Raw genomic sequence first — 144,179 nt, forward strand, 5'->3', positions numbered from 1 at the left:
ATTAGCCCAGAAACTTAGGATACCCAAGATATAAGATACAATTTACTAAACACATTAAACTCAAGAGAACGAAGACCAAAGTGTGGACACTTTGCCCCTTCTTAGAATAGGAAACAAAACACCCATGGAAGGAGTTACAGAGACAAAATTTGGAAGTGTGATGAAAGGATGGACCATCTAGTGATTGCCATGTCCAGAGACCCATCCCATGATCAGCTTCCAAACGCTGACACCATTGCATACACTAGCAAGATTTTGCTGAACGGACCCAGATATAGCTGTCTCTTGTGAGACTATGCCAGGGCCTAGCAAACACAGAAGTGGATGCTCACAGTCAGCTATTGAATGGACCACAGGGCCCCCAATGGAGGAATAATAATTTTATATATACTCTCATCTTATGGCTGATTCTTTGCATCCCATAGGCTTTTATATTCTGTTTTATTTTCATTCATTTATAGAAATCCATTCATTTCTTCAATGGCCCATTCACCATTCAACGTGCTGCATCACTTACTAGAGTTTATGCACGTTTGATAGTTTCCTGTGCTATTGAGTTGTGCTTTCACTTCATTTTGATCAGATAGAAGACAAAGTTTTATTTCTGTTTCCCTATTTTTCTAAATTTTTCCATTTTGCCTAATATTTTATTTCTTTTAGAACAAGCACCATGGATCTAGATATTGTTTATTTTGTACTCATTGGATGGACTTTTATGTAGCTCTCTGCTGTGCCCATTTGATCTATGATGTCACTTAATGCATATGCTTATTTGCTTGTTTTTTGTTTTTTTTTTTTGCCTTCTTGGTACAAATAAGATGAGGTCATGTAGGCAACATGAGCAAAAATATAGGAATAATGATTATATAATTATGGGGGAAACACAGAATGCTGTTAAAGAAATGAGATTAATGCTGAGGTGGTGGAGCACACGTTTAATCCCAGCACTCAGGTAGAGGCTGACAGATCTCTGTGGGTTTCTAAAAATCCAGGAGCTGCTACACAGAAAAACTCTGTTTCAGCAATACCCCCCCCCCGAAAAAAAAAGAAGAAAGGAAAGAAATGAGATTAATTCATTTTGATAAGTTGTTGAAAATATCAGAAAATCTGATTACTCATACTGAAGTTTCAATAGAAAATGAACTGGTTGAGATAGTGAGGTAGACTCTGATTCAACTATAATGTTCTGTAGGCTAATATGTCCTTCTTGCTGGGCAATTGAATCTAGAACTCAGGAATGTGAGAACTAACATTTTCTTTGCCATGTAAAGTCTCAAGAAAAAATGTGGGAAAGAGCCTTGAATTCATTGGCACAGGGGGAAATTTCCTAAACAGAACTCCAATGGCTCATACTCTAAGATAAAGAATTGATAAATGGGACCTCATGAAACTGGAAAGCTTCTGTAAGGCAAAGGACATAGCCAAAAAGACAAATGGGCAACCTACAGATTGGAAAAAATTTTTTCACTAATCCCACATCTGAAAGAGGGCTGGCTAATATACAAAATATACAAAGAACTCAAGAAGCTAATCACTAAAAAACCAAACAACCCAATCAAAAAATGGTATAGAGAACTAAACTGAGAATTCACAACTGAGGAATCTCAAATGGCTGAGACATACGTAAAGAAATGTTCAAAGTCCTCAGTGATCAGAGAAATGCAAATCAAAACTACCCTGAGTTTTTACCTTACATCAATCAAAATGACTAAGATCAAAACCTCAGGTGACAACACATGTCGGAGAGGATGTGAAGAAAGATGAACACTCCTCTATTGCTGGTGGGATTGTAAACAGGTACAAAGACTCTGGAAATCAATCTGGAGGTTCCTCAGAAAATTGAAAATAGATCTACTGAAGACCCAGCTATAGCATTCTTGGAAATGTACCCAAAAGATGTCCCACCATGCCACATGGACAGCTGTTCCACTATATTCATAGCAGCCTTATTTGTGATAGCCAGAAGCTGGAAACAACCCAGATATCCCACAACAGAAGAATGGATACAGAAAATGTGATTCATTTACACAATGGAATTCTACTCAGCTTTTAAGAATGAGGACATCCTGAGTTTTGCAGGCAAATGGATGGGACTAGAAAATATCATCTTGAGTGAGGTAACTCAGACCCAAAAGGACATGTATGGTATGTACTCACTAATAAGTGGATATTAGCAAACAAACAAACAAACAAACAAAGTACAGAATGCCCAAGATACAGTCCACAGAATTAAAAAAGATCAACAAGCTGAAGTGCCCAAGTGAGGATGCCTTAGTCCCACTTGGGAGAGAGAAGAAAGTAATCACACGTGGGGAGGGAGGGAGGCACCTGGGAGGGAAAGTGGATGGGAGTGGGCAGATTGGGAGAGAGAGAGGACCCTGATCTGGTATTGGGTAAGGGAAAATAACTGAAGCCTGGAGAGCCAGCATAAAGAATGGAAACAAGCAACTTTGGGAGGTAGGAGGTTGTGGGGACCCTGGAGAATGCACCAGAGATGTGGGAGGTGAGAGACTCTCAGAACTCAAAAGGAGGACTTAGATGAAATGCCCTACAGTGGGGAGAGAGAACTTAGAGAGCCCACCTCCAGCAGGAAGACAGGTCATCAAATGGGAGGCAGGGCATCCCACAGTCACATCTCTGACCCATAATTGTTCATGTCTGAAAGAATTACAGGGATGGAAATGGAGAGGAGCCTGAGGAAAAGAAGGCCCAGGGACAGACCCAAAATGGGATCCAGCTCAAGGGAGGTCCCAAGGCCTGACACTATTACTGAGGCTATGGAGTGCTCACACAAAGGAACCTAGCATGACCGCACTCTGGAAGACCCAACAAGCAGCTGAAAGAGTCAGATGCAGATATTTGCAACCAACCAATGGACAGAAGCAGCTGAATTGGGGAAAGGCTGAAAGAAGCTGAGGAGGAGGGCAACCCTGTAGGAGGACCAGCAGTCTCAGTTAATCTGAACCCCAGAGATCTCTCACACACTGGGCCACCAAACAGATAGCATACACCAGCTGATATGAGGCCCCCAACACACATACAGCAGAGGACTGTGGGGTCTGTGTTCATTCAGAGATGATGCAGCTAACAGTCAAGAGACTGAAGGCCCCAGGGAGTTTAGAGGTCAGGTGGGGTGGGGGTGGGAACATCCATGTGGAGACAGGGAGGTGGGGAAGAGGAATGGTATGGAGAACAGTGGTGGACAGGGGGGAATAAAATATGGAGTGTAAATAAATAAATATAAAAACTGAAAAAGAAGAATTTAGTACTAGGGAGTAGAAGCATAAATAATTAGTCTGAGTTCACATTCAGTAACACACACCGTGCATCTTGTTTAGTGTTTCAAATGTTCACCACATTAAAAAAAACCTATATTACTCTGCTTTATTTATTTGACATTTTAAATGTATTGTTACTCTTGCTTTAAATAACTCTGAGCTAGACAGTATATCAGGAAAAAAATGCTAGGTAGTAATTTCAGTACAGAAATTGATAAATTTGATAAACTATGGAAAGAAAACAATATACATAATATTTTGAAAGTCAAACTTAAAGTTTCTATACTATACGGCACTATGCATCTGTATGAACGAAGCTGTTATAGTCACTCATGGGCTAGGACATATTGAATCATTGTATAAAATATTGTAGACAGTACAGACAACCCAGATCATATTCTTTAGACTTTGTTTTCCTTTGAGCATGTTGTATGACAACATATTAAGAATATATTATGACAAATTTATATGGATTAAGTTAATTATCGAAAGTATCACATCAATAATAAGTCAACGGTTGTCATCAGAACAACAACTAATATTTAAATTGCCAAAATGTCTTTCATGAAAAGTATATAGAAGGCAATATGGTGGTACATGCTTGTAATCCTAGCACTTGTGTGGGAGCCAGAGGCTAAAGTACTATGGAGTAGAAGCCAGAAAAGTTATGTACACTGAAACCATATCTTAAACCAGCAACAAAATAGAAAAAAGAAAAACATGAAAGTATTAGGATGTTACTCAAAATTTACAAATTTTGTCTTCAAAAGCTTTTTCTCTTCTTTTCTGCTATGTTCTTTAGGAGTCTGTGTGTGTGTGTGTGTGTGTGTGTGTGTGTGTGTGTGTGTGTGTGTGTGTGTGTGTGTTGTACACATGTTGTCATTTGTGAGTGTCTATGTGAATACATGTATAAGCACATCTGTGAGGGCCACAGATAGATGTTGGATGTTTTCCTCTTCTTCCCTAACTTTATTTCAAGACAGGATCTCTTGTTGCACACAGAACCTACTAACATAGCTAGACAGGCTGGCCATAAAACCCACGTAGTTACATGTTTCTGCTTATTCCTTTTTTAGCCTCAAATTGCCAGTATGGAGTTTACAGGCACAAATTATCAACCCTGGTATGTAAATATGAGTTCTGGTGGGCCAAACTTAGTCCTCCTGCTTGCCCCCACAGCATCGTATGCACTTAGCCATCTCTTCAGTCTTGCAAGCCTCTAATTTTAGTCCTTGCTTAATTTATCCAAGCAATTAGGCAAGATTGTTGTTCTATAAATGAGACTGCTATTTGTCCTAAAACAAGGTTCCATATACCTACATTTGATGACACAACAAAGATTCAGGAGAATAAGTGCTGAAAAAACTCCAATGCTTGATAAAAAAAAAAGAATTAAATGAAAACTTATTGATTTTACAACTAATATATTTTTTAATTTAAATACAACAATAAAAAGAACATGTGAAAGAAAACACAATCTCAATTTTCAGCTGGGTTCCTATATCTTGGTTTAAAATTTTTCAAGAAATTAATAAACTGTGGACCACAGATACAAATGATTCTAAAGCTATGGGATATGCTTGCAATTCCTCTGTCAGTGACTTCAGACTTCAGTCAAGGAGTCAGGCTATCTGATCTAAACTAGATTTCCAGGAACACAGTGTAAACAGGATGATCTCTGACTAAAGCTAACAGCAGCACTGACCTATGAGCAAGCATAATCAGAAAACTCCTGGACAGAAGTGTCAGGTCCAGTTAGGACAAGACATACCAATGCTGAGCTAAGCTGAGCTGATAATAACTGAAACTAATGTTAGCAGTGTTTACAGATCGCTTCTAAATGAGGCAACTCAACAATTCACTCTTGGAAATTTAAAAAAAACATTTGTAATTATTCCATATATATGTATAATATGATCACTATCTACAGACCTCATTTGCTTTAAATAATTATTGTAGGTATGTGAACTAATATATTAAAAAACATATTAACCTGTAAGTTCTTTATCTAGGTTCAGAAATCAGCAACACTCACAAATTTAATTCTAACTCACACCCATAGTTTGACTGTACTTCAATGAAATTAAACAGCAAATGAAGTGTACCATTTGGGGTCCCCTTTGACCAATACCTCAGCCATCTAAGCTCACACCTGGATCTTTCTCTTCCAACTTGGCCTGCCCATAAGTAAGTTACTCCAATGTCTGCTTCCTTTTACCTATTACATCTAGTCTCAATGCTCTAATGTATGAATTCAGCCAGAAGACAGAGCATTAAGATTCAGGGAATATTACAGATAAATGGCACAGTCTATGAAATCAAGCCCAAGAACCTTCCTTCCACATTTGAACATTTGGTTCACAAGATGGACAGTGAGGAGACAGAATTACTCCCCATGAGATGTGCATTGACAGAAGAGATAGCAAAGCAAATGAAACTTCAGCAGAATGAGAACCCCACTCTGATGCAAAGCCACTATGAAGGATGGTGAACCCACACGTGGTTTTCTTGACTTGGCATTGGTTTTAGACTTTGAGCAAATTCATTATCTGAATGGTAACTTGTCACATATGTTACTGGAAGCATTCATCATTGTCAATACAATAAATGAGATTTTTCTTACACTGGATGTTGAGGTAGTTTTACTTGGAGTTGGGAATGTGGAATGCAGGAAACCCAATCAAAATGAATACCATACATAATGTCTGAAGAGATCTTTGCTATTGGAAGGTAACCAAACGTAATTATCATATTCAAAATGATACTGCATTTATTTTTGGGAAACGTGATTTTGGTGTAAAGAGAATGGCTTAGCCTATATTGGATCTGTTTGTGTAACATCTCATAATAGTAGGGTTAATCGTCTGGAAGGATCTGATCTTCATTGTTTTGAATGTCTTACAGCACATGAATTGGTCATAATTTGGGTATGCAGTATGATGCAGGGCTGTGTATATGTGGACATTATGCATGGATAATGGCTCCAAGAGCCATTGCCACCAACAAATTCAGTAGCTGCAGTTATGCTGGACTTTAGAATCTTTGCTCCTATGAACTGCATGCATAAAGAAAAGAAGATAAATGACGAGATCAAAAATAAGTTCTGTGGGCATGGTGTGATTGACAATGGAGAGAAGTGTGATTGTAAGACTTGGCATAGGTGCAGCATATCCATGCTGTATGCACAACACACCCTCAAAAATGAGGCTGCCTGTGCTTTGGAGCTTTGTGGCATACATTGTCAGATCATGCCAGCAGGCACAGTGTGTAGTAGAGAAAAGGAAGGTGAATGTGATCTTCCAGAATGGTGCAATGAATATGTATATGAGTGTTCTAATGGTATTTATTTGCTTAATGGGAGCCCCTGTAAAGAAGAAAAGAGATTTAATAACCAAGATAAACAGTATAAGCAAATTCTTGGCAAAGAAGCCAGGAGTACAGCTCAAAGATGCTACATGGAAATCAACACCCAAGGTGACCGTTTTGGCAACTGTGGTGTGATCAGAGATGCATACTTAAGATGTCATGACCCAGACATCCTCTGTGGCAGAGTTCAATGTGAGAATGTAACACGGATTCCATTTTTGAGGGAGCATTCCACTGTACACTGGACTCACCTCATTGGTGTCACCTGTTGGGGAACTGACTTCCATTTTGGGATGACAATCCCTGACATTGATTTAGTGAAAGATGGCACAGACTGTGGTCCAGAGCATGTGTGTATCCATAAGAAGTGTGCCAGTAAGTCAATTTGGACAAGTCAGTGTTCACCCAAGACATGCAACATGAAAGGTGTGTGCAACAATCTACACCACTGCCACTGCAACCTCGGGTGGGACCCACCATATTGCCTGTGCTTTTGGGCTTTGTTGCATACATTGCCAGATCATGCCAGCAGGCAGAGTGTGTAGTAGAGAAAAGGACAGCAAATATGACCTTCCAGAATGGTGCAATAAATATGTATATGAGTGTTCTAATGATATTTATTTACTTAATGGGAGGGTTTGGAGGGAGTGGTTTTGGAGGGAGTGTTGACAGACCCTCCACCTTAGGAAGAAGAGGAACCCAAGGAAAATAACAACATGGAATTGATAATTCTGATTTTTTTCATTTTTTATTACGTATTTTCCTCAATGACATTTCCAATGCTATCCCAAAAGTCCCCCAAACCCCCCCCCCAATCCCATACCCATCCATTCCCATTTTTTGGCCCTGGCGTTCCCCTCTACTGGGGCATATAAAGTTTGCCTGACCAATGGGCCTCTCTTTCCAGTGATGGCCGACTAGGCCATCTTTTGATACATATGCATTTAGAGTCAAGAGCTCCGGGGTACTGGTTAGTTCATAATGTTGCACCTACAGGGTTGCAGATCTCTTTAGCTCCTTGGATACTTTCTCTAGCTCCTCCATTGGGGGCCTTGTGATCCATCCAATAGTTGACTGTGAGCATCCACTTCTGTGTTTGCTAGGCCCCGGCCTAGTCTCACAAGGGACAGCTATATCACCGTCCTTGCAACAAAGGCTTGCTAGTGTATGCAATGGTGTCATCGTTTGGAGGATAATTATGTGATGGATCCCTGGATATGGCAGTCTCTAGATGGTCCATTCTTTTGTCTAAGCTCAAAACTTTGTCTCTGTAACTCCTTCCATGGGTGATTGTTTCCAATTCTAAGAAGGAGCAAAGTGTCCACACTTTGGTCTCCGTTCTTCTTCAGTTTCACGTGTTTTGCATCTTGTACCTTATATCTCGCTATACTAAGTTTCTGGGCTAATATCGACTTATCAGTGAGTACATTTCATTTGAGTTCTTTTGTGATTGGGTTACCTCACTCAGGATGATGCCCTTCAGGTTCATCCATTTGCCTAGGAATTTCATAAATTCATTCTTTTTAATAGCTGAGTAGTACTCCATTGTGTAAATGTACCACATTTTCTGTATCCATTCCTCTATTGAGGGGCATCTGGGTTCTTTCCAGCTTCTGGCTATTATAAATAAGGCTGCTATGAACATAGTGGAGCATGTGTCCTTCTTACCGGTTGGGACATCTTCTGGATATATGCTGAGGAGTGGTATTGCTGGATCCTCCGGTAGTACTATGTCCAATTTTCTGAGGAACCACCAGACTGATTTCCAGAGTGGTTGTACAAGCTTGCAATCCCACCAACAATGGAGGAGTGTTCCTCTTTCTCCACATCCTTGCCAGCATCTGCTGTCATCTGAATTTTTCATCTTAGCCATTCTGACTGGAGTGAAGTGGAATCTCAGGGTTGTTTTGATTTGCATTTCCCTGATGATTAAGGATGTTGAACATTTTTTCAGGTGCTTCTCAGCCATTCAGTATTCCTCAGGTGAGAATTCTTTGTTCAGCTCTGAGCCCCATTTTTTAATGGGGTTATTTGATTTTCTGGAGTCCACCTTCTTGAGTTCTTTATATATATTGGATATTAGTCCCCTATCAGATTTGGGATAGGTAAAGATCCTTTCCCAATCTGTTGGTGGCCTTTTTGTCTTATTGACGGTATCTTTTGCTTTGCAGAAACTTTGCAGTTTCATGAGGTCCCATTTGTCAATCCTCGATCTTACAGCACAAGCCATTGCTGTTCTATTCAGGAATTTTTCCCCTGTACCCATATCTTCAAGGCTTTTCCCTACTTTCTCCTCTATAAGTTTCAGTGTCTCTGGTTTTATATGGAGTTACATAATCCACTTAGATTTGACCTTAGTACAAGGAGATAGAAATGGATCAATTCGCATTTTTCTACATGATAACCGCCAGTTGTGCCAGCACCATTTGTTGAATGCTGTCTTTTTTCCACTGGATGGTTTTAGCTCCCTTGTCAAAGATCAAGTGACCATAGGTGTGTGGGTTCATCTCTGGGTCTTCAATTCTGTTCCATTGGACTACTTGTCTGTCACTATACCAATACCATGCCGTTTTTTATCACAATTGCTCTGTAGCACTGCTTTATGTCAGGCATGGTGATTCCACCAGAGGTTCTTTTATCCTTGAGAAGAGTTTTTGCTATCCTTGCTTTTTTGTTATTCCAGATGAATCTGCTGATTGCCCTTTCTAATTCGTTGAAGAATTGAGTTGGAATTTTGATGGGGATTGCATTGAATCTGTAGATTGCTTTTGGCAAGATAGCCATTTTTACAATGTTGATCCTGCCAATCCTTGAGCATGGGAGATCTTTCCATCTTCTGAGATCTTCTTTCATTTCTTTCTTTAGAGACTTGAATTTCTTATCATACAGATCTTTCACTTCCTTAGTTAGAAAACTCTTCTCAAGGATCAAAGAACCTCTGGTGGAATCACCATGCCTGACATAAAGCAGTGCTACAGAGCAATTGTGATAAAAAACGGCATGGTATTGGTATAGTGACAGACAAGTAGACCAATGGAACAGAATTGAAGACCCAGAGATGAACCCACAAATATTATAAAATTCGCCAAGGTATTTTATAATATTTGTGACTATTGAGAAGGGTGTTGTTTCCCTAATTTCTTTCTCAGCCTGTTTATCCCTTGTGTACAGAAAGGCCATTGGCTTGTTTGAGTTAATTTTATATCCAGCTACTTCATTGAAGCTGTTTATCAGGCTTAGGAGTTCTCTGGTGGAATTTTTAGGGTCACTTATATATACTATCATATCATCTGCAGAAAGTGATATTTTGACTTCTTCCTTTCCAATTTGTATCCCCTTGATCTCCTTTTGTTGTCTAATTGCTCTGGCTAGGACTTCAAGTACAATGTTGAATAGGTAGGGCAAGAGTGGACAGCCTTGTCTAGTCCCTGATTTTAGTGGGATTGCTTCCAGCTTTTCACCATTTACTTTGATGTTGGCTATTGGTTTGCTGAAGATTGCTTTTATCATGTTTAGGTATGGGCCTTGAATTCCTGATCTTTCCAAGACTTTTATCATGAATGGATGTTGGATTTTGTCAAATGCTTTCTCAGCATCTAAGGAGATGATCATGTGGTTTTTGTCTTTGAGTTTGTTTATATACTGGATTACATTGATGGATTTCCATATATTGAACCATCCCTGCATCCCTGGGATGAAACCTACTTGGTCAGGATGGATGATTGTTTTGATGTGTTCTTGGATTCGGTTAGAGAGAAGTTTATTGAGGATTTTTGCATCAATATTCATAAGGGAATTTGGTCTGAAGTTCTCTATCTCTGTTGGGTCTCTTTGTGGTTTAGGTATCAGAGTAATTGTGGCTTCATAGAATGAGTTGGGTAGAGTACCTTCTGTTTCTATTTTGTGAAATAGTTTGTGAAGAACTGGAATTAGGTCTTCTTTGAAGGTCTGATAGAACTCTGCACTAAACCCATCTGGTCCTGGGCTTTTTTGGTTGGGAGACTATTAATGACTCCTGCTATTTCTTTAGGGAATATAGGACTGTTTAGATCATTAACCTGATCTTGATTTAGCTTTGGTACCTGGTATTTGTCTAGAAACTTGTCCATTTCATCCAGGTTTTCCAGTTTTGTTGAGTATAGCCTTTTGTAGAAGGATCTGATGGTGTTTTGGATTTCTTCAGGATCTGTTGTTATGTTTCCCTTTTCATTTCTGATTTTGTTAATTAGAATGCTTTCCCTGTGCCCTCTAGTGAGTCTGGCTAAGGGTTTATCTATCTTGTTCATTTTCTCAAAGAACCAGCTCCTCAATTGGTTGATTCTTTGAATAGTTCTTCTTGTTTCCACTTGGTTGATTTCACCCCTGAGTTTGATTATTTCCTGCCGTCTACTCCTCTTGGGTGGATTTGCTTTCTTTGTTCTAGAGCTTTTAGGTGTGTTGTTAAGCTGCTAGTGTGTGCTCTCTGTCATATCTTTTTGGAGGCACTCAGAGCTATGAGTTTTCCTCTTAGGAATGCTTTCATTGTGTCCCATAAGTTTGGGTATGTTGTGGCTTCATTTTATTAAACTCCAAAAAGTCCTTAATTTCTTTCTTTATTCCTTCCTTGACCAAGGTATCATTGAGAAGAGTGTTGTTCAGTTTCCAAGTGAATGTTGGCTTTCTATTATTTATTTTGTTATTGAAGATCAGCCTTAGTCCATGGTGATCTGATAGGATGCATGGGACAATTTCAATATTTTTGTATATGTTGAGGCTTGTTTTGTGACCAATTATGTGGTCAATTTTAGAGAAGGTACTATGGGGTGCTGAGAAGAAGGTATATCCTTTTGTTTTAGGATAAAATGTTCTGTAGATATCTGTTAAGTCCATTTGTTTCATCGCTTCTGTTAGTTTCACTGTGTCCCTGTTTAGTTTCTGTTTCCATGATCTGTCCATTGGTGAAAGTGGTGTGTTGAAGTCTCCCACTATTATTGTGTGAGGTGCAATGTGTGCTTTGAGCTTTACTAAAGTTTCTTTAATGAATGTGGCTGCCCTTGTATTTGGAGCATAGATATTCAGAATTGAGAGTTCCTCTTGGAGGATTTTACCTTTGATGAGAATGAAGTGCCCCTCCTTGTCTTTTTTGATTATTTTGGGTTGGAAGTCGATTTTGGTAGATATTAGAATCGCTACTCCAGCTTGTTTCTTCATACCATTTGCTTGGAAAATTGTTTTCTAGCCTTTCATTATGAGGAAGTATCTATCTTTTTCTCTGAGATGAGTTTCCTGTAAGCAGCAAAATGTTGGGTCTTGTTTGTGTAGCCAGTTTGTTAGTCTATGTCTTTTTATTGGGGAGTTGAGTCCATTGATATTAAGAGATAGTAAGGAAAAGTAATTGTTGCTTCCTGTTATTTTTGTTGTTAAAGTTGGCATTCTGTTCTTGTGGCTATCTTCTTTTAGGTTTGTTGAGGGATTACCTTCTTGTTTTTTCTAGGGCGTGGTTCCGGTCCTTGTATTGTTTTTTTTTTTTTCTGTTATTATCCTTTGAAGGGCTGGATTCGTGGACAGATAATGGGTGAATTTGGTTTTGTCGTGGAATATTTTGGTTTCTCCATCTATGGTAATTGAGAGTTTGGCTGGGTATAGTAGCCTGGGCTGGAATTTATGTTCTCTTAGTGTCTGTATAACATCTGTCCAGGCTCTTCTGGCTTTCATAGTCTCTGGTGAAAAATCTGGTGTAATTCTGATAGGCTTGCCTTTATATGTTACTTGACCTTTTTCCCTTTCTGCTTTTAGTATTCTATCTTTATTTAGTGCATTTGTTGTTCTGATTATTATGTGTTGGGAGGAATTTCTTTTCTGGTTCAGTCTATTTGGATTTCTGTAGGCTTCTTGTATGTTCGTGGGCATCTCTTTCTTTAGATTTGGGAAGTTTTCTTCAATAATTTTGTTGAAGATGTTTGCTGGTCCTTTGAGTTGAAAATCTTCATTCTCATCCACTCCTATTATCCGTAGGTTTGGTCTTCTCATTGTGTCCTGGATTTTTTGGATGTTTTGAGTTAGGATCTTTTTGCATTTTGTATATTCTTTGATTGTTGTGCCGATGTTCTCTATGGAATCTTCTGCACCTGAGATTCTCTCTTCCATCTCTTGTATTCTGTTGCTGATGCTCGCATCTATGGTTCCAGATTTCTTTCCTAGGATTTCTACCTCCAGCATTGCCTTACTTTGGGTTTTCTTTATTGTGTGTACTACCCTTTTTAGGTCTTGGATGGTATTATTCAATTCCATCACCTGTTTGGCTGTGTTTTCCTGCAATTCTTTAAGGGATTTTTGTGTTTCCTCTTTAATGTCTTCTACTTGTTTAGCAGTGTTCTTCTGTATTTCTTTTTTTTTTCTTTCCATTTTTTATTAGGTATTTAGCTCATTTACATTTCCAATGCTATACCAAAAGTCCCCCATACCCACCCACCCCCACTCCCCTACCCGCCCACTCCCCCTTTTTGGCCCTGGCGTTCCCCTGTTCTGGGGCATATAAAGTTTGTGTGTCCAATGGGCCTCTCTTTCCAGTGATGGCCGACTAGGCCATCTTTTGATACATATGCAGCTAGAGTCAAGAGCTCCGGGGTACTGGTTAGTTCATAATGTTGATCCACCTATAGGGTTGCAGATCCCTTTAGCTCCTTGGGTACTTTCTCTAGCTCCTCCATTGGGAGCCCTGTGATCCATCCATTAGCTGACTGTGGGCATCCACTTCTGTGTTTGCTAGGCCCCGGCATAGTCTCACAAGAGACAGCTACATCTGGGTCCTTTCGATAAAATCTTGCTAGTGTATGCAATGGTGTCAGCGTTTGGATGCTGATTATGGGGTGGATCCCTGGATAAGGCAGTCTCTACATGTTCCATCCTTTCATCTCAGCTCCAAACTTTGTCTCTGTAACTCCTTCCAAGGGTGTTTTGTTCCCACTTCTAAGGAGGGGCATAGTGTCCACACTTCAGTCTTCATTTTTCTTGAGTTTCATGTGTTTAGGAAATTGTATCTTATATCTTGGGTATCCTAGGTTTTGGGCTAATATCCACTTATCAGTGAGTACATATTGTGTGAGTTCCTTTGTGAATGTGCTACCTCACTCAGGATGATGCCCTCCAGGTCCATCCATTTGGCTAGGAATTTCATAAATTCATTCTTTTTAATAGCTGAGTAGTACTCCATTGTGTAGATGTACCACATTTTCTGTATCCATTGCTCTGTTGAGGGGCATCTGGGTTCTTTCCAGCTTCTGGCTATTATAAATAAGGCTGCTATGAACATAGTGGAGCATGTGTCCTTCTTACCAGTTGGGGCATCTTCTGGATATATGCCCAGGAGAGGTTTTGCTGGATCCTCCAGTAGTACTATGTCCAATTTTCTGAGGAACCGCCAGACGGATTTCCAGAGTGGTTGTACAAGCTTGCAATCCCACCAACAATGGAGGAGTGTTCCTCTTTCTCCACATCCTCGCCAGCATCTGCTGTCACCTGAATTTTTGATCTTAGACATTCTGACTGGTGTGAGGTGGAATCTCAGGGTTGTTTTGATTTGCATTTCCCTGATGATTAAGGATGTTGAACATTTTTTCAGGTGCTTCTCTGCTATTCGGTATTCCTCAGGTGAGAATTCTTTGTTCAGTTCTGAGCCCCATTTTTAATGGGGTTATTTGATTTTCTGAAGTCCACCTTCTTGAGTTCTTTATATATGTTGGATATTAGTCCCCTATCTGATTTAGGATAGGTAAAGATCCTTTCCCAATCTGTTGGTGGTCTCTTTGTCTTATTGACGGTGTCTTTTGCCTTGCAGAAACTTTGGAGTTTCATTAGGTCCCCTTTGTCAATTCTCGATCTTACAGCACAAGCCATTGCTGTTCTGTTCAGGAATTTTTCCCCTGTGCCCATATCTTCAAGGCTTTTCCCCACTTTCTCCTCTATAAGTTTCAGTGTCTCTGGTTTTATGTGAAGTTCTTTGATCCATTTAGATTTGACCTTAGTACAAGGAGATAAGTATGGATCGATTCGCATTCTTCTACATGATAACAACCAGTTGTGCCAGCACCATTTGTTGAAAATGCTGTCTTTCTTCCACTGGATGGTTTTAGCTCCCTTGTCAAAGATCAAGTGACCATAGGTGTGTGGGTTCATTTCTGGGTCTTCAATTCTATTCCATTGGTCTACTTGTCTGTCTCTATACCAGTACCATGCAGTTTTTACCACAATTGCTCTGTAGTAAAGCTTTAGGTCAGGCATGGTGATTCCACCAGAGGTTCTTTTATCCTTGAGAAGAGTTTTTGCTATCCTAGGTTTTTTGTTATTCCAGATGAATTTGCAAATTGCTCCTTCTAATTCGTTGAAGAATTGAGTTGGAATTTTGATGGGGATTGCATTGAATCTGTAGATTGCTTTTGGCAAGATAGCTATTTTTACAATATTGATCCTGCCAATCCATGAGCATGGGAGATCTTTCCATCTTCTGAGATCTTCTTTAATTTCTTTCTTCAGAGACTTGAAGTTTTTATCATACAGATCTTTCACTTCCTTAGAGTCACGCCGAGATATTTTATATTATTTGTGACTATTGAGAATGGTGTTGTTTCCCTAATTTCTTTCTCAGCCTGTTTATTCTTTGTGTAGAGAAAGGCCATTGACTTGTTTGAGTTAATTTTATATCCAGCTACTTCACCGAAGCTGTTTATCAGGTTTAGGAGTTCTCTGGTGGAATTTTTAGGGTCACTTACATATACTATCATATCATCTGCAAAAAGTGATATTTTGACTTCCTCCTTTCCAATTTGTATCCCCTTGATCTCCTTTTATTGTCGAATTGCTCTGGCTAATACTTCAAGTACTATGTTGAAAAGGTAGGGAGAAAGTGGGCAGCCTTGTCTAGTCCCTGATTTTAGTGGGATTGCTTCCAGCTTCTCTCCATTTACTTTGATGTTGGCTACTGGTTTGCTGTAGATTGCTTTTATCATGTTTAGGTATGGGCCTTGAATTCCTGATCTTTCCAGAACTTTTATCATGAATGGGTGTTGGATCTTGTCAAATGCTTTTTCTGCATCCAACGAGATGATCATGTGGTTTTTGTCTTTGAGTTTGTTTATATAGTGGAATACATTGATGGATTTTCGTATATTAAACCATCCCTGGATTCCTGGAATAAAACCTACTTGGTCAGGATGGATGATTGCTTTAATGTGTTCTTGGATTCGGTTAGCGAGAATTTTATTGAGGATTTTTGCATCGATATTCATAAGAGAAATTGGTCTGAAGTTCTCTATCTTTGTTGGATCTTTCTGTGGTTTAGGTATGTGGTTTAGTAATAGTGGCTTCATAAAATGAGTTGGGTAGAGTACTTTCTACTTCTATCTTGTGAAAAAGTTTGTGCAGAACTGGAATTAGATCTTCTTTGAAGGTCTGATAGAACTCTGCACTAAACCCGTCTGGTCCTGGGCTTTTTTTGGCTGGGAGACTATTTATAACTGCTTCTATTTCTTTAGGGGATATGGGACTGTTTAGAAGGTCAACTTGATCCTGATTCAACTTTGGTACCTGGTATCTGTCCAGAAATTTGTCCATTTCGTCCAGGTTTTCCAGTTTTGTTTTGTATAGCCTTTTGTAGAAGAATCTGATGGTGTTTTGGATTTCTTCAGGATCTGTTGTTATGTCTCCCTTTTCAGTTCTGATTTTGTTAATTAGGATTTTGTCTCTGTGCCCTCTAGTGAGTCTAGCTAAGGGTTTATCTATCTTGTTGATTTTCTCAAAGAACCAACTCCTCGTTTGGTTAATTCTTTGAATAGTTCTTCTTGTTTCCACTTGGTTGATTTCACCCCTGAGTTTGATTATTTCCTGCCGTCTACTCCTCTTGGGTGAATTTGCTTCCTTTTTTTCTAGAGCTTTTAGATGTGTTGTCAAGCTGCTAGTATGTGCTCTCTCCCGTTTCTTCATGGAGGCACTCAGAGCTATAAGTTTCCCTCTTAGAAATGCTTTCATTGTGTCCCAAAGGTTTGGGTACGTTGTGGCTTCATTTTCATTAAACTCTAAAAAGTCTTTAATTTCTTTCTTTATTCCTTCCTTGACCAAGGTATCATTGAGAAGAGTGTTGTTCAGTTTCCACGTGAGTGTTGGCTTTCTGTTATTTTTTTTGTTATTGAAGATCAGCCTTAGTGCATGGTGATCTGATAGGATACATGGGACAATTTCAATATTTTTTAATCTGTTGAGGCCTGTTTTGTGACCTATTATGTGGTCAATTTTGGAGAATGTACCATGAGGTGCTGAGAAGAAGGTATATCCTTTTGTTTTAGGATAAAATGTTCTGTAGATATCTGTCAGGTCCATTTGTTTCATCACTTCTGTTAGTTTCAGTGTGTCCCTGTTTAGTTTCTGTTTCCATGATCTGTCCATTGGTGAAAGTGGTGTGTTGAAGTCTCCCACTATTATTGTGTGAGGTGCAGTGTGTGCTTTGAGCTTTACTAAAGTTTCTTTAATGAATGTGGCTGCCCTTGTATTTGGAGCATAGATATTCAGAATTGAGAGTTCCTCTTGGAGGATTTTACCTTTGATGAGAACAAAGTGCCCCTCCTTGTCTTTTTTGATGACTTTGGGTTGGAAGTCAATCTTATCAGATATTAGGATGGCTACTCCAGCTTGTTTCTTCATACCATTTGCTTGGAAAATTGTTTTCCAGCCTTTTATTCTGAGGTAGTGTCTATCTTTTTCTCTGAGATGTGTCTCCTGTAAACAGCAAAATGTTGGGTCTTGTTTGTGAAGCCAGTTTCTTAGTCTATGTCTTTTTATTGGGGAGTTGAGACCATTGATGTTAAGAGATATTAAGGAAAAGTAATTGTTGCTTCCTGTTATTTTTGTTGTTAAAGTTGGCATTCTGTTCTTGTGGCTGTCTTCTTTTAGGTTTGTTGAGGGATTACCTTCTTGTTTTTTCTAGGGCATTGTTCCCGTTCTTGTATTGGTTTTTTTCTGTTATTAACCTTTGAAGGGCTGGATTCGTGGAGAGATACTGTGTGAATTTGGTTTTGTCGTGGAATACTTTGGTTTCTCCATCTATGGTAATTGAGAGTTTGGCTGGGTATAGTAGCCTGGGCTGGAATTTGTGTTCTCTTAGTGTCTGTATAACATCTGTCCAGGCTCTTCTGGCTTTCATAGTCTCTGGTGAAAAATCTGGTGTAATTCTGATAGGCTTGCCTTTGTATGTTACTTGACCTTTTTCCCTTACCGCTTTTAGTATTCTATCTTTATTTAGTGCATTTGTTGTTCTGATTATTATGTGTCGGGAGGAATTTCTTTTCTGGTCCAGTCTATTTGGAGTTCTGTAGGCTTCTTGTATGTTCATAGGTATCTCTTTCTTTAGATTTGGGAAGTTTTCTTCAATAATTTTGTTGAAGATGTTTGCTGGTCCTTTGAGTTGAAAATCTTCATTCTCATCCACTCCTATTATCCGTAGGTTTGGTCTTCTCATTCTGTCCTGGATTTCCTGGATATTTTGAGTTAGGATCTTTTTGCATTTTCCATTTTCTTTGATTGTTGTGCCGATGTTCTCTATGGAATCTTCTGCACCTGAGATTCTCTCTTCCATCTCTTGTATTCTGTTGCTGATGCTCAAATCTATGGTTCCAGATTTCTTTCCTAGGGTTTCTATCTCCAGTGTTGCCTCACTTTGAGTTTTCTTTATTGTTTCTACTTCCCTTTTTAGGTCTAGTATGGTTTTGTTCATTTCCATCACCTGTTTATATGTTTTTTCCTCTTTTTCTGTAAGGACTTCTACCTGTTTGATTGTGTTTTCCTGTTTTTCTTTAAGGACTTGTAACTCTTTAGCAGTGTTCTCCTGTATTTCTTTAAGTGATTTATTAAAGTCCTTCTTGATGTCCTCTACCATCATCATGAGATATGCTTTTAAATCTAGGTCTAGGTTTTCGGGTGTGTTGGGGTGCCCTGGACTGGGCGAAGTGGGAGTGCTGGGTTCTGATGATGGTGAGTGGTCTTGGTTCCTGTTAGTAGGATTCCTACGTTTACCTTTCGCCATCTGGTAATCTCTGGAGTTAGTAGTTATAGTTGACTCTGTTTAGAGATTGTTCTTCTGGTGATTCTGTTACCGTCTCTCAGCAGACCTGGGAGACAGATTCTCTCCTCTGAGTTTCAGTGCTCAGAGCACTCTCTGCTGGCAAGCTCTCTTACAGGGAAGGTGCGCAGATATCTTGTTTTTGGACCCCCTCCTGGTCGAAGAAGAAGGCCCAAAACAGGGCCTCTCTCAGAAGCTGTGTTGCTTTGGCAGTTCCCAGAAGCTGTCAGCTTCTGTGGTGCAGACTCTCACCTGTGCAGACTAAAATCCTAAGTTCCAGGGAGTCCTGGAACCAAGATGGTGACCGCTGCTCCTGAGGCTGAGGCCACCTCCCAAGCCAGGTGGACACCTGTCCTCTGGTCCGGACGGTGGCCGGCTGTCTGCGGCCCGCCAAGGGTGCTGCCTCAGCGGCTCTGTGCTTCTGCCTGTCCCAGAAGCTGTCCGGTTCTCTGGCGCACCCTCTAACCTGTTCAGACTAATTTCCTAAGTTCTGCTGAGTCCCGGAACCAAGATGGCGACCGCTGCTGCTGAGGCTGAGGCCGCCTCCCCTGTATTTCTTTAAATGAGTTATTTAAGTCCTTCTTGATGTCCTCTACCATCATCATGAGATATTCTTTTAAATCCATGTCTAGCTTTTCAGGTGTGTTGGGGTGCCCTGGACTGGGCGAAATGGGAGTGCTGGGTTCTGATGATGGTGAGTGGTCCTGGTTTCTGTTAGTAAGATTCTTACGTTTACCTTTCACCATCTGGTAATCTCTGGAGTTAGTTGTTATAGTTGTCTCTGTTTAGAGATTGTTCCTCTGGTGATTTTGTTACCCTCTATCAGTAGACCTGGGAGACTAGTTCTCTCCTCTGAGTTTCAGTGGTCAGAGCAATCTCTGCAGGCAAGCTCTCCTCTCTCAGGGAAGGTGCACAGTTATCTGGTGTTTGGACCTCTTCCTGGCCGAAGATGAAGGCCCAAAACAGGATCTTTCCCAGAAGCTGTGTTGCTTTGGCCTGTCACAGAAGCCTTTGTTTCAGTAGTCCACACTCTCACCTGTGTAGACTACTTTCCTTGGAGTCCCGGAACCAAGCTGGCTCCCGTGGAACCTGAGGCAGAAGCCTCTCCCAGAGACTGCTGGTCTCTGTATTCCACACTGTCACCTGTGCAGACTGCCTCCGCGGAGTCCCCGAAAAAATAAGTTTTAAAAAAGTTGTTATCCCCTGTTAGAGATCTTTTAGCAAAAGAGAGAGAGAGAGAGAGAGAGAGAGAGAGAGAGAGAGAGAGAGAGAGAGAGAGAAATGAAAATAAGCTATTTCAGAGCGTTCCTGGAAACAGAGAAAAAATGGGAGACGTCCTTTTTTTCTCTCTGGCTCCTATAGAGATGTTCTTAGCTCTGGTTAAAATATCTGTGTCCCTTTGAGATTAAAATTCTATTTAATCAGACAGTTCTATTCCCTGTCTGTCTATTGTATCTTTTTGGTGCACCAAAAGAAAATTGTCCATATGTCTGTCAATTCATGTTTGTTTTTGTTTTCTGGTTTGAATGATTATTGTTCTGTGTTTCATGTTGAAAAATATAAATGGTTAAAACTTGTTTAAAAGCAGCTTTAATTTACACAGTACAAGCTGATAAGTTAGCTGCACTGTGGCTGGGAGCCAAGTACAGCTAAATAAGCCTTTCGGAAGGCCGATTACAAGCAGAGCTCTTAAAGGGGCAGGCAGCCTTTTGCTTGTAACAGAAAGTTAGCTTAAAATTGGGAACTCAAGGTTGGAGTCTTTCTAAACAACATGAACAAACACAAGAAAACAGGTCTTTAAGGATACTTCAACATAGGGATAATCTTTGAGCCAAGACTCTGGCAGAGTGTTTAGATTGAAAAAAAAAGTTTGCATTTGGGTTAAGGCTGAGCTCAGAGGGGAGCAGCTTCAGCTCGGCTTGTGTGGCACTTCTTAGAGCCTTATTACAGACCTAGCCAGATGTTGTTCTAAATAAAATTTAAATTCAAAGTTTATAAAAGGTCAATCAGGCTATAAAACTTATAAAGGCATTTCAAAATAACTTGCCTACTTCATATAAAATTATTATAGATTTAAAAGTTTAATTTTTTCCTTTTGTAAAGAGTTTACTTCTAGTGAACTGGTGACCATTAAAGGTTTTTGCCCCTAGGTCTGGCTAACATAGCTTAACAATATGTAAGAAATTTTTATTATCAGCTTCAATACAAGAAACAAAAGGTTTAAATCTTTCAGTATATATTGTTTCCTAAGTGAAAAGTATTTTATTAGCTAATGTCTCTAAAGGGAAGTTTAAAGTTCTGGAGAATAGTTGTTGCTTCATAAGATTCAGAGGCAATATCTTTTTTAATAATTAGGGTTTCAGTCATACTGGAAAATTGGTACAAATTTACTTTAAAATTTTATTTCCAAAAGCTTACAGGATATGTTAATTGGCTAAGACCTCACCTTAAACTTGCCACAAGAGAACCTAAGCCTTTGTTAGGTGCTATCAAGTGAAATTCCAATTAACTGGTGAGAACCAAAAAGGCTTTAACAGAAAGTCGAAGAAACTTCTGTAATCTATTGGTATCAATTGTAATTGGTGGTAATCAAATATTAGTTACATATTCTAGTTATTTTTATTAAATGTGTCCACAGCTATTTTTTGGCAATAATAAACATTGATGTAAGATCATCCTTCTTCACCTCAAAGTTTTAACATCCTATTATAAGGCTGCTGTGGTGCTAATTAAGAATTAAGAATTCCTTGTTCCAAACAGCAATTGGTCATTGCAGAATATTGATATTTGACCTATTAATTTTAAATTTTAAATAAAATTGATAATCATTATCCTAAGATAAGTCAAAAATTTACAAATTCATACATGCATGCATCCCATTTACTGTGTTTAAAAAATAGCCTTTATATGAGAAGAAAAAAGTATATGTGAATTAAATCACATGATTATTCTTTTGAGTTTCCTCCTGTTTCAGCACAGATAATTAAACTGTGTGCTGAAGATGGTGTTTAAAAATGTTGAACAATTAAACTTTAAGTTGTATATTAATAGTCAACATTATATCTCAGAGCTTACAATTGCTTATGCAACTTATAAGAAAAAATATTGTTTCTTTAATAAAATTGTTTTTGAGCAGTTAAGAAATTGTCCTAAGTTACCTGGAAAAGACCCCCAGGATTTGCTTTTGTGATATAGAGGTTTACATAAAGCTTTAACTAATAAAGATTACAGATAGCTCCTGAAAAGATACAAACTCAGGATTCTCATATTTATTTGGGTTTTAAAAGATAGTTATTTACAGAGACAACTTAAAGACTTTCTCTAATTTCTGATTAATAAATAAATAAATTATACACAAGTGACTATAATGACTTTTCAAGCAGTCTAGTTACAATCTCTCTTCAAGAGAAACAATTAAAAGTGTAATTAGTCACTGTTTATGTTATATTAAAACTGACTAACAGTTCAGTATCTAAAATTTTGATGAAAATACAAGATTGTATTTTGATGCGTGAGCACCCTTTTTATATTCAACATATTAGAGCACATGCATCATTACCTGGCTCCTATTCAAGGGAAAAATTCCTAAGATGAAGTTAGCCACTGACAAGAAAGACTAAACAGATAAGTCCTAGCTATTTATTTTGTAAATCTAAATAGTATATATGACTGGGCTGAATAGCTACCTTAGAAACAAATGTTCTGTTCTTGTTAGTCAAAAACATTCATGACAGTTTTGCCATCAGATGAATGTGACTCATCTGACTGGCCTTCCTTATAATCCTCAAGGACAAGGCATTGTAGAACGTGCCCATTGCACTCTCAAGTCCTATTTAATTAAACAAAAAGAGGGGATAAAGGCTATGACGCCAAAGATGGCTCTATCCCTTACAATATTTACTTTTAATTTCTTAAAATTGGATAATGCTAAGAGATCACCAGCTGAAAGGCACAGACAATGGCCTCAATCGCTCAATGAAATGGTCAAGTGGAAGAATGTCCTTGATAATAAATGATATGGCCCAGATCCTATTTTAATAAGATCCAGGGGAGCTATATGTGTTCTTCCACAGGAGGAAGATAATCCCTTTTGGATTCCGGAGCGCCTCACTCGAAGGATCCAGCTCTTGGACAATGAGTCACAGGAACAAGATCCCAAGACATCGATGGATCATACTCCTCATGCTGGACATTCTGGTTCCTAGTATATCTTAAGAGTTAAGGTGGGGAATTATGTCAGCTTTCCCTCTTCCTATGCCAGTTATGCATAATGCACAAATATTTCCACACTTTTTCACTACAGATAAAAAACTGGGACTTGCTTATTTACCCTTAGATGAACAGATTCAGGCTTTACTAGAAAATAGAACCTTCTTCCTACAGGGAAGCCTGTGCTTTATGTTAATTTCCTCATTACAAGATAAGAGTCAATGTATATCCTTGTATTATCAATCAGCAGCCTGGTTAAGAAAGAGCTCTTGGGGCGTAACGACTGATATAAAGGCTGATACCATAGTTATTAGAGGATGGTGGCCTAGCCAAAAACCTGGAAATAAGCCACCTTCACAACCAAGAATGGCACCCTTTTGCAAGGAAGGGTCCATGGAAGATGTAATGTTACCTTGGACAGGTTGCCAAGCTAAAAAATATACTTGGGCAGTAGAGAAATATTTTTCCTTTTCCCCATATATTAGTAGAGAGTATAATGATACTTTTGCTGGATATGATTTTAGTACTATGGACCCCCTCTGAACTAATACTAACCCTTTTGATCAGTGGTAGCTTTGTGGGGTTAATGGAAGCTGTACTGATCTCACCCCCAGGGCAATGATTGGAGGAGGTTCTAGTGAGAAAGGAGAATTGACCTTTGATTGGAAAGGTACCTTGAAGACTGGTCGGTCTGATAAGCAGAGTCCAAATTCTTTTAAATGGACCACCTCCAATGTTAGACATAAAAAACAGAAAGAGGTAAATTTTACTGCCACCCCGGTATGTGTATAGCCCCCGTTTTTGTGGGTGGTAAGTAACACAAGCTTAAATCAGAATCAGATAGAGATAGATTGCTCACAAGAAAAATGTTTTTATGCCTTATGCTGGGATGCTAAGAAATATCCTTTTGCTTTGGTTACCCGCATGCCTAGATTTGTTCCTGTTCCTGTAGATGCCCCTAATAGCTTGACTTTGTTACAAGGGAAAAGAGATTTTGGTATTTCTGCTATCATAGTTAAACTGGTGGCCACAGCGGCAGTTACAGCCTCTATCACGGCCTCGGCACTCGCTCTATCTACTACTGTTCAAACAATACAAACTATTAACGAGCTTTCTATGACGGTCACAATGGCCTTAGATAAACAGGCCACAGCCAACTCACAGATACAAGGAGGGTTGATGTTGATAAATCAACACATCGACCTAGTCCAAGAGCAAGTAGATATTCTTTGGCAGTTGGCTCAACTGGGCTGTAAATACAAGATGCCTGGCCTTTGTGTTACTTCTGTTCAGTTTGAAAATTCTACAAGAGCAGCAAATTTGTCAAAAACTTTGATTCGTTATATGTTACAGAATTGGACCATGGAATTTGAGCAAACGCTTCGAGAGTTGAGAGTTGCTATTCTACAAGTGAATTCTACGAGTCTCGACCTTTCGCTGATGAAGGGCTTCTCCACCTGGATTTCCTCTGCATTTTCCTACTTTAAGGAGTGGTTGGGGGTAGGCTTGTTTGCCGTGATCCTATGCGGTGGAGCATTGCTTTTGCTCTGGATGGTCTGTAACTTAAAGCCCAAACAAAAAGGGACAAGATGGTGATAGCCCAAGCACTTGCAGCATTAGAACACGGTACCCTCCCCTGATATATGGTTATCTATACTTAAGCAATAGGTCGCTGGCCGCTCAGCTATTGCACCCCACGAGGCTAGTCTCATTGCACGGGATAGAGTGAGTGTGCTTCAGCAGCCCGAGAGAGTTGCACGGCTAAGCGCTGCAGTAGAAAGGCTCTGCGGCATAAAATGAGCCTATTCTAGGGAGACATGTCATCTTGTAGGAAGGTTGAGTGTCCAAGTGTCCTTCCCCCAGGAAAAACGACACTGGAGTGGACCAAGACCCCTCTGGGTGACAAGCCTGGGAGAAGGTTTTGTGTAATGCCCCTATTTTTGCACACTGGGAATTTGACCTCTAACTCCACTCTTAGTACTGGGTGGCCTGTTGCATTTTAAATAAAAGAAAAAGGGGGAGATGTGAGGAGCCGCCTTTGCAATCACCATTACAGAATGGCGCTGATATCCGGCGTTCTAACTGGTAAACAAGTAGTCTGCGTATGTGCTGGGGTATTTTTCCATTCCTTGTGCCCTGCCTGTCCTGTGGCGTCATCTGGGCTGATAGTGAGCATCCAGTCAGGGTGAAATACATCTCCAACACCTCTTGTGGTCTATTTAAGGACCGAGTTTCCTGTGTTCTGGGCCTCCTCCCCCAGAAGCTAATCATCTTTCTCTGGAGATGGATTAAAGCTATGTTGCAGAAGGATCTGAGTGTGTGTGTGTGTGTGTGTGTGTGTGTGTGTTTGTGTGTGTGTGTGTGTGTGTCTTCGCGAGACTCCATATCACAGACACATGGGACCATCCGTGAGACCATATAAGAGCGCAGGCTAATCAAGCCAGGGGAAGCCAGCCAGTAAGGAACATCCCTTCATGACTTCTCCATCAGCTCCTGCTTTCTGACCTGCTTGAGTTCCAGTCCTGATTTCCTTGGTGACGAACAGCAGTATGGAAGTATAAGACAAATAAACCCTTTCCTCCCCAACTTGCTTCTTGGTCATGATGTTTGTGCAGGAATAGAAACCCTGACTAAGACAGCCATGCTTATGAAGATATTGTAAAAAGGAATTAAAGGAAGGTTTAGATCCAGGGGTGGTGATACATGCCTTTTGTCCCAGGAGATAGATGCAAGCATATTTCTGGGTTCAAGGCCAGACTGGTACAGACCAAGTTACAGGTAAAGAAAAGCTTAGGTCCAAGTATGTTACTACATACCTTTAATCCCAGCACTCAGGTGAGGAGACAGAGACATATAGATCTCTGAGCTCAAAGTCAATCTACAGCTGGAGAAATGGCTCAGAGGTTAGGAGCACTGACTGCTCTTCCAGAGGTCCTGAGTTCAATTCCCAGCAACCACATGGTGGCTCAAAACCATCTGTAATGGGATCAGATGCCCTCTTCTTGTGTGTCTGAAGACAGCTACAGTGTACTAATATAAATAAAATAAATAAATAACTCTAGAAAGAAAGAAAGGAGAACAGAAAAGAAAGAAAAGAAAAGAGGATTCTGCTCCTCAGAATCAGTCTACAGAGCAAGTTCTAGGACATCCAATCTTAGGCAGTAATGGAAGATGTAATAGAACACAGTGGCCATATTGCAGATCCACCAAGCAGCAGAATTTGGCAGCTTTGGCCACATGGCTCTGGTTTTAGTCAAAAAATAAAAAAAGTTACTAGGATAATTGATGCTGGTTAGCTAGAGGTAAGAAATTAGCAGTGATTAAGATGAGACCAGCATTACCAAGGTGAAATAGTATGGAAAGTGTTTTCTGAGAGCACAAAGAAGCTCTGTTCCAGAGATAGACATCATGCTAGCAGCCAGCCATGGTAATGTGTAAGAATCACGCAGGTGGTACTGATTTTAAAGATAGAACAGTGCCATGGAGAGTGACTAAGGCTCAGCGTTGTGAGAGGTCAGGAATGGACACTGGTAAAGGCATAGCCTCAGTGGCATTTGAAGACCCAGGAATGAAAAGGTCATGCAAAGGGTTGAGGCATGGCACCATGAAGAGAGCCTAAGAGAGACTATTAGTGAAAATGCAATCTGGTTGTAGAGAAGACTCAATTCATTGGAGATGCCAGGACCATGGAATGATGACCACCACCACAGCAGCAGCAGTGGAGTGGAGTCAGCCAGAGCCTAGAATGCTACCAAGTGCAGAGCTGGAGAAGTGACCCAAGTCATTTGGAGGAGTCCAGAAGATCATGTGTGGATCCCAAACATTATTAGATCAAGAAGCTGTGAAGTTGAAGTTGCCTTGGAGAACCCAAAATGTTAAAGATGCCAGAGCCATGGTTTTCCTACCAAGGAAAACTACTAACATGGAGTGGAACTAGCCCAGGAGAAAGAATTGTGCTGTAGTCAACAAAGCTTAAAGGAGTTGGACATCAGACAGAAATACAGAGTTTGGAGTTTGTCCAGCTGCTTTGGTCTTGCTTTGGTCCAGTATTTCCTCACTATTATATTGAAAGTATGGGATCTGCTTTTTGATTTTGATTTTATAGGGGATTACAGTTAAGTGACTGCAATAAATCTCAGAAGAGACTTTTAGCATTGCACTGTAAATTTTTTTTTAGACTATGACAGACTATAGGGACTCTGGAGATTAAACTAAATGCAATTTGCATTATGTTGTAGCTACAAACCTATGGGGGGCCAGAGAGTGGAGTGTGGTGGTTTGAATAGATTTGCCCCCATAGATTCATGTGCTTCAATGTTTGGCCCAAAGGGAGTGCCAGCATTAGGAGGTGTGGTATTGTTAGAGTACACATATAGAGACCCATGGCACTGGCCACATATGTGGCAGAGGATGGCCTTATTGGACATCAGTGGGAGGAGAGGCCCTTGGGCCTGACGGTGTTCAATGCCTGAGTGTAGGGGAATGGCTGCGCAGGAAGACAGGAATGGGTAGGTGGATGGGGAAGCATCCTCACAGAGGCAGGAGAGGCAGATGCAGTAGGAGTTTTCTGAAGGGGAGACCTGGAAAGGGGAAAACATTTGAAATGTAAATAAAGAAAATATCCAATAAAAATTAAAAAAAAGGATTTTTTTCTACTATCATGTTTAATGTTCAAAATCGTGTCTCTAACTGATATGTAACAGAAGATGGCCTAGTCGGCCATCATTGGGAAGAGAAGCCCCTTGGTATTGTAAACTTTATATGCCCCAGTACAGAGGAACACCAGGGCCAAGAAGTGGGAGTGGGTGGGTAGGGGAGCAGGGTGGGGGGAAGGTATAGGGAACTTTCGGGATAGCATTTGAAATGTAAATAAAGAAAATATCTAATAAGTTAAGAATTTAAAAAAAAAGAAATAGATTTTAAAAACTGGTTGTCCATATTACTTTTAGCTTCAGAAGATATCATATATATTTAAGAAGCATTTAACTATTATAAATTATTTTGATGACTTGTATATTCTAAAATATATTTTATTAGTTTAATTCTTTTTTTTAAAAAGCAAAAACAAAACAAAACAAAACAAAACAAAAAACGTTGGTAGTGTATGCTCTCTCCCATATCTTTTTGGAGGCATTCAGAGCGATGAGTTTTCCTCTTAGCACTGCTTTTGTTTTGTCCCATAAGTTTGGGTATGTTGTGCCTTCATTTTCATTGAATTCTAAAGTCATTAATTTCTTTATTTCTTCCTTGACTAAGTTATCATTGAGTAGGGCATTGTTCATCTTCCATCTGTATGTGTGCTTACTGATTGTTTGTTTGTTTGTTTGTTTTTTGCTATTTAAGACCAGCCTTAGTCCATGGTGATGATAGGATGCATGGGATTATCTCAGTCTTCTTGCATCTGTTGAGGCCTGTTTTGTGACTGATAATATGGTCAGTTTTGGAGAGGGTACCATGAGGCTCTGAGAAGAAGGTATATTCCTTTGTTTTAGGATGAAATATTTTGTATATATGTTAAATCCATTTGGACCATAACTTGTGTTAGTTTCACTGTGTCTCTGTATAGTTTGTGTTTCCATCATCTGTCCATTGATGAGAGTGGGGTGTTGAAGTCTCCCACTGTTACTGTGAAGTTCAATGTGTGCTTTGAGCTTTACTAAAGTTTCTTTCTTTTTCTGCCATAAAGCCCTTTATTTCATAATTGTCATTGCACTCATGGATAAGGTCACTTGGGTTACAGGCAAACCATGTAGACTGGGTAAAAAACTGACAGGAACACCCTTTGCTCAGGGAGAGGAGAACGAGCCACAGAACAGAATCACATCGGTCTTAACATGATGAATGAAGAAAAGGAAGGGGCAGTAGGCACAGAAGGGGGGAGTGAACCTCATGCACCTCAGCATCATGATGACCGCTGGAGCAGCTGCAGCCTCTGTGCCCTCCTCATTGACCTCCACAAAGGCCTTATGCACAACCTTAGACAGAAACAAACCTTGCTTGGAAGACATTTCAGAAAAGTCTGCCCTGCCCTCATAGGCATCAGTCATGCCCAGCTTGCAGAAGACATCCTTCATGTCATAGTTCTCCTCCAGCTTAAACTTTGGGGAGAAATACTTCCACCTCTTCTTCGTCCATCTTGTCCAGCCTCATTCACTCTATACATTTCTCATGAGTTATTTCCTTTTCCACCGTACTCAGTTCAACATGTTCATCTGGAAGCATGATGATCATGTTCAGCTCATTGCCAACATAGGGAAGCAACAGAATCTTAGTGAAGATCTCCCCAGTATAGGTCATCTTAAAGGTAGACTTCTTAAACCTCATTTGCACAGGTTTCTTCTCATCCTTGCTGACTTGAATGGCATCTCCCTGGTGTCCTCTCTGTAGAACTGTTCCTTCCAGCTTCCTTCGAAGTAGATGGCACTCACAAGGGATAGCAATGTATCAGAATTCACTGTACCTGGAGACAGCAGCTCTTTGATTTTATCTTCTGTCTTTTTTGGTTATCCAGGTGTTGATGTGCTGTCAGGGCTGCTCTGTTTCACCCTTAAGTCCAGCTCTTCCATCTCTGCTTCATAGAACTTTTGGCAGGAATCTTTTAAAGATGCTACAAGGTCACAAGTCTTTTCTCCAAAGAGCCTGTTGGCTGTTCTGAGCAAGTACTGTGTGCCAGTCTTGTTCACTTCGGTGAGAAGGAACTGGAAGCTCTGGTGGACATCTCTACCTCCATTGCCACTGCATTTATCCAAAGAAAGTGCCTGAACCATCTGGCTTTCAATCGTTCCTTTTGATCCCATGAAGACCATAGCCAGGGCTGAGGAGATGCTCATGGATGACAAAAATACATTTTTTTGAGTTGTCTTCACCCACTATTTTCAAAGGTGCCATTTGATTCCTGTAGAGGATCCATAATGGTGAGACCTAGATTCTCGATTTCCGGATTGGTAGCAAGCAGAAAAGAGATGAGCCTAAAGTTTCTTTTATGAATGTGGATGCCCTTGCATTTGGAGCATAGATGTTAAGAATTAAGAGTTCTTCTTGGTAGATTTTTTCTTTGATGAGTATGAAGTGTCCTTCCCCATTTTTTGATACCTTTTCATTGAAAGTCAATTTTATTTCATATTAGAATGGCTAATTCGGCTTGTTTGTTGGGGCCATTTGCTTGGAAAGTTTTTTTCCACCCTTTTATTCTGACATAGTGTTTTTCGTTGTTACTGAGGTGTGTTTCCTGTAGGCAGCAAAATGCTGGGTCCGGTTTATGTATCCAGTCTGTTAATCTATTTTTTTTATTATTGTGGAATTGAGTCCATTGATGTTAAGAGAGATTAGGGAGCAATGACTGTTGCTTCCTGTTATTTTTGTTGCTAGGGGTGGAATTATATTTGTGTGGCTATGTTCTTTTGGATTTGTTGTGAGAAGATTAATTTCTTGCTTTTTCTTGGATATATTTTCCCACCTTGTGGTGGAGTTTTCCATCTATTATTATTCATAGAGCTGCGTTTGTGGAAAGATGTTGTTTAAATTTGGTTTTCTCATGGAATATCTTGGTTTCTCCATCTACGGTTATTGATTTTTTTGTATTTTTTATTATTATTTTATTAGGTATTTTCTTCATTTACATTTCCAATGCTATCCCAAAAATCCCCCATACCCTCCCCCCCCCCACTCCACTACCCACCCACTCCCACTTCTTGGCCCTGGCTTTCCCCTGTACTGAGGCATATAAACTTTGCAAGACCAATGGGCCTCTCTTTCCATTGATGGCTGACTAGGCCATCTTCTGATACATATGTAGCTAGAGACACGAGCTCCGGGGGTTACTGGTTAGATCATATTGTTGTTCCACATATAGGGCTGCAGATCCCTTCAGCTCCTTGGGTACTTTCTCTAGCTCCTCCATGGGGGGCTCCATGATACATCCAATAGCTGACTGTGAGCATCCACTTCTGTGTTTGCTAGGCCCCTGCATAGCCCCACAAGAGACAGCTATATCAGGGTCCTTTCAGCACAGTCTTGCTAGTGTATGCAATGGTGTCAGCTTTTGGAGCCTGGTTATTGATATTTTTGTTGGTTATAGTAGCATGGGTTGGCACTTTTGTTCTCTTAGTATGACATCTGCCCAGGATCTCCTGGCATTTAGAGTCTGTTGAGTATTTTGTGTAATTCTGATAGGCCTGACTTTATATGTTACTTTACATTTCTCCCTACTGCTTTTAATATTCTATCTTTTTCTGTGCATTTGGTGATTTGATTATTATGTAATGGGAGGAATTTCTTTTCTAGTCCCATCTATTTGTCATTCTATTCACTTCCTGTATGTTTATGGTCATCTCTTTCTTTAGGTTAGGGAAGTTGTCTTCTATAATTTTTGAAAATGTTTATCAGCCCTTAAGTTGGGAATCTTCACTCTCTTCTATACTTATTATTCTCAGGTTTGATCTTCTTATTGTGTCCTGGATTTCCTGGATGTTTTGGGTTAGGAGATTTTTACATTTTGCATTTTCTTTGACTGTTGTGTCAATGTTTTCTATGGTATCTTCTACACCTGAGATTCTCTCCTTTATCTTTTATAATGCTTGCATCTATGTCTCTTGATCTCTCTCCCGGGTATCCCATTTCCAGGGTTGTCTCCCTTTGTGATTTCGTTATTGTTTCTATTTCCATTTTTAGATCCTGTATGGTATTGTTCAGTTCCTTAACCTGTTTGGTGGTGTTTTCCAATATTTCTTTAAGGGATTTGTGTATTTCCTCTTTAAGGACTTCTACCTGTTTACCTGTTCTCCTATAATTTTGGGGGGAATTATTTATGAACATTTTAAATTCGTCTATCATCATGAGATGGGATTTTAGATCTGAATCTTGCTTTTCGGGTGTGTTAGGGACTCCAGGGATTGCTGTGTTTGGAGAACTGGGTTCTGATGATGCTAAGTAGCATTGTTTTCTGTTGCTTAAGTTCTTACACTTGCCTCTTGCCATCTGCTTATCTCTGGTGTTAACTTTCCTTGCTGTCTCTTGCTGGAGACTGTCACTCCTGTGAGCATATGATGCTATGGTTCTGTCAGAATTCCTGGGGGACCCTCTGTCTTTGTGATCCTGTGATCCTGGATGTGTCCAAAGCCCTGGTGGACAAGCTGCCTCTGAGTGGGTAGAGATTCAGAACCCAGTCTGCTCCTGGGCTCTGGTGCAAGAAAGAAGGAACATGTGCCTCTGGCTGGGCAGGGGTGCCTGAATCCCCTGGGTACCAAGGGTCCCAGTTAGGTCAGGTATTGGGGAGGTTGAGGGTGTTACCTGTGACCATGTATCTGTTGGAAGTCCTGGAGGACAGGGTGCCTCTTAATCTCTAGAAATTTCTTAATCTCAACGACCCTCTCATCATTCAATAGATTGTGTTATGTCATATTCCAGAGTTTATGAGTGTTGGATTTTTTTGTGTTTTTGATATGTGCCTTAAATTCACTATTATCAGATAAAATACAAATAATTATTTCCATCTCTCTATACTTTAGAAGACTTCAATTCTTTCCTACTATATTATTTCTTTTAAACAATATTCCTTGGATACTAAGTTTTTGCTCTGTACTCATTGGATAGATTATTTTGTAGCTTTTTGATGAATGCACTTCATCTAGAATGACATTTAATGCTGATGCTTATTGGACTATGTTTTACAAGGATGGTGTGGATCAGCTGAGGCCATGTAGACAACATGACTTCAAAAAGGATAGAAAGTATAATGAGGGGAAATGCAGAATGGTAGTAATGAAACGAAGTTAACTTACTTTGAAGGTTATGAATCATACTAGAAAATCTGATTATTCATACTGAGGATTCAATAGAAAGCTAAGTGGTTGAGATAGTAAAAGCATGGGGCAGAACCTTAGCTAGTTGCACTGTTCTGTAGCCTGAGAGTCTCTTGTTGCTAGGCAGTTCAATCTAGAACTCAACCCTATAAGAGAAAAGAATGTGGAGACCAATATTCTCTTTGTCATGTAAAGTCACAAGAAAAATCTACCCTGCAGATGTGACATTAAGCAACTATCAATAGACAAGGTTATGGACATTATCACTTCACCTGCTAGTAAGTCATTCAAGAATTAACACTAGGGATAGAAATACAAATATTTAGAGTATGAGTTCACACAGAAACACACACCATGATTCTTATTTAGTATTTCAAACCATAACCAGATAAAAGAATTATATCTGTCTTCTTTCCTATTCTACTCTATTTATTTGACTGGGCATTCTAAAACTTTATAATGTGTGGTTACTCTGCTTTGAATAACACTGAGTTAGACACTACATCAGAAAAAATGTCAGGTAGAATGGACGGTACATAGATTGATGCATTTGATGAAGCTATGGAAAGAAAACAATGGAGAAAAGATTTTGAAAGTCAAATTTAAGGTGTTTGTAATGCATTGCACTATGTATCTGTATGAGAGAAGATGTTAGAGTCACTCCAGAGTTATGAAATGTTGAGTCATTGTACTATTTATTTTCCATAGTACAAAGCCAATCCAGATCATATAGTTTTGTTTTCTTTAGAAGAGTTTGTGGCATTTTAAGAATAAATTATGATGAAGTCATATGGATTAATTATCAAGAGTATTACATAGTAGTGATTAAACCTTTCAAATCAGAACAAAAACTAGTATTAAAAATTATCAAAGGAATGAAAATATATTTTCTTGGAAATGGAAATATAAAAAACAATAATATATACCCGTAGTTCAAGCTCTTGAATGGGAGACAGAGGCTAAAGGACCATGAAATCAAAGGCAGGTAAGGTGATATACTTAAAAACAACAACATGAAACCCACAGATATGGAGAACACCTGAGGGTGTTATAACGGTACTCACAATTTAGAATTTTTGTCCTCAATAGATTCTTTTCTCTTCTTTTCTGCTATGATCGTTTGGATTTTGCACAATAAACTTAGTGTGTGTGAAAGTCCTGTGTATGTATTTCTGCATGTGTGTTTGTGTGTGTTGAACGCAAAAAAAAAAAGTAATGTGAGCAGTATTTACTATCTCTGCTACATAAGGTGAGACTATAATTCATTGTTGATAATTGAACAATTTTATTTATTATATATATATATAGAATGTGTGTATGTATATTTATATTTACTGTTTACTGACACCTTTTGCTTTAAATATTTATTGTAGCCATATAAACTCATTTATTTAAAATTCATGAGTTCTCTGTCTAGATTCAGAGAGCACCAACCTTGGAAAATTAAAATTTTTACTTACCCCCATCCTTTGACTGTACTTCAACTGAATTAAACAGAAAATCTAATGCACTTTGTAGAGTCATGCCTTTGAACAAACCTCAGCCATTTAAGCTCACATCTTGTTCTTTCTCTTCCACTGTGGCCTGCCCATACTGAAATACTCCAATTTCTGTCTTTTCATTTAGTCCTGCTACTCTAATGCATCCACTCAGTCAGAAGACAGACCATTAAAAGCCAGCACTGCATGCAGACAAGACAAAGGGCATCCTCCTTTGCTGCCACAGAGGACAACATAGCTATGGATAAGGCTGTGGTATACACAAGGATACCTCATCTGTACGTCTGGCTAGAGATATTGAATATTCTTTCATCATGGCCCTTGACTGGGTATGCTCAGCACACCAGCCTCCCAGAAGTAGTGATACCCTTACGGGTCACAGGCAACAGACCAATGTGGGCTATGGGATGGCTGACCTATAGCCTGCATTTTGGGGGCCAGAAACATTTTATTCACATAAAGGCCAAGAAGTTCTTGGTTTCTAGACTCTTCTCTGTATTCACCTACACTAAGCAAGGTGCTCTGCACAAGGACCAGCCTTATGTCCAGAATGATTGCTACTACCATGGCCATATGGATGGAGACCCAGAGTCTATGGTTGCTATTACCACCTGTTATGGAGGCTTTCAAGGAATATTACAGATAAATGGCACAGTCTATGAAATCAAACCCAAGAACCTTTCTTCCACATTTGAACATTTGGTTCAGAAGATGGACAGTGAGGAGACAGAATTACTCCCCATGAGATGTGCACTGACAGAAGAGATAGCAAGGCAAATGAAACTTCAGCAGAATGAGAACCCCACTCTGATGCAAAGCCACTATGAAGGATGGTGGACCCACAAGAGTTTTCTTGACCTGGCATTGGTTGTTGAACGTGAGCGAATTCGTTATCATAACAATAACACATCACGTGTCTTAGTGGAAGTATTCACCATTATCAATATAATAAATAATATTTATGAGACACTGGATGTTGAGCTAGTTTTACTTGGAGTTGAGATGTGGAATGAAAGAAACCACGTGCAGGTACGTAGCATAGAAGAACTCCTAGATGAATTTTGTATGTGGAAGGCTCGCAGCCTTAATTTTCGAATTCCAAATGACATTGCACATATTTTTGTGAATCATGAGTTTGGTATTTACCTTGGTTTAGCCTATATTGGAAGTGTCTGTGTGCCATCTCATAACTGTGGAGTTGATCGTCTGTTAGGAGGTAATCTTTTTTATTTTGGACGTATTATAGCACATGAGATGGGTCATAATCTGGGTATGGAGCATGATAGCAGCTCATGTACATGTGGAAGAAAGATTTGCTTAATGGCTCCAGCAGACAATGGTATCCCGAAGTTCAGTAACTGTAGTTATTCTTACTACTGGGCTACATACGCTACTGCCAAGTGTATGCGCAAGGAAAAGAAGTCAAAAGGCATCCTCCGAGGCAAGCTCTGTGGGGATGGAGTGGTTGACGATGGAGAACAGTGTGATTGTGGATCTGCAAAAAGCTGTGCAGATGATCCATGCTGTAAGCCCAGCTGCACCCTCAAAGATGGCGCTGCCTGTGCTTTTGGGCTTTGCTGCTTATATTGCCAGATCATGCCAGCAGGCACAGTTTGCCGACAAGAGGTCAATGAATGTGATCTTCCAGAATGGTGCAACGGACATTCACATAAGTGTCCTAATGACGTTTATTTGCTTGATGGGAGTCCCTGTAGAGATGGTGGCTACTGCTATGAGAAGAGATGTAATAACCGAGATGAACAGTGTAAGCAAATCTTCGGCAAAGAAGCCAGGAGTGCAGATCACAGTTGCTACAGAGAACTCAACACCCAAGGTGACCGTTTTGGCAACTGTGGTGTGATCAGAGATGCATACTTAAGATGTCATGACCCAGACATCCTCTGTGGCAGAGTTCAATGTGAGAACGTAGCACACATTCCATTTTTGAGGGACCATTCCACTGTACACTGGACTCACCTCAATGGTGTCACCTGTTGGGGGACTGACTACCATTTTGGGATGACAATCCCTGACATTGGTATTGTGAAAGATGGCACAGACTGTGGTCCAGAGCATGTGTGTATTAATAAGAAGTGTGTCAGTAAGTCAATTTGGAGAAGTCAGTGTTCACCTAAGACATGCAACATGAAAGGTGTGTGCAACAATTTACACCACTGCCACTGCAACCTTGGGTGGGACCCACCACATTGCCTGAAAAGTGGCCTTGGAGGGAGTATTGACAGTGGCCCTCCGAACTATACTGAAAACTATACTGAAAAGAAACACAAGAAAAGTATTGGGCTAGTAATTCTTTTTTGGATTCTTTTTGCTTGTTTTTCCGTATTGTTCATTGTGTTCCTTTTTTTCTTGAGGAGTTACGTAGAACTACCTATGAGTGAAGAACCCAAAGTTCCCACCCCAGAAAACAAAGAAGATACCAATGAAGTAATGAACACTGAAACAGAATAACAACAATTTGTAATTTCAAATGTCATTATCAAATCTTCCTCCATTTCCCATGTTCTACCATGTGTTATCTTGGTATGTGAAACACTGTATGTTTCTGAATTCAGTGACACAAAGTCCTAGAGATATTTAGTATTTCAGCATGAAATACCTCATCATTCAATAAAGCTATGATCATAGTACGATCATAACTCACGATCTTCGCTCTCAGCCGCCTTAATGCTTCATGTTCTTTTACAGTGTTGTCAGTGAAGGCCCACCCTAGGGATCCTATAAGCCTGTGGTTTTGATTTTGCCTCTCTCAGTTCCAAACCAGCTCCTTATTATTTTGCTTATCACATGGGATATGGGCTTCTTTGAGTCCTGTTTGCTCACTGGTGGACCTCCCTAGTAGAACTCTTCTGTAGGGGAGTTTCAGGGAGGTTGGAAACCTGGGGGTGGGGGTGGGGGTGGGGGTGGGGGTGGGAGTGGCGTTAATTAAAGCTCCTATAGGTGTTGCCTCACCTGGCTAGCATCAGAATCTTTATTTGGCCTTTGAATACAGCATGTGACCTACATCATGTGTTTATCCACTGAAAGTGTTGTCTTTAGTCACATTGGACAGCCACTTATTCACTTAAACTTGTATCATGATGGGGACTCTAGCAGTAGATATCAGTGCCTTTTAACCTCTGGCTGACACCCACCTCATTGTCTAATGAGTGGCTGCAAGATCATATTGATAGTTGCCCATAGAGTAGACAGTGCTTCTACCAGCTTCCTACAATATAGTATTGGCATCTTCAAAGGGGGGAAAAATCAGCTGCAAAACAATCTACCTCCAAAGGGCTGAGTCCTGGGCCTTGGAGCCTTTTCTGAATCTAAAAGGTTTCAGCACAAAGCTGCCAAAGCCCTCTTCAGAAAATGGGGTTCCACACTCAGAGCTGAATATCCTTAGTCTCTTCATGCTGACCTCCAGTCCAGAGGTGATAAAGACACCATATATTTGGCAGTGTGTGTGTCTCTCAGGAGCATATTGTGCCATGTCTGGATGCTGAGTAACATGTCACATCCTTTAGTACACTGGAGAACAAAGAAAGGAGTCACATGCAAGAGAAAGTTTTTTTTTTTTACATTTTCAGTAATAAGTAATATAACCTTGAGATTTTGCTTTGCACTTTGCATTTAGAATATCTTAAGGCCACTAAACAGATGTTATTCTTACTAGCAACTCAAGTAGATTGCAACATGTTTTCATCTGAGAGTCACAATTTGTAATTTTTTTAATTAATTTATTTTTTACGCTCCATGTTTTATTGTCCCCCACCCACCCTCCGACTGTTCCCCATCCCATACCTCCTCCCCATTCCCCTGTCTCCACATGGATGTCCCCATCCCCCACGCCACCTGACCTCAAAACTCCCTGGGGCTTTCAGTCTCTTCAGGGTTAGGTGCAACATCTCTGAATGGATAGAGACCAGGCAGTCCTCTACTCTATGTGTGTTGGGGGCCTCATATCAACTGGTGTATGCTGTCTGTTTGGTGGTCCAGTGTTTGAGAGATCTCAGGGCTCTAGATTAATTGAGACTGCTGGTCCTACTACAGGGTCACCCTCCTCAGCTTCTTTCAGCCTTCCCTAATTCAACAACAGAGGTCAACTGCTTCTGTCCATTGGTTGGGTACAAATATCTGCATCTGACTCTTTCAGCTGCTTTTTGGGTCTTTCACAGGGCAGTCATGATAGGTTCCTTTTGGTGAGCACTCCATAGCCTAAGTAATAATGTCAGGTCTTGGGACTTCCCCTTGAGCAGGATCCCACTTTGGGTCTGTTGCTGGACCTTCTTTTCCTCAGGCTCTTCTCCATTCCCATTTCTTGCAGTTCTTTCAGACAAGAACAATTATGGCTCAGAAATGTGACTGTGGGATGGCAACCCCATCCCTCACTTGATGTCCTGTCTCCCTGCTGGAGGTGGACTCTATAAATTCCCTCTCCCTACTAGCATTTCCTCTAAGATCCCTCCCTTTGAATTCTGGGAGTCTCTTACCTCCCAAATCTCTGATGCATTTTGGAGGTCCCCCACCCAACCTGCTCTTTCCTGAGGTTGCCTGTTTTCGTTCTTTCTGCTGGCCCTCAGGGCTTCAGTCCTTTTCCCTCACTCAATACCAGATCAGGTTCCCTTCTCCCCTCTCATTCCCACCTCCCCTGACCCCGTCCACTTTCCCTCCCAGGTCCCTCCCTCACTTTCTTCTCTCTCCCAAGTGGGACTGAGTCATCCTCACTTGGTCACTCCGGCTTGTTGATCTTTTTGAGTTCTGTGGACTATATCTTGAATATTCTGTACCCTGTTTTGGCTAATGTTCAGATATTAGTGAATACACACTGTGCATGTGCTTTTGGGTCTGAGTTACATCACTCAAGATGATATTTTCTAGTCCCATCCATTTGCCTACAAAACTCAGGATGTCCTCATTCTTAATAGCTGAGTAGTATTCCATTGTGTAAATGAACCACATTTTCTGTATCCATTCTTCTATCATGGGATATCTAGGTGGCTTCCAGCTTCTGACTATCACAAATAAGGCCATTATAAACATAGTGGAACATGTTCCCCTGTGGCATGGTGGGGCATCTTTTGGGTATATTCCCAAGAGTGGTATAGCTGGGTCTTCAGGTAGATCTATTTCCAATTTTCTCAGGAACCTCCAGAAATCATTCCAGAGTTGTTGTACCAGTTTACAAACCCACCAGAAATGGAGGAGTGTTCCTCTTTCTCCACATCCTCTCCAACATGTGTTGTCACCTGAGGTTTTGATCTTAGTCATTCTGATTGGTGTAAGATGGGATCCTGGGGTCATTTTGATTTTCATTTCTCTGACCATTAAGGACTTTTTAATTGAATTTTTTTTTTTTTTTGGTTTTTCGAGATGGGTTTCTCTGTATAGCCCTGGCTGTCCTGGAACTCACCCTGTAGACCAGGCAGGCCTCGAACCCAGAAATCCACCTGCCTCTGTCTCCCAAGTGCTGAGATTAAAAACATGCGCCACCATGCCCACCCTAATTTTTTTTATATTATATATTTTGATAATGTTTTCCACTTTCCTCTACTTCTCCTAGGTCCTCCCCACCCGAATTTGTGATCTTTTTCTCTCTTTCTTTAAACAAACAGACAGACAAAAACCCCACAAAAAATGGAAATCAAGATTACTAAATGATTAATAAGACAAAAAATGCCCATACATAAAGCAAAATGAGTCGAAACAAAAATCCACAGAAATGGCATTGAGCTTCTTTTGTGTTGGATGACTATTCCTTAGCAATGGGTCGGCCTGAAGTTCATAGAACCAGTGAGACTTTATTGGTGAAAACCAACTTCTGACAGTGGGTATTAGTTTCAGATACCTTCTTGTTTAGCAGCAGGAGCCTTTGTGACTTCCCCTGCTTAAGGCTGGAAATCTATCTTGAACCTATGCAGGCTGTGCTTGCTGCTTGTTTCTGTTAGTTCATATGTGTAGCAGTCCTGTTATTTCTGGAAGACACTATGTACTTGGAGTCACGAGTCTGCTCTGGCCCTTAACATCTTTCTGCTTCATCTGCATAAATTTCCAAGCTTGAGGGGAAGGCATTGATGAAGCTACCCCATTTAGGAAAGAAGTTTGTTGGTTGGTTGGGGGGTTTTGGTTTGTTTGGGTTTTTTGTTGTTTTGTTTTGTTTTGATTTTGATTATTCTCAAGGATAAAAGAACCTCTGGTGGAATCACCATGCCAGACCCAAAGCTGTACTAGAGAGGAATTGTGATAAAAACTGCATGGTACTGGTATAGTGACAGACAAGTAGAGCAATGGAACAGAATTAAAGGTCCAGAGATGAACCCACACACCTATGTTCACTTGATTTTTGACAAGGCAGCTAAAACCATCCAGTAGAAAAAAGACAGCATTTTCAACAAATGGTGCTGGCACAACTGGCAGTTGTCGTGTAGAAGAATCATGTAGAAGAATACGAATTGATCCATTCTATCTCCTTGTACTAAGGTCAAATCTAAGTGGATTAAGGAACTCCAGATAAAAACAGAGACACTGAAACTCATAGAGGAGAAAGTAGGGAAAAGCCTCGGAGATATGGGTACAGGGGAAAAATACCTGAATAGAACAGCAATGGCTTGTGCTGTAAGATCGAGAATCGATAAATGGGACCTAATAAAGTTCCAACGCTTCTGCAAGGTAAAAGACACCGTCAATAAGACAAAAAGGCCACCAACAGATTGGGAAAGGATCTTTACCTATCTTAAATCAGATAGGGGACTAATATCCAATATATATAAAGAACTCAAGAGGGTGGACTCCAGAAAATCAAATAACCCCATTAAAAATGGGGCTCAGAGCTGAACAAAGAATTCTCACTTGAGGAATAGCGAATGGCAGAGAAGCACTTGAAAAAATGTTCAACATCCTTAATCATTAGGGAAATGCAAATCAAAACAACCCTTAGATTCCACCTCACACCAGTCACAATAGCTAAGATCAAAAATTCAGGTGACAGCAGATGCTGGTGAGGATGTGGAGAAAGAGGAACACTCCTTCATTGTTGGTGGGATTGCAAGCTTGTACAACCACTCTGGAAATCAGTCTGGCGGTTCCTCAGAAAATTGGACATAGTACTACCGGAGGATCCAGCAATACCACTCCTCAGCATATATCCAGAAGATGTCCCAACCGGTAAGAAGGACACATGCTCCACTATGTTCATAGCAGCCTTATTTATAATAGCCAGAAGCTGGAAAGAAGCCAGATGCCCCTCAACAGAGGAATGGATACAGAAAATGTGGTACATTTGCACAATGGAGTACTAGTCAGCTATTAAACAAAATGAATTTATGAAATTCCTAGGCAAATGGATGGACCTGGAGGGTATCATCCTAAGTGAGGATATCCTAAGTGATAATAACCCAATCACAAAGGAACTCTCACAATATGTACTCACTGATAAGTGAATATTAGCCCAGAAACTTAGGATACCCAAGATATAAGATACAATTTGCTAAATACATGAAACTCAAGAAGAACAAAGACCAAAGTGTGGAACAAAACACTCATGCAAGGAGTTACAGAGACAAAATTTGGAGCTGAGATGAAAGGATGGACCATCTAGAGACTGCCATATCCAGGGATCCATCCCATAATCAGCTTCCAAATGCTGACACCATTGCATACACTAGCAAGATTTTTCTGAAAGGACCCAGAAATAGCTGTCTCTTGTGAGACTATGCCGGGGCCTGGCAAACACAGAAGTGGATGCTCACAATCAGCTATTGGATGGATCACAGGGCCACCAATGGAGGAGCTAGAGAATGTACCCAAGTAGCTAAAGGGATCTGCAACCCTATATGTGGAACAACATTATGAATGAACCATTACCCCGGAGCTCTTAACCCTAGCTGCCTATGTATCAAAAGATGGCCTAGTCGGCCATCACTGGAAAGAGAGGCCCATTGAACTTGCAAACTTTATATGCCCCAGTACAGGGGAATGCCAGGGCCAAAAAGTGGGAGTGGGTGGGTAGGGGAGTAGGGGGGGAGGTTATGTGGGACTTTTGGGATAGCATTGGAAATGTAAATGAGGAAAATACCTAATAAACATACTAAAAAAAAGAAAATAGATCTACTGAAGACCCAGCTATACCATTCTTGGGAATGTACCCAAAAGATGTCCCACCATGCCACATGGTTCCACTATGTTCAATGGAGCCTTATTTGTGATAGCCATAAGCTGGAAACAACCCAGATATCCCACAACAGAAGGATGGATACAGAAAATGTGATTCATTTACACAATGGAATTCTACTCAGCTTTTAAGAATGAGGACATCCTGAGTTTTGGAGGAAAATGAATGGGACTAGAAAATATCATCTTGAGTGAGGTAACTCAGTCCCAAAAGGACATGCATGGTATGTACTCACTAATTAGTGGGTATTAGCAAAAAAAAAAAAAAAAAAAAGTACAGAATGCCCAAGATACAGTCCACAGAATCCAAAGAGATCAACAAGCTGAAGGGCCCAAGTGAGGATGCCTTAGTCCCACTTGGGAGAGAGAAGAAAGTAATCACACGTGGGGAGGGAGGGAGGCACCTGGGAGGGAAAGTGGATGGGAGTGGGCAGATTGGGAGAGAGAGAGGACCCTGATCTGGTATTGGGTAAGGGAAAATAACTGAAGCCTGGAGAGCCAGCATAAAGAATGGAAACAAGCAACTTTGGGAGGTAGGAGGTTGTGGGGACCCTGGAGAATGCACCAGAGATGTGGGAGGTGAGAGACTCTCAGAACTCAAAAGGAGGACTTAGATGAAATGCCCTACAGTGGGGAGAGAGAACTTAGAGAGCCCACCTCCAGCAGGAAGACAGGTCATCAAATGGGAGGCAGGGCATCCCACAGTCACATCTCTGACCCATAATTGTTCATGTCTGAAAGAATTACAGGGATGGAAATGGAGAGGAGCCTGAGGAAAAGAAGGCCCAGGGACAGACCCAAAATGGGATCCAGCTCAAGGGAGGTCCCAAGGCCTGACACTATTACTGAGGCTATGGAGTGCTCACACAAAGGAACCTAGCATGACCGCACTCTGGAAGACCCAACAAGCAGCTGAAAGAGTCAGATGCAGATATTTGTACCCAACCAATGGACAGAAGCAGCTGAATTGGGGAAAGGCTGAAAGAAGCTGAGGAGGAGGGCAACCCTGTAGGAGGACCAGCAGTCTCAGTTAATCTGAACCCCAGAGATCTCTCACACACTGGACCACCAAACAGATAGCATACACCAGCTGATATGAGGCCCCCAACACACATACAGCAGAGGACTGTGGGGTCTGTGTTCATTCAGAGATGATGCACCTAACCCTCAAGGGACTGAAGGCCCCAGGGAGTTTAGAGGTCAGGTGGGGTGGGGGTGGGAACATCCATGTGGAGACAGGGGGGTGGGGAGGAATGGTATGGAGAACAGTGGTGGACAGGGGGGAATAAAATATGGAGTATAAATAAATATAAAAATGAAAAAGAAGAATTTAGTACTGGGGGTAGAAGCATAAATAATTAGTCTGAGTTCATATTCAGGAACACACACCGTGCATCTTGTCTAGTGTTTCAAATGTTCACCACATTAAAAAAAAAACCTATATTACTCTGTCTTATTTATTTGACATTTTTAATGTATGGTTGCTCTTGCTTTCAATAACTCTGAGCTAGACAGTATATCAGGAAAAATTCTAGGTAGTAATTTCAGTACAGAAATTGATAAGTTTGATAAACTATGGAAAGAAAACAATAGGCATAATATTTTGAAAGTCAAACTTAAAGTTTCTATACTATACGGCACTATGCATCTGTATGAATGAAGCTGTTATAGTCACTCATGGGCTAGGACATATTGAATCATTGTATAAAATATTGTAGACAGTACAGACAACCCAGATCATATTCTTTAGACTTTGTTTTCCTTTGAGCATGTTGTATGACAACATATAAAGAATATATTATGAAGAATTTATATGGGTTAAGTTAATTATTAGAGTATCACATCACTAATAAGTCAACGCTTGTCATCAGAGCAACAACTAATATGTAAATTGCCAAACTGTCTTTCACGAAAAGTATAGAAGGCAATATGGTGGTACATGCTTGTAATCCTAGCACTTGTGTGGGAGCCAGAGGCTAAAGTCCCATGGAGTAGAAGCCAGAAAAGTTATGTACACTGAAACCATATCTTAAACCAGCAACAAACTAGAATAAAGAAAAACATGAGAGAATTAGGATGTTACTCAAAATTTAGACATTTTGTCTTCAAAAGCTTTTTCTCTTCTTTTCTGCTATGTTCTTTAGAAGTGTGTGTGTGTGTGTGTGTGTGTGTGTGTGTGTGTGTTTTGTATACATGTTGTCTCTTGTGAGTGTCTATGTGAATACATGTATAAGCACATCTGTGGGGACCACAGATAGATGTTGGACGTTTTCCTCTTCTTCCTTAACTTTATTTCAAGACAGGATCTCTTGTTGCACACAGAACCTACTAACATAGCTAGACAGGCTGTCCATAAAGCGCAAGTAGTTACCTGTTTCTGCTTATTCCTTTTTTAGCCTCAATTGCCAATATGGAGTTTACAGGCACAATTTATCAACCCTGGTATGTAAATATGAGTCTGGTGGTCCAAACTCAGTCCTCCTGCTTGCCCCCACAGCATTGTATGCACTTAGCCATCTCTTCAGTCTTGCAAGCCTCTAATTTTAGTCCTTGCTTAATTTATCCAAGCAATTAGGCAAGATTGTTGTTCTATAAATGAGATTGCTATTTGTCCTAAAACAAGGTTCCATATACCTACATTTGATGACACAACAAAGATTCAGGAGAATAAGTGCTGAAAAAACTCCAATGTTGGATAAAAAAAAGAATTAAATGAAAACTTCTTGATTTTACAACTAATATATTTTTTATTTAAATACAACAATAAAAAGAACATGTGAAAGAAAACACAATGTCAATTTTCAACTGGGTTCCTATATCTTGGTTTAAAATTTTTCAGGAAATTAATAAACTGTGGACCACAGATACAAATGATTCTAAAGCTATGGGATATGCTTGCAATTCCTCTGTCAGTGACTTCAGACTTCAGTCAAGGAGTCAGGCTATCTGATCTAAACTAGATTTCCAGGAACACAGTGTAAACAGGATGATCTCTGACTAAAGCTAACAGCAGCACTGACCTATGAGCAAGCATAATCAGAAAACTCCTGGACAGAAGTGTCAGGTCCAGTTAGGACAAGACATACCAATGCTGAGCTAAGCTGAGCTGATAATAACTGAAACTAATGTTAGCAGTGTTTACAGATCGCTTCTAAATGAGGCAACTCAACAATTCACTCTTGGAAATTAAAAAAAACATTTGTAATTATTCCATATATATGTATAATATGATCATTATCTACAGACACCATTTGCTTTAAATAATTATTGTAGGTATATGAACTAATATATTAAAAAAACATATTAACCTGTAAGTTCTTTATCTAGGTTCAGAAATCAGCAACACTGACAAATTTAATTCTAACTTACACCCATAGTTTAACTGTACTTCAAATGAAATTAAACAGCAAATGAAGTATACCATGTGGGGTCCCCTTTGACCAATACCTCAGCCATTTAAGCTCACACCTGGATCTTTCTCTTCCAACTTGGCCTGCCCATAACTAAGCTACTCCAATGTCTGCTTCCTTTTACCTACTACATCTAGCCTCAATGCTCTAATGTATGAATTCAGCCAGAAGACAGAGCATTAAGATTCAGGGAATATTACAGATAAATGGCACAGTCTATGAAATCAAGCCCAAGAACCTTCCTTCCACATTTGAACATTTGGTTCACAAGATGGACAGTGAGGAGACAGAATTACTCCCCATGAGATGTGCATTGACAGAAGAGATAGCAAAGCAAATGAAACTTCAGCAGAATGAGAACCCCACTCTGATGCAAAGCCACTATGAAGGATGGTGAACCCACACATGGTTTTCTTGACTTGGCATTGGTTGTAGATTTTGAGCAAATTCATTATCTGAATGGTAACTTGTCACATATGTTACTGGAAGCATTCATCATTGTCAATACAATAAATGAGATTTTTCTTACACTGGATGTTGAGGTAGTTTTACTTGGAGTTGGGAATGTGGAATGCAGGAAACCCAATCAAAATGAATACCATACATAATGTCTTAAGAGATCTTTGCTATTGGAAGGTGACCAAACTTAATTATCATATTCAAAATGATACTACATATATTTTTGGGAAACATGATTTTGGTGTAAAGAGAATGGCTTAGCCTATATTGGATCTGTTTGTGTAACATCTCATAATGGTGGGGTTAATCGTCTGGACGGATCTGATCTTCATTGTTTTGGATGTCTTACAGCACATGAATTGGTCATAATTTGGGTATGCAGTATGATGCAGGATTGTGTATATGTGGACATTATGCATGGATAATGGCTCCAAGAGCCATTGCCACCAACAAATTCAGTAACTGCAGTTATGCTGGACTTTAGAATCTTTGTTCCTAAGAACTGCATGCATAAAGAAAAGAAGATAAATGACGAGATCAAAAATAAGTTCTGTGGGCATGGTGTGATTGACAATGGAGAGAAGTGTGATTGTAAGACTTGGCATAGGTGCAGCATATCCATGCTGTATGCACAACGCACCCTCAAAAATGAGGCTGCCTGTGCTTTGGAGCTTTGTGGCATACATTGTAAGATCATGCCTGCAGGCACAGTGTGTAGTAGAGAAAAGGACAGTGAATGTGATCTTCCAGAATGGTGCAATGAATATGTATATGAGTGTTCTAATGGTATTTATTTGCTTAATGGGAGCCTCTGTAAAGAAGAAGAGAGATTTAATAACCAAGATAAACAGTATAAGCAGATCTTTGGCAAAGAAGCCAGGAGTACAGCTCAAAGATGCTACATGGAAATCAACACCCAAGGTGACCATTTTGGCAACTGTGGTATGATCAGAAATGCATACTTATGATGTCGTGATTTCTCTGGCAGAGTTCAGTGTGAGAATGTAACAGGCATTCCATTTTTGAGGGAGCATTCCACTGTACACTGGAATCACCTCAGTGGTGTCACCTGTTGGGGAACTAACTTCCATTTTGGGATGACAATCCCTGACATTGGTTTAGTGAAAGATGGCACAGACTGTGGTCCAGAGTATGTGTGTATTAATAAGAAGTGTGTCGACCTTCTGAGACTGCGCCATTTTCGGCTCCAGACAACCGACCACCTTCCTGGCCAAAGCAACACAGCTTCTGGGAAAGATCCTGTTTTGGGCCTTCATCTTCAGCTAGGAGGAGGTCCAAACACCAGATAACTGTGCAACTTCCCTGAAAGAGGAGAGCTTGCCTGCAGAGACTGCTCTGACCACTGAAACTCAGAGGAGAGAGCTAGTCTCCCATGTCTGCTGATAGAGGGTAACAAAATCACCAGAGGACCAATCTCTAAACAAAGACAACTATAACAACTAACTCCAGAGATTGCCAGATGGTGAAAGGTAAACGTAAGAATCTTACTAACAGAAACCAGGACCACTCACCATCATCAGAACCCAGAACGCCCACTTCGCCTAGTCCAGGGCACCCTAACACACCTAAAAAGGTAGACCGGGATTTAAAAGCATATCTCATGATGATAGTAGAGGACATAAAGAAGGACTTTAATAGCTCACTTAAAGAAATACAGGAGAACACTGCTAAAGAGTTACAAGTCCTTAAAGAAAAACAGGAAAACACAACCAAACAGGTAGAAGTCCTTATAGAAAAACAGGAAAACACATCCAAACAGATGATGGAAATGAACAAAACCATACTAGACCTAAAAAGGGAAGTAGACACAATAAAGAAAACCCAAAGTGAGGCAACACTGGAGATAGAAACCCTAGGAAAGAAATCTGGAACCATAGATGCGAGCATCAGCAACAGAATACAAGAGATGGAAGAAAGAATCTCAGGTGCAGAAGATTCCATAGAGAACATCGGCACAACAATCAAAGAAAATGGAAAATGCAAAAAAATCCTAACTCAAAACTTCCAAGAAATCTAGGACACAATGAGAAGACCAAACCTACGGATAATAGGAGTGGATGAGAATGAAGATTTTCAACTCAAAGGACCAGCAAACATCTTCAACAAAATTATTGAAGAAAACTTCCCAAATCTAAAGAAAGAGATGCCCATGAACATATAAGAAGCCTACAGAACTCCAAATAGACTGGACCAGAAAAGAAATTCCTCCTGACACATAATAATCAGAACAACAAATGTACTAAATAAAGACAGAATGCTAAAAGCAGTAAGGGAAAAAGGTCAAGTAACATATAAAGGCAAGCCTATCAGAATTACACCAGACTTTTCACCAGACACTATGAAAGCCAGAAGAGCCTGGACAGATGTTATACAAACACTAAAAGATCACAAATTCCAGCCCAGGCTACTATACCCAGCCAAACTCTCAATTACCATAGATGGAGAAACCAAAGTATTCCATGACAAAATTAAATTCACCCATTATCTGTCCACGAATCCAGCCCTTCAAAGGATAATAACAGAAAAAAAAACAATACAAGGACGGGAAACACACCCTAGAAAAAACAAGAAGGTAATCTCTCAACTAAACTAAAAGAACACAGCCACAAGAACAGAATGCCAACTTTAACAACAAAAATAACAGGAAGCAACAATTACTTTATCTTAATAACTCTTAATATCAATGGACTCAACTCCCCAATGAAAAGACATAGACTAACAAACTGGCTACACAAACAAGACCCAACATTTTGCTGCTTACAGGAAACTCATCTCAGAGAAAAAGATAGACACTACCTCAGAATGAAAGGCTGGAAAACAATTTTCCAAGCAAATGGTATAAAGAAACAAGCTGAAGTAGCCATCCTAACATCTGATAAGATTGACTTCCAACCCAAAGTCATTAAAAAGACAAGGAGGGGCACTTCATTCTCATCAAAGGTAAAATCCTCCAAGAGGAACTATCAATTCTGAATATCTATGCTCCACATACAAGGGCAACCATATTCATTAAAGAAACTTTAGTAAAGCTCAAAGCACACATTGCACCTCACACAATAATAGTGGGAGACTTCAACACACCACTTTCATCAATGGACAGATCGTGGAAACAGAAAATAAACAGGGACACAGTGAAACTAACAGAAGCGATGAAACAAATGGACTTAACAGATATCTACAGAACATTTTATCCTAAAACAAAAGGATATACCTTCTTCTCAGCACCCCATAGTACCTTCTCTAAAATTGACCACATAATTGGTCACAAAACAAGCCTCAACATATACAAAAATATTGAAATTGTCCCATGCATCCTATCAGATCACCATGGACTAAGGCTGATCTTCAATAACAAAATAAATAATAGAAAGCCAACATTCACTTGGAAACTGAACAACACTCATCTCAATGATAACTTGGTCAAGGAAGGAATAAAGAAAGAAATTAGGGACTTTTTGGAGTTTAATGAAAATGAAGCCACAACATACCCAAACTTATGGGACACAATGAAAGCATTCCTACGAGGAAAACTCATAGCTCTGAGTGCCTCCAAAAAGAAACGACAGAGAGCACACACTAGCAGCTTGACAACACACCTAAAAGCTCTAGAACAAAAGGAAGCAAATTCACCCAAGAGGAGTAGAAGGCAGGAAATAATCAAACTCAGGGGTGAAATCAACCAAGTGGAAACAAGAAGAACTATTCAAAGAATCAACCAGTTGAGGAGCTGGTTCTTTGAGAAAATCAACAAGATAGATAAACCCTTAGCCAGACTCACTAGAGGGCACAGGGAAAGCATCCTAATTAACAAAATCAGAAATGAAAAGGGAGACATAACAACAGATCCTGAAGAAATCCAAAACACCTTCAGATCCTTCTACAAAAGGCTATACTCAACAAAACTGGAAAACCTGGATGAAATGGACAAGTTTCTAGACAAATACCAGGTACCAAAGCTAAATCAAGATCAGGTTAATGATCTCAACAGTCCTATATCCCCTAAAGAAATAGAAGCAGTAATTAATAGTCTCCCAGCCAAAAAAAAGCCCAGGACCAGACGGGTTTAGTGCAGAGTTCTATCAGACCTTCAAAGAAGACCTAATTCCAGTTCTTCACAAACTATTCCACAAAATAGAAACAGAATGTACTCTACCCAACTCATTCTATGAAGCCACAATTACTCTGATACCTAAACCACAAAAAGACCCAACAAAGATAGAGAACTTCAGACCAAATTCCCCTATGAATATTGATGCAAAAATCCTCAATAAAGTTCTCTCTAACCGAATCCAAGAACACATCAAAACAATCATCCATCCTGACCAAGTAGGTTTCATCCCAGGGATGCAGGGATGGTTCAATATATGGAAATCCATCAATGTAATCCAGTATATAAACAAACTCAAAGACAAAAACCACATGATCATCTCGTTAGATGCTGAGAAAGCATTTGACAAAATCCAACACCCATTCATGATAAAAGTCTTGGAAAGATCAGGAATTCAAGGCCCATACCTGAACATGATAAAAGCAATCTTCAGCAAACCAATAGCCAACATCAAAGTAATTGGTGAGAAGCTGGAAGCAATCCCACTAAAATCAGGGACTAGACAAGGCTGTCCACTCTCGCCCTACCTATTCAACATTGTACTTGAAGTCCTAGCCAGAGCAATTAGACAACAAAAGGAGATCAAGGGGATACAAATCGGAAAGGAAGAAGTCAAAATATCACTTTTTGCAGACGATATGATAGTATATATAAGTGACCCTAAAAAATTCCACCAGAGAACTCCCAAGCCTGATAAACAGCTTCAATGAAGTAGCTGGATATAAAATTAACTCAAACAAGTCAATGGCCTTTCTGTACACAAAGGATAAACAGGCTGAGAAAGAAATTAGGGAAATAACACCCTTCTCAATAGTCACAAATAATATAAAATACCTTGTCGTGACTCTAACTAAGAATGTGAAAGATCTGTATGAAAAGAACTTCAAGTCTCTAAAGAAAGAAATTAAAGAAGATCTCAGAAGATGGAAAGATCTCCCATGCTCATGGATTGGCAGGATCAACATTGTAAAAATGGCTATCTTGCCAAAAGCAATCTACAGATTCAATGCAATCCCCATCAAAATTCCAACTCAATTCTTCAACGAATTAGAAGGAGCAATTTGCAAATTCATCTGGAATAACAAAAATCCTAGGATAGCAAAAAGTCTTCTCAAGGATAAAAGAACCTCTGGTGGAATCACCATGCCTGATCTAAAGCTTTACTACAGAGCAATTGTGATAAAAACTGCATGGTACTGGTATAGAGACAGACGAGTAGACCAATGGAATAGAATTGAAGACCCAGAAATGAACCCACACACCTATGGTCACTTGATCTCGACAAGGGAGCTAAAACCATCCAGTGGAAGAAAGACAGCATTTTCAACAATTGGTGCTGGCACAACTGGTTGTTATCATGTATAAGAATGCGAATCAATCCATACTTATCTCCTTGTACTAAGGTCAAATCTAAGTGGATCAAAGAACTTCACATAAAACCAGAGACACTGAAACTTATAGAGGAGAAAGTGGGGAAAAGCCTTGAAGATATGGGCACAGGGGAAAAATTCCTGAACAGAACAGCAATGGCTTGTGCTGTAAGATCGAGAATTGACAAATGGGACCTAATGAAACTCCAAAGTTTCTGCAAGGCAAAAGACACCGTCAATAAGACAAAAAGACCACCAACAGATTGGGAAAGGATCTTTACCTATCCTAAATCAGATAGGGGACTAATATCCAACATATATAAAGAACTCAAGAAGGTGGACTTCAGAATATCAAATAACCCTATTAAAAATGGGGCTCAGAACTGAACAAAGAATTCTCACCTGAGGAATACCGAATGGCAGAGAAGCACCTGAAAAAATGTTCAACATCCTTAATCATCAGGGAAAAGCAAATCAAAACAACCCTGAGATTCCACCTCACACCAGTCAGAATGGCTAAGATCAAAAATTCAGGTGACAGCAGATGCTGGCGTGGATGTGGAGAAAGAGGAACACTCCTCCATTGTTGGTGGGATTGCAGGCTTGTACAACCACTCTGGAAATCAGTCTGGCAGTTCCTCAGAAAATTGGACACAGTACTACTGGAGGATCCAGCAATACCTCTCCTGGGCATATATCCAGAAGATGCCCCAACTGGTAAGAAGGACACATGCTCCACTATCTTCATAGCAGCCTTATTTATAATAGCCAGAAGCTGGAAAGAACCCAGATGCCCCTCAACAGAGGAATGGATACAGAAAATGTGGTACATCTACACAATGGAGTACTACTCAGCTATTAAAAAGAATGAATTTATGAAATTCCTAGCCAAATGGATGGACCTGGAGGGCATCATCCTGAGTGAGGTAACACATTCACAAAGGAACTCACACAATATGTACTCACTGATAAGTGGATATTAGCCCAAAACCTAGGATACCCAAGATATAAGATACAATTTCCTAAACACATGAAACTCAAGAAAAATGAAGACTGAAGTGTGGACACTATGCCCCTCCTTAGAAGTGGGAACAAAACACCCTGGGAAGGAGTTACAGAGATAAAGTTTGGAGCTGAGATGAAATGATGGTCCATTTAGAGACTGCCATATCCAGGATCCACCCCATAATCAGCATCCAAACGCTGACACCATTGCATACACTAGCAAGATTTTATCGAAAGGACCCAGATGTAGCTGTCTCTTGTGAGACTATGCCGGGGCCTAGCAAACACAGAAGTGGATGCTCACAGTCAGCTAATGGATGGATCACAGGGCTCCCAATTAAGGAGCTAGAGAAAGTACCCAAGGAGCTAAAGGGATCTGCAACCCTATAGGCGGAACAACATAATGAACTAACCAGTATCCCGGAGCTCTTGACTCCAGCTGCATATGTATCAAAAGATGGCCTAGTTGGCCATCACTGGAAAGAGAGGCCCATTGGACACGCAAACTTTATATGCCCCAGTACAGGGTAACGCCAGGGCCAAAAAGGGGGAGTGGGCGGGTAGGGGAGTGGGGGTGGGTGGGTATGGGGGACTTTTGGTATAGCATTGGAAATGTAAATGAGCTAAATACCTAATAAAAAATGGAAAAGAAAAAGAAGATCTCAGAAGATGGAAAGATCTCCCATGCTCATGGATTGGCAGGATCAACATTGTAAAAATGGCTATCTTGCCAAAAGCAATCTACAGATTCAATGCAATCCCCATCAAAATTCCAACTCAATTCTTCAACGAATTAGAAAGGGCAATTGGCAGATTCATCTGGAATAACAAAAAAGCGAGGATAGCAAAAACTCTTCTCAAGGATAAAAGAACCTCTGGTGGAATCACCATGTGAGACCTAAAACTGTACTACAGAGCAATTGTGATTAAAACTGCATGGTACTGGTATAGTGACAGACAAGTAGACCAATGGAACAGAATTGAAGACCCAGAGATGAATCCATACACCTATGGTCACTTGTTCTTTGACAAGGGAGCTAAAACCATCCAGTGGGAAAAAGACAGCATTTTCAACAAATGGTGCTGGCACAACTGGCGGTTATCATGTAGAAGAATGCGAATTGATCCATTTCTATTTCCTTGTACTAAGGTCAAATCTAAGTGGATTGAGGAACTCCACATAAAACCAGAGACAGTGAAACTTATAGAGGAGAAAGTAGGGAAAAGCCTCGGAGATATGTGTACAGGGGAAAAATTCTTGAATAGAACAGCAATGGCTTGTGCTGTAAGATCAAGAATCAATAAATGGGACCTCATAAAATTGCAAAGCAAAAGACACCGTCAATAAGACAAAAAGGACACCAACAGATTGGGAAAGGATCTTTACCTATCCCAAATCGGATAGGGGACTAATATCCAATATATATAAAGAACTCAAGAGGGTGGACTCCAGAAAATCAAATAACCCCATTAAAAAATGGGGCTCAGAACTGAACAAAGAATTCTCACTCAAGGAATACCGAATGGCAGAGAAACACCTGAAAAAATGTTCAACATCCTTAATCATCAGGGAAATGCAAATCAAAACAACCCTGAGATTCCACTTCACTCCAGTCAGAATGGCTAAGATCAAAAACTCAGGTGACAGCAGATGCTGGCGAGGATGTGGAGAAAGGGGAACAGTCCTCCACTGTTGGTGGGATTGCAAGCTTGTACAACCACTCTGGAAATCAGTCTGGCAGTTTCTCAGAAAATTGGACATAGTACTACCGGAAGCTCCAGCAATACCTCTCCTGGGCATATATCCAGAAGATGTCCCAACCGGTAAGAAGGTCACATGCTCCACTATGTTCATAGCAGCCTTGTTTATAATAGCCAGAAGCTGGAAAGAACCCAGATGCCCCTCAACAGAGGAATGGATACAGAAAATGTGATACATTTACACAATGGAATACTACTCAGCTATTAAACAAAATGAATTTATGAAATTCCTAGGCAAATGGATGGACCTGGAGGGTATCATCCTGAGTGAGGTAACCCAATCACAAAGGAACTCGTGTGAATTTGGTTTTGTCGTGGAATACTTTGGTTTCTCCATTTATGGTAATTGAGAGTTTGGCCGGGTATAGTAGCCTGGGCTGGCATTTGTGTTCTCTTAGTGTCTGTATAACATCTGTCCACACTCTTCTGGCTTTCATAGTCTCTGGTGAAAAGTCTGGTGTGATTCTGATAGGTCTGCCTTTATATGTTACTTGACCTTTCTCCCTTACTGCTTTTAATATTCTCTCTTTATTTAGTGCATTTGTTGTTCTGATTATTATGTGTCAGGCGGAATTTCTTTTCTGGTCCAGTCTTTGGAGTTCTGTAGGTTTCTTGTATGTTCATGGGCATGTCATTCTTTAGGTTTGGGAAGTTTTCTTCTATAATTTTGTTGAATATATTTTCTGGCCCTTTAAGTTGAAAATCTTCATTCTCATCAACTCCTATTATCTGTAGATTTGGTCTTCTCATTGTGTCCTGATTTCCTGGATGTTTTGGGTTAGGATCCTTTTGCGTTTTGTATTATCTTTTATTGTTTTGCCGATGTTCTCTATGCAGTCTTCTGCACCTGAGATTCTTTCTTCCATCTCTTGTATTCTGTTGCTGATGCTCGCGTCTATGATTCCATATTTCTTTCCTAGGGTTTCTATCTCCAGTGTTGCCTCACTTTGGGTTTTCTTTATTGTGTCTACTTCCCTTTTTAGGTCTAGTATGGTTTTGTTCATTTCCATCATCTGTTTGGATGTGTTTTCCTGTTTTTCTATAAGGACTTCTACCTGTTTGGTTGTGTTTTCCTGTTTTTCTTTCAGGACTTTTACCTGTTTAGCAGTGTTCTCCTGTATTTCTTTAAGTGAGTTATTAAAGTTCTTCTTGATGTCCTCTACCATCATCATGAGATATGCTTTTAAATCTGGGTCTAGCTTTTCGGTTGTGTTGGGTTGCCCAGGACTAGGTGGTGTGGGAGTGCTGCGTTCTGATGATGGTAAGCAGTCTTGATTTCTGTTAGTAGGATTCTTACGTTTGCCTTTTGCCATCTTGTATTCTCTGGAGCTAGTTGTTATAGTTGTCTCTGGTTAGAGCTTGTTCCTCAGGTGATTATGTTAGCCTCTATCAGCAGACCTGGGAGACTAGCTCTATCCTTAGTTTCAGTGGTCAGAGTACTCTCTGCATGCAAGCTCTCCTCTTGCAGGGATGGTGCCCAGATATCTTGTGTTTGATCCTGCCTCCTGGCAGAAGTTGTGTTCCACACACCAGAGGACTTAGGTTCCTGGGGCAGATCCTGTGTGGGTCCTTGTGGGTGTCCAGAGACTCCCCCGGGCCAGGGACCATGGTGCTGCAGTGGGCCGGCCGGAAGGGACTTAAGCCCTGTATCAGGCCGGATTACCTGCTTCCTTAATTAATGCAGTCTCAGGTTCTGCACGATTGGATTGGAGCAGGCGCTGTGTTCCACTCACCAGAGGTCTTAGGATCCCGTGGCAGATCCTGTGTGAGTCTTTGTGGGTGTCCAGAGACTCCCCCGGGCCAGGGACCACGGTGCTGCCGCATGCATACATTCTTATAGTTACAATTTTACATTCACGCATCCATACTTACATATGCATTTGGATCAAAAGACCAAGCACCAGTGCAGAAAGAACTCACTCACTCTGGGTGAAAAATGATCTCCAATCTTTATTACATAGAGAAAGAAAAAGCTTCTACTCTTTTAATGATAAATGAATTAAATCCAAGTTTGTAAGAAGAAAGCTTTGTTCCTTTAATAAGACTAAGCCTACCTTGTTATTAAGAAAGGACCAGTTCGGTCGCCATCTGGGTTCCGGGACTCCGCGGGACCTAGGAAATTAGTCTGAACAGGTTAGAGGGTGCACCAGAGAACCGGACAGCTTCTGGGACGGGCAGAAGCACAGAGCCGCTGAGGCAGCAGCCTGGGCGGGCCGCAGATAACCGGCCACCATCCGGATCAGAGGACAGGTGTCCGCCTGGCTTGGGAGGCGACCTCAGCCTCAGCAGCAGCGGTCGCCATCTTGGTTCCGGGACTCAGCAGAACTTAGGAAATTAGTCTGAACAGGTTAGAGGGTGCGCCAGAGAACCGGACAGCTTCTGGGACGGGCAGAAGCACAGAGCCGCTGAGGCAGCAGCCTGGGCAGGCCGCAGATAACCGGCCACCATCCGGACCAGAGGACAGGTGTCCGCCTGGCTTGGGAGACGGCCTCAGCCTCAGGAGCAGCGGTCGCCATCTTGGTTCCAGGACTCCCTGGAACTTAGGATTTTAGTCTGCACAGGTGAGAGTCTGCACCACAGAAGCTGACAGCTTCTGGGAACTGCCAAAGCAACACAGCTTCTGAGAGAGGCCCTGTTTTGGGCCTTCTTCTTCGACCAGGAGGAGGTCCAAAAACAAGATATCTGCGCACCTTCCCTGTAAGAGAGCTTGCCAGCAGAGAGTGCTCTGAGCACTGAAACTCAGAGGAGAGAATCTGTCTCCCAGGTCTGCTGAGAGACAGTAACAGAATCACCAGAAGAACAATCTCTAAACAGAGTCAACTATAACTACTAACTCCAGAGATTACCAGATGGCGAAAGGTAAACGTAGGAATCCTACTAACAGGAACCAAGACCACTCACCATCATCAGAACCCAGTACTCCCACTTCGCCCAGTCCAGGGCACCCCAACACACCCGAAAACCTAGACCTAGATTTAAAAGCATATCTCATGATGATGGTAGAGGACATCAAGAAGGACTTTAATAAATCACTTAAAGAAATACAGGAGAACACTGCTAAAGAGTTACAAGTCCTTAAAGAAAAACAGGAAAACACAATCAAACAGGTAGAAGTCCTTACAGAAAAAGAGGAAAAAACATACAAACAGGTGATGGAAATGAACAAAACCATACTAGACCTAAAAAGGGAAGTAGAAACAATAAAGAAAACTCAAAGTGAGGCAACACTGGAGATAGAAACCCTAGGAAAGAAATCTGGAACCATAGATTTGAGCATCAGCAACAGAATACAAGAGATGGAAGAGAGAATCTCAGGTGCAGAAGATTCCATAGAGAACATCGGCACAACAATCAAAGAAAATGGAAAATGCAAAAAGATCCTAACTCAAAATATCCAGGAAATCCAGGACACAATGAGAAGACCAAACCTACGGATAATAGGAGTGGATGAGAATGAAGATTTTCAACTCAAAGGACCAGCAAACATCTTCAACAAAATTATTGAAGAAAACTTCCCAAATCTAAAGAAAGAGATACCTATGAACATACAAGAAGCCTACAGAACTCCAAATAGACTGGACCAGAAAAGAAATTCCTCCCGACACATAATAATCAGAACAACAAATGCACTAAATAAAGATAGAATACTAAAAGCGGTAAGGGAAAAAGGTCAAGTAACATACAAAGGCAAGCCTATCAGAATTACACCAGATTTTTCACCAGAGACTATGAAAGCCAGAAGAGCCTGGACAGATGTTATACAGACACTAAAAGAACACAAATTCCAGCCCAGGCTACTATACCCAGCCAAACTCTCAATTACCATAGATGGAGAAACCAAAGTATTCCACGACAAAACCAAATTCTCACATTATCTCTCCACGAATCCAGCCCTTCAAAGGGTAATAACAGAAAAAAACCAATACAAGAACGGGAACAATGCCCTAGAAAAAACAAGAAGGTAATCCCTCAACAAACCTAAAAGAAGACAGCCACAAGAACAGAATGCCAACTTTAACAACAAAAATAACAGGAAGCAACAATTACTTTTCCTTAATATCTCTTAACATCAATGGTCTCAACTCCCCAATAAAAAGACATAGACTAACAAACTGGCTACACAAACAAGACCCAACATTTTGCTGTTTACAGGAGACACATCTCAGAGAAAAAGATAGACACTACCTCAGAATAAAAGGCTGGAAAACAATTTTCCAAGCAAATGGTATGAAGAAACAAGCTGGAGTAGCCATCCTAATATCTGATAAGATTGACTTCCAACCCAAAGTCATCAAAAAAGACAAGGAGGGGCACTTTGTTCTCATCAAAGGTAAAATCCTCCAAGAGGAACTCTCAATTCTGAATATCTATGCGCCAAATACAAGGGCAGCCACATTCATTAAAGAAACTTTAGTAAAGCTCAAAGCACACATTGCACCTCACACAACAATAGTGGGAGACTTCAACACACCACTTTCACCAATGGACAGATCATGGAAACAGAAACTAAACAGGGACACACTGAAACTAACAGAAGTGATGAAACAAATGGATCTGACAGATATCTACAGAACATTTTATCCTAAAACAAAAGGATATACCTTCTTCTCAGCACCTCATGGTACCTTCTCCAAAATTGACCACATAATAGGTCACAAAACAGGCCTCAACAGATTCAAAAATATTGAAATTGTCCCATGTATCCTATCAGATCACCATGCACTAAGGCTGATCTTCAATAACAAAAAAAATAACAGAAAGCCAACACTCACGTGGAAACTGAACAACACTCTTCTCAATGATACCATGGTCAAGGAAGGAATAAAGAAAGAAATTAAAGACTTTTTAGAGTTTAATGAAAATGAAGCCACAACGTACCCAAACCTTTGGGACACAATGAAAGCATTTCTAAGAGGGAAACTCATAGCTCTGAGTGCCTCCATGAAGAAACGGGAGAGAGCACATACTAGCAGCTTGACAACACATCTAAAAGCTCTAGAAAAAAAGGAAGCAAATTCACCCAAGAGGAGTAGACGGCAGGAAATAATCAAACTCAGGGGTGAAATCAACCAAGTGGAAACAAGAAGAACTATTCAAAGAATTAACCAAACGAGGAGTTGGTTCTTTGAGAAAATCAACAAGATAGATAAACCCTTAGCTAGACTCACTAGAGGGCACAGAGACAAAATCCTAATTAACAAAATCAGAACTGAAAAGGGAGACATAACAACAGATCCTGAAGAAATCCAAAACACCATCAGATCCTTCTACAAAAGGCTATACTCAACAAAACTGGAAAACCTGGACGAAATGGACAAATTTCTGGACAGGTACCAGGTACCAAAGTTGAATCAAGATCAAGTTGACCTTCTAAACAGTCCCATATCCCCTAAAGAAATAGAAGCAGTTATAAATAGTCTCCCAGCCAAAAAAAGCCCAGGACCAGACGGGTTTAGTGCAGAGTTCTATCGGACCTTCAAAGAAGATCTAATTCCAGTTCTGCACAAACTTTTTCACAAGATAGAAGTAGAAAGTACTCTACCCAACTCATTTTATGAAGCCACTATTACTCTGATACCTAAACCACAGAAAGATCCAACAAAGATAGAGAACTTCAGACCAATTTCTCTTATGAATATCGATGCAAAAATCCTCAATAAAATTCTCGCTAACCGAATCCAAGATCACATTAAAGCAATCATCCATCCTGACCAAGTAGGTTTTATTCCAGGAATGCAGGGATGGTTTAATATACGAAAATCCATCAATGTAATCCACTATATAAACAAACTCAAAGACAAAAACCACATGATCATCTCGTTGGATGCAGAAAAAGCATTTGACAAGATCCAACACCCATTCATGATAAAAGTTCTGGAAAGATCAGGAATTCAAGGCCCATACCTAAACATGATAAAAGCAATCTACAGCAAACCAGTAGCCAACATCAAAGTAAATGGAGAGAAGCTGGAAGCAATCCCACTAAAATCAGGGACTAGACAAGGCTGCCCACTTTCACCCTACCTTTTCAACATAGTACTTGAAGTATTAGCCAGAGCAATTCGACAACAAAAGGAGATCAAGGGGATACAAATTGGAAAGGAGGAAGTCAAAATATCACTTTTTGCAGATGATATGATAGTATATATAAGTGACCCTAAAAATTCCACCAGAGAACTCCTAAACCTGATAAACAGCTTCGGTGAAGTAGCTGGATATAAAATTAACTCAAACAAGTCAATGGCCTTTCTCTACACAAAGAATAAACAGGCTGAGAAAGAAATTAGGGAAACAACACCCTTCTCAATAGTCACAAATAATATAAAATATCTCGGCGTGACTCTAACTAAGGAAGTGAAAGATCTGTATGATAAAAACTTCAAGTCTCTGAAGAAAGAAATTAAAGAAGATCTCAGAAGATGGAAAGATCTCCCATGCTCATGGATTGGCAGGATCAATATTGTAAAAATGGCTATCTTGCCAAAAGCAATCTACAGATTCAATGCAATCCCCATCAAAATTCCAACTCAATTCTTCAATGAATTAGAAGGAGCAATTTGCAAATTCATCTGGAATAACAAAAAACCTAGGATAGCAAAAACTCTTCTCAAGGATAAAAGAACCTCTGGTGGAATCACCATGCCGGACCTAAAGCTTTACTACAGAGCAATTGTGGTAAAAACTGCATGGTACTGGTATAGAGACAGACAAGTAGACCAATGGAATAGAATTGAAGACCCAGAAATGAACCCACACACCTATGGTCACTTGATCTTCGACAAGGGAGCTAAAACCATCCAGTGGAAGAAAGACAGCATTTTCAACAAATGGTGCTGGCACAACTGGTTGTTATCATGTAGAAGAATGCGAATCGATCCATACTTATCTCCTTGTACTAAGGTCAAATCTAAATGGATCAAAGAACTTCACATAAAACCAGAGACACTTAAACTTATAGAGGAGAAAGTGGGGAAAAGCCTTGAAGATATGGGCACAGGGGAAAAATTCCTGAACAGAACAGCAATGGCTTGTGCTGTAAGATCGAGAATTGACAAATGGGACCTAATGAAACTCCAAAGTTTCTGCAAGGCAAAAGACACCGTCAATAAGACAAAGAGACCACCAACAGATTGGGAAAGGATCTTTACCTATCCTAAATCAGATAGGGGACTAATATCCAACATATATAAAGAACTCAAGAAGGTGGACTTCAGAAAATCAAACAACCCCATTAAAAAATGGGGCTCAGAACTGAACAAAGAATTCTCACCTGAGGAATACCGAATGGCAGAGAAGCACCTGAAAAAATGTTCAACATCCTTAATCATCAGGGAAATGCAAATCAAAACAACCCTAAGATTCCACCTCACTCCAGTCAGAATGTCTAAGATCAAAAATTCAGGTGACAGCAGATGCTGGCGAGGATGTGGAGAAAGAGGAACACTCCTCCATTGTTGGTGGGATTGCAGGCTTGTACAACCACTCTGGAAATCCGTCTGGCGGTTCCTCAGAAAATTGGACATAGTACTACCGGAGGATCCAGCAATACCTCTCCTGGGCATATATCCAGAAGATGCCCCAACTGGTAAGAAGGACACATGCTCCACTATGTTCATAGCAGCATTATTTATAATAGCCAGAAGCTGGAAAGAACCCAGATGCCCCTCAACAGAGGAATGGATACAGAAAATGTGGTACATCTACACAATGGAGTACTACTCAGCTATTAAAAAGAATGAATTTATGAAATTCCTAGCCAAATGGATGGACCTGGAGGGCATCATCCTGAGTGAGGTAACACATTCACAAAGGAACTCACACAATATGTACTCACTGATAAGTGGATATTAGCCCAAAACCTAGGATACCCAAGATATAAGATACAATTTCCTAAACACATGAAACTCAAGAAAAATGAAGACTGAAGTGTGGACACTATGCCCCTCCTTAGAAGTGGGAACAAAACACCCTTGGAAGGAGTTACAGAGACAAAGTTTGGAGCTGAGATTAAAGGGTGGACCATGTAGAGACTGCCTTATCCAGGGATCCACCCCATAATCAGCATCCAAACGCTGACACCATTGCATACACTAGCAAGATTTTATCGAAAGGACCCAGATGTAGCTGTCTCTTGTGAGACTATGCCGGGGCCTAGCAAACACAGAAGTGGATGCCCACAGTCAGCTAATGGATGGATCACAGGGCTCCCAATGGAGGAGCTAGAGAAAGTACCCAAGGAGCTAAAGGGATCTGCAACCCTATAGGTGGATCAACATTATGAACTAACCAGTACCCCGGAGCTCTTGACTCTAGCTGCATATGTATCAAAAGATGGCCTAGTCGGCCATCACTGGAAAGAGAGGCCCATTGGACACACAAACTTTATATGCCCCAGAACAGGGGAACGCCAGGGCCAAAAAGGGGGAGTGGGCGGGTAGGGGAGTGGGGGTGGGTGGGTATGGGGGACTTTTGGTATAGCATTGGAAATGTAAATGAGCTAAATACCTAATAAAAAATGGAAAGAAAAAAAAAATCTAAACGTGTACAATATTACACAGAGAGAGAGAGAGAGAGAGAGAGAGAGAGAGAGAGAGAGAGGCACACACACTAAAAAAAAAAAAAAAAAAAAAAAAAAAAAAAAAAAAAGAAAGGACCAGTTCTGTCCCATGGTAAGGAGAAGCCTGCCTGCTCCTTCTGCTCTCTCTGTAGCTTCTTTTTAGTTCTTTCCCTCTGCATTCTGCACATTGTTCTCTTAGTTTTTTAAGTTACCTAAAGTTTCTAAGTTATTCCACTCTACATTCTCCTTCTAATCTTGTTCTTTGCTCATGCTCTGTTGTCATAATAATGCCTTACTCTCAATGCCTTTCCTCCCAATGCTATGTCTTTACTTCTAAAATCTTCTTGAGTTCAGTTCTGTCTAAAATGTTCTCCTCAACTCAGTTCTGTTTCTTTTTTTTTTGTCCTCAGCACTTATACATCTTTCAGAATACATGATCACAAAGTAAAAAGTTCACCACAAATTTACACATAAACTCAAATCATAAATTGAAATAGAGATTTTCAACAGAGAATAATTACATGCATATCCATTAGGAGTAATTATCTGGCTAAATGTTAATTCATCACCTGTCACACAACTCCACAGGTTCATGAAGAGTTAAAAACATAACTAAGTTATTTGTGAAGTTTTGTATAGATAAACCTAGTAAACAGTTTATCGTCTGTCCTAGCACCTATAATAAATCACAGTTCCCTTTTTATGACTTTTGATTAATGTTTTTACAATGTTTCAGAATGTGTTCTGAGTAGTAAAAGCAATTAACTGGTGACACTTGGAGACTGGCAGAGTTCTCATTGCAGTTTTGACTATCAGAAAGAACCTATTAGCAATCCCACTATACAAGAGCTTAAGAAATACTGATATAATTTTAGGAATTATTATAGGATCATCATTGAGAATTGAGAAGCCATCTATTTGTCTATATAGCATCACTACATGGCATTACATCTTCATAGATTTGCAGCAATCTGCTCAAAAGGATGGGCTAATACCTAGTGATTGGTATATATGTTTAATAATGACAGGAAAAGCATATTAATAGCAGGACTCTTTCCTAAAATGATTTTCCCCATGGGCCTTGCTTATAGCAGTAAATCTGGCATGGATTATTTTAATTCAAGCCAGACCATTTCAGGAAGATCACCTGCTAGTGATTAGCTTGTCCTATGTAGGCTCCTGACAGCTGGGTTAAGTAACAGCTCTATTTTTAGCTTTTTGAGAAACCTTGACAATGATTTCCAGCATTGCTATACCAGTTTACACATCCATCACTGAAGTATAAAGGTTTTCCACTTGTTTCATTCTCACCAGACTTTCCTGTCATTCATCTTTTGATGCCAGCTTTAATGATTCCTTGCTTTTGCCTTCTCCCTCTCTTTTCTGTTGTGAGTATGTTGGTGTGTACATGTGTGTGTGTGTGTGTGTGTGTGTGAGAGAGAGAGAGAGAGAGAGAGAGAGAGAGAGAGAGAGAGAGTTGTGTTTGGTGTGTGTGTGTGCACTTTACTGGTGCTGTCCTTGAAACCATTCAGCACTAGTTAATACTGATCCCAGAGTCTTTTGAAAAGCAAATAAAGCAAGCCAATGAAACAAGCCCATAGAATGGACCAAAAAAAAATATTTATAAGCTACAACATAATAGAAAGTGTACTGGTAGATTTTGTATGTTGGCTTGACAGAGAGAAAGGAGCCTCAGTTGAAGAAATGCCTCCATGAGATTCAGCTGTAAGGCACTTTGTTAGTGATCAGATCAGGGTAGATGGTGCCATCCCTGTTGCTGGTGGTCCTGGGTTCCTATAAGAAAGCAGGCTTAGTAAGCCATGGGAAGTAAGCCAGGAAGCAGCACGCTCCATGGCCTCTGCATTAGCTTCCTCTTCCAGGTTCCAGCTCTGCTTAAGTTCCTGTACTGTCTTCCAGTGATGGATCATGATATGGGAAAATAAGCCAAATAAATGCTTTTCTCCTTGTGGTGGTTTGAATAGCGTTTGCCCTCATAGATTCATGTGTTTCTATGCTTGGCCCATAGCAGGTGGCACTATTAGGAAGTATAGCATTGTTGCAGTAAGTGTGGTCTTGTTGTAGGGAATGTGTCACTGTGGAGGCAAGCTTTGAGGTCTTATATATAAGCTTAATGTATGCCCAGTGCGGAACTACAATTTCCTCTTAGCTGCTTTTGGTTCAAGATGTCAGAAGTGTCAGCTCCTTCTTCAGCATGTGCATGCCACCATGCTTCATGCCCCAGTGATAATAACTTAAATCTCTGAAACTGTAAGCCAACCCCAATTAAATGTTTTCTTTTATAAGAATTGTCATGGTCATAGTACCTCTTCACAGCAATAAAATCGTAAGACAGAAGTTGGTACCAGTGATGGGGTATTGCTGTGAGAGGCCAGACCATGCTTTTGTGTTTGTGAATGTGGATTTGGAGACTTTGGAAAGCAGTGGAATGTTTTTAGGAGGTCTTAATGGGCCATACTAGCAGAAGTGTGGAAGACAGTGGTAGTGAAGGTAATTTGAAGTATGGTAGCTTGGCTCAAGAGGTTTCAAAAGAGAACAATATTAATATGTGGTCTGGAGACTGTTCTTATGATATCTTGGTGTAGAATATACCTGCTTTTGCCCTTGTCTGTAGAATCTATCTGAGGCTAAAGTGGTGAAGTTTAGATTAATTGGATTGACAAAAGAAATCTAACAAAAGCCTAGAATAGACTCTGTTCTTTGGTTCACTCTTATGAAGAGCCTTTAGATCAGACATATCAAACTGAGAAAGAAAGATTACAAAATATATGGTTCAATAATTAAAGGGGCACCAGGAAGTGGAATGGAGCTAAACCCTGTATTGAAGGGTATTAATTGGAATTGAGGGAGTGGTGACCCCAAGGCAATATCCCACCAAGCTAAGCTTATGCATTTGAAGTTGAACAAGAGAGAGTTAGACATTACTATTACCTGTTTATTATTTTTATTTGGACATAAGGAGATATGATTGTGTGTCAAATTAAAAAGGAACAAATTATGAGGTCTATTCTCAGTTGTTGACTATATCTGGAAAGAACTACAATTCAGAAATGGAGGGCACACCTGTGATCCAGATCTTGAGGCTGGTAGATAGAGACTTTTAATCCAAATCTTGACATGGGGTGACATATGCTTTTGATTCAGAACTTGTGGCATAATGGCCATTGTACTGGCTAGTTTTGTGTCATCTTGACACAGCTGGAGTTATCACAGAGAAAGGAGCTTCAGTTGAGGAAATGCCTCCATGAGATCCAACTGTAAGGCATTTTCTCAATTAGTGATCAAGGGGGAAAGGCCCCTTGTAGATGGGACCATCTCTGGGACCATATAAGAGAGCAGGCTGAACAAGCCAGGGGAAGCTAGCCAGTAAGGAACATCCCTTCATGACTTCTGCATCAGCTCCTGCTTTCTGACCTGCTTGAGTTCTAGTCCTGATTTCCTTGGTGACGAACAGCAGTATGGAAGTGTAAGACGAATAAGCCCTTTCCTCCCCAACTTGCTTCTTGGTCATGATGTTTGTGCAGGAATAGAAACCCTGACTAAGACAGCCATGCTTATAAAGATGTTGTAAAAAGGAATTAAAGGAAGTTTTAGATCCAGGGATGGTGATACATGCCTTTTGTCCCAGGAGATAGATGCAAGCAAATTTCTGAGTTCAAGGCCAGCCTGGTACAGAGCAAGTTACAGGTAAAGAAAAGCTTAGGTCCAAGTATGTTACTACATACCTTTAATCCCAGCACTCAGGTGAGCAGACAGAGGCATATAGATCTCTGAGCTCAAAGTCAGTCTACACCTGGAGAAATGGCTCAGAGGTTAGGAGCACTGACTGCTCTTCCAGAGGTCCTGAGTTCAATTCCCAGCAGCCACATGGTGGCTCAAAACCATCTGTAATGGGATCAGATGCCCTCTTCTTGTGTGTCTGAAGACAGCTACAGTGTACTCATATAAATAAAATAAATAAATAACTCTAGAAAGAAAGAAAGGAGAAAAGAAAAGAAAGAAAAGCAAAGAGGATTCTGCTCCTCAGAATCAGTCTACAGAGCAAGTTCTAGGACATCCAATCTTAGGCAGTAATGGGAGATGTAATAGAACACAGTGGCCATATTGCAGATCCACCAAGCAGCAGAATTTGGCAGCTTTGGCCACATGGCTCTGGTTCTAGTCAAAAAATAAAAAAAGTTACTAGGATAATTGATGCTGGTTAGCTAGAGGTAAGAAATTAGCAGTGATTAAGATGAGACCAGCATTACCAAGGTGAAATAGTATGGAAAGTGTTTTCTGAGAGCACAAAGAAGCTCTGTTCCAGAGATAGACATCATGCTAGCAGCCAGCCATGGTAATGTGTAAGAATCACGCAGGTGGTACTGATTTTAAAGATAGAACAGTGCCATGGAGAGTGGCTAAGGCTCAGCGTTGTGAGAGGTCAGGAATGGACACTGGTAAAGGCATAGCCTCAGTGGCATTTGAAGACCCAGGAATGAAAGGGTCATGCAAAGGGTTGAGGCGTGGCACCATGAAGAGAGCCTAAGAGAGACTATTAGTGAAAATACAACCTGGTTGTAGAGAAGACTCAATTCATTGGAGATGCCAGTACCATGGAATGATGACCACCACCACAGCAGCAGCAGTGGAGTGGAGTCAGCCAGAGCCTAGAATGCTACCAAGTGCAGAGCTAGAGAAGTGACCCAAGTCATTTGGAGGAGTCCAGAAGATCATGTGTGGATCCCAAACATTATTAGATCAAGAAGCTATGAAGTTGAAGTTGCCTTGAAGAACCCAAGATATTAAAGATGCCAGAGCCATGGGTTCCCTACCAAGGAAAACTACTAACATGGAGTGGAACTAGCCCAGGAGAAAGAATTGTGCTGTAGTCAACAAAGCTTAAAGGAGTTAGACATCAGACAGAAATACAGAGTTTGGAGTTTGTCCAGCTGCTTTGGTCTTGCTTTGGTCCAGTATTTCCTCACTGTTATATTGAAAGTATGGGATCTGCTTTTTGATTTTGATTTTATAGGGGATTACAGTTAAGTGACTTCAATAAATCTCAGAAGAGACTTTTAGCATTGGACTTTAAATTTTTTTGAGACTATGACAGATTATAGGGACTCTGGAGATTAAACTAAATTCATTTTGCATTATGTTGTAGCTACAAACCTATGGGGGCTAGTGTGGTGGTTTGCATAGATTTGCCCCCATAAATTCATGTGCTTCAATGTTTGGCCCAAAGGGAGTGCCAGCATTAGGAGGTGTAGTATTGTTAGAGTATACATATAGAGACCCATGGCGCTGGCCGCATATGTGGCAGAGGATGGTCTTATTGGACATCAGTGGGAGGAGAGGCCCTTGGGCCTGAGGGTGTTCAATGCCCTAGTGTAGGGAAATGCCAGAGTGGGAAGACAGGAGTGGGTAGGTGGATGGGGGAGCATCCTCACAGAGGCAGGGGAGGGAGATGCGGTAGGAGTTTTCTGAAGGGGAGACCTGGAAAGGGGAAAACATTTGAAATGTAAATAAAGAAAATATCCAATAAAAATGAAAAAATAAAAAGATTTTTTTTCTACTTCTATCATGTTTAATGTTCAAAATCGTGTCTCTAGCTGCATATGTAGCAGAAGATGGCCTAGTCAGCCATCATTGGGAAGAGAGGCCCCTTGGTATTGCAAACTTTATATGCCGCAGTACAGGGGAACACCAGGGCCAAGAAGTGGGAGTGGGTGGGTAGGGGAGCAGGGTGGGGGGAAGGTATAGGGAACTTTCGGGATAGCATTTGAAATGTAAATAAAGAAAATAGCTAATAAAAAAATAAAAAAAAAAGAAATAGATCTTAAAAACTGGTTATCCATATTACTTTTAGCTTCGCGGAAGATATAATATATATTTAAGAGGCATTTAACTATTATAAATTATTTTTGATGACTTGTATACTCTAAAATATATTTTATTAGTTTAATTTTTTTTAAAGCGAAAAAAACAAACGTTGCTAGTGTATACTCTCTCCCATTTCTTTTTGGAGGCATTCAGAGCGATGAGTTTTCCTCTTAGCACTGCTTTTGTTTTGTCCCATAAGTTTGGGTATGTTGTGCCTTCATTTTCATTGAATTCTAAAGTCATTAATTTCTTTATTTCTTCCTTGACTAAGTTATCATTGAGTAGTGCATTGTTCAGCTTCCTTTTGTATGTGTGCTTTCTGATGTTTTTTTGTTTTTGGTTTTGTTTGCTTTTTAAGACCAGCCTTAGTCCATGGTGATGATAGGATGCATGGGATTATTTCAATCTTCTTGCATCTGTTGAGGCCTGTTTTGTGACTGATTATATGGTCAGTTTTGGAGAGGGTACCATGAGGTTCTGAGAAGAAGGTATATTCTTTTGTTTTAGGATGAAATATTTTGTATATTTGTTAAATCCATTTAGTCCATAACTTGTGTTAGTTTCACTGTGTGTCTTTATAGTTTGTGTTTCCATCATCTGTCCATTGATGAGAGTGGGCTGTTGAAGTCTCCCAAGGTTACTGTGAGGTTCAATGTGTGCTTTGAGCTTTACTAAAGTTTCTTTCTTTTTCTGCCATAAAGCCCTTTATTTCATAATTGTCATTGCACTCATGGATAAGGTCACTTGGGTTACAGGCAAACCATGTAGACTGGGTAAAAAACTGACAGGAACACCCTTTGCTCGGGGAGAGGAGAACGGGCCACAGAACAGAATCACATTGGTCTTAACATCCTGAATGAAGAAAAGGAAGGGGCAGTAGGCACAGAAGGGGGGAGTGAACCTCATGCACCTCAGCATCATGATGACCGCTGGAGCAGCTGCAGCCTCTGTGCCCTCCTCATTGACCTCCACAAAGGCCTTATGCACAACCTTAGACAGAAACAAACCTTGCTTGGAAGACATTTCAGAAAAGTCTGCCCTGCCCTCATAGGCATCAGTCATGCCCAGCTTGCAGAAGACATCCTTCATGTCATAGTTCTCCTCCAGCTTAAACTTTGGGGAGAAATACTTATACCTCTTCTTCGTCCATCTTGTCCAGCCTCGTTCACTCTATACATTTCTCATGAGTTATTTCCTTTTCCACTGTACTCAGTTCAACGTGTTCATCTGGAAGCATGATGATCATGTTCAGCTCATTGCCAACATAGGGAAGCAACAGAATCTTAGTGAAGATCTCCCCAGTATAGGTCATCTTAAAGGTAGACTTCTTAAACCTCATTTGCACAGCTTTCTTCTCATCCTTGCTGACGTTGAATGGAATCTCTCTGTAGAACTGTTCCTTCTAGTTTCCTATGAAGTAGATGGCATTCACAAGGAATAGCAATGTGTCAGAATTCACTCTACCTGGAGACAGCAACTCTTTGATTTTATCTTCTGTCTTTTTTTGGTTATCCAGGTGGTGTTGTGCTGTCGGGGCTGCTCTGTCTCACCCTTAAAGTCCAGCTCTTCCATCTCTGCTTCATAGAACTTGCGGCAGGAATCTTTAAAAGATGCTAAAAGGTCACAAGTCTTTTCTCCAAAGAGCCTGTTGGCTGTTCTGAGCAAGTACTGTGTGCCAGTTTTGTTCACTTCGGTGAGAAGGAACTGGAAGCCCTGGTGGACATCTCTACCTCCATTGCCGCTGCATTTATCCAAAGAAAGTGCCTGAACCATCTGGCTTTCAATCGTTCCTTTTGCTCCCATGAAGACCATAGCCAGGGCTGAGGAGATGCTCATGGGTGACAAAAATACATTTTTTGAGTTGTCTTCATCCAGTATTTTTAAAGGTGCCATTTGATTCCTGTAGAGGATCCATAATGGTGAGACCTAGATTCTCGATTTCCGGATTGGTAGCAAGCAGAAAAGAGATGAGCCTAAAGTTTCTTTTATGAATGTGGATGCCCTTGCATTTGGAACATAGATATTCAGAATTGAGAGTTCTTCTTGGTAGATTTTTCCTTTGATGAGTATGAAGTGTCCTTCCCCATTTTTTGATACCTTTTCATTGAAAGTCAATTTTATTTCATATTAGAATGGCTAATCCAGCTTGTTTGTTGGGGCCATTTGCTTGGAAAGTTTTTTTCCACCCTTTTATTCTGACATAGTGTTTTTCCTTGTTACTAAGGTGTGTTTCCTGTAGGCAACAAAATGCTGGGTCCGGTTTATGTATCCAGTCTGTTAATCTATTTTTTTTATTATTGTGGAATTGAGTCCATTGATGTTAAGAGAGATTAGGGAGCAATGACTGTTGCTTCCTGTTATTTTTGTTGTTAGAGGTGGAATTATATTTGTGTGGCTATGTTCTTTTGGATTTGTTGTGAGAAGATTAATTTCTTGCTTTTTCTTGGATATATTTTCCCTCCTTGTGGTGGAGTTTTCCATCTATTATTATTCATAGAGCTGCGTTTGTGGAAAGATAGTGTTTAAATTTGGTTTTCTCATGGAATGTCTTGGTTTCTCCATCTATGGTTACTAATTTTTTTTGTATTTTTTATTATTATTTTATTAGGTATTTTCTTCATTTACATTTCCAATGCTATCCCAAAAGTCCCCCATACCCTCCCCCCCCAGTCCCCTACCCACCCACTCCCACTTCTTGGCCCTGTCATTCCCCTGTACTGAGGCATATAAACTTTGCAAGACCAATGGGCCTCTCTTTCCACTGATGGCTGACTAGGCCATCTTCTGATACATATGCAGCTAGAGACACGAGCTCCGGGGGTTACTGGTTAGTTCATATTGTTGTTCCACCTATAGGGCTGCAGATCCCTTCAGCTCCTTGGGTACTTTCTCTAGCTCCTCCATGGGGGACCTCTTGATACATCCAATAGCTGACTGTGAGCATCCACTTCTGTGTTTGCTAGGCCCCAGCATAGCCCCACAAGAGACAGCTATATCAGGGTCCTTTCAGCAAAATCTTGCTAGTATATGCAATGGTGTCAGCTTTTGGAGGCTGGTTATTGATATTTTTGTTGGTTATAGTAGCATGGGTTGGCACTTTTGTTCTCTTAGAATGACATCTGCCCAGGATCTCCGGGCATTTAGAGTCTGTTGAGAATTTTGTGTAATTGTGATAGGCCTGACTTTATATGTTACTTTACATTTCTCCCTTACTGCTTTTAATATTCTATCTTTGTTCTGTGCATTTGGTGATTTGATTATTATGTAATGGGAGGAATTTCTTTTCTAGTCCCATCTATTTGTCATTCTATTCACTTCCTGTATGTTTATGGTCATCTCTTTCTTTAGGTTAGGGAAGTTGTCTTCTATAATTTTTTAAGATGTTTATCAGCCCTTAAGTTGAGAATCTTCACTCTCTTCTATACTTATTATTCTTAGGTTTGGTCTTCTTATTGTGTCCTGCATTTCCTGGATGTTTTGGGTTAGGAGCTTTTTACATTTTGCATTTTCTTTGACTGTTGTGTCAATGATTTCTATGGTATCTTCTACACCTGAGATTCTCTCTTTTATCTCTTATATTCTGTTTGTAATGCTTGCATCTATGTCTCTTGATCTCTCTCCTGGGTATCCCATTTCCAGGGCTGTCTCCCTTTGTGATTTCGTTATTGTTTCTATTTCCATTTTTAGATCCTGTATGGTATTGTTCAGTTCCTTAACCTGTTTGGTGGTGTTTTCCAATATTTCTTTAAGGGATTTGTGTATTTCCTCTTTAAGGACTTCTACCTATTTACCTGTTCTCCTGTAATGTTGGGGGGAATTATTTATGAACATTTTAAATTCGTCTATCATCATGAGATGGGATTTTAGATCTGAATCTTGCTTTTCGGGTGTGTTAGGGACTCCAGGGATTGCTGTGTTTGGAGAACTGGGTTCTGATGATGCTAAGTAGCATTGTTTTCTGTTGCTTAAGTTCTTACACTTGCCTCTTGCCATCTGCTTATCTCTGGTGTTAACTTTCCTTGCTGTCTCTTGCTGGAGACTGTCACTCCTGTGAGCATATGATGCTATGGTTCTGTCAGAATTCCTGGGGGACCCTCTGTCTTTGTGATCCTGTGATCCTGGATGTGTCCAAAGCCCTGGTGGACAAGCTGCCTCTGAGTGGGTAGAGATTCAGAACCCAGTCTGCTCCTGGGCTCTGGTGCAAGAAAGAAGGAACATGTGCCTCTGGCTGGGCAGGGGTGCCTGAATCCCCTGGGTACCAAGGGTCCCAGTTAGGTCAGGTATTGGGGAGGTTGAGGGTGTTACCTGTGACCATGTATCTGTTGGAAGTCCTGGAGAACAGGGTGCCTCTTAATCTCTAGAAATTTCTTAATCTCAATGACCCATTCATCATTCAATAGATTGTGTTATGTCATCTTCCAGAGTTTATGAGTGTCGGATTTTTTGTTTTGTTTTGTTTTGTTTTTGGTATGTGCCTTAAATTCACTATTATCAGATAAAATACAAATAATTATTTCCATCTCTCTACATTTTGGAAGACTTTAATTCTTTCCGACTATACTATTTCTTTTAGACAACGGTTCTAAGAGTTTTTGCTCTGTACTCATTGGATAGATTATTTTGTAGCTTTCTGATGAATGCACTTCATCTAGAATGTCATATAATGCTGATGCTTATTGGACTAGGTTTTACAAGGATGGTAAGGATCAGCTGAGGCCATGTAGGCAACATGACTTTTAAAAGTACAGAAAGTATAATGAGGGGAAATGCAGAATGGTAGTAATGAAACGAAGTTAACTTACTTTGAAGGTTATGAATCATACTAGAAAATCTGATTACTATACTGAGGATTCAATAGAAAGCAAACTGGTGGAGATATTACAAGTATGGGGTAGAACCTTAGCTAGTTGCACTGTTCTGTAGCCTGAGAGTCTCTTGTTGCTAGGCAGTTCAATCTAGAACTCAACCCTATAAGAGAAAAAGAATGTGGAGACCAATATTCTCTTTGTCATGTAAAGTTACAAGAAAAATCTACCCTGCAGATGTGACATGAAGCAGCTATCATTAGACAAGGTCCTGGACATTCTCACTTCACTTGCTAGTAAGTCATTCAAGAATTAACACTAGGGATAGAAATACAAATATTTAGAGTATGAGTTCACACAGAAACAAATACCTTGACTCTTATTTAGTATTTCAAACCATAACCAGATAAAAGAATTACATCTGTCTTCTTTCCTATTCTACTCTATTTATTTGACTGGGCATTCTAAACCTTTATAATGTGTGGTTACTCTGCTTTGAATAACACTGAGTTAGACACTACATCAGAAAAAATGTCAGGTAGAATGGACGGTACAGAGATTGATGCATTTGATTAAGCTATGGAAAGAAAACAATGGAGAAATTTGAAAGTCAAATTTAAGGTGTTTGTAATGCATGACACTATGTATCTGTATGAGAGAAGATGTTAGAGTCACTCCAGAGTTATGAAATGTTGAGTAATTGTACAATTTATTTTCCATAGTACAAAGCCAATCCAGATCATATAGCTTTGTTTTCCTTTGAGAAGAGTTTGTGACATTTTAAGAATGAATTATGATGAAGTCATATGGATTAATTATCAAGAGTATCACATCAATAATGATTAAACCTTTCCCATCAGAACAAAAACTAGTATTAAAAATTATCAAAGGAATGAAAATATATTTTCTTGGAAATGGAAATATAAAAAACAATAAGTAATATGTACCCGTAGTTCAAGCTCTTGAATGGGAGGCAGAGGCTAAAGGACCATGAAATCAAAGACAGGTAAGGTGATATACTTAAAAATAATAACATAAAACCCACAGACATGGAGAACACCTGAGGGTATTATAATGGTACTCACAATTTAAAAGTTTTGTCCTCAATAGATACTTTTCTCTTCTTTTCTGCTATGATCGCTTGGTATTTTGCACAATAAACTTACAGTGTGTGTGAATAGTCCTGTGTGTGTATTTCTGCATGTGTGTTTGTGTGTGTGTGTGTGTGTGGTGAACACACACAAAAAAGTAATGTGAGCAGTATTTACAATCTCTGCTAAATAAGGTGAGACTATAATTCATTGTTGATAATTGAACAATTTTCTTTATTCTAGTTATCTCTCAATAAATAAATAAATAAATAAATGTGTGTATATGTATGTATATATGTTTGTGTGTGTGTATGTATGTATATATATATATGTGTGTGTGTGTGTGTGTATTTACTGTTTACTGACAACTTTTGCTTTAAATATTTATTGTAGCCATATAAACTCATTTATTTAAAATTCATGAGTTCTCTGTCTAGATTCAGAGAGCACCAACCTTGGAAAATTAAAATTTTTACTTACCCCCCATCCTTTGACTGTACTTCAACTGAATTAAACAGAAAATCTAATGCACTTTGTAGAGTCATGCCTTTGAACAAACCTCAGCCATTTAAGCTCACATCTTGTTCTTTCTCTTCCACTGTGGCCTGCCCATACTGAAATACTCCAATTTCTGTCTTTTCATTTAGTCCTGCTACTCTAATGCATCAACTCAGTCAGAAGACAGACCATTAAAAGCCAGCACTGCATGCAGACAACACAAAGGGCATCCTCCTTTGCTGCCGCAGAGGACAACATAGCTATGGATAAGGCTGTGGTATACACAAGGATACCTCATCTGTACGTCTGGCTAGAGATATTGAATATTCTTTCATCACGGCCCTTGACTGGGTATGCTCAGCACACCAGCCTCCCAGAAGTAGTGATACCCTTACGGGTCACAGGCAACAGACCAATGTGGGCTATGGGATGGCTGACCTATAGCCTGCATTTTGGGGGCCAGAAACATTTTATTCACATAAAGGCCAAGAAGTTCTTGGTTTCTAGACTCTTCTCTGTATTCACCTACACTAAGCAAGGTGCTCTGCACAAGGACCAGCCTTATGTCCAGAATGATTGCTACTACCATGGCCATATGGATGGAGACCCAGAGTCTATGGTTGCTATTACCACCTGTTATGGAGGCTTTCAAGGAATATTACAGATAAATGGCACAGTCTATGAAATCAAACCCAAGAACCTTTCTTCCACATTTGAACATTTGGTTCACAAGATGGACAGTGAGGAGACAGAATTACTCCCCATGAGATGTGCATTGACAGAAGAGATAGCAAAGCAAATGAAACGTCAGCAGAATGAGAACCCCACTCTGATGCAAAACCACTATGAGGAATGGTGGACCCACAGGAGTTTTCTTGACCTGGCATTGGTTGTTGACTGTGAGCGAATTCGTTATCATAACAATAACAAATCACACGTGTTAGTGGAAGTATTCTTGATTATCAGTTTAATAAATAAGATTTATTTTGCACTGGATATTGAGGTAGTTTTAATTGGACTTGAGTTGTGGAATGAAGGAAATCTTGTGCCCGTGGATAGAATGCAAATTCTTCTAGAGGAATTTTGTGTTTGGAAGACTCTCAGCCTTAATATTCGAATTCCAAATGACATTGCACATCTTTTTGTGAATCATTCATTTGGTAAATTCCTTGGTTTAGCCTATGTTGGTACTGTCTGTCTGCCATCTCATAATTGTGGAGTTGATCGTCTGTTAGGTCCTAATCTTTTTCAATTTGCACATATTATAGCACATGAGATTGGTCATAATCTGGGTATGGAGCATGATAGCAGCTCATGTACATGTGGAGGAATAAATTATTGCTTAATGTCTTCAACGTACAGTTTCAACCCCGAGTTCAGTAACTGTAGTTATTCTAACTTCTGGACAACATATGCTACTACCAATTGTTTGCGCAAGGAAAAGATGTCAATAGGCAACCTACAAATCCAGTTCTGTGGGAATGGAGTTGTTGACGATGGAGAACAGTGTGATTGTGGAGACAGGCATATGTGTGAAAGAGATCAATGTTGTAACTCCAGGTGTGCCCTTAATGATGGCGCTGCCTGTGCTTTTGGGCTTTGCTGCTTATATTGCCAGATCATGCCAGCAGGCACAGTTTGCCGAGAAGAGGTCAATGAATGTGATCTTCCAGAATGGTGCAACGGACATTCACATAAGTGTCCTAATGACGTTTATTTGCTTGATGGGAGTCCCTGTAGAGATGGTGGCTACTGCTATGAGAAGAGATGTAATAACCGAGATGAACAATGTAAGCAAATCTTCGGCAAAGAAGCCAGGAGTGCAGATCACAGTTGCTACAGAGAACTCAACACCCAAGGTGACCGTTTTGGCAACTGTGGTATGATCAGAGATGCATACTTAAGATGTCATGACTCAGACATCCTCTGTGGCAGAGTTCAATGTGAGAACGTAACACGCATTCCATTTTTGAGGGACCATTCCACTGTACACTGGACTCACCTCAATGGTGTCACCTGTTGGGGGACTGACTACCATTTTGGGATGACAATCCCTGACATTGGTATTGTGAAAGATGGCACAGACTGTGGTCCAGAGCATGTGTGTATTAATAAGAAGTGTGTTAGTAAGCCAATTTGGCTAGAACAGTGTTCATCCAAGACATGTACTATGAAAGGTGTGTGCAACAATTTACATCACTGCCACTGCAACCGGGGGTGGGACCCACCACATTGCCTGGAAAGTGGCTTTGGAGGGAGTGTTGACAGTGGCCCTCCACCTGGAGAAGAGGAATCCCAGCAACATATGGACCTGGTACTGATTACTCCAATTCTTTCCATTGTTTCCTTAGTCTTTCTGTTACCTTGGCTTTTGAATAGGTATATAAGAACATCATCAAAGTTTGAGGAACCCACTGTTTCCACTTCCAAGGAGGAAGAAGAGAGCCATGTGGCAAGTAATGAGTCAGAAGCGCAACAGGTTGAAACATGAAAAGTAATACATTATACACCTTCATGCATTACCACATATCATCTTGGCATATGTAGCATTGCATGTTTTAAAATTAACTGGCACAAAGTTCTAGAGATATTTAATATTTCAGCATGAAAAAAAAACCCTCAGCATTCAATAAAAGTATAGGTCCTGGTATATAACCAATGTTTTTAAATTTCAGCAATTTTAGTGCCTCTTGCTATCTTGCAGTGTACTTAATTAAGCCCCCCCTTAATTCAGGACCCTCATGCATATTTTTGGTTTTGCCTCTCTCTGTTCTAAACACCCCCCCACACACACACACACATGCACAATACACATTTTCTGTTTTGCTTGGCAAAAACAGAACGGGATTCTTTGGGTCGTCTTTGCTCACTGTTGGTACTCCCTAGTAGAACTCTCCCACGGGGGAGTCACAGGGAGGTTGGAGACCTGTGGGAGCTGTTTAAGAGAAGTTCAGTGATCTTCCCCAGTGATGGTGGCATCAGAAGCTGTATTTGTCTCTGGAATACAGGATGTGACCTTTATCATGTGTGTATCCATGGAAAGTGTTGAGTTTAGTCACATTGGACAGCCACTTATTCATCAAAACCTGTACCACTATGAGGTATGTTTAAAAAATTTTTAATCCAGGAATATTGTCTGCTCTGGTGAGGGATCTCAGCCAAAAATATGATCATGCCAGAAAATCAAATATACCCTGGATTACAGTATGATCTGGCCAGAATAGACAAGCCCTTAATACGTACATTTAATTCCTAGCAAAGAAGGTCAAGGTTTGGTTGTAGGAAGAGGCAACCATGGCTGAAAGTGATGTCTAAATGTGGGCAGACAAAGCAACACATCAGAAAAAGAATTAACAGATAAGTCAAAGATAAGATTTGTCCAACTCAGAGACCAGCATAGGAATGAGAGGCTACTTTCTAGCAGTACAGTGAGAGAAATGTGTGGCAGTTTTTAACCCAGAAAGTTTTACACAGAGAGTGGAAGACAGAACAACCTAGACACAGGTAAAGACAGAAAAAGCCAGAGAAGGAGAAGGAGCCAGAATACTGAAACATATTGCTGAAGTTAGTAAGAAGTCAAGCAGAGAAGTTCAGAAAGAAGCTGAGAAAAGTCAGATTGGATCAGTCAGTTTGGAAGATTAATTGTAAGGAGGCTACATGATCCAGGCCTAGGCCCAGGGATAGTTGAAACAAAGAAAGAAAAGCTCTGTGCTAAACTGGTATGTCTGCCATCTCATCCCATTATCAGAGGAAATAAAAGTGACATTTAAAAGGTCTTCAGCAATAGATAATTGCAAACTACTTTTGCAAGTACTGGCTGACCCCACTCCATTGTCTACTGAGTGGCTATAAAGGTGGTATAGGTAATGGTTCATAGAGTAAACAGTACTTCTACTAGCTTCCCTAGTACAACATTCTCATCCCCAGAGACACAGAACAACTGTCAAACAACCTATCTCCTGAGGGTTGAGCCCTGGGTCCCTGAATCTTTTCTGAATCACAAAGGCGCCAGCACCACTTTGCCAAATCCTTCTTCAGATAGTAGCGTCGCACAATCAGGGAACTAACTCCCAAACTCAGGGCTGAATATCCTCAGTCTCTTTATAGTGACCTCCAGTCCAGAGGCTATAGAGACACCATATAGTTGGCAGTGTGGGGGGTCTCTCAGGAGCACATTTTTTTTTTATGTCTGGATGCTGAGTGACATGTCACATCCCTTAGCACACACAGAGAACACAGGGAGTCACATGCATGAGAATTTTTTAAAATCTCCACTTGTTCATTTTGCTTTGCCTTAAGTAGAATGTCTTAAGGTATTAAACAGGAAATCTTATTGCTAGCAATTCAACATTTTTACACCTTTGCTTGTAGTATCAGATGCAGGGCTATGGAGCCTGCTCTGTAACTAATGTGCCAGCTTCACAATTTTGGGAAACTGAATTCTCAAGAATCCATTCTAAAAGGCCAGGTGTGGTGGTTTGTGGATACTCAGAATCCTATTTGTAGTCAGCTAGAGTTAGGCAGACGCTTGGGTCCATTCCTCAGCCAGTCTATCCTATCTTGTGAACTCCAGGTCAACAAGAGTCCTTGTCGTCAAGGAGGTGGACAGAGTGTCTGAGGGTTCTACTAGAGGTTGTGTTCTCATGAACATGCTCTTGCATGCATATGTATTTCCACCCAATGGCATGTATACATACACAAAGATACATATGCCCATGCCACATACATACACATATTTGTACATAAAAAAATAGGATTCAGAAGACTGAAATACTTATAGAGCCATTAGAACAAAGTAAGGATTCACTGTCATGTTTCCTATGGAAATAATACCAATAATCCTCAACTTTGAAAAATCATATCATAAAGAAGCAGATAGCTATACCAGTGAGAACTGCATCAATAGAAATGTCAAGCACTGAGAAAGCTCAGCCTGCCTTTGCTCAGCAGAGGCTCCTTGGTGTTCCATGGGGTTTAAGGATGGGTGTTAGGTACAGTCAGGCTGAGGATCTCTGCTGAGAGGAAAAACCCAGGTCTCTTGCTCTGACACAGCACCGATCTCAAGAGCAAGGCATTGTTAGTTGTCATGGCGATTATCATAACCATCCTGTATCATCATCCCCAAGCAATCTGATGAATCTGAGGGCTTCATGGGGCCTTCTGCATTAACAACTGAGATTTCTAAGTTGTATAGCTTCATGAACCACATTGCATATGAGTGTGAGACAAGAAGGAGGCTTGTCTCAAGTAAGTACAGTGTCTGTGTTAGGATTCTTCAGTGATTTTGAACTTGAATTTGGAAGAAGGTAGAGTAGACTGAGTCCCTCTAGATTGTAGAGATTAATCCTTACAGATCTCCTGTAAGGTCTGTAAGCCTGACATATAATCATCTAGTCTCTGAATGAGTCTGGAAGACCACATATGAACAGTGCAGCAGAAGAGTGATGGGCAGCTGCTCCAAGATGGACTAATGCTGACCTTGATCATCCACAACTGTGTTGGGTAGTCATCTCTTTCCTGTGTTTTTCTAATACAGGAAACAGAGTAACATTCTGGTGTATCTACCTGGAGAGCGATTGGGTGTATTTACACATCTACCTGAACACAGATTAACATTTATATTCTTATTATGGCTTGAATATCCCCACCAAATTTATTTCATTTCCTTTGACAGTGTAGTAGTAATTGATGGAGCCTTAAAAAGTATTTAGAGACACATTGATCTTATGGATGAAGGCTCCCACCCAAGTATGAACCAAGCAGAAAATTTGCATAGCTATGTAATCAAAAGACATATATTCTACTCGTGACATCACTAATGAAGTGAGTTGAGTTGATTATCGCATCATTTCAGATACTACTATTGGAGAGAAATGAATGAAAATGTACCCAAGACAAGTATCTGCCTATAAACCAATAATGTAAAAATATTATCTAAGTCCACATATAGACAAGTATTTTAAACTGGAGGAAACACCACACTTTTTATCCAATAATATTTTTATTAATTGTTTGGTTATTTCACTTCATGAGCCCTGAGTACTGAAACTTCCCAGTACTCTGAGGTCTGCCCCCCAATCCCACCTTAATCCTGGCTGCCCCCACCCCACACACACCAAAAATAAAAATAAAGAAAAAAAAGCTAAATTTGTGTGACCCATATATTCAGTGGAATGTTGTCAAATTCCTAGTCCCTTAAAAATAATTGAGCCCTACTCCTGACCCAGAAGTCATTAATTATAGAGAGCTACACTTCAACATCCTTATGACAATTTTTAAGAGTCCCCTTCTGTAGGAGGAACAGTGCGGCCACCTCTGCATAAATGAGGTGGCTACATAGCCACAAAGGCATCTCCTACAGGAGGACCTAATTGAGGACTTCCTGAGAGACCAAGGATTGCTGGCTCAGACAATGCCAGCCAAAAAGGAACTACAGTTTAGAAGAGATACTTTCTTGGGACCAATTGGGCATGGGTGGAGGCTATTAAAGGAGCTTACAAGAGCATTCAGGGGAGCTTCCTGTGGCATTTCTCACTTCCATGCCACTTTACCTCCAATCCCCAAAGGTAAGTAGGGTCAGATATAGGCAGCACCCTTCTATGGATTTCTGTCTAGGCTGTTACTTGGGGCGGGGTGGGGGGGCATGGATTAGTGGTTTTCACAGAAGCCCTCTATGTTTCTTTTTCTCATTTGAGTCTACAGTCATCAATACCATGCAATGTAGCTTTCTTGCTATTTATAATCAGTGGGAGCACGGATCATGGACTTATACGTGGTTTCTGGTAGCAGCACAGACCACGAACATGCTGACCTCAGTATGGCCTTCCATGGCACTAAAGAGACAGCCCTCTGCTGCACAGGCCACAGACATCATCAAAACCCTAGAAGTAGCACAGGTCAAAGACATCAACAGAGACCTTGGCTGCAATAGGACCATGGACCCAGACATGATCCTCAACAGCGGAACAAACCTGGACATCACCATTTTCCCTGGTATCAGCACAGGCCACCTACATTAATATGACCCTAACCTCAGCCAAATCTTTGTCATTAGCATAGCCTAACGCTGCAGCACAGATCACTGACATCTACATAGTCTTCAGTAGTAACATTGACCAGGGACATAAACATAGACCCCAGCTGCAGCAGGACCATAGCAGACATGGTCTTCAGCAGTAGCAGAGATCTGAAGATCACCATGACCTCAGTTAAGCCTCTCCACCTCTCACTCATCACTTCATTTCTCTATCTTTCCTACCTCTCAATCAAATAGTTGTCCGTTGTAGTGGCATTGGAAACTGCATAGTATCATTTTATATATATTTCTGTGTGTATATAGACATAGATATAAATGTTGATATAGATATAGTCATTCTCATAGACTCCCAGGTATCTGGCATGGCCTAGAGATGCACCCAATGCTAATCCCCAGCAGACTTCTGTTGACACTACAAGCCCTCTCTCCCTGGCCTTCCCTACATCTGAGATATTGGGGATAAATAAGAAAGAAAAAGCTGTGGAACTAATAATGATGTGTTTGTGTGCCAAGTTGACAAGTGATCAGTTGTACCAGATGGTTTTGTGTTTCAACTTGACACAAGTTCAAATCATCAGAGATGAAGAAGCTTCGGTTGAAAAACGGCTCCATGGTAACCCAGTCACAAAAGAAGTCATTAGATATGCACTCGCTGATAAGTGGATATTAGCCCAAAACCATAGAACACCCAAGATACAATTTGCAAAACACAAGAAAATCAAAAAGAGGGGAGACCAATGGGTGGATACTTCATTCCTCCTTAGAACAGGGAACAAAATACCCATGAAAGGAGTTACAGAGACAAAGTTTGGAGCTAAAAAAAAAAAAAACAAACAAAAAAACAAAACAAAACAAAAGGATCCAGAGACTACCCCACCTGGGGATCCATCCCATAATCAGCCACCAAACCCAGACACTATTGCACAATGCCAGAAAGAGTTTTGCTGAAGGGACCCTGTTATAGCTGTCTCATATGAGGCTATGCCAGTGCCTGGCAAATACAGAAGTGGATGCTCACAGTCATCTATAAGATGGAATACAGGGTCCCCAATGGAGGAACTAGAGAAAGTACCCAAGGAGCTGAAGGGGTCTGCAACCCTATAGGTGGAACAACAATATGATCTAACCGGTAACTCCAGAGCTCGTATCTCTAGCTGCATATGTAGCAGAAGATGGCCTAGTCGGCCATCACTGGGAAGAGAGGCCCCTTGGTATTGCAAACTTTATATGTTCCAGTACAGAGGAACACCAGGGCCAAGAAGCGTGAGTGGGTGGGTAGGGGAGCAGGGTGTGGGGGAGGGTATAGGGAAATTTTGGGATAGCATTTGAAATGTATATAAAGAAAATATCTAATAAAAAAAGAAAGAAAGAAAGAAAGAAAGAAAGAAAGAAAGAAAGAAAGAAAGAAAGAAGGAAGGAAGGAAGGAAGGAAGGAAGGAAGGAAGGAAGGAAGGAAGGAAGGGAAGAAAGAAAGAAAGAAAGAAAGGAGGGAGGGAGGGAGGGAGGGAGGGAGGGAGGGAGGGAGGAAAGAAAGAAAGAAAGAAAGAAAGAAAGAAAGAAAGAAAGAAAGAAAGAAAGAAAGGAAGGAAGGAAGGAAGGAAGGAAGGAAGGAAGGAAGGAAGGAAGGAAGGAAGGAAGGAAGGAAGGGAAGAAAGAAAGAAAGAAAGAAAGAAAGAAAGAAAGAAAGAAAGAAAGAAAGGAAGGAAGGAAGGAAGGAAGGAAGGAAGGAAGGAAGGAAGGAAGGAAAGAAGAAAGAAAGAAAAGGAAAACAGCTCCATGAGATCCAGTGGTAAGGCACTTTCTCTATTGGTGATCAACGGAAGAGGACCCAGCTCATAGTGCCATACCTTGTCTGGTGGGTTTGGTTTCTAGATGACAGCAGGCTGAGCAGCCATGAAAAGCATGCCATTCACTGCCTTTGATCAGCTCTTGCCACCAGGTTCCAGCACTGCTGTCCTGAATTCCTTCCCTGAATTCCCCCAGTGAGAGATTATTATATGGTAGTGTTAGCTGTATACCCCCCAACTTGTTTTTGGCCATAGTGTTTCATTTCAGCAATAGCAATCCTAATTAAGACAGAAGACTAATATAAATAATACATGGGACTTGGGTGATAGCCCAGTATGTAAAGTGCTTGCTATACAAACATAAGGTATGGACTCTGATCCCTGGCATCCACATAAGGAGGCAGGCGTGGAGGCATATTACCTGTCCAGCCAGTATAACTGAACTGATGAGATCCAAGTCCACTGAGAGTGCTTATTTCAAAAACACAGAGGGTGGATGAGTGATCAGCAAGATGCCAAGCATCAACTATTGGTGTCACCAAATGCACACACACAAGTACACAGGTGAACACACAGGCATGCACACCTACATGTACATACATTCATAGGTCCAGGTACATATGACACATTAATGCTAAAGCACACACAAATACACACACACACACACACACACACACACACACACACACACACACAAAATAATATAGGAATATTATAAACAGAACAATAAGGAAAGAACCAGACCAGTTTTTAAAAAATGAAGTAAAATTTTCACAGGAAGAACTACATGTGGCCAATAACTACTTAAATCTATTCGAGATATTTAATTAGCTATTAGTAGCTCTCCACCAAACAATGGTAAGGTCCTATTGCCAAACACAACATTTATATATCTCCTTTAACAAAGAGAAATTCAGCAGGTGCCTAACTGGAGCCTTTACCCCTATTGACTAGTGTTCATGATCCTGGAAGAAACTATGCATGCTACCAGAGGAGAAAGGTAACTACCAAGTTAGGTTGTTTGATGTACCAAGTCCAAAAACTTTGATGAGAAATCGTTACATTTCCTGTATGATACACGAGAACAATAGTGGCACAAACATTGTGTGAGTAAACAACCCCTTTCTGCTTGGATTCAAGTCCTACTCCACAAGGTGGGACCCATGCCTGACACAGCTTGTGTAGCCAAGAACCATAGACTAGATAGGCCATGGACCTAGGGGAAAATCAAACATTATTCGGGGGGAAAACAAAAAACAAAAAACTCCTGTTAAAACGACTCCTAACAACATTCCACTATAGTCATAGGTCAGCATCTTGATCAACCATCACCAGAGAAGCTTCCTTCTGCAGTAGATGGCAACTAAAACAGGCACTTAAAACTGGGGGATGTGCAGAGAGTGAGAGAGAGTGTGGGGAGGGCCGAGGAAGAGACGAATGACTGAAAACCATGATCACAAAAAACTCTCGCCCATCAAGAAAATGCAAATTTAAATACTATTCAGACAGTTTTTAGTTTAAGGGATTAAAATTCTTAGTCTCTACTTTGTGTTCTAGTAGCTTCAGAGTTTTGAATGTTACGTGATGGTCTTTGATCTACTGAAGGTTCATTCCTGTGCAGAGTGAGAGGGGCCTATCTATTTTCAACCTTCTACATGTGGATATCCAACCTTAAAAATATAGATGTGTCAAAGCAGTCTTGTTGCATGTCATTTTAAAAATAATGCTGCCTCTTTGCCTGGGGCCACACTCCACCTGCTTATCTCCTCATCCCCGATAGCTTTGCCAAGGGGGAGCTCTGAGATCGCTCCCCTGCCAGCCTGCACTACACCTGGTTACCTTTTCCCTGGAGCTCAGTCCTTCACCTGATTCTCCCGATCCAAAGCCCCTAAATTCTGCCCCAATTGTGCTCTTTCTCTTCCAGCCCACTTTAACGCTGAGAGTGGAAAACATCAGACATTTCTAACACTTTAAGACCAGCCAGATAACACAACTGCTGGGCATGGAATCTATTGCCCCAAACTCATTGGCTATCCTATATCAGAATTCCGCTGGTGGCAGAGAACCACCAGTTCTAATTGCCCGCAGGCCTTTGATGGTGTTTGTGCTCTGAAGCCTGGCTGAAAAAAGAAACTCTGCATCTAGTCCCCTCCTCTTCCTCCTGGAACCTGGAAAGCCCACCTTTTTTCCTTCACCCAGTGATTAGCCGCCACTGTCTTTAATTGACAGAATCAAGAACCAATTAGGAATCAATACCTCCCCCTACACAGGCTTTTTGCCAGTGAACATTGGCATCCAGATGAAAAAACCAGCTGACTGTAGCTACATGAGTTTATGCCCAGCTCTACTGTTCTCTGCTTATTAATCTACTTGTCTGGTTTTGTCCCAGTACCACGTGCCTCTTGTTACTAAGGCTCCATAATGTAACCTGAAATCAAGTGTGGTGACACTTACAGTCTTAGGTCTTGGAAGAAGATTGCTTTGGTTCTTTGAGGACTTTGTGTTACCACGTTAATTTTGACTTTTTTTTTTTAATTCTAGTTCTGTGAAGACTAGCATTGGGATTTTGATGGGAATTTCATTAAATCCGTAGACTGTTTCTGTTAAGGTAGACATTGTCTCAAAATTGGTTCTTCTAACCTATGGGAATGGAGATCTTTCACTTCACTGGTTGGATGTATTCTCAGATCTTTGATTTTGGTTTGTTTTGAGGCAATAGTGAGTGGAATTGCTTCTAAGGTTTTTTTTTCCTCAGCATGTTTGTTATTTGTAATAGAAACGCTACAGGTTGTGATGGTAATTCTGAATCCTTCCATACTGCTGAAAGTGTTCAATCAGTTTTCGAGAGTTCTCTAGTAGAGTTTTTAGGGTCTCTCATATACAGAACCAGATTTTGCTAATAAGAATTCTTTGTCTTGCCAAGCAGTGGGAGGGTACGCCTTTAATCCCAGAACTGGGGAGGCAGAGGTAGGTGGATCTATATAAGTTCAAGGCCAGCTGAGTCTATGGAGGGAGTTTTAGGACAGCAAGAACTATACAAAGGAATATAGTCTCAATGAACCCCAAACCAAGCAACCAAACAACCAAGCAACCAACCAAACAACAACAAAACTTTGACTTCCTCCTTTCCCGTTGCTATTCCCCTTATTTGTTTCTCTTCTCTGCAATGTTCTAGCCAAGCCTTCTAGGATTGCACTGAATAGAAATGGAGAAAGTAGACATTGATTTTGGTCCTGATATTAGTAGAACTGCTTTTGGCTTTTCCCTTATTAATATACTGTTGGATATATATGTATATATGTAACATATATGTGTATATATGTATCTATGTAGATATGGTTACAGGTAGATTATAGATGAGATATAGATATAGCTCTCTTTATTATCTTCTGATATGTTATGATATGGCCCATCTTACCCAGTTTCTTCAAGACATTTATTTTGAAGAAGTGTTAGCGTTTGTCAATATCATTTCATGATTTTTGTGAGAGTCATGAAACTTCTCTTCTACCATTAATTGAAGAGATATATTGTAATTATTGATATATGGATGTTGAACCATCCTGGCATCTGGAGAATAAAGCTTAACTTAATCACATTTAATAATCTTTGTGATGTATTTGTTAAATTATTCCTTGATTTTATTCAGTTTTATTAAAAGTTGATATACAATATCTTTGATCATGATTTTCCTTTTCACATCTCCTCCCAGACCCTTCCTACAACTCTACCTTCCTACCTGCCCACCCAACTTCATGTTCTCTTTTTCCAGAACAACAAAAAACACACAACACTAAATTCAAAACACACCAAAAAAAAAAAAAACCAATATTAAAAATGTAAAACTAAAACAAATGAAACAAAAAGCCCATACCCAAAAATAAAGAACTTGGAGTTCATTTTGTACTGGCCAGCTACTCCTGCTCATGGGACCAGCCCTGGGGTGTGGTTAACATGCACAGAGATGCTGAACTTGAGAGCCTGATTTCCATCTTCATGAGTCCATGAGTCCCCAACTGCAAATGACTTGTTGGTTAGAGATGGGAGCTTCTGTTCATGCCCCTCTCAGTGCTGGGACCCCATCTGCATGGACACGTTGCCAACCTTGTGCGGGCTTCCACAGTTTCTGTGAGTTGACTTGTGCCTCTGGGCTGTTTTCTTGAAGTCATCTATTGCTTGTAGCTCTTAAAATTCCCTGCCTCATTTCCCCGATAGGTCACCAAGAATTGAGGGAAGGGATTTGAGAGATATCTGAATTTGGACTGAGTCAGTCCTCCAAAGTCTCTCACTTTCTGCTGGCTGTCCACTTGTGAGTCTCTGTTAATATCCATCTACTACAAGAAGCAGCTTTCCTAACGATGATTAAGGGAGGCACTGTTTGTTCTCTGCTACTGTTGCCATCTACTCTATTGTCAGTGTACCTGTTATTTTGAACTCTGAATCTTTTAACCTTACAATTTCTTTGGCAATGACCAAATTCAATGAAAAATCAAGCATTTAGGATTCCTGATATTTCTAGCTATGATCTGCCTATGGTATTTGCATTTACTCCTGAGAACCATTATCAGTTGTTTCCCTTATCTATTCATCTATAGGGCTCCATGTGCTTTCAGTGGTCTGATTGCTCTCTTGCATTTGGTTTTTTGCATCTCAAATGCCAATATTTATATCGATGACTGTTTGGTTTCAGGGTCTGTTATGGCTTTATTCATAGGTGAACTCAATCTCTATAAGAATTCTGGGAAGGCTTCTCCAGAATTTTGTATCATTTTAGTAAATGAAGTGGATTTTTCCCCTAGGTTCCTCAACCAAATCTCAAGTTCATAAAGCATCAATATGACATTGTTCAACTCCACCATCATCAGATTGGATTTGTGTAAGTCAGCAGAGCACCCTTCACCAAGCAGCTGGTCTTTAACAACATTAATTCCCCTTGCTAAATTACACCGTGCTAGTTTTATGGCTTCGTGCATTCCACCACGACAACCATTGTAATTGTTGTTCAACTTCTCATACAGATGACACCAATCCCTTCCAATCTTTTGGGACAACCCTATGCTATATTTATTTAGCCATTTCTTTTGACAAAGGAAAAATGTAAACTATACATTACAATAGCCTCTTTAAAATGCTTTAGATCTAACATTTCTATTGGTTGCCAGGTCAATTTCAGTATAAGCCTATCCATCATCGGTAGCAAATATATGCTATGAAAAGACTGGGAAGGCTGAAGGTGCCTGTGTAGGTCCAAGCAAATTCTCTGGTATTGCACTGAGTTGCACATTAACCTGGTATACCTGTGCCATTGTTGGCTCTTTCATCCTAGAAGCAGAATGGAGCAGCAGTTTATTTTCTACCCCAGTTTACTCCCCACTTTCATCATGTGGTACATACCTGGTCTCATTCACCAAGACTGGCCATTTTTCTCCTCCCTGTGACCCTTTGTGTTTTCCACATACTTCTGCCTCTATCTGCAAAGTCTTTATGTGCATAGCCAACTCTGCAATCTTTTCTAACAGAAGAGAATTGTTAGGTTTCTGATTAAACTCTTTCAAAATAGTATACGTGAAAACTATAAAGCAAAACCAAAAAAAAAAAAAATCCTTCTGGAAGGAAGGCAGGATACCACCCAGCTGCAGTAACTGCCATGTTGCCAATCTCCCTAAACAACATTGTTAAAACCTCTTAATCTGCCATTTTCTCTATATTAAAAGCAGTTACCCATTATGCCTAAGCCACGTTGGGCACCTCCTGTAACTTAAATTTTTTGAAACTTATTTTTTTTCTATTTTATTTTTTTCAACTATATTTATCACTTTTATTATACATATATTTATCTTTTTCTTTTTTATTCGATATCTTCTTTATTTACATTTCGAATGTTATTCCTTTCCCAGTTTCCCCTCTGAAAACCCCCTATCTCCTCCCCCTCTCCTTGCTCACCAACCCATCCACTCCTGCTCCTGGTCCAGGCAGTACCCTATACTTGGGCATAGAGCCTTCACAGGACCAAGGCCCTCTCCTCCCATTGTTGACCGACGAGGTCATCCTCTGCTACATATTCAGCTAGAGCCATGAGTCCAACCATGTGTTTTCTTTGGTTGGTGATTTAGTACCAGGGACCTCTGGGGGTACTGGTTAGTTCATATTGTTGTTCCTCCTATGAGGCTGCAAACCCCTTCAGCTCCTTGGGTACTTTCTCTAGCTTCTTCACTGAGGACCCTGTGCTCCATCAAATAGATAGCTGTGAGCATCCACTTCTGTATTTGTCAGGCACTGGCAGAACCTCTCAGGAGATAGCTTTATCAGGCTCCTGACAGGAAGCTCTTGTTGGCATCCATAATACTGTCTGGTTTTGGTGGTTGTTTATGGGATGGATCCCCAGGTGGGGTAGTCTCTGGATGGTCATTCCTTCAGTCTCTGCTTCACACTTTCTGTAACTCCTTCCATGGGTATTTTGTTCCCCCTTCTAACAAGGACCGAAGTATCCACACTTTGGCCTTCCTTCTTCTTTAGTTTCAGGTGTTTTGTGAATTGTATTTTGGGTATTCCGACCTTCTGGGCTAATATCAGTAAGTACATATCATGTGGCTTCTTTTGTGATTGGGTTACCTTATTCAGGATTATATCTTCCAGATTCATTCATTTGTCTAAGAATTTCATAAGTTCATCCTTTTTAATAGCCGAGTAGTACTCCACTGTGTAAATGTACCACATTTTCTGTATCCATTCCTCTGTTGAGGGACATCTGGGTTCTTTCCAGCTTCTGGCTGTTATAAATAAGACTGCTATGAACATAGTGGAGCATGTGTCTTTATTACATGTTGGAACATCTTCTGGGTATATGCCCCGGAGTGGTATTGCTAGGTCCTCAGGTAGTACTATATCCAATTTTCTGAGGAACCACCAAACTGATTTCCAGAGTGGTTGTACCACCTTGCAATCCCACCACAATGGAGGAATGTTCCTCTTTCTCCACATCCTCGCCAGCATCTGCTGTCAACTGAGTTTTTGATCTTAGCCATTCTGACAGGTGTGAGGTGGAATCTCAGGGTTGTTTTGATTTGCATTTCCCTGATGATTAAGGATGCTGAACATTTTTTTAAAGTGCTTCACAGCCATTCGATATTTCTCAGCTGAGAATGCTTTGTTTAGCTCTGAGCCCCATTTTTTTAAAAAGGGTTATTTGGTTTTCTGGTGTCTAACTTCTTGGTTCTTTGTATATATTGAATATTAGCCATCTATCAGATTTAGGATTGGTAAAGATCTTTTCCCAATATGTTGGCTGATTTTTTTTGGCTTATTGTCAGTGTTGTTTGCCTTACAGAAGCTTTGCAATTTTATGAGGTCCTATTTGTTAATTGTTGCTCTTACAATACAAGCCATTGGTGTTGTATTCAGGAATTCTGCCCCTGTGCCCATATCTTCGAAGGTCTTCCCCATTTTCTCCTCTGTAAGTTTCAGTTTCTATGGTTTTATGTGGAGGTCCTTGATCCACTTAGACTTGAAATTTCTACAAGGAGATAAGAATGGATCAATTTGCATTCTTCGACATGATAACCACCAGTTGAGCCAGCACCATTGGTTGAAAATGATGTCTTTTTTCCACTGCATGATTTTAGCTCCTTTATCAAAGATCAAGTGACCATAGGTGTGTGGGTTCATTTCTGAGTCTTCAATTTGATTCCATTAATATACCTGTCTGTCATTGTACCAGTACCATGCAGTTTTTATCACAATTGCTCTGTAGTACAGCTTAAGGTCAGGCATGGTGATTCCCCCAGAGGTTCTTTTATTGTTGAGAATAGTTTTTGCTCTTCTAGGTTTATTGTTATTCCAGATGAGTTTGCAAATTGTCCTTTCTGACTCAGTGAAGAATTGAGTTGGAATTTTGATGGGGATTGCATTGAATCTGTAGATTGCTTTTGACAAGACAGCCATTTTTACTATTAATCCTGTCAATACATGAGCATGGGAAATCTTTCCATCTTCTGAGGTCTTCTTCGATTTCTTTCTTCAGAGACTTGAAGTTCTTATCATACAGATCTTTCACTTCCTTAGTTAGAGTCATACTAAGGTATTTTATATTATTTGTGAGTATTGTGAAGGGTGTTGTTTCCCTAATTTCTTTCTCAGCCTGTTTATCCTTTGTGTAAGGCCACTGATTTGTTCGAGTTAATTTTATATCTAGCTACTTCACTGAAGTAGTTTATCAAGCTTAGGAGTTCTCTGGTGGAATTTTTGGAGTCACATAAGTATACTATCATATCATCTGCAAATGTCATATTTTGACTTCTTCCTTTCTAATTTGTATCCCTTTGATCTCCTTTTGTTGTTTAATTGTTCTGGCTAGAACTTCAAGTTCTACAGATTCTATAGAACTACTATATTGAATAGTTAGGGAAAGAGTGGGCAGCCTTCTCTAGTCCATGATTTTAGTGGGATTGCTTCAAGTTTCTCTCCATTTAGTTTGATTTGGGCTACTGGTTTGCTACATATTGCTTTTACTATGTTTGGGTGTGGGCCTTGAATTCCTGATCCTTCCAAGACTTTTATCTTGAAGGGGTGTTAGATTTTGTCAAATGCTTTCTCAGGATCTAATAAGATGATCATGTTTTTTTTTCCCTTTGAGTTTGTTTATATAGTGGATTACATTGATGAATTTCCATATATTTAACCATCCCTGCATCACTGGGATGAAGCCTACTTGATCATGATGGATGATCATTTTGATGTGTTTTTGGATTTGGTTTGCAAGTATTTTTTCCATTTTTTATTAGGTATTTAGCTCATTTACATTTCCAATGCTATACTAAAAGTCCCCCATACCCACCCCACCCCCCACTCCCCTACCCACCCACTCCCCCTTTTTGGCCCTGGCGTTCCCCTGTACTGGGGCATATAAAGTTTGCAAGTCCAATGGGCCTCTCTTTGCAGTGATGGCCGACTACGCCATCTTTTGATACATATGCAGCTAGAGACAAGAGCTCTGGGGTACTTCTTAGTTCATATTGTTGTTCCACCTATAGGGTTGCCGTTCCTTTTAGTTCCTTGGGTGCTTTCTCTAGTTCCTCCATTGGGGGCCCTGTGGTCCATTCAATAGCTGACTGTGAGCATCCACTTCTGTGTTTGCTAGGCCCTGGCATAGTCTCACAAGAGACAGCTATATCTGGGTCCTTTCAGCAAAATCTTGCTAGTGTATGCAATGGTGTCAGCGTTTGGAAGCTGATCATGGGAAGGATCTCTGGATATGGCAATCACTAGAGGGTCCATCCTTTCGTCACACTTCCAAATTTTGTCTCTGTAACTCCTTCCATGGGTGTTTTGTTTCCTATTCTAAGAAGGGGCAAAGTGTCCATACTTTGGTCTTCGTTCTCTTGAGTTTAATGTGTTTAGCAAATTGTATCTTATATCTTGGGTATCCTAAGTTTCTGGGCTAATATCCACTTATCAGTGAGTACATGTTGTGAGAGTTCCTGTGTGATTGGGTTACCTCACTCAGGATGATGCCCTCCAGGTCCATCCATTTGCCTAGGAATTTCATAAATTCATTATTTTTAATAGCTGAGTAGTACTCCATTGTGTAAATGTACCACATTTTCTGTATCCATTCCTCTGTTGATGGGCATCTGGGTTCTTTCCAGCTTCTGGCTATTATAAATAAGGCTGCTATGAACATAGTGGAGCATGTGTCCTTCTTACCAGTTGGGACATCTTCTAGATATATGCCCAGAAGAGGTATTGCTGGATCTTCCGGTAGTACTATGTCCAATTTTCTGAGGAACCGCCAGACTGATTTCCAGAGTGGTTGTACAAGCTTGCAATCCCACCAAGAATGGAGGAGTGTTCCTCTTTCTCCACATCCTCACCAGCATCTGCTGTCACCTGAATTTATCATCTTAGCCATTCTGACGGGTGTGAGGTGGAATCTCAGGGTTGTTTTGATTTGCATTTCCCTGATGATTAAGGATGTTGAACATTTTTTCAGGTGCTTCTCTGCCATTCAGTGAGAAATCTTTGTTCAGTTCTGAGCCCCATTTTTAAGGGGTTATTTGATTTTTATAGAGTCTACCTTCATGAGTTCTTTATATATATTGGATATTAGTCCCCTGTCCGATTTGGGATAGGTAAAGATCCTTTCCCAATCTGTTGGTGGCCTTTTTGTCTTATTGACGGTGTCTTTTGCTTTGCAGAAGCTTTGCAATTTTATGAGGTCCCATTTATCGATTCTTCATCTTACAGCACAAGCCATTGCTGTTCTATTCAGGAATTTTTCCCCTGTACCCATATCTTCGAGGCTTTTCCCTACTTTCTCCTCTATAAGTTTCAGTGTCTCTGGTTTTATCTGGAGTTCCTTAATCCACTTAGATTTTACCTTAGTAGAAGGAGATAGTAATGGATCAATTCGCAATCTTCTACATGATAACAGCCAGTTGTGCCAGCACCATTTGTTGAAAATGCTGTCTTTTATCCACTGGATGGTTTTAGCTCCCTTGTCAAAGATCAAGTGACCATAGGTGTGTGGGTTCATCTCTGGGTCTTCAATTCTGTTCCATTCGTCTACTTGTCTGTCGCTATACTAGTACCATGCACTTTTTATCACAATTGCTCTGTAGTACAGCTTTAGGTCAGGCATGGTGATTCCACCAGAGGTTCTTTTATCCTTGAGAAGAGTTTTTGCTATCCTACGTTTTTTGTTATTCCAGATGAATCTGCCGATTGCCCTTTCTAATTCGTTGAAGAATTGAGTTGGAATTTTGATGGGGATTGCATTGAATTTGTAGATTGCTTTTGGCAAGATAGCCATTTTTACTATATTGACCCTGTCGATCCATGAGCATGGGAGATCTTTCCATCTTCTGAGATCTTCTTTAATTTCTTTCTTCAGAGACATGAAGTTCTTGTCATACAGATCTTTCACTTCCTTAGTTAGAGTCACGCCTAGGTGTTTTATATTATTTGTGGCTATTGAGAAGGGTGTTGTTTCCCTAATTTCTTTCTCAGCCTGTTTGTCCTTTGTGTAGAGAAAGGCCATTGACTTGTTTGCGTTAATTTTATATCCAGCTACTTCACTGAAGCTGTTTATCAGGCTTAGGAGTTCTCTGGTGGAATTTTTAGGGTCACGTATATATATTATCATATCATCTGCAAAAAGTAATATTTAGACTTCTTCCTTTCCAATTTGTATCCCCTTGATCTACTTTTGTTGTCTAATTGCTCTGGCTAGGACTTCAAGTACTATGTTGAATAGGTAAGGAGAGAGTGGACAGCCTTGTCTAGTCCCTGATTTTAGTGGGATTGCTTCAAGCTTCTCACCATTTACTTTGATGCTGGCTACTGGTTTGCTGTAGATTGCTTTTATCATGTTTAGGTATGGAACTTGAATTCCTGATCTTTCCAAGAGTTTTATCATGAATGGGTGTTGGATTTTGTCAAATGCTTTCTCCAAATCTAAGGAGATGATCATGTGGTTTTTGTCTTTGAGTTTGTTTATATAATGGATTACATTGATGGATTTCCGTATATTGAACCATCCCTGCATCCCTGGGATGAAACCTACTTGGTCAGGATGGATGATTGTTTTGATGTGTTCTTGGATTCGGTTAGCAAGAATTTTATTGAGGATTTTTTCATCAATATTCATAAGGATATTGGTCAGAAGTTCTCTATCTTTGTGGGGTCTTTTTGTGGTTTAGGTATCAGAGTAATTGTGGCTTCATAGAATGAGTTGGGTAGAGTACCTTGTGTTTCTATTTTGTGGAATAGTTTGTGAAGAACTGGGATTAGATCTTCTTTGAAGGTCTGATAGAACTCTGCACTAAACCCATCGGGTCCTGGGCTTTTTTTGGCTAGGAGACTATTAATGACTGCTTCTATTTCTTAGGGGATATGGGACTGTTTAGATCATTAACCTGATCATGATTTAGCTTTGGTACCTGGTATCTGTCTAGAAACTTGTCCATTTCATCCAGGTTTTCCAGTTTTGTTGATTATAGCCTTTTGTAGAAGGATCTAATGGTGTTTTGGATTTCTTCAGGATCTGTTGTTATGTTTCCCTTTTCATTTCTGATTTTGTTAATTAGGATGCTTTCCTTGTGCCTTCTAGTGAGTCTGGCTAAGGGTTTATCTATCTTGTTGATTTTCTCAAAGAACCAGCTCCTTGATTGGTTGATTCTTTGAATAGTTCTTGTTTCCACTTGGTTGATTTCACCCCTGAGTTTGATTATTTCCTGCCTTCTGCTCCTCTTGGGTGAATTTGCTTCCTTTTGTTCTAGAGCTTTTAGGTGTGTTGTCAAGCTGCTAGTATGTGCTCTCTCTAGTTTCTTTTTGGAGGCACTCAGAGCTATGAGTTTTCCTCTTAGAAATGCTTTCATTGTGTCCTGTAAGTTTGGGTATATTGTGGCTTCATTTTCATTAAACTCCAAAATGTCCTCAATTTCTTTCTTTATTCCTTCCTTGACCAAGTTATTATTGAGAAGAGTGTTGTTCAGTTTCCACGTGAATGTTGGCTTTCTATTATTTATTTTGTTATTGAAGATCAGCCTTAGTGCATGGTGATCTGATAGGATGCATGGGACAATTTCAATATTTTTGTATCTGTTGAGGCCTGTTTTGTGACCTATTATGTGGTCCATTTTGGAGAAGGTACCATGAGGTGCTGAGAAGAAGGTATATCCTTTTGTTTTAGGATAAAATGTTCTGTAGATATCTGTCAGATCCATTTGTTTCATAACTTCTGTTAGTTTCACTGTGTCCCTGTTTAGTTTCTGTTTCCATGTTCTGTCCATTGGTGAAAGTGGTGTGTTGAAGTCTCCCACTATTATTGTGTGAGGTGCAATGTGTGCTTTGAGCATTACTAAAGTTTCTTTAATGAATGTGGCTGCCCTTGTATTTGGAGCATAGATATTCAGAATTGATAGTTCCTCTTGGAGGATTTTACCTTTGATGAGAATGAAGTGCCCCTCCTTGTCTTTTTTTATGACTTTGTTGGAAGTCAATCTTATCAGATATTAGGATGGCTACTCAAGCTTGTTTCTTCATACCATTTACTTGGAAAATTGTTTTCCATCCTTTCATTCTGAGGTAGTGTCTATCTTTTTCTCTGAGATGAGTTTCCTGTAAGCAGCAAAATGTTGGGTCTTGTTTGTGTAGCCAGGTTGTTAGTCTATGTCTTTTTATTGGGGAGTTGAGACCATTGATATTAAGAGATATTAAGGAAAAGTAATTGTTGGTTCCTCTTATTTTTGTTGTTAAAGTTGGCATTCTGTTTTTGTGGCTGTCTTCTTTTAGGTTTGTTGAGGGATTACCTTCTTATTTTTTCAAGGGCGAGGTTCCCGTCCTTGTATTGGTTTTTTTCTGTTATTATCCTTTGAAGGGCTGGATTCGTGGAAAGATAATGTGTGAATTTGATTTTGTCGTGGAATCCTTTGGTTTCTCCATCTATGGTAATTGAGAGTTTGGCTGGGTATAGTAGTCTGGGCTGGAATTTGTGTTCTCTTAGTGTCTGTATAACATCTGTCCAGGCTCTTCTAGCTTTCATAGTCTCTGGTGAAAAATCTGGTGTAATTCTGATTGGCTTGCCTTTATAAGTTACTTGACCTTTTTCTCTTACTGCTTTTAGTATTCTATCTTTACTTAGTGCATTTGTTGTTCTGATTATTATGTGTCGGGAGGAATTTTTTTTCTGGTCCAGTCTATTTGGAGTTCTGTATGCTTCTTGTATGTTCGTGGGCATCTCTTTCTTTAGATTTGGGATGTTTTCTTCTATAATTTTGTTGAAGATATTTGCTGGTCCTTTGAGTTAAAAATCTTCATTCTCATCCACCCCTATTATCCGTAGGTTTGGTCTTCTGGTGATTCTGTTACCGTCTATCAGCAGACCTGGGAGACAGACTCTCTCCTCTGAGTTTCAGTGCTCAGAGCACTCTCTGCTGGCAAGCTCTCCTCTTACAGGAAAGGTTCGCAGATATATTGTGTTTGTACCTCCTCCTGGCCGAAGAAGAAGGCCCAAAAGAGGACCTTTCCCAGAAGCTGTGTTGCTTTGGCAGGTCCCAGAAGCTGTCCTGTTCTGTGGTGCACCCTCTCACCTGTTCCGACTAATTTCCTAAGTTCGGCGGAGTCCCGGAACCAAGGTGGCGTCCACTGCTCCTGAGGCTGAGGCCTTCCGAGCCAGGCAGACACCTGTCCTCTGGTCGGGACGGTGGCCGGCTGTCTGCGGCCCGAAAAGGGTGCTGCCTCAGCAGCTCTGTGGTTCCGCCTGTCCCAGAAGCTGTCCAGTCCTGTCGGTTTGCAAGTTTTTTATTGAGTATTTTTGCATCGATAATCATAGGGGAAATTTGAAGTTCTCTTTCTTTGTTGGGTCTTTGTGTGGTTTAGGTATCAGAGTAATTGTGGTTTCATAGTACAAATTGGGTAGAGTAAGTTCTGTTTCTATTTTGTGGAATAGTTTGAAGAATATTTGTATTAGGTCCTCTTTGAAGGTCTGATAGAACTCTGCACTAAACCCATCTGGTCCTGGGCTTTTTTTGGTTGGGAGACTACTAATGACTGTTTCTATTTCTTTAGGGGATATAGGACTGTTTAGATCATTCATTTGATGCTGATTTAACTTTGGTACCTGGTATCTGTCTAGAAACTTGTCCATTTCATCCAGGTTTTCCAGTTTTGTTGAATATAGGCTTTTATAGGAGGATCTGATGATTTCTTTGTATTTCCTCAGACTCTGTTGTTATGTGTCCCTTTTCATTTCTGATTTTGTTAATTAGGATACTGTCCCTGTGCCTTCTAGTTAGTCTGGCTTAGGGTTTATCTATCTTGTTGATTTCCTCAAAGAACCAGCTCCTGGTTTGGTTGATTATTTGTATAGTTCTTTTTGTTTCCACTTGGTTGATTTCAGCCCTGAGTTTGATTATTTCCTGAAGTCTACTCCTCTTTGGTGAATTTGCTTCCTTTTGTTCTAGAGCTTTTAGGTGGGCTGTCAAGCTGTTAGTGTATGCTCTCTCCAGTTTCTTTTTACAGGCACTCAGAGCTATGAGTTTTCCTCTTAGGACTGCTTTCATTGTGTCCCATAAGTTTGGGTATGTTGTGGCTTCATTTTCATTAAACTCTAAAAAGTATTTAATTTCGTTCTTTATTTCTTCCTTGACTAAGTTATCATTTAGTAGAGTGTTGTTCAGCTCCACATGTATGTGGGCTTTCTATTATTTATGTTGTTATTGAAGATCAGTCTTAGTGTGTGGTGATCTGATAGGATGCATGGGATTATTTCAACATTTTTGTATCTGTTGAGGCCTGTTTGTGACCGATTATATGGCCAGTTTTGGAGAAGGTGCCATGAGGTGCTGAGAAGAAGGTATATCCTTTTGTTTTAGGATAAAATGTTCTATAAATATCTGTTAAATCCATTTGTTTCAAAACTTCTGTTAGTTTCACTGTGTCTCTGTTTGGTTTCTGTTTCCATTATCTGTCCATTGATGAGAGTAGGGTGTTGAAGTCTCCTACTATTATTGTGTGAGGTGTAATGTGTGCTTTGAGCGTTACTAAAGTTTCTTTAATGAATGTGGATGCCCTTGCATTTGGAGCATAGATGTTCAGAATTGAGAGTTCATCTTGGAAGATTTTACCTTTGATGAATATGAAGCGTTCCTCCTTGTCTTTTTTGTTAACTTTAGGTTGAAGTTCCATTTTATTCAACATTAGAATGGCTACTCCAGCTTGTTTCTTTGGACCATTTTCTTGGAAAATTATTTTCCAGCCTTTTACTCTGAGATAGTTTCTGTCTTTGTCACTGAAGTGGGTTTCCTGTATGCAGCAAAATGTCTGGTCCTGTTTCCGTAGATAGTCTGTTAGTCTATGTCTTTTTATTGGGGAATTGAGTCCATTTATAGTAAGAGATATTAAGGAAAAGTCATTGTTGCTTCCTGTTATTTTTGTTGTTAGAGTTGGAATTTTGTTCACATGGCTATCTCCTTTTAAGTTTGTTGAAAGATTACTTCCTTGCCTTTTGTAGAATGTAGTTTCTCTCCTTGTGTTGGAATTTTCCCTTTATTATCCTTTGAAGGGCTGGATTTGTGGAAAGATATTGTGTAAATTGGGTTTTGTCATGGAATATCTTGGTTTCTCTATCTATGGTAATTGAGAGTTTTGCTGGGTTTATTAGCCTGGGCTGGCATTTTTGCTCTCTTAGGGACTTTATGACTTCTGCCCAGGATCTTTGGGCTTTCATAGTCTCTGGAGAGAATTCAGGTGTAATTCTAATACATCTGCTTTTATATGTTACTTGACCTTTTTCCCTTACTGTTTTTAATATTCTTTGTTTTCTGCATTTGGTGTTTTGACTATGATGTGATGGGAGGAATTTCTTTTCTGGTACAAACTATTTGGAGTTCTGTAGGCTTCTTCATGGTCATCTCTTTCTTTAGGTTAGGGAAGTTTTCTTCTATAATTTTGTTGAAGATATTTACTGGTCCTTTAAGTTGGAAATCTTCACTGTCTTCTATACATATTATCCTTAGGTTTGGTCTTCTCATTGTATCCTGGATTTCCTGGAAGATTTGGGTTAGGATCTTTTTGTATTTTTTTCATTTTCTTTGATTGTTGTGTCAGTGTTTTCTATGGTATCTTCTGCCCCTAAGATTCTCCCTTCTATTTCTTGTATTCTGTTGGTGATGTATGCATCTATGGCTCCTGACATCTTTCCTAGGTTTTCTATCTCCAGAGTTGTCTCTCTTTGTGATTTCTTTATTGTTTCTACTTCTATTTTTAGATTCTGGATGGTTTTGTTTAATTCCTTTACCTGTTTGGTTTTGTTATCCTGTAATTCTTTAAGGTATTTTTGTGTTTCCTCTTTAAGGGTTTCTACCTGTTTATCTGTATTATCCTGTAATTCTTTAAGAGAGTTTTGTGTTTCCTCTTTAAGGGATTCTACCTGTTTACCTGTGTTCTCCTGTAGTTCTTTAAGGGAGTTATTATGTTCTTCTTAAAATCCTTTATCAGCATCATGAGATATGACTTTAAATCTGAATCTTGCTTTTTCAGTGTGTTAGGGTATCCAGGACTTGCACTGGTGAGAGTACTGGGTTCTGATGATACCAAGTAGTCTTTGTTTCTGTTGGTAAGATTCTTGCATTTTCCTTTCACCATCTGGTAATCTCTGGTGTTAGATATTCTTGTTGTCTCTGGCTGGATCTTGTTCCTCCTGTAAGTCTGTAAGCCTGTGTCAGCACTCCTGGGAGACCAACTCTTTCCTGGCAAGACCATTGCACAGAGGGCTGCAGAACAGTCCTACCTCCTGGGTGCAGATGTAGGCCTATAGGATCATTTCTAGCTGCTCTGCTGCTTCTGTGGCCTGTGTGCTCCTGAGTGGTTCCACCTTAGAGAGTCACCAGGGAGATAATGGTGATCTCTCCTGGGTCCTGGGGTCAGAGTACTCCCTGGAGGCAAGCTCTCCTCTGGCAGAGAAGGTGCACAGAAGACTGAGAATCAGCTCCATGTCCTAGGTGCAGATGTAGACCCGTAAGACTTGAAAATTATTTTTAATGATGGTTCTTAAATGCTTTAGCCGCCCTTCTTTCCCTCCACCCAACAGAAGTAGCAGAAAAGAAAGGACATGGGGGAAGTGGGCCTGTTTAGAAATGGTTCTTTGGAATAATTCCATTTGTATTGTCAGGAAATCAGCAATTCAGTTCACAGAGCACCAGTGGTAGCTCAATCCACTCACAAACACTTTACAGATAATCCAGCAGTCCAATTCAGTAGTGTCAGGATAGACCAGCAGGGAAGTCAGGAGCAGTGCCCCACCCCCCAGTGAAGCAAAGATCAGTGAAGACTCAAGACCAACAAGCATTGCACACCTAGCTAGTTCTATAATCAAGTCAAGTTCAGCCTCTGTCATTCTCTGTCAAGTCCTTTTTACACTCCCTCTAAACATCACCTGTCCTTTACAGGTCTTGCCTCAGCATGTGTCTTGCCTCAGCACATGAGTCTGTCTCAGCTGACATCACTCTGCCAATCAGCCCAAGTCTGCAGAAGTGACAAGAAACTATAACCTACCACCAAACTTTTTTTGGTGCATTTCTCTCTATGGAGTCCAGACAAGTGGAGTTCAACTACACAATGTAACAATACATGGGTATTGTTAGGGTTAAATCCTTCATCATGTGTCCTTTCATGTGCTTGCATTCGCAGAACCACCTTTCACTGCATCTGCTTCAGTAAACTGCTTCTTCACAAGTCTGCCTTAGCCCTTCACCTGTGTCTACTTTAGGTAACATTCCTTCATGTGTTTGCCGAGGCAAAACACTCTCCAACACAATTGAGTTTCCAAAGAACCTTAAGCTTTCATTTCAGAATATCAGTACTAATTTTCCCCCTAGATCCATGACCTAGCTAATGTCAGGTTCTTGGCCACTTTAGCAAGTGTCTTATATGAATTATATCTCATGGAGTGGGCTTCAAACATTTTCTTTAAGAAAATGTATGTCCTATGGGGTTCTGAATTCCATTCACACCCATCGTAATGATTCACTATGCTTCTCTCACTTCACTCACTTGTGTTTTCTTACTGTTTTAGGTAGCATGGCTCACAGTTGGTTGATCTTATGTTTTCAAAAACCCTGTTTGCTTCATTAGTTTTTTTGTATTTGATCATTTCTATTCCTTCATATCTACCATGAATTCATTATTTTCAACTACTAATTTAGAGCTTGGCTTGTTTTGGTTACATAAGGCCTTTATACATTATTTGAAATCACTTTCTTTATTTATAGGCACTTGGAACTCTATACTCTGGGTTTGTGACTGACACTTGTATCTGATAGGCTTAAATATGATACTTTTTATTTTTAGAAATTTGTATCTTCAATGACCCATTCATCAGTCAATGGATTGTGCTATTTAATCTTCCAGAGTTTATGCATATTTGATTTTATGTGTGCTTTGGATATTTGCCTTCAATTCACTATGATCAGATAGACTACAAATAATTATTTCCACTTGTCTACATTTGGGAATACAGAATCAGATAGAATACAAAAAATTATTTCCATTTCTCTACATTTGGTAAGACTTCAATTGTTTCCTACTATGTTATTTCTTTTAAACAATGTTCCTTGGATACTAAGTTTTTGCTCTGTACTCATTGGATAGATTATTTTGTAGCTTTTTGATGAATGCACTTCATCTAGAATGCCATCTAATGCTGATGCTTATTGGACTATGTTTTACAAGAATGGTGAGGATCAGCTGAGGCCATGTAGACAACATGACTTTCACAAGTACAGAAAGTATAATGAGGGGAAATGCAGAATGGTAGTAATAAAATGAAGTTAATTTACTTTGAAGGTTATGAATCATACTAGAAAATCTGATTACTCATACTGAGGATTCAATAGAAAGCTAACTGGTTGAGATAGTAAAAGCATGGGGCAGAACCTTAGCTAGTTGCACTGTTCTGTAGCCTGAGAGTCTCTTGTTGCTAGGCAGTTCAATCTAGAACTCAACCCTATAAGAGAAAAGAATGTGGAGACCAATATTCTCTTTGTCATGTAAAGTCACAAGAAAAATCTACCCTGCAGATGTGACATGAAGCAACTATCAATAGAAAAGGTCATGGACATTGTCACTTCACCTGCTAGTAAGTCATTCAAGAATTAACACTAGGGATAGAAATACAAATATTTAGAGTATGAGTTCACACAGAAACACACACCTTGACTCTTATTTAGTATTTCAAACCATAACCAGATAAAAGAATTATATCTGTCTTCTTTCCTATTCTACTCTATTTATTTGACTGGGCATTCTAAACCTTTATAATGTGTGGTTACTCTGCTTTGAATAACACTGAGTTAGACACTACATCAGAAAAAATGTCAGGTAGAATGGATGGTACAGAGATTGATGCATTTGATGAAGCTATGGAAAGAAAACAATGGAGAAAAGATTTTGAAAGTCAAATTTAAGGTGTTTGTAATGCATGGCACTATGTATCTATATGAGAGAAGATGTTAGAGTCACTCCAGAGTTATGAAATGTTGAGTCATTGTACAATTTATTTTCCATAGTACAAAGCCAATCCAGATCATATAGCTTTGTTTTCCTTTGAGAAGAGTTTGTGCCATTTTAAGAATAAATTATGATGAAGTCATATGGATTATCAAGAGTATCACATCAATAATGATTAAACCTTTCCCATCAGAACAACCACTAGTATTAAAAACTATCAAAGGAATGAAAATATATTTTCTTGGAAATGGAAATATAAAAAAAACAATAACTAATATGTACCCGTAGTTCAAGCTCTTGAATGGGAGACAGAGGCTAAAGGACCATGAAATCAAACGCAGGTAAGGTGATATACTAAAAAACAACAACATGAAACCCACAGACATGGAGAACACCTGAGGGTATTATACTGGTACCCACAATTTAGAATTTTTTTCCTCAATAGATACTTTTCGCTTCTTTTCTGCTATGATCGCTTGGGATTTTACACAATAAACTTACAGTGTGTGTGAATAGTCCTCTGTATGTATTTCTGCATGTGTGTTTGTGTGTGTGTGTGTGTGTTGAACGCAAAAAAAAAGTAATGTGAGCAGTATTTACTATCTCTGCTAAATAAGGTGAGACTATAATTCATTGTTGATAATTGAACAATTTTATTTATTCTAGTTCTCTCTATATATATACATATATTTATATATATATACATATATATATAATGTGTGTATCTGTGTATGCATATTTATATTTACTGTTTACTGACAACTTTTGCTTTAAATATTTATTGTAGCCATATAAACTCATTTATTTAAAATTCATGAGTTCTCTGTCTAGATTCAGAGAGCACCAACCTTGGAAAATTAAAATTTTTACTTACCCCCCATCCTCTGACTGTACTTCAACTGAATTAAACAAAAAATCTAATGCACTTTGTAGAGTCATGCCTTTGAACAAACCTCAGCCATTTAAGCTCACATCTTGTTCTTTCTCTTCCACTGTGGCCTGCCCATACTGAAATACTCCAATTTCTGTCTTTTCATTTAGTCCTGCTACTCTAATGCATCAACTCAGTCAGAAGACAGACCATTAAAAGCCAGCACTGCATGCAGACAACACAAAGGGCATCCTCCTTTGCTGCCACAGAGGACAACATAGCTATGGATAAGGCTGTGGTATACACAAGGATACCTCATCTGTACCTCTGGCTAGAGATATTGAATATTCTTTCATCATGGCTCTTGACTGGGTATGCTCAGCACACCAGCCTCCCAGAAGTAGTGATACCCTTACGGGTCACAGGCAACAGACCAATGTGGGCTATGGGATGGCTGACCTATAGCCTGCATTTTGGGGGCCAGAAACATTTTATTCACATAAAGGCCAAGAAGTTCTTGGTTTCTAGACTCTTCTCTGTATTCACCTACACTAAGCAAGGTGCTCTGCACAAGGACCAGCCTTATGTCCAGAATGATTGCTACTACCATGGCCATATGGATGGAGACCCAGAGTCTATGGTTGCTATTACCACCTGTTATGGAGGCTTTCAAGGAATATTACAGATAAATGGCACAGTCTATGAAATCAAGCCCAAGAACCTTTCTTCCACATTTGAACATTTGGTTCACAAGATGGACAGTGAGGAGACAGAATTATACCCCATGAGATGTGCATTGACAGAAGAGATAGCAAAGCAAATGAAACTTCAGCAGAATGAGAACCCCACTCTGATGCAAAGCCACTATGAAGGATGGTGGACCCACAGGAGTTTTCTTGACCTGGCATTGGTTGTTGACTGTGAGCGAGTTCATTATCATAACAATAACACATCACATGTCTTAGTGGAAGTATTCACCATTGTCAATATAATAAATAATATTTATGAGACACTGGATGTTGAGCTAGTTTTACTTGGAGTTGAGATGTGGAATGAAAAAAACCACGTGCAGGGACGTAACATAAACGAATTCCTAGTTGAATTTTGTGATTGGAAGGCTCGCAGCCTTAATTTTCGAATTCCAAATGACATTGCACATATTTTTGTGAATCTTGATTTTCAAATTTACCTTGGTGTGGCCTATGTTGGAGGTGTCTGTTTGCCATCTTATAACTGTGGAGTTGATTGTCTGTTAGGAGGTAATCTTTTTTATTTTGGACATATTATAGCACATGAGATTGGTCATAATCTGGGTATGGAGCATGATAGCAGCTCATGTACATGTGGAAGAAATGTTTGCTTAATGGCTCCAGCAGATAATGGTATCTCGAAGTTCAGTAACTGTAGTTATTCTTACTTCTGGACTAAGTACCCTACTGCCAAGTGTATGCACAAGGAAAAGAAGTCAATAGGCATCCTCCGAGGCAAGCTCTGTGGGGATGGAGTGGTTGACGATGGAGAACAGTGTGATTGTGGATCTGCAAAAAACTGTGCAGACGATCCATGTTGTAAGCGCAGCTGCACCCTCAAAGATGGCGCTGCCTGTGCTTTTGGGCTTTGCTGCAAATATTGCCAGATCATGGAGGCAGGCACAGTTTGCCGAAAAAGGGACAATGAATGTGATCTTCCAGAATGGTGCAACGGACATTCACATAAGTGTCCTAATGACGTTTATTTGCTTGATGGGAGTCCCTGTAGAGATGGTGGCTACTGCTATGAGAAGAGATGTAATAATCGAGATAAACAGTGTAAGCAAATCTTCGGCAAAGAAGCCAGGAGTGCAGATCACAGTTGCTACAGAGAACTCAACACCCAAGGTGACCGTTTTGGCAACTGTGGTATGATCAGAGATGCATACTTAAGATGTCATGACCCAGACATCCTCTGTGGCAGAGTTCAATGTGAGAACGTAACACGCATTCCATTTTTGAGGGACCATTCCACTGTACACTGGACTCACCTCAATGGTGTCACCTGTTGGGGGACTGACTACCATTTTGGGATGACAATCCCTGACATTGGTATTGTGAAAGATGGCACAGACTGTGGTCCAGAGCATGTGTGTATTAATAAGAAGTGTGTCAGTAAGCCAATTTGGACAAGTCAGTGTTCACCCACTACATGCAGCATGAAAGGTGTGTGCAACAATTTACACCACTGCCACTGCAACCGGGGGTGGGACCCACCACATTGCCTGAAAAGTGGCCTTGGAGGGAGTATTGACAGTGGCCCTCCGAACTATAATGAAAAGAAACACAAGAAAAGTATTGGGCTAGTGAGTCTTTTTTGGATTCTTTTTGCTTGTTTTTCCATATTGTTCATTCTGTTCCTTTTTTTCTTGAGGAGTTATATAGAACTACCTATGAGTGAAGAACCCAAAGTTCCCACCCCAGAAAAGAAAGAAGATGGCAATGATGTAATGAACACTGAAAAAGAATAAAAACAATTTGTAATTTCAAATGTCATTATTAAATCTTCCTCCAGTTTCCATGTTCAATATGTGTTATCTTGGTATGTGAAACACTATGTGTTTCTGAATTCAATGACACAAAGTCCTAGGGATATTTAGTATTTCAGCATGAAATACCTCATCATTCAATAAAGCTATGATCATAGTACAATCATAACTCACGATCTTCGCTCTCAGCCGCCTTAATGCTTCATGTTCTTTTACAGTGTTGTCAGTGAAGGCCCACCCTAGGGATCCTATAAGCCTGTGGTTTTGATTTTGCCTCTCTCAGTTCCAAACCAGCTCCTTATTATTTTGCTTATCACATGGGATATGGGCTTCTTTGAGTCCTGTTTGCTCACTGGTGGACCTCCCTAGTAGAACTCTTCTGTAGGGGAGTTTCAGGGAGGTTGGAAACCTGGGGCGGGGGGGGGGTGGTTTGTTTAATTAAAGCTCCTATAGGTGTTGCCTCACCTGGCTAACATCAGAACCTTTATTTGGCTTTTGAATACAGCATCTACAGGTCACCTACATCATCTGTTTATCCACTAAAAGTGTTGTCTTAGTCACATTGGACAGCCACTTATACACTTAAAATTGTATCATGATGGTGTCTCTAGCAGTAGATATCAGTGCCTTTGCAACTTCTGGATGACCCCCACGTCATTGTCTAATGAGTGGCTGTAAGATCATATTGATAGTTACCCATAGAGTAGACAGTGCTTCTACCAGCTTCCTACAATATAGCATTGTCATCTTCAAAGGGGAAAAAAAATCAGCTGCAAAACAATCTACCTCCAAAGGGCTGAGTCCTGGGCCTTGGAGCCTTTCCTGATTCTCAAAGGTTTCAGCACAAAGCTGCCAAAGCCCTCTTCAGAAAATGGGGTTCCACACTCAGAGCTGAATATCCTTAGTCTCTTCATGCTGACCTCCAGTCCAGAGGTGATAAACACACCATGTATTTGGCAGTGTGTGTGTCTCTCAGGAGCATATTGTGCCATGTCTGGATGCTGAGTAACATGTCACATCCCTTAGTACACTGGAGAACACAGAAAGGAGTCACATGCAGGAGAAAGGTTTTTTTTAATTTTCAGTAATAAGTAATATAACCTTGAGATTTTTTTTCTCTTTTTTTTATTACATATTTTCCTCAATTACATTTCCAATGCTATCCCAAAAGTCCCCGACCCCACCCCCACTCCCCTACCCACCCATTCCCATTTTTTGGTCCTGGCGTTCCCCTGTACTGGGGCATATAAAGTTTGCCTGTCCAATGGGCCTCTCTTTCCAGTGATGGCCGACTAGGCCATCTTTTGATACATATGCAGCTAGAGTCAAGAGCTCCAGGGTACTTGTTATTTCATAATGTTGTTCCACCTATAGGGTTGCAGATCCCTTTAGCTCCTGGGTTCTTTCTCTAGCTCCTCCATTGGGAGCCCTGTGATCCATCCATTAGCTGACTGTGAGCATCCACTTCTGTGTTTGCTAGGCCCCGGCCTAGTCTCACAAGAGACAGCTTAACCTTGAGATTTTGCTTTGCACTTTGCATTTAGAATATCTTAAGGCCTCTAAACAGATGTTATTCTTACTAGCAACTGAAGTAGATTTCAACATGTTTTCATCTGAGAGTCACAATTTGTCATTTTTTAAATTAATTTATTTTTTACGCTCCATATTTTATTGTCCCCCACCCACCCTCCGACTGTTCCCCATCCCATACCTCCTCCCCATTCCCCTGTCTCCACATGACCTCTGACCCCACCTGACCTCTAAACTCCCTGGGGCTTTCAGTCTCTTGAGGGTTAAGTGCAACATCTCTGAATGGACAGAGACCAGGCAGTCCTCTACTCTATGTGTGTTGGGGGCCTCATATCAACTGGTATATGCTGTCTGTTTGGTGGTCCAGTGTTTGAGAGATCTCAGGGCTCCAGATTAATTGAGACTGCTGGTCCTACTACAGGGTCACCCTCCTCAGCTTCTTTCAGCCTTCCCTAATTCAACAACAGAGGTCAACTGCTTCTGTCCATTGGTTGGGTACAAATATCTGCATCTGACTCTTTCAGCTGCTTTTTGGGTCTTTCACAGGGCAGTCATGATAGGTTCCTTTTGGTGAGCACTCCATAGCCTAAGTAATAGTGTCAGGTCTTGGGACTTCCCCTTGAGCAGGATCCCACTTTGGGTCTGTTGCTGGGCCTTCTTTTCCTCAGGCTCTTCTCCATTTCCATCCCTTGCAGTTCTTTCAGACAAGAACAATTATGGCTCAGAAATGTGACTGTGGGATGGCAACCCCATCCCTCACTTGATGTCCTGTCTCCATGCTGGAGGTGGACTCTATAAATTCCCTCTCCCTACTAGCATTTCCTCTAAGATCCCTCCCTTTGAATTCTGGGAGTCTCTTACCTCCCAGATCTCTGATGCATTTTGGAGGTCCCCCACCCAACCTGCTCTTTCCTGAGGTTGCCTGTTTTCGTTCTTTCTGCTGGCCCTCAGGGCTTCAGTCCTTTTCCCTCACTCAATACCAGATCAGGTTCCCCTCTCCCCTCTCATTCCCACCTCCCCTGACACCGTCCACTTTCCCTCCCAGGTCCCTCCCTCACTTTCTTCTCTCTCTCAAGTGGGACTGAGGCATCCTCACTTGGGCACTTCGGCTTGTTGATCTTTTTGAGTTCTGTGGACTATATCTTGAATATTCTGTACCCTGTTTTGGCTAATGTTCACATATTAGTGAATACACACTGTGCATGTGCTTTTGAGTCTGAGTTACCTCACTCAGGATGATATTTTCTAGTTCCATCCATTTGCATGCAAAACTCAGAATGCCCTCATTCTTAATAGCTGGATAGAATTCCATTGTGTAAATGAACCACATTTTCTGTATCCATTCTTCTGTCCTGGTACATCTAGGTTGCTTCCAGCTTCTGGCTATCACAAATAAGGCCATTATGAACATAGTGGAAGATGTTCCCCTGTGGCATGGTGGTGCATCTTTTGGGTATATTCCCAAGAGTGGTATAGCTGGGTCTTCAGGTAGATCTATTTCCAATTTTCTCAGGAACCTCCAGAAATCATTCCAGAGTGGTTGTACCAGTTTACAATCCCACCAGCAATGGAGGAGTGTTCCTCTTTCTCCACATCCTCTCCAACATGTGTTGTCACCTGAGGTTTTGATCTTAGTCATTCTGATTGGTGTAAGATGGGATCTTGGGGTCATTTTGATTTTCATTTCTCTGACCATTAAGGACTTTTTAATTGAATTTCTTTTTTTCTTCTTTCTTTCTTTCTTTGTTTGTTTCTTTCTTTCTTTCTTATTTTTGGTTTTTTTTCGAGACAGGGTTTCTCTGTGTAGCCCTGGCTGTCCTGAAACTCACTCTGTAGACCAGGCTGGCCTCGAACCCAGAAATCCACCTGCCTCTGCCTCCCAAGTGCTGAGATTAAAGGCGTGTGCCACCATGCCCGGCCTAATTTTTTTTATATTATATATTTTGATAATGTTTTCCACTTTCCTCTACTTCTCCTAGGTCCTCCCCACCCGAATTTGTGATCTTTTTCTCTCTTTCTTTAAACAAACAGACAGACAAAAACCCCACAAAAAAATGGAAATCAAGATTACAAAATGATTAATAAGACAAAAAATGCCCATACATAAAGCAAAATGAGTCGAAACAAAAATCCACAGAAATGGCATTGAGCTTCTTTTGTGTTGGATGACTATTCCTTAGCAATGGGTCGGCCTGAAGTTCATAGAACCAGTGAGACTTTATTGGTGAAAACCAACTTCTGACAGTGGGTATTAGTTTCAGATACCTTCTTGTATAGCAGCAGGAGCCTTTGTGACTTCCCCTGCTTAAGGCTGGAAATCTATCTTGAACCTATGCAGGCTGTGCCTGCTGCTTGTTTCTGTTAGTTCATATGTGTAGCAGTCCTGTTATTTCTGGAAGACACTATATACTTGGAGTCACGAGTCTGCTCTGGCCCTTAACATCTTTCTGCCTCATCTGCATAAATCTCCAAGCTTGAGGGGAAGGCATTGATGAAGCTACCCCATTTAGGAAAGAAGTTTGTTGGTTGGATGGGGGATTTTGGTTTGTTTGGGTTTTTTGTTGTTTTGTTTTGTTTTGATTTGATTTTGATTATTGGTTTTTGGAGACAGGGTTTTTTGTTGTTGTTGTTGTTGTTTTGTTTTGTTTTGTTTTGTTTTGTTTTGTATGTAGCTTTGGCTCTATAGACCAGATCAAGTTCATGATAGGTCTGCCTGCCTCTGCTGTTCTGGGATTATAAGTGTGCCACTACCACTCAGGCAAAAGGAGTATTCTTAAATCATTCAGTCACTGTATTGTCCAGTTGGTTTTCTCTGTTCTTTATTGTCTTCTGTAAGAAGTGACTCTGATAGGCCTGGGTGAGGCACTGATCTTTGGCTATATAGTTTGCCATTAGTAATCTTGTTGTTGCTGTGTTCCTTTAACAGAATGATGGTATTATGCTTTCCCTGGGACCATGACCTATCTAGACTCAGATTCCTGGCCACTTTATCACTGTCAGGTATAGGTTCTATCTTATAAAGTGGACCTTAAATCAAGTCAGAAGATGGTCTTCTCCCACGACATTGGTGCCACTGTTATGCCAGTGTATCCCGCTAGAAGCTTTCTGTTGTAGATGGCAGGTTTGATGACAAGGAGATATTGATAATTGCCCTTCACCTGCAGTAGCATGCAGAGGATCTTCCAATACCGCAGAGACTAGCCAGTAAGGTGAAACTTCTATTTAGGCACATGGTCGACTTCTTTGGGTTTGATGGCATACATAGGTGCTATTTTCTCTTATAGGGCCCTACCATAAGTTTATAAAGAGTAACAACACCTTGGCAATAGCTTATTATGTTAGGGGTCTTCATAGTGCACTTGGGGCTAAAAAGCTCAAGAAGATGTAACTCGTTCCTACTTGGAGGTATTACTTGATGGCATATGATGGTGAGATCTAGTTGGGGTTTTGAGTGCCCTAATATTTAGACTCTGTGATGGTTTGTACATGCTTGACCCAGTGAGTGGCACTATTAGAAGGTGTGACCCTGTTGAAATAGGAGTGTCACTGTGGGAGTGGGCTTTAATACCCTCTCCCTAGCTGCCTGGATGCCAGGATTCTGTTAGCAGCTTTCAGATGAAGATGTAGAACTCTCAGCTCCTCCTGCACCATGCCTGCCTGGATGCTGCCATGTTCCTGCCTTGATGATAATGGACTGAACTTCTGAACCTGTAAGGCAGCCCCAATTAAATGTTGTCCTTATAAGAGTCACCTTGGTCATGGTGTCTGCTCACAGCAGTAAAACCCTAACTAAGACAGACACCTTGCTATGTAGATATTTTAGAAAGATTCTACAGTAGTAGGTTCCTATGTGGTTTTTCAAAAGTCCTTTAATGTTACTTAACTCTGTCCATACTCCCTCCTCTTACTGCTCTCTTCATCTCTATCCCTATTTGACCATCCTATTCTAGTTTTGCCTTTATATATCTATAACAATACATTTTATTAGTCATTTCTTCAGAGACCCTCCCCTCCCCTTTACTCTCTTATCAGGTTCCTGGTCATTGTGGTTATTCTGATTGTAGCACCCATAATGAAGGCCTAAGACATATCATACATACATACATACATACATACATACATACATACATACATACATACATACAAGATAACATACAATATTTATTAGTGTCTGGGTTACCTCACTCAGGATGATTTTTTTTCCTAGCTTGATCCATTTACCAGAACATACCATACTTTCATTTTTTTAAACAGATAAATACTATTGCAGCAATTAAATGTACCAAGATTTTATTATCCATCATCAGCTGATAGACATCTAAGCTGTTTCCAATTTCTAGGTATTATGAATAAAACAGCAATGGACATGAATTAGAAGGTGTCTCTGCTGCAGGAAAGGACATCCAGAGACTGCCCCACCTGGGGACCCATCCTACATATAGTCACCAAATCCAGCCAGTATTGTGGATGCCAATAAGTGCATGCTAACAGCATCCTGATATTGCTGTCTCATGAGAGTCTTTGCCAGAGCCTGACAGATACAGAGGTAGATGTTCGCAGGTAACCATTGGACTGAGCATGGGGTCCCCAGTGAAGGAGTTAGAGAAAGGACTGTGGAGCTGAAGAGGTTTGCATCCCCATACGAAGAACAATAACATCAACCAATCAGACCTCTCAGAGCTCCCAGGGACTAAACCACCAACCAAAGAGTACACATGGAGCGACCCATGGTTCCAGTCATGTATGTAGCAGAGGATGGCCTTGTTGGGCATCAGTGGGAGAGGCCCTTGGTCCTGTGATGGCTCAATGCCCCAGTGAAGGGGAATGCTAGGGCAGGAAGTTGGGAGTGGGTGGGTAGGTAGGTGAGCATCCTGATAGAAGCAGGGAGAGGGAAGATGGGATAAGGGGCTTCCGGGGGGGGGGGCGGGAAAGGGGATAACATTTGAAATGTAAATAAAGAAAATCTCCAATAAAAGAAAAGAAAAAAGAAAAAGAAAGTGTCTCTATAGTAGATGTGGAATGCTTTGGGTATATGCCCAAGAGTGGCACAGCTAGATCTTGAGGATCTAATTTTAGGTTCCTTAGGAACTATCAAACAGATTTCTAGAGTGGCTGCACAAGTTTGCATTCCCACCAGCAGTGAGTAAGTATTGCCTATCCCTCACATGACATGTCACAGTTCTTCTGCATCCTCTGTCCTTTGTCTCATTGATCCTGGCCATTCTGACTTGGGTAACATGAAATCTCAAAGTAGTTATAATTTGCGTTTCCCCCATAACTAAGGATGTTGAACATTTCTTCAATGATTCTCATTCATTGTTGTTTCATCTCTTGAGAACTCTCTGCTTAGTTCTGTTCCTCGTTTTTAAAATCAGGTTGTTTTCGTGCTGTCCATTTTCTTTTTTTTTTATGTCTTTATATGTTTGCAGTACTAATCCTCTATTAAATGTATAATTAGTAAATACCTTTTCCCATTCTGCAACTTGCCAGTGTGCCCCTAATGGTGGTCTCTTATCCTACACAGAAGGTTTTCAGTTTCATGAAGTCCACCTTATTTATTATTGATCTTAGTGCCTATGCTAATAATGTTCTGTTCAGAAATCTTTTCCTATTCCAATGAGTTCAAGACTAGTTCCACACTCTCTCTTAGATCAGATCTAAGGTAGCTAGGTAGCCTTATGTTAAGATCGTTGATCCATTTGGAGTTGAGTTTGTGCAGGGTGATCAATATGGTTGTCAAATCCATTTTTGATGCCTATGGCCTTTTCCCCATGTCATGTTCCTTTTACCCGTCCATCTTCCCTGCCTTCATTTCTCACCTTACCCTTTTAAAGACGTGCATATGCGCGTGTTGATTAATTTGATACTGTCACATAATTACGTGGGTGTTATCACTCTCATTACTGTTTGCTTTTCTGATGAGGTAGTTCAAACAGCCTGCCGTTGAGGGTGCTTCTTTCCTATTTTGTGTCATTTGACCTACTGTTGAAATGCTATTGCATTTTTCATTTGGATCATTGTGTTCTTTAGCTTATCTCTCTGTTGGACTTCTAACATTGCTTATATGATATTTTCCTAAAATTGTTGATTTAACTCTTTCTATACATTGTACCTTTCCATGCTTCCTTGAAAGAAGCATTTTTATTTCATTTCTCCACCCCTTCTATCTCTTTACCGTTCTCTTTTGCCTTTCCTAATAATTTTGCCCAACAATTTATCGATTAAAAAAGACTTTAAGGGCTCAATTTTTATTTAATTTTCTTTTCTCTCTTCTTTTTAAAGATTGCTCTATTAATTTTTGTTACACTTAGTATCCTTCTTCTCCTAGAGATTTAATGCCTTCCATTTCTCCATTAAAACAGTGAAAACATAACTATTATATGAGATACTTTGATATAATTTAATTCAATATTTCCTAAGTGTAATTTTTGATTTATTTTATTCTCATGCATATTTTTTCTAATAGCTTATGTGCTGCTTTATCAATCATATGTTGAAACCTATGATTATTTATGATCTTTAATTTTGACATTTGAATATTTCCCAAATATCTCCATAGTTTGATCATTTAATTCCATTGCTTTTAGATGTAATAACTTCTATAGTTTCTCTAACATATATCTTTGAGAGTATCCATGTACCCTGGACAAGAATATTCATTCACTTTGCTCATTTGGATAAAACATTGTATAAAATCCACTAATGTCAAATAGTTTGATGGTTTGTGTCAAATTTTGACATATAAATGTTTTGTTTAAATACCCATGGAAGGAGTTACAGAGACAAAGTTTGGAGCTAAGACAAAAGGATGGACCATCCAGAGACTGCTCCACCCGGGGGTTCATCCCATAATCAGCCACCAAACGCAGACACTATTGCATATGCCAGCAAGATTTTGCTGAAAGGACCCTGATATAGCTCTCTTGTGAGGCAATGCCAGTACCTGGCAAATACAGAAGTGGATGCTCACAGTCATCTATAGGATGGAACACAGGGCCCCTAATGGAGGAGCTAGAGAAAGTACCCAAGGAGCTGAAGGGGTCTGCAACCTTATAGGTGGAACAACAATATGAACTTAATCAGTACCCCCAGAGCTCTTGTCTCTAGCTGCATATGTAGCAGAAGATGGCCTAGTCAGCCATCATTGGGAAGAGAAGCCCCTTGGTCTTGCAAACTTTATATGCCCCAGTACAGAACGCCAGAGCCAACAAGTGGGAGTGAGTGGGTAGGGGAGCAGGGCTGGGGGGGGAGGGTATGGGGACTTTTTGCAATAACATTTGAAATGTAAATGAAGAAAATATCTAATAAAAATTTTTAAAAATAAATGTTTTGTTTGTTTTTGTCTCTTTGTTCCTTGTAATAGTGAAGTCTGGTATCTCTACTATAAATATGGGTTTATCTACTTTATCTTTTAGGAGTTTTGTTGTTGTTGCTCTTGTTTCTATTTTGTGTGTTTTGAAACACTTTTATTATGTTGAGGTACACGCAGGTTCTTATGGTGTCTCTGGAAATTGACCTCTTTTCCATTATGAAAGATCTCTTTGTTTAGCTGACAGTGACATATTGGGGTCCAGGAATCCCCTCACAAACCACAACACTGTCTCAGTCAGACAGAGATAGTTTATTGAGCATATGCCCCAGGGCTGGTTGACCAAGGCTGTGGTCCAGATATGAGAACTGAACCATGACCCCAAGTTAATATCCTATAGGGTTTTTAAGCCCCAAATCCACAAACATCTGTGCCAAGTTATTCCACCAATCAGGATTTAGGGATAGGGGATTTCTAAGGAACATGTCTTTGCTATACACTTATGCTATTCCCATTGGATGGGGTATTCAACTGTGGCAGGGGACTTGCCTTGTCTAATATTCATATCTTAACTTGACTACCAGGATGGGACTTGTCTAACATTCATGTCTTAACTTGCCAACCAGGATGTCAGTTCCCATGGATTTGCAAAATTTCTGTCTACCCGTTTACATCTTACTGTCAGCCTTGGATACTGCAGAGATAGATGACTTCATAAGGTGTTTACCATTCAACTCGAGCACAGATGTAGGAATTTGTACTCATATAAAAAAGCTGGGCACGGTGGTCCATGTGTACAGACCAGTACTAGGAGTGAGGTTTCACAGAGCCAGCTGAATCCTTGATAGAGCTTCCTTAGCTAGCCAATATAGCTGAGTCAGTGAGCTCCAGATTCAGTGAGAGACCTTGTCTCGGAAAATAAGGGGGAAATTGTCAGGAGGGAAGACACCCACTGGTGACAATGGGATTCTACATGTGAAGTCACATACACATTCACATGAAAATATACACACGTATGTAAGACACAAACAAGACATTGCTGTCAAGCTTTCTTGAATATAAAGCAATGTGAAATAGCCTGTCATACAGAAGCTTACCCCAAGCACGCACACACACACACACACACACAGACACACACACAAAGGAAATGTTTAAAGTATGTCTGTTGAAGCAACTTCTACTCACGCACTTTTTGCTGCCCTGGGTGGCTTTATCTAACACTGAATGCACCCACTGAGTCATATTTTAAAGCAGGATTCTCTATGATTCCATATGCGCCTCCCAGTCTAAGCACATTGGATGCGGATAAAAGGACACTGTCAGGTTCAATTTAGTCAAGATTGCCTCTCTAACAATACTTCAAAGATTTTATCCACATATTTCATACAGGAGGATTAGAATATGCACTCAGTTAAAAAGATTGCCTTTCTGATGAGCGAGCACAATCTTGTTGCTAATAAACCACTTTGTGTCACTTCCCATGCAATCAAGTAGCAATTCTCATGGGAAATATGCCTATGTAATTTTTCAAAATACGTACTTAGGTTTATATCTATTTTAAAATGAATGATTAAGCAGAATCTTTAAAAAGGAAATCTTAGAGTGGCTTTGGGGGCTTATTAAATTTTATTAACTTTATACTTATTATTTTATTAATAGTTTATTAATTTAAATTATGTTATCTATTATATACTAGATTATGTTATAATAGTATGTTTTATTAATTTACTAATATCTCCAGTGGTTTCATGATTGCATGAGTAAACTCAAAAACTGAAAGTGATGTTGCATTCAGGGCAACTTAGCTTGTACTGATAATGACTGCCTGGCTTACTCTATCTGTCTATCTATCTATCTATCTATCTATCTATCTATCTATCTATCTATCTAATAAGTTCTATGATTTATCACATACCAACTTACTATTATATAATACCTGCCTACATGAACATTTTGAACTTCATTTATCTGATATCATTGGATACTTAAGCTGCAACCTTGACGTAAGGTCCACATACTTAAATGCATTGAGTTTTGATTTTTTTTTTCCATTTTTTATTAGGTATTTAGCTCATTTACATTTCCAATGCTATACCAAAAGTCCCCCATACCCACCCACCCCCACTCCCCTACCCACCCACTCCCCCTTTTTGGCCCTGGCGTTCCCCTGTACTGGGGCATATAAAGTTTGCATGTCCAATGGGCCTCTCTTTCCAGTGATGGCTGACTAGGCCATCTTTTGATACATATGCAGCTAGAGTCAAGAGCTCCAGGGTACTGGTTAGTTCATACTGTTGTTCCACCTATAGGGTTGCAGATCCCTTTACCTCCTTGGGTTCTTTCTCTAGCTCCTCCATTGGGAGCCCTGTGATCCATCCATTAGCTGACTGTGAGCATCCACTTCTGTGTTTGCTAGGCCCCGGCATAGTCTCACACAAGACAGCTACATCTGGGTCCTTTCAATAAAATCTTGCTAGTGTATGCAATGGTGTCAGGGTTTGGATGCTGATTATGGGGTGGATCCCTGGATATGGCAGTCTCTACATGGTCCATCCTTTCATCTCAGCTCCAGACTTTGTCTCTGTAACTCCTTCCATGGGTGTTTTGTTCCCAATTCTAAGGAGGGGCATAGTGTCCACACTTCAGTCTTCATTCTTCTTGAATTTCATGTGTTTAGCAAATTGTATCTTATATCTTGGGTATCCTAGGTTTGGGGCTAATATCCACTTATCAGTGAGTACATATTGTGTGAGTTCCTTTGTGAATGTGTTACCTTACTCAGGATGATGCCCTCCAGGTCCATCCATTTGGCTAGGAATTTCATAAATTCATTCTTTTTAATAGCTGAGTAGTACTCCATTGTGTAGATGTACCACATTTTCTGTATCCATTCCTCTGTTGATGGGCATCTGGGTTCTTTCCAGCTTCTGGCTATTATAAATAAGGCTGCTATGAACATAGTGGAGCATGTGTCCTTCTTACCAGTTGGGGCATCTTCTGGATATATGCCCATGAGAGGTATTGCTGGATCCTCCGGTAGTACTATGTCCAATTTTCTGAGGAACCGCCAGACTCATTTCCAGAGTGGTTGTACAAGCCTGCAATCCCACCAACAATGGAGGAGTGTTCTCTTTCTCCACATCCACGCCAGCATCTGCTGTCACCTGAATTTTTTTTCCATTTTTATTAGGTATTTTGCTCATTTACATTTGCAATGCTATACCAAAAGTCCCCCATAGCCACCCACCCCCTCTCCCCTACCCACCCACTCCCCTTTTATGGCCCTGGCGTTCCCCTGTACTGGGGCATATAAAGTTTGCGTGTCCAATGGGCCTCTCTTTCCAGTGATGGCCGACTAGGCCATCTTTTGATGCATATGCAGCTAGAGTCAAGAGCTCTGGGGTACTGGTTAGTTCATAATGTTGTTCCACCTATAGGGTTGCAGATCCCTTTAGCTTCTTTGGTACTTTCTCTAGCTCCTTCATTGGGGGCCATGTGATCCATCCAATAGCCGACTGTGAGCATCCACTTCTATGTTTGCTAGGCCCAGGCATACTCTGACAAGAGACAGCTATATCAGGGTCCTTTCAGCATAATCTTGCTAGTGTATGCAATGGTGTCAGCATTTGGAAGCTGATTATGGGATGGATCCCCGGATATGGTAGTGTCTACATGGTCCATCCTTTTATCTCAGCTCCAAACTTTGTCTCTGTAACTCCTTCCAAGGGTGTTTTGTTCCCACTTCTAAGGAGGGGCATAGTGTTCACACTTCAGTCTTCATTTTTCTTGAGTTTCATGTGTTTAGAAAATTGTATCTTATATCTTGGGTATCTTAGGTTTTGGGCTAATATCCACTTATCAGTGAGTACATATTGTGTGAGTTCCTTTGTGAATGTGTTACCTCACTCAGAATGATGCCCTCCAGGTCCATCCATTTGGCTAGGAATTTCATAAATTCATTCTTTTTAATAGCTGAGTAGTACTCCATTGTGTAGATGTACCACATTTTCTGTATCCATTCCTCTGTTGAGGGGCATCTGGATTCCTTCCAGGTTCTGGCTATTATAAATAAGGCTGCTATGAACATAGTGGAGCATGTGTCCTTCTTACCAGTTGGGGCATCTTCTGGATATATGCCCAGGAGAGGTATTGCTGGATCCTCCGGTAGTACTATATCCAGTTTTCTGAGGAACCGCCAGACTGATTTCCAGAGTGGTTGTACAAGCCTGCAATCCCACCAACAATGGAGGAGTGTTCCTCTTTCTCCACATCCACGCCAGCATCTGCTGTCACCTGAATTTTTGATCTTAGCCATTCTGACTGGTGTGAGGTGGAATCTCAGGGTTCTTTTGATTTGCATTTCCCTGATGATTAAGGATGTTGAGCATTTTTTCAGGTGCTTCTCTGCCATTCGGTATTCCTCAGGTGAGAATTCTTTGTTCAGTTCTGAGCCCCATTTTTTAATGGGGTTATTTGATTTTCTGAAGTCCACCTTCTTGAGTTCTTTATATATGTTGGATATTAGTCCCCTATCTGATTTAGGATAGGTAAAGATCCTTTCCCAATCTGTTGGTGGTCTTTTTGTCTTATTGACGGTGTCTTTTGCCTTGCAGAAACTTTGGAGTTTCATTAGGTCCCATTTGTCAATTCTCGATCTTACAGCACAAGCCATTGCTGTTCTGTTCAGGAATTTTTCCCCTGTGCCCATATCTTCGAGGCTTTTCCCCACTTTCTCCTCTATAAGTTTCAGTGTCTCTGGTTTTATGTTAAGTTCCTTGATCCACTTAGATTTGACCTTAGTACAAGGAGATAAGTATGAATCGATTCGCATTCTTCTACATGATAACAACCAGTTGTGCCAGCACCAATTGTTGAAAATGCTGTCTTTCTTCCACTGGATGGTTTTAGCTCCCTTGTCGAAGATCAAGTGATTATAGGTGTGTGGGTTCATTTCTGGGTCTTCAATTCTATTCCATTGGTCTACTTGTCTGTCTCTATACCAGTACCATGCAGTTTTTATCACAATTGCTCTGTAGTAAAGCTTTAGGTCAGGCATGGTGATTCCACCAGAGGTTCTTTTATCCTTGAGAAGAGTTTTTGCTATCCTACGTTTTTTGTTATTCCAGATGAATTTGCAAATTGCTCCTTCTAATTCGTTGAAGAATTGAGTTGGAATTTTGATGGGGATTGCATTGAATCTGTAGATTGCTTTTGGCAAGATAGCCATTTTTACAATGTTGATCCTGCCAATCCATGAGCATGGGAGATCTTTCCATCTTCTGAGATCTTCTTTAATTTCTTTCTTCAGAGATTTGAAGTTTTTATCATACAGATCTTTCACCTCCTTAGTTAGAGTCACGCCAAGATATTTTATATTATTTGTGACTATTGAGAAGGGTGTTGTTTCCCTAATTTCTTTCTCAGCCTGTTTATTCTTTGTATAGAGAAAGGCCATTGACTTGTTTGAGTTAATTTTATATCCAGCTACTTCACCGAAGCTGTTTATCAGGTTTAGGAGTTCTCTGGTAGAATTTTTAGGGTCACTTATATATACTATCATATCATCTGCAAAAAGTGATATTTTGACTTCCTCTTTTCCAATTTGTATCCCCTTGATCTCCTTTTGTTGTCGAATTGCTCTGGCTAATACTTCAAGTACTATGTTGAAAAGGTAGGGAGAAAGTGGGCAGCCTTGTCTAGTCCCTGATTTTAGTGGGATTGCTTCCAGCTTCTCACCATTTACTTTGATGTTGGCTATTGGTTTGCTGTAGATTGCTTTTATCATGTTTAAATATGGGCCTTGAATTCCTGATCTTTCCAAAACTTTTATCATGAATGGGTGTTGAATCTTGTCAAATGCTTTTTCTGCATCTAACGAGATGATCATGTGGTTTTTGTCTTTGAGTTTGTTTATATACTGGATTACATTGATGGATTTTCGTATATTAAACCATCCCTGCATTCCTGGAATAAAACCTACTTGGTCAGGATGGATGATTGCTTTAATGTGTTCTTGGATTCGGTTAGCAAGAATTTTATTGAGGATTTTTGCATCAATATTCATAAGAGAAATTGGTCTGAAGTTCTCTATCTTTGTTGGGTCTTTCTGTGGTTTAGGTATCAGAGTAATAGTGGCTTCATAAAATGAGTTGGGTAGAGTACCTTCTACTTCTATTTTGTGAAATAGTTTGTGCAGAACTGGAATTAGATCTTCTTTGAAGGTCTGATAGACCTCTGCACTAAACCCGTCTGGTCCTGGGCTTTTTTTGGCTGGGAGACTATTAATAACTGCTTCTATTTCTTTAGGTGATATGGGACTGTTTAGATGGTCAACTTGATCCTGATTCAACTTTGGTACCTGGTATCTGTCCAGAAATTTGTCCATTTCGTCCAGGTTTTCCAGTTTTGTTGAGTATAACCTTTTGTAGAAGGATCTGATGGTGTTTTGGATTTCTTCAGGATCTGTTGTTATGTCTCCCTTTTCATTTCTGATTTTGTTAATTAGGATTTTGTCCCTGTGCCCTTTAGTGAGTCTAGCTAAGGGTTTATCTATCTTGTTGATTTTCTCAAAGAACCAACTCCTCGTTTGGTTAATTCTTTGAATAGTTCTTCTTGTTTCCACTTGGTTGATTTCACCCCTGAGTTTGATTATTTCCTGCCATCTACTCCTCTTGGGTGAATTTGCTTCCTTTTTTTCTAGAGCTTTTAGATGTGTTGTCAAGCTGCTAGTATGTGCTCTCTCCCATTTCTTCTTGGAGGCACTCAGAGCTATGAGTTTCCCTCTTAGAAATGCTTTCATTGTGTCCCAAAGGTTTGGGTACGTTGTGGCTTCATTTTCATTAAACTCTAAAAAGTCTTTAATTTCTTTCTTTATTCCTTCCTTGACCAAGGTATCATTGAGAAGAGTGTTGTTCAGTTTCCACGTGAATGTTGGCTTTCCATTATTTATGTCGTTGGGTTGTAAGTCGATTTTATCCAATATTAGAATGGCTACTCCAGCTTGTTTCTTCAGACCATTTGCTTGGAAAATTGTTTTCCAGCCTTTCACACTGAGGTAGTGTCTGTCTTTTTCCCTGAGATGGGTTTCCTGTAAGCAGCAGAATGTTGGGTCCTGTTTGTGTAGCCAGTCTGTTATTCTATGTCTTTTTATTGGGGAATTGAGTCCATTGATATTAAGAGATATTAAGGAAAAGTAATTGTTGCTTCCTTTTATTTTTGTTGTTAGAGTTGGCATTCTGTTCTTGTGGCTGTCTTCCTTTTGGTTTGTTGAGGGATTACTTTCTTGCTTGTTCTAGGGCGTGATTTCCGTCCTTGTATTGCTTCTTTTCTGTTATTATCCTTTGAAGGGCTGGATTCGTGGAAAGATATTGTGTGAATTTGGATTTGTCGTGGAATACTTTGGTGTCTCCATCTAAGGTAATTGAGAGTTTGGCCGGGTGTATTAGCCTGGGCTGGCATTTGTGTTCTCTTAGTGTCTGTATAACATCTGTCCAGGCTCTTCTGGCTTTCATAGTCTCTGGTGAAAAGTCTGGTGTAATTCTGATAGGCCTTCCTTTATATGTTACTTGACCTTTCTCCCTTACTGCTTTTAATATTCTATCTTTATTTAGTGCATTTGTTGTTCTGATTATTATGTGTCGGGAGGAATTTCTTTTCTGGTCCAGTCTATTTGGAGTTCTGTAGGCTTCTTGTATGATCATGGGCATCTCTTTCTTATGTTTGGGAAGTTTTCTTCTATTATTTTTTGAAGATATTAGCTGGCCCTTTAAGTTGAAAATCTTCATTCTCATCAATCCCTATTATCCGTAGGTTTGGTCTTTTCATTGTGTCCTGGATTTCCTGGATGTTTTGAGTTAGGATCCTTTTGCATTTTGTATTTTCTTTGACTGTTGTGTCGATGTTCTCTATGGAATCTTCTGCACCTGAGATTCTCTCTTCCATTTCTTGTATTCTGTTGCTGATGCTCGAATCTATGGTTCCAGATCTCTTTCCTAGGGTTTCTATCTCCAGCGTTGCCTCACTTTGGGTTTTCTCTACTGTGTCTACTTCCCTTTTTAGTTCTAGTATGGTTTTGTTCATTTCCATTACCTGTTTGGATATGTTTTCCTGTTTTTCTTTAAGGACTTCTACCTGTTTGGCTGTGTTTTCCTGCTTTTCTTTAAGGGCCTGTAACTCTTTAGCAGTGCTCTCCTGTAATTCTTTAAGTGACTTATGAAAGTCCTTCTTGATGTCCTCTATCATCATCATGAGAAATGTTTTTAAATCTGGGTCTAGATTTTTGGTTGTGTTGGGGTGCCCAGGACTAGGTGGGGTGGGAGTGCTGCGTTCTGATGATGGTGAGTGGTCTTGATTTCTGTTAGTAGGATTCTTACGTTTGCCTTTCGCCATCTGGTAATCTCTGAAGCTAGCTGTTATAGTTGTCTCTGTTAAGAGCTTGTTCTTCAGGTGACTCTGTAAGCCTCTATAAGCAGACCTGGGAGGGTAGCACTCTCCTTAGTTTCAGTGGGCAGAGTATTCTCTGCAGGAACGCTCTCTTCTTGCAGGGAAGGTACCCAGATATCTGGTGTTCGAACCGGACTCCTGGCAGAAGTTGTGTTCTACTCACTAGAGGTCTTAGGATCCTTTGTGGAATCCTGTGTGGGCCCTTGCGGGTGTCAGGTGACTCCACTGGCAAGGTAGCCTGGGGCTCGAGTGGAGCGGAAGGGGCTTGTGCCCCAGGTCAGGCCCCGGTAGTCTGCTTCCCTATGTACCACAGTCTCAGGTTCCACGCGATTGGATTGGGGCCGGTGCTGTGTTCCACTCACCAGAGGTCTTAGGATCCCATGGGGAATCCTGTGTGGGCCCTTGCGGGTGTCAGGCGACTCCGCTGGCAAGGTAGCCCGGGGCTCGAGTGAAGCAGAAGGGCGCATTGAGTTTTTAAAAACTGATTAGCTTTCTGTATTCTCCATTATGATCACAAATCCACAGATGTTACAGTAAGTGTGATGATTAGGTTTTTTTGTTGACTTGATGTAAGCTAGAGTCAGCTGGAAAGAGGGAAGCTCACTGAGAAAATGCCTCTATCATGTTGCCTATCATGTTGGGGGCATTTTCTTGACTGATGATTGATATGGGAATACTCAACCCACTGTTGGTGGTGCCAACCCTGGGAAGCAAGTATTGAGTTGTATAGGAATGCAAGCTGAGCAAGCCATGGGGAACAAGCCAATAATCAGAGTTCTTCCATTGTCTCTGCTTCAGTTCCTGCCTTCAAGTTCCTGCCTTGAGTTCCTACCCTGGTTTCTCTCCATGATGGACTATAAACTAGAAGATAAATAAACTCTTTCCTCCTCAAGCTGCTTTTAGTCATGATGTTTTATCAGAGAAACAGGAACCTACCTAATATAGCATGGTTAAGCATTTTAAATTGAAATTTAATTTCAAGATTTTTTTTGTCTTATTTTTCTTCCATGTTGCTTTTTGTACCACAGTTGCTGAAAAGATAAGCATGCTATGGAGATACCATGGAGATGCTAGGGGGATGTTAGGGAGATGATGCTAGGAAGATGCTAGGGACATGGCTACTATAAACATTACTATGAACTCCTTTGGGCCAGTTAACAGTCATAAGCCACACTCTGGCAATCACTGATGCTGACAAACAGAGGTGGTCTCATAGATGAAACTATTCTTTAAGAATTTATTAGACATAGCAATGTGGTTTAAAGGGTCAGTCCTCTAAAACCCCAGTATCTTAGCATATTGAGTTCACTATAGCAAAATGGCTGAGGTTTAGTAAGACATAGAGAAAATAGATTTATTTATCTAAAAGCTTTGGGACATGAAAGTTCAAGATTGGCCCCATCATGTCAGCCTCCAATTGAGGAGTTTTGGGTTGAGTTATTACAAGGAGAGGATGTCTTTGGATGCATACACGTGAGAGTGGTTAGTGGCTCATGGAGAAAAGGTCGCAGAGTAGAAAAAGAGCAAGCCAAGGAAGCCAACAGACCTCAGTCTGATGCACTCCCAGCATCACCAATCCAGTCCTAACAAAGCAAGCTTATTCCCAGGAGAAAACACCATCCTGTCCCAGCAACCTCCCCTTCCAATTCTCCATCAAACTTCCAGCACACTGATCCCTGGGAACAACCAATTACACAGTCTTTATTTTACTTTATAGTGAACAGTAAGATGATATTATATTATTTACATGTATAACCAGAGAATTACAAATTTTATTTTATTTTATTTTATTATTTGGAGTGCTGGAATTGAACTCATGCTTGTGAAGCAAGCACTTTACTGACTGAACCATCTCCCAGCCCCTGAATGTATTGTGTTATCTTTTAAGTGAAAGATAAAAAACATCACGTTAGAGTAGGAATGATGTTCCAGTGGTACAGAGTGCTGGGTACTCTTCTAGAGGAGCCATGTTCAATGACTAGCACCTTTGTCTTGCCTTTGGTAGCACCAGTTATGCACATGATGCAAAGGCATACATACATACAAAACACCCATATGTATTATCATTGTTCTATTAATAGAGTTATATATGTTTTTGCTGCAGACCCTCTGGTCCCCTTTGTCTGCATAGAAAGGGTCTCTAGTCGAGGGTGGGCAAAGCGTCAGATGAATTGACAGACAGATGCACACAGGAGAGGTTGTGTAGAATCTGAATGTAATGTCAAATTGAGCATTAGACTTTTTATACAGAAGACAATAAGGAAGTTGGGTGACATACTCACAAGGTACAAAGAGGTTACTGGATTCTTACATAAAACAGAGGAATGCAAACACAGAAGGTCTAACAGAAACCACCTGGGATAGAATTCATTGTTGACAACTGGGATCAACGAGGGCTCTACCTAAGATTCACTTAATCTTAGAAGCCAGGGTCAAGTGCTTCGTGCCCTTGCCATAGTTCCTATTTTAGTCTATTGTATAGTCCACCTTCCTCTTAGGCCATTGTAAATACGTGTGTATGGGTGTAACTCAGCTATAGTTCTAAGTATCTATTCTGGTTTCTCCTTTGGTCTGAAATTTCCTTCTTCCTTAGTGATGGTAAATTCCTGTGTAAGGGAGTGACTTAGCTTTTATTCAAAGTGATAGTGTAGTACCAGAGGCTATTCTGAATGTCAGTGAATAACAACATTCTTACTGAATTTCAAGCCCATAGTCTTGCTCAAGGACGTTCTAGGACTGTTGGAACACTGGCGGAAGGCTTTAGCTATGTCAGAATTCAATCTTAAAAGGCGCTTATAATAGGATAATACTAAAAGAGAGCACGTGGATCCATACACTAGACTAACGCGGGAATGGAAAATTAATGTATGGGTTAGAGAGAACGCCAGACTCCAGGAGCGAGTTTCTGTGAAACTCTTTTGCCTCGTGAGTAGCTTTTAAGCCTCAGCCTGTCAAGCTGACTCAACTGGAGAGCGTGGCATGTTTTAATGAAGTATATATTACATATTGCAACATGTTAAACAGATTTATTTTCTCAAATTTTATTTACTTAGAGTTAAAAGCCTTCAGACTCCTTCAGTGCTTTAAATGCTCTATCCATTGTTACCACTATAGTTGCCCTACTGCAACAGCACAATGGAGCTTCGTATCCTTATTCAATAACTTAAAAGTCATTGATCAACTTTTCCTATCTCTCCCTGCCAACTTACTGCCTCAGCCTCTCCTCTCTACCTCTCTCCATCCCTACTCTCGTTACCCTCTGGTAACTATGATTCTATTTCCAACTTCTTTATCATTTTTTTTTTCATATTCCCCATATGAGTGAGATCATGTGGTACTTGAGTAGAGTTAAGAGATTGTTAGACCTTGCATTGCACTTAAGACTAGGTTTTAGACAAACGGGGATGAGAGTTGATGGAAGAAAAAAAAAATCCTCTTTGCAGTTTCACTTGTTGACCGTACTAATCTTTCAGAAAAATCAAGAAAATATCATTCTCTCTTTGTCACTGGAATAGTAAGCTCTAGAAAATATACTCACAAAGCTTTATACTCAAAATCATATGTTTAGTTAAGCTACCAGCACATCATGCTAACATGATTTTTGTTAATATGCAATGCTATCTTTATTTGATGACCCCCACTTCCATAAGTGGATTTATTAAAATAGGGTGTATACCTAAGCACAAGGTTAGGGCTGAACTCTATACAAGCTTAGCCTACCTGTAAGGGCTTCCTCTTTCTCTCTCCTCTCTCCTCTCTCCTCTCTCCTCTCTCCTCTCTCCTCTCTCCTCTCTCCTCTCTCCTCTCTCCTCTCTCCTCTCTCCTCTCTCCTCTCTCCTCTCTCCTCTCTCCTCTCTCCTCTCTCCTCTCTCCTCTCTCCTCTCTCCTCTCTCCTCTCTCTCTCTCTCTCTCTCTCTCTCTCTCTCTCTCTCTCTCTCCTCCCTCTCTCCCCCCTTCCATCTGTTTCTCTGTCTCCTCCACTTCAGATAAAACACAAGAACCTATAGGTTGTGTCCTCTGGCCTCTGACCGTGGGCAAAGCCATTACCATTTCTAAATTAGAGCAGCTGTGATCATGCACAAGCAATCCTTACAAGATGAAACCTGTTGACAATTCTTCAGGAAGGAGTCCCTGAGTGACCCTCACCTGTGATTACAGCAGCTTCCTAGTCTGTCCTACCTGTGGCCCTGATCCTCAGGAGCATGACATCATCCTACCCAGAGGCACATGGTCTTGGCGGTGGTGCTAGGCCATCTAAGAGATGGACCTAGGAGGTGAAAGGTTGGCTAAGTGGAAATGCCATCTATGTACCTTTCTGGAGGTCATCCTCTGTGCTTGGGTAGGACTTCAATATGATGTACTAAATCCCAGGTAGATAATTTGGGATTATCCAAGGTCCCATAAGCAATACCTTACCCCTTCTCCTTGTAGAAAAAAAAAGCCCCATAGACCTATTGGTTCATCAAGAGTTGAAATTATTTTTTTGGTCTGTTGCTGGTGTCCTATCTGGGGTGAAGAGACACTTGTTTATAACTTTTCACCAGGAAAGGTCATACAACAGCACATTTCCTCCCTACAAATTTCTGTAGGAAAAGCTCAATAGCCACATACAGTGCAGTTTGATTTGATCATTGAGACTAGGGATAAGCTACCTCAGAGCCACCACTCCAACTCTTCTGTGCAGCAGAGAAAAGGTCTCCAGATGTTTTCCCAACTGAGTCAGATAGTTTAGACTTAGTACTAAGGAGTTAAGGAGTGGGCGGGCCATACTAATTATTAAAATATACCCTGCCTTTTTGTTTGGGATACAAAGTGTAGTGGTAACTGCTTAATATGCCCAGGAGTGTCATTTCTTGCCGATCTAAATAGAAAAGTCACACAGGTAGAACTTTAAATGACAGGTTGAAACATGTGCCTGGAGTCGCTTATGCCAAATCACCCACCCAGGGAGTATTTTAAAGCATGTATCCTATAAGCTAAAGCCAGTCAAACTTTGTTATATTCAACAAGGAGGTGAGTATCCCTCTCCCTTTCCTCACTGGACAGCAATTTCCTTCTCACTACTTGATCTCAAAGGATTTTCCTAGCGAGGGTTCAGAGAAGACCTAGAAAGTGCTAGATAGTACATCTCAAAGCTTGGTCTCTTGATTCCATCAAGGCTTACAGCCTGTGATACCATCGTCTAGAAACATGCAATTGGGGGTACATACTTGAATCCATGATAAGAAGTAGAGAAAAGATATGGCTTACAACATAATGGCCCTTTGTTTTCTATTCAGGTTCTGTATGTGGTTAAGTAAAGAAGAAAGTAATAGGACAAACATGTCATGTGGAGGTGACTAAGTTCAAGGATGCAAAGGAGATATGTAGACCCCAGTCCAAACCAAGGCACAGCATTCAACCTAGATCATTTTGGTTTGTACATCATATCCTAAGCCTATTTAATGTTCCTTTATCTCTTCCATCCCCAAATCCCTTTCTCATTCTTCCATAGATTCAGAAAAGAAGTGTTACTTATCCTTTAAGGATCTTCTGAAATTCCCATTTCTTCAGGAAAAGCATTCCTGACAACTTCCTCTACTGTGTTTTGTTTCTTCTTGCTGTTTTATCCTCTTGGTTCACTACTTGTATCATTATTTGATTCTCAAATCTTTGTCAGCTCATTGGGTTTTCAGGGTAACCTGAAGGAGGATTTTTTTTTCTGCTTAAATTTTTTTCTTATATATTTCATAGTGCCTAACCCTGAGTAGGCTTGTTGATTATATAAATCAGTGCTATCCACTCTAAGGTAAATGACACTGAGCAAGAGCACAAAGAAGCACTTTAAATTAACTTCAGTTGCTTCTATACACAGCCCAGCATATTCAAAATTTAATTTCAGCAAGTGATCACTGAAAATATTATTTTTTACATATTTATTTATTTTATTTATATGACTACACTGTAGTGGTCTTTAGACACACCAGAGGAAGGCATCGGATTCCATTACAGATGGTTGTGAGCCACCATGTGGTTGCTGGGAATTGAACTAAGGACCTCTGGAAAAGTAGTCAGTGCTCTTAACCACTGAACCATCTCTCTAGCCTGAAAATATTATTAATTAATCATTTTGCATGACCTTGATAATACTAAGTGTTTAAAATACAAAGTGTTTTTCTGCACTTTGAAATGTTGAAATATCTTTATCTCAGGAAAAAATGATTAAGAAGAGGGATATAGAAAGGTAGTCCAAGAAAGAAATGAGTTTGTTTGTAAGTGCCTAAGTTTTTTACAAGTTTTGTTGCTGCTGCTGTTGTTCTATTAAAATCACGATTTGGAGCAAAGATAAGGCATGAGGCAAAGTGGCTTTGGGAAAAGATAGCATCAAACCCTCCAAGACTGAGAAAGAGGTGACAGCTAAGATTGTGATGGTAGATGGATGTAAAAATGATTCAAAAATGTCATGTTTTGCTTTTGAATGGTGAGGCGAGAGCAGACACAGGCAAAATGTAGACCTGGGACTGCTAGATCTGGTGGCAGAATCCACCAGAATCTATCACCACCAGATTTCTAACATAGAATACTTGATGAGTTTAGGATGATAGATTTTGCATCCAGCAGTTGTTTTATCTATTGATTCTAAACTAAGATTGTCTGGTGTTTTCCTTTTCTCAGAGGCTCAACTGAGCTCCAGGGAAAAGGCAAAATGACTCCTAGGTGTCACCTGAAATACTTTTATAAGAATTTCAGGAAAGGATATTTAAAGGATCATTCCAAGATCATAGCTGGTTTACTCCTTCACTGAGCTACTCTCACAAATATGGGCTCAACTGAGAACTTTTAGTAATACTGGAAAATGATGTGGCAGAAATCAACATATGGGGGTCTTAGACTTATGTGTTTGGAGAACATACTTTTGTCCTGGATTCTAACTGCTTCCTGCAACACTGTGTATCTATTTCAAAATCACCAGTACTCTTCCTGTTTCCTGAGAACACTGATGCATCCTTGACACAGAACAAGCCACAGTTCCTTATTTTTCTATGTGTCAGATCCTTCGGATCTCACAAGAACAGAATCTGGTCAGAAAGGTTCTTTAACCCTGACCATGTTTGCTTGGACTTCAGGCCACACACTCACACAGTGTCCTGCTGCTGACTCTACTGTTGGGACTTACAAGTGAGCATTTCCCAAGATTAGAATTATCTCCCTGCTTGTGGGCTACCCCTACCATTGAAACAACAGGATTCCACTTAACCACCTGACCTCTCAGAGGAGAGGTCAGAACGTAATTTTAGATTACTGGAAGAGTTGATGCTGGTTAGCTGGAGTTAAGAAATTAGCGATGATTAAAAGAGACCAGCAGCATTGAAGTGAAATCTTCTGGGAAGTGTTTTCTGACAGCACAAAAAAGCTGTGTGCCAGAGATAGCCAAGGTTATACCTTGACTTGCAGCTGGAATTGGTCATGTGTAAGAATCACCCAGGTGGTACTGGTTTTGAAGGCATAAAGGGGTCATTGAGAACAGCTGAGGTTTTGCACTGTGAGAGGTCAGGGAAGGATTTTGGTGAAGGTGCAGCCTCAGATTCATTCGACAGCCTGGGACTGAAGGGCTCATGCAAAGAAGTTGAGGCTTGAAACAATGAAGAGAGCATAAGAGACCATAGGTGAAGCCTAGTTGGAATGGAAGACCCCAGGGTATCAGAGATGCCAGTACCATGGGCTGACCACAAAGACCACCAGCAGCAGTCAGTCTGAGGAGTCAGTCCAAGGCAAGAGTGCTACAGGAGGAGGAGCTGGAGAAGTGACCCGAGCCCTTTGGAGGAGTCCAGAAGATCACGAATATATACTAGACAGTGGAACAAGAAGCTGTGTAATTGAAGTTTCCTTTGAGACCCCAAGTTGTTAGAGATGCCACACACATGGGGTACCTGCTGAGGAGACTTGCTAACAGGAAGTGGAAGCTGACCAAGAGAAAGAACTTGTTTCAGCCAACAAAGCTAAAAGGAGTTGGACGTCAGACATGGAGATGCAGAGAGTGGGGTTTGCCCAGCAGGTTTTGGTTTTGGTTTTGTCCAGTACGTAGTCACCATGACGTTTTGGGATGATAATGTACATAATGTAATGTTGGAAATATGTGATCTGCTTTTGGATTTTGACTTTATATGGGATTATAGTTAATAAATTATATGAACCACAGAAGAGACTTTGAATTTTGGACTTTTTGTGGAGACTCTTATAGACTTTGGGGACCATTGAAGTTGGACTAAATATATTTGTTTAAAGCTATGGTTAGGTATGAGCTGTAATAGACTCGTGTTTGAACAATCTTATGAGGGACAGGGATTGAAATGTGGTGTTTCTATATGCTTGGCCCATGGGAAGTGGCGCTATTAGAAAATATGGCCTTGTTGGAATAGGCCTTGTAATAGAAAGTAATGGATGGTGAGCTTTGAGGTCCTACTCTTATGCTCTGCCCATGCAGAAGCCAGCCTCTTCCCAGTTGCCTTTGGGTCAAGATGTAGCACTCTAGGGTCTTCCAGCATTATGTCTGCCAGAACACTGTCATGGTTCTTGCCATGATGATAAGGGAATGAAGCTCTGAACCTGTAAGCCAGCCCCAATTAAGTGTTGCCCTTTATAAGAATTGCTTTGGTCATGGTGTCTCTTCACAGCAATGAAAACCCATGCTAAGACAAAAGGTGAAATGTATCATATTTTTAAAATTTATTAGTGGAGATATGTCCAATTGTCTAAAGAAATAGGAGACTCTGTTGGAAACTTAGATACTGAAAACATGCTGGTGTGGGGGAGCATCTGAGAAAAGGAAATTTGATAAAATGATACAGATGAAATAAGATTAAAAGAAAAATGTACAAATGAGTCATGTGGCCCAGTATTCTAGAAGGACGACACTGCAGGCAGCAGCATAGGCATAAAATCCATAAGTAGAGCCTCCTGGCATGTTCACAGGCAGAACTTTCACTCCCGGCGAAAGGGAGCCACTTCAGAGAAGCACTATAGCCTGATATGAGTTGAAAACTGATCTTGTATCTGATGAATGAACACAGAGACGTCCAAGGACACACAGAGAGACGTTAATGCGTGTAAGCAAATGAGAGATGACTGCTGCCCAGGATGGTGGTAGGAGTAAAACAGGAAGGAGGTCAGATTTTAGATACATGCTGAAGGAGGCCCATAGAATTTTGTGGAGGACCAGACTTGTTTTGAGGGTGCAGTCCCTGGGCTTTGGCCCAGGTATCTTGGGGAAGACAGGAGATAGGCCTGAAAGTCCTAGGTCATGACAGGACCTTGTTTGGGGGTTTCTTTACTCTGAGATGCTTCCGTCCCTCTAGACACCACCCAAGTATAGCACTGGACAAACATATTCTGAGTCACAGTGGGTGAGGACTGGTTCCAGTTTTTCATTCTAAGATTATTTATATTGCTGTAATAACATCTCAGCTTTCTTTTTTGTTTTGGTTTTTGTTTTTTGGGGGGAGGTGTAGCAAATTTTGTTGATGGTATTCAAGAGAGTAGGGAGGGCTCCTTAGGCCCCTCCTGTTATTATGGGGGCCTGGGGTGGAAATTGTGAGCGAGATGCTCAGTGTTGGGGGCTAAGTTGAGACAGGGACTCCTCAGCAACTGAGGGCCTCTCTCTTGCTCTCAGTGTCCTTGCTGGGGTGAATGGTCTAGGGTTTCTTACTCCTTGGAGGCCATGTAGGCCATGAGGTCCACCACCCTATTACTGTAGCCATATTCATTGTCATACCAGGAAATGAGCTTTACAATGTTGTCACTTAGAGTAATGCCAGCCCCAGCATCAAAGGTGGAATAGTGGGAGTTGCTGTTGAACTCATAGGAGACAACCTGGTCCTCAGTGTAGCCCAGGATGCTCTTCAGTGGGTCCTCAGATGCCTGCTTCACCACCTTCTCTTTTTTGTTTTTGTTTTTGTTTTTTTGTTTTTGTTTTGAGACAGGGTTTCTCTGTGTAGCCCTGGCTGTCCTGGAACTCACGCTGTAGACCAGGCTAGCCTCGAACTCAGAAATCTGCCTGCCTCTGCCTCCCAAGTACTGGGATTAAAGGCGTGTGCCACCACTGCCCGTCTTCACCACCTTCTTGATGTCATCATACTTGGCAGGTTTCTCCAGGCGTTATGTCAGATCCACAATGGATACATTGGGAGTAGGAACAAGGGAGGCCATGCCAGTGAGCTTCCCGTTCAGCTCTGGGATGACCTTGCCCACAGCTTTGGCAGCACCAGTGAATGCAGGGATGATGTTCTGGGCAGCCCCACGGTCATCTTGACACAGCTTTCCAGGGGGGCCATTCACAGTCTTCTTCTGAGTGGCAGTGATGGCATGGACCATGGTCACGAACCCTTCCACAATGCCAAAGTTGTCATGGATGACCTTGGCCAGGGAAGCTAAGCAGTTGGTGATGCAGGATGCATGCTAACAATCTTGAGTGAGTTGTCATATTTCTCCTGGTTCACACCCATCACAAACATGGGGGCATCGGCAGAAGGGGTGGAGATGATGACCCTTTTGGCTCCACCCTTCAGGTGGGCCCTGGCCTTCTCCATGATGGTGAAGACACCAGTAGACTCCAAATATACTCAGCACCAGCATCACCCCATTTGATGTTATTGGGATCTTGCTCCTGGAAGATGGTGATGGGCTTCCCATTGATGACAAGCTTCCCTTTCTCAGCCTTGACTGTGCCGTTGAATTTGCCATGAGTGGAGTCATCCTGGAACATGTAGACCATGTAGTTGAGGTCAATGAAGGGGTCGTTGATGGCAACAATCTCCATTTTGCCAAGTTCAGAGCAGAAGGCAACCAGGTAACCCTGGTAACCAGGCATCCAGTTCAGCCAAATCCATTCACACCGATCTTCACCATCTTGTCTACAGGACAAGGCTGGCACTGCACAAGAAGATGCGGCTGTCTCTGGAACAGGGAGCAGCAGAGAGACAACGACTCAGCCTTCTTTCCATCTTTCTAAGAAATCAAACCTCAAACCACCCAAGGATGATGGCACACCAAACCCAGCCCTGCGATCTCTTGAGGAAGGAAGATCAGGAATATCACTTATACTTCTAATGATTGCAGCAGGGAATGAAGCTAGAAAGAACCACCTGGAAGGCCAAGCTGCCGTCGCCAATAAGATCACCAGCTGCATATTTCAGTTGTGACAGGAAGCTGGTATAAAAACTGCTTTCACCAAGAAATTTGGGGAGACTGCTTTCATTGCACCCCGATGTGAAATGATTCCATTGAATAGGTATGGCAAAGACTAGCAACTGGATCTTTTCTCAAAAGGAACCCTGGGGTAAAGGAGGCGTGTAAGTTTTATCTACCAAAAGTGGAGACGTTCTTCAAGGATGATGCCAGTAATGATGCACAGTGGCCTGAGGAGCAGCTCATCGCTGCAGAATTGTGCTTTGTTGGCCTTGTTATAGGGCAGACTGAAGTGGACATCATGAGTCATGCCACACAAGCTATTTTTGAAATTCTGGAGAAATCCTGGCTGCCCCAGGACTGTATGCTGGTTGATATGAAGATTGAACTTGGCATTGATGTAACCACCAAAGAGATTGTCCTTGCTGATGCCATTGATAATGGTTCCTGGAGACTATGGCCATCGGGAGATCGGAGCCAGCAGAAAGACAAACAGTCTTACCATGATCTCAAAGAAGTAACTCCGGAAGGACTCCAGATGGTAAAGAAAGACTCTGAGTGGGTTGCAGATCGAGTGGAGTTGCTTCTCAAGTCAGTCACTCAGTGCAGGGTGGTAGTGCTGATGGGCTCCACCTCTGACCTTGGTCACTGTGAAAAAAAATTAAGAAGGCTTGTGGAAATTTGGGGATTCCATGTGAACTTAGAGTAACATCCACACATAAAGGACCAGATGAGGCTTTGAGGATTAAAGCAGAATATGAAGCGGATGGCATAGCTACTGTATTTGTCACAATGGCGGGCAGAAGCAACGGTCTAGGCCCAGTGATGTCTGGTAATACTGTATATCTGGTTATCAGCTGTCCCCCAATCACACCAGACTGGGGCGCTCAGGATGTGTGGTCATCTCTTCGACTTCCCAGTGGTCTTGGCTGGCTGTTCAACTATACTTTCTCCAGAAGGATCAGCTCAGTTTGCTGCTCAGATATTTGGGGTTAAACAACCATTTGGTGTGGGCCAAACTTCGAGCAAGCATATTGAACACGTGGATATCCTTAAAGCAGGCTGATAAGAAAACCAGAGAATGCAATTTGTAAAAAAAAAAAAAAAAAAAGCAATTTAATTTTTATGAGAAAAGCTACATATTCCTAGTTTGGATTTAAAGAAAAAAAATCAAGCAAAAATGATTTTACATAAGAGAAAACAATTCGGTTTACTAATGAATGGTACTCAATGCTTATGAGTTGGCACATTGTACATGGATACTACTAATATTTTCTAGCTCTACATAGTGACATGTCCCTGTAACCTTAGCACTCCAGACCTGAGGCAGCAGGATCTCCTAAGCTCAAGGCCACCCTGAACTGTGTATTGAGACTCTACTTGCTAGGGAGGGAATCTTTATAGTTAGTAAAATTGGCATGACACTGCTAAATTATATCTCATCCTCTGTGTAGTCATGGTTGGGTAAATATGTAATTATGTAACTGAGGCAATGTGTCTGCTGTTCAAGAACCAGCATGCCTCTCTTGCAGATGACCTGAGTTTGGTTCCCAGCATCTGCTTAGGCTGCCTCACAATAAGTAACCTTTAACTCGGGGGATCTGACCCCACGGCTTCTTTACACACTTGCTCTCCAATACTATTACATTCCCCCACCCAACACACATGCACACACACACAATTTTTAAAAATAAACTTTTTAAAAAGAATACTGTTTCTAAATGGTAATAGCATTTTTTATTAATCAGTAGATACTGCTTGATCTGAGATGATGCTTTGAAAATTAAAATATTTGTATTGTGTATAACAATAAAAAAAAAGAATTACATTGTTCTTTAAAAAGCATGCTGCTACCCTGTCATATTCTGGTTTTCTGTGTTCTACTTTGAGATTTATGTATCTGGTGATCTGTTATTTCTGCTAAATTAATTAAATTGATTAAAAAAATCTTTTTAGTAAATACTCTTTCTCCTGAAAAACAAAACCAAAAAACACAAAGAATGTAATGTCTGAAAGAGCGAAGCTAACACACAGAACAAAAAGTTATCAGGCTACTGAGAGGCTCTGCAAGAGCCTGACAAAAACAGAGGCAGACACTCTCAGAGGCGGATGCTCTCAGCCAACCTTTGAACTGGTCATGGGGTCTGCAATGGAGGAGTTAGAGAAAGGACTGAAGGAGCTGAAGGGGTTTGCAACCCCACAGGAAGAACAATAATATCAACCAACCAGACCCCCAGAGTCTAAACCACCAACCAAGTACACATGGAGGGACCCATGGCTCCAGCCATATATGTAGCAGAGGATGGCCTTGTTGGGTATCAATGAGAAAAAAGGCCCTTGGTCCAGTGAAGGCTCGATGCCCCAGTGTAGAGGAATGCCAGGACAGGGAGGCAGGAGTAGGTGGATGGTGGAGGTAGACCCTCATAAAAGCAGGAGGAAAGGAGATGGGGTAAGGGGTTGGGGGGTTGGAATCAGGAAAGGGGAAAACATTTGAAATGTAAATAAAGAAATATCCAATTAAAAAACGAAGTTATCAGGCTTGTATGAGATCACAGAAACCAAGGAAAGTATAGACATATTTCAAAACGCAGTGGAACAGCAAATGGGGGGGGGGAGGATGTGTTTGGGAGCTCAGGGGGGTCTATTGGGTGTGGCTAGGGGGAGACCTTGGAGAAAATGGAGCCCTGGATCAGTGCTGAGGAGGAAGAGAAGACATACATCGGGTAAGCTCTCTTCTAAAGCTTAGCTCCAAGTCCTTAAAACTCGGTGGTAAATTTTGGAAGTTATTTTGGATTGAGGAGACTGACGTTTTCCAGCAGATACGGACTCAGCATGAATTCTGGCCGAAAGAAACGGAGACCAGCACGAGGTTGGGTGGAGCCCCGGGCAATTCTTGATTAATGGCCAATGTAAAGAAACCCCAGCAAGAAGCCAAGTGACAGAACACGGGAAAATTTGTAGGGAAAACACCACGGGACTCAAAGCTATTGCAAAACCATTACATGGCCTCAGTCAAAAAAAAAAAAAAAAGATTAATTTTAAACATGTCCTTAAGACTTGATGAAAATTTTTTTCAACAATTTCACTTCTCTCCATACTCCGTATTTCACAGCTTGTCTTCAGGGATAGTAAAAGTGAACTGGGTTCAGTGAAAAGTTGACTTTAAAGTTTTATACATTTTTAAGACTAATGAAGAGCAACAGTGGTTTGAAAACCCCGGTAAACTGTACTGGCCAGGCCTCTAGTCTAGTGTTTGGTCAAGTCTTATTTATCTCATCCCCGCATTATTATCCAACATCTAATCAGTGTACAAAACTGTATATCTTAAATTTGTGGTCCTGAACCAGCTTGAAGATGATAAAACCAGAAATTGGACCTTGTTAGAAAAAAAAAATCAGCTCATTCAGTCTTAAAGTGAATCCCTCATTTGTGGAGACAAAATTTCCTTCAGGTTGTATTTGGCAAGAATGGTAGAACAGGGAGTGGAATTTATTCATTGACGAAAGTCCCTTGAATTTCCCTGTCATTTCATCAACACTTAGGAGCTCAAATGTGCATAAATGTTTGTGAAATCTAGAAAATGACAACCTGAGTTATTAAAAATAGATAAATAAAAATAAATTGGACTCTTTCATTCCTAATGGGGGTAGGATAGTTTTACAGATGTAAAGTTTAACTTCTTTTCAAAGTTTTTCTAAAAACTCTTGTTCTGTTTTCTTGTATCAGTCATACTCCCTATTAGAGTCTAATGCTAGATCTGTGGATCCCATTCTTTCTACATTCACACATCTTTTGCAAATTGAGAAATAACCAAAGATATGCAAACTCAAGGTTAATTAATAATTTCAAACAGGAAATATGTCAGTCTATATAGGACATTAAAAATCACTGTGTCGAACTTCCTAGCCATTGTGCTAGAAATTTGTTGTAAACAATTTGTCTATTTTTTGTCTCAGAGAAAATGACTCTGATTAGTGCCATATAAACACAGTATATTCACGTTTCAGGAAATATCAAAATCACATTGACTCAATCATTGGTATTCTGACAACATTGGCAGTTTCTAGATAATAAATCACTTCATACCAACTCATTGTACTGCAATATAATCACTGTTTAAATATACATTTGAACATCATAATGAACTTAAATAAAGATATAGATAAATGATGTCTTAAGTTTTAAAATAGAAATATCCATTACTAGATATGGAGGTGATACACTAGTGACTCAAAGACAGTCTAAAGAATTTGTGGTAACATGGTCCTATTATTCCACACTTGGGGTTAAGGGCATGATTGGCTACGTAATGAGTTCTATCCGGTCTAGATTACCTGAGGCCCAACTTTAAAACTAAGAACAGTGCAACAGGCAAGACAATAGAGAGACAGTGTCTGCTCAGAAGCTCTGTAAGGGACTACATTCATGGGAGGAGGGTCTCTGGCAACTTGGTTGTTTGAGTTTTATCTGCTGGAACACCTGTGTAGTGCTCATATCTGGATGGACAGGCAAAGACTTATTATGTTACCGAGAAGTAAGTTATCCAGTGTGAGTTGGTTGTTTCTTCCCTGGGACCATCTGAGTAAGGAAGCATGGGATACTAAGGGTTAAACTCCTCAGGTCTGAGTCTTCATGTCAGAGTGGAATTCTCTATAGTAATGTTGTAAGACCCGAAGATAGATAGCATCCAGGGCTTGTTAGGACCAACTTTTCCAGTTCTGTTTGAAGGCAGCAGTGGCCTTGCTGTGATTCCAACCCACCTTGAATCAAAAAAATCAACCATGTTCTGAGGTTAGAATAACTCAGCATGATCTTCCATTGCAGAAGAATAGCCACAAAAACCTCTAATTTAAAAAAAAATCCAGATGAAGTTTTATATAATACAAAATCAGTGAAACATCTTGAGGCTTCAGAAGTAAGTTTGAGGGGACATTTGGTGTTAGTGTCCAAGTGAATCAATTCACTAGATGTCATTAAGGAGTTAGCATAGCAGCCTTATTTATAATAGCCAGAAGCTGGAAAGAACCCAGATGCCCCTCAACAGAGGAATGGATACAGAAAATGTGGTACATCTACACAATGGAGTACTACTCAGCTATTAAAAAGAATGAATTTATGAAATTCCTAGCCAAATGGATGGACCTGGAGGGCATCATCCTGAGTGAGGTAACACATTCACAAAGGAACTCACACAATATGTACTCACTGATAAGTGGATATTAGCCCAAAACCTAGGATACCCAAGATATAAGATACAATTTCCTAAACACATGAATCTCAAGAAAAATGAAGACTGAAGTGTGGACACTATGCCCCTCCTTAGAAGTGGGAACAAAACACCCTTGGAAGGAGTTACAGAGACAAAGTTTGGAGCTGAGATGAAAGGATGGACCATGTAGAGACTGCCTTATCCAGGGATCCACCCCATAATCAGCATCCAAACGCTGACACCATTGCATACACTAGCAAGATTTTATCGAAAGGACCCAGATGTAGCTGTCTCTTGTGAGACTATGCCGGGGCCTAGCAAACACAGAAGTGGATGCCCACAGTCAGCTAATGGATGGATCACAGGGCTCCCAATGGAGGAGGTAGAGAAAGTACCCAAGGAGCTAAAGGGATCTGCAACCCTATAGGTGGATCAACATTATGAACTAACCAGTACCCCGGAGCTCTTGACTCTTGCTGCATATGTATCAAAAGATGGCCTAGTCGGCCATCACTGGAAAGAGAGGCCCATTGGACACACAAACTTTATATGCCCCAGAACAGGGGAACGCCAGGGCCAAAAAGGGGGAGTGGGCGGGTAGGGGAGTGGGGGTGGGTGGGTATGGGGGACTTTTGGTATAGCATTGGAAATGTAAATGAGCTAAATACCTAATAAAAAATGGAAAGAAAAAAAAAAGAACCAAAAAAAAAAAGGAGTTAGCATAGAGAAATCATGATAAAATGTAAGAGGTGAATGCTGATGGTCTTAATTGATTACTACATGTATTCTATCAGTTCCCTCACAGTAGCTATGCTCTATAGACCTGGACTCATCCCGGAGAACAATGGACAACTTCACTGGATACGCAACCTCTGAAGATGGCAACAGATATTGTGTACATGTGCCATTTCTGGAGCAAGCCCCTTGTTATTCAGCAAAATTCCTTAGAAAGTCCTACTTTAAAGAAGAACGATCAGAGGATCTCATTAAACCTAGGTACTGCGTCACATGAATGAGCACTTGGCTAGTCTTACTAGTAGGATTGAATAAAAGGCCCTTTTACCACAATATGAAGCCAGAAAAGATAGCCCTTCCTACCAAGCCACAATAACATACAATGATATTCAATTCTGTGCCAGGGCTCCGATTCATTTTTGTGTTAAAATCAAGAGTTTCACATTGTGACTTTAATCTTATCAGAGACTTCTAAAGCAAATAGCACAGAATGAAAAACCTCGATTGTGTAACTTCTGTTTTTGCTGGCTATGAAATACCAAGTATCCGTTTCTTTAAAAACCCACTTCCAAATAACCATGACTATGACCTGCCTATTCACGAGTCTGGAATCTTCAAGTTTTGATTTCATTACAGAACGTGATACTTTTTAACAAAGCTCATCTATCTGGGCTTCTAGTTTATTATGATCATATACTACTATTTTTATGTTCCCAATTCTCAATGAGAGAGGGAGAGAAAGAGGGAGGGAGGGAGAGAGGGAAGAAGAGGAAAAGAATCCTGCTTAGAAGAAACCTCAGAAATGTCCCCCACCCCACCCCCAGATTGGGTTCTGCCAAGGAAAAGGGGCATTTCCCCTCTGCCAAACCCTGCGTCTCCGACCCACGCCCACCCACCCCAGCGGGCAAGCGTGTAATCCACGTGCGCGCGCGCCCTGATCCTGACCCTGACCTTTCAGAAGCTTGGAGTTAGACACCGCCTTCCTGGAGTCTCTGCGCGCCCGCCCGCCGAGCCGTGACAAACGCTCCAGGCGAGGGTCGCGAGCACGAGGGAGGGGCGGGACGGCCCCCGCCCCTCGCTGCCCCGCCCCACTCCGCCCCGCCCCTCCGCCTCTACTCAGAGGGGTGCCCACGTGCCCAGCCCGCCTTCTGCAAGCTCGGCGGCGGGAGCTTCTGTCTGCGCGGACCTGGAAAGGCTGCTGCTGCTGCTCGTCCAACCTTCGCGAGCTTGGAATCCGCAGAGCGCTGCAGCCTCTCGCTCGCCCGTGCCTGTTCCCGTCCCCGTCGCGCGGCCAGGGCACTGCCCCAGTAAGTTGCGGGTAGAGCGCGGGGGCCCCCCGAAGGGAAGCGAGCGGTGGAGCGCGGGCGTTCAGGCCGCGTCCAGCTGCTTGCAGCTGCCCGGAGGCCTCGCTCCAGCGACTGCTGAGCGGAGCGTCGGGGGCACTGGGGACGGGGACTGCCGCTCAGGACCCTGGGTCTCCGGCCTGCACCCGGGGCTACTACCCTCCTCCTCTTGTCGGTCCCCGGTGCCGCTGGCTGACTCTCACTCGAGGCGTGCAGATCCCGCAACGGCCACGCGGGTCGCAGAACTTGGACATAGGGACTGGGACTCCCCGAGTGTTCCTAGTCACTAGAGTTCTGGGAGACCCTGGGTATCTCTCTCTGGAAGGGTAGCCCGCCTCCACACCCTGCAGGAGGAGTGGTCCCCCAAGTCGTCTTTCACTCCCTTGGGGTTCTTGGTTTAAATTTGGAACAAGACTTGGATCGCCACGAAGCCTTTTCCCATCTTGCTGTGGATTGGGTAAGTCAGGTAAAATGACCTCCCCTGGGGGAGTCTCTATGGGTGTTTTAAAGTAAATAAGTGCAGTACTAAGCACTTGAGTTGTTCTGTGTGCCTTTTAATACCGTTTCACGAAGTCTTCAGCCTTGAGTACCTTAAAACCTTCGTTTCAGATAGTGGATTCGACTAGTCTGCACCGCCTTCAGTTGTCCCATATGTGCAGTGTAAGGTAATCCTATAATTATTTCAAAGAAATAGGTGCTATAAAAGTCATAGATGACTCTCAAACTAAAAACTGCCTAGATGCCAGAAGTAGAGTTAATCCAATACAAACTTTAAACTATGAAAAACTGTCTTCAACGCCATTTAGGTAATGACTTCCTTGGGACTACAGTATTAGATCCATGTGGGTCCGTTCTTCGCTA

At 40.6% G+C, this 144,179-nt stretch overlaps 4 protein-coding genes and 6 pseudogenes across 7 annotated transcripts in view; 7 read left to right on the forward strand and 3 right to left on the reverse strand.

The window, feature by feature from the left end:
- Gm2080 (predicted gene 2080) lies at positions 5,560-7,132 on the forward strand (annotated as a pseudogene).
- Gm5749 (predicted gene 5749) lies at positions 28,615-29,905 on the reverse strand (annotated as a pseudogene).
- Adam25 (a disintegrin and metallopeptidase domain 25 (testase 2)) lies at positions 32,933-36,912 on the forward strand. Its single transcript, NM_011781.3, has 2 exons — positions 32,933-33,016; positions 34,365-36,912. The coding sequence occupies exon 2, from the start codon at positions 34,424-34,426 to the stop codon at positions 36,704-36,706; it is 2,283 nt and encodes a 760-aa protein (NP_035911.2). The 5' UTR covers positions 32,933-33,016; positions 34,365-34,423; the 3' UTR covers positions 36,707-36,912.
- On the forward strand, positions 46,001-47,459 carry Gm8433 (predicted gene 8433; annotated as a pseudogene).
- Positions 69,730-70,952, reverse strand: Gm8436 (predicted gene 8436; annotated as a pseudogene).
- On the forward strand, positions 73,998-78,067 carry Adam20 (a disintegrin and metallopeptidase domain 20). 2 transcript variants are annotated; one of them, NM_001009548.2, is made up of 2 exons: positions 73,998-74,078; positions 75,521-78,028. In NM_001009548.2, exon 2 carries the CDS (start codon positions 75,580-75,582, stop codon positions 77,860-77,862), a length of 2,283 nt encoding a protein of 760 aa, NP_001009548.1. In that variant the 5' UTR covers positions 73,998-74,078; positions 75,521-75,579; the 3' UTR covers positions 77,863-78,028. The 2 variants fall into 2 exon arrangements, with proteins under 2 accessions (NP_001009548.1, XP_006509516.1); XM_006509453.1 differs by lacking the exon at positions 73,998-74,078 and adding an exon at positions 74,763-74,788 and having other exon boundaries at positions 75,521-78,067.
- A 25,666-nt stretch (positions 78,068-103,733) lies between these two features.
- Adam39 (a disintegrin and metallopeptidase domain 39) lies at positions 103,734-107,586 on the forward strand. The gene is made up of 2 exons (NM_001025380.3): positions 103,734-103,827; positions 105,240-107,586. The coding sequence occupies exon 2, from the start codon at positions 105,299-105,301 to the stop codon at positions 107,567-107,569; it is 2,271 nt and encodes a 756-aa protein (NP_001020551.3). The 5' UTR covers positions 103,734-103,827; positions 105,240-105,298; the 3' UTR covers positions 107,570-107,586.
- On the reverse strand, positions 134,350-135,770 carry Gm5345 (predicted gene 5345; annotated as a pseudogene).
- Gm8445 (predicted gene 8445) lies at positions 135,955-137,322 on the forward strand (annotated as a pseudogene).
- A 5,743-nt stretch (positions 137,323-143,065) lies between these two features.
- The window catches only part of Slc7a2 (solute carrier family 7 (cationic amino acid transporter, y+ system), member 2), a 59,730-nt gene continuing 58,616 nt past the window's right edge, over positions 143,066-144,179 (forward strand). For 2 of the 3 annotated variants that reach the window (NM_001044740.2, NM_007514.3), the window contains exon 1: positions 143,092-143,282. The gene's annotated coding sequence lies outside the window, so the exon portion shown is untranslated. Of the gene's footprint in view, positions 143,776-144,179 lie in introns of all 3 variants that reach the window. The other variant, XM_006509253.4, reaches the window with a different exon arrangement.

The sequence above is a fragment of the Mus musculus genome, chromosome 8 (genome assembly GCF_000001635.26).
Source record: "Mus musculus strain C57BL/6J chromosome 8, GRCm38.p6 C57BL/6J".
Classification (NCBI taxonomy): domain Eukaryota; kingdom Metazoa; phylum Chordata; class Mammalia; order Rodentia; family Muridae; genus Mus; species Mus musculus.

What these genes read in the sequence shown, in the direction of transcription:
- Adam25 (NM_011781.3), top strand. Translation starts at nt 34,424, where the DNA reads ATGCAGACAAGACAAAGGGCATCCTCCTTTGCTGCCACAGAGGACAAC.
- Adam20 (NM_001009548.2), top strand. Translation starts at nt 75,580, where the DNA reads ATGCAGACAACACAAAGGGCATCCTCCTTTGCTGCCGCAGAGGACAAC.
- Adam39 (NM_001025380.3), top strand. Translation starts at nt 105,299, where the DNA reads ATGCAGACAACACAAAGGGCATCCTCCTTTGCTGCCACAGAGGACAAC.